Source organism: Pleurodeles waltl, chromosome 6, assembly GCF_031143425.1.
Source record: "Pleurodeles waltl isolate 20211129_DDA chromosome 6, aPleWal1.hap1.20221129, whole genome shotgun sequence".
Lineage (NCBI taxonomy): Eukaryota > Metazoa > Chordata > Amphibia > Caudata > Salamandridae > Pleurodeles > Pleurodeles waltl.
Window position 1 is genome coordinate 536,899,244 of NC_090445.1, and position 144,179 is coordinate 537,043,422.

The window sequence follows — 144,179 nt, forward strand, 5'->3', positions numbered from 1 at the left end:
AATGGCCTCCTCACTGAGGGCAGCAGGGGTGACTGGGGCAGGGCCTGAGGTGCCTGGGGCGAAGGTGATGCCCACCCTCCTGGGTGAGCGGGCACGGGACACACGCTGAGAGGCTGCTGGGAGGGTGGTGCTGGTAGGGGAGGTGGCGACTGTACCTGTAGAAGTGGGGCGCACAGATGGTGCCGCCACCACAGGGGAGCTCCCATCGGCGGACGAGTCCTTGTCGCTGGTTGGTGATCTGGTGGCCGACGTGAAGCTCCCCTCGCCCTCCGTCCCACTGGTGAATTCAGAGTCTGTGGTGTGGCCCTCCATGGCCATGTGGGATGCAGCTCCCTCGTGCTCCGGTGCCACTGTACCTCCGCCTGTTGATGCTGATGTACAAAAGGACAGGGAGAGCAGGAAAAGGGGGGAGACAGAAGAAAGAGAGTTTTAGTGCATGGCATACCGCTACCGTTGGCGGACAAGACAGACGCAGCAGCCCCATGCATTACGCCGTGCTCCTGACCTCTGCACATGCTATTTCTGGGATATGGCCTACATGGCAATGGTAGTAATCTGCCCACATGGATGGCAAAGGGGCAACCATACATCAACTTCCCTCTGTTTTGAGCTTGGGTAGAGTGCCACATGGCCTACATAACGGAGGGGCCTTGCCTACCTAACTCGCCCTGGCCTAGTGACACCCACAACCCACCACCCCCACCCAGACACCTCCACTGCACGCAAAGTCCATATGATGAGGTAGTACTCACCCCCTTGTGTCTGCTGTGATGTCCTTAAGCACCCATCCAACTCCAGGTAGGCCACCGCCAGGATCCGGAACATCAGGGGGGTCATGGTGCGACGGGCACCCCTCCCACGTTGGGAGGCCATCCCCAGCTGAGCCTCCGCCGTCTTCTTGCTGCAGCGGCGAATGTCCTCCCATCTCTTACGGCAGTGGGTGCCCCGTCTCTGGTGGGCCCCCAGGGTCCGGACTTCCTTGACGATGGCACGCCAAATGTCCCTCTTCTGGTGGGCGCTGACCTACATGACATGCACAAGGAAAGAGGACAGTCATTACCTCCTGCACCGTCGTTGTGATTGGCCCCCTCCCAACTCTATCCCTGTGGCCCATTCATCCCCATGCATAACTGTTCTATGTACTCTGCCCCTTCCCTCATCCACTCAGCCCTCTCCACCCAAGCCTAGCCCATCCAACGTGCTCCCTGTGTACTAAGCTGTTGGTCTGGAGGACCGTAGAGTAGTGTGTACTGGGGGAGGACCCCATCCACAAGTTTCTCCAACTCCTGTGCAGTGAAGGTAGGGGCCCTTTCCCCAGACGCAGCAGCCATCGTCGCTTCCAGACCGAGGTCACAGCAGCACTAGCAGTGTAGGTCCTCTCCTGTCAAAGGTCAGGTATCTAGTGATTGAAGAGATAGAAAATGGTGGTGACGTCCGCGGCGGTGCCGTCCGTGGCGGTGCGCATCATCACCGGCGGCGCACTTGTTCATTGGCTCCTGGGACCCATAGGGTCCAATGTTAATCAATGCAGCATTGCGCCGCGCTCTACGACCGCCCACCGCGACGGTGTCCAACGCCAGCGCAGTTACCCCACAATCCCATTGTCCCAGTTTAGAGGTCAGACAGCCGCCATTTCAGGGGCCCACATGTCTTCAATTACTACTGCGTCACACATACCGAGGCCTACACTCAAAACCTTTCCCGAATGGGTTAATTGTCTGTTGTAGTCTTGTGTGTGACTGTGGGTATATACCTGGAGGAATGCTGAGAGATTCTTCGCTGTTGTCCTTAGGCACCGTCAGTTTGGACATATTGGAAGATGGCGGAATCCGCCGGTGTACCAACCGCTGGTGGACCTGTTGACAATGGAAGAGCGACATGTCATCGTGACCTACCGGTTTGACCGTGCCACAATCCAGGAACTATGTACCCAGTTGGAGCCAGACCTGATGTCACCAATCCGCCATCCGACTGGAATGCCCCCTGAAGTGCAGGTGCTGTCAGTGCTGCATTTCCTTGCAAGTGGGTCTTTTCAGACAACAGTGGCCATGGCATCAGGGATGTCCCAGCCTATGTTTTCCAACGTCTTGTCCGGAGTGTTGTCTGCACTGCTGAAACACGTAAGGAGATACATCATTTTCCCTGAGGTGGAGGATTTGCCTACAGTGAAAGGTGATTTCTATGCCCTTGGACATATCCCCAACGTCATAGGTGTCATTGATGGGACCCATGTAGCTCCGGTCCCCCCTGCAGGAATGAACAGGTGTACAGGAACAGGAAGAGTTATCATTCCATGAATGTCCAGATGGTCTGTTTGGCAGACCAGTACATCTCGCAGGTAAATGCTATGTTCCCTGGCTCTGTGCATGACGCCTACATCCTGCGGAATAGCAGCATCCCTGATATGATGGGTCAACTCCAGAGGCACCGTGTATGGCTATTGGGGGACTCTGGTTACCCCAACCTGTCATGGCTATTGACCCCAGTGAGGAATCCCAGGACCAGGGCAGAGGAACGGTACAATGAGGCCCATGGGCGGACTAGGAGGGTGATCGAGCTGACCTTCGGTCTCCTGAAGGCCAGGTTCAGGTGCCTCCATATGACTGGTGGATCCCTATTCTACTCACCGAAGAAGGTGTGCGACATCATCATCGCCTGCTCCATGCTCCATAACTTGGCATTGCGACGCCAGGTGCCTTTTCTGCAGGAGGATGATCCAGATGACGGTGTTGTAGCAGCGGGGGGCCTGGGGAGCCTGTGGGCAGTGATGAGGAGGAAGCTGATGAAGATGAAAAAGACAACAGGGAGTCAGACATACAGCAATATTTTCAGTGAGACACAGGTGAGTACATTTTCATGTTTCACATATTATTAACTTTCACACATCTACCTCTATCCTGTACCTACATTTCACTCCCTATTTGTTAACTGAGTTGTCCCCTTCCATTTCAGTTTCACTATTGTGGTAACCTACGTGTCAACAGCTTGCACCCTTGAAAGGCTTGTGATGTGTGACATTGGTATGTTGGCCTTCCAATGGGTAACCTTTTTTAACACTGTAATTGACAATACAAAGTTCACAATCATTGACTGACTCCAGTTTTATTAGTGTTTCAAGGGTGTTTATTTAAGTGCAGAAAAATGAAGGGGGGTTGTGAAATGGGGATGGGTGATGGTGGAGGAATGTCCATGGCAGAGTCCAGTCTATTAGTCTCACAGGTACATTGCACATCTGGCCATTGGAAGTGGAGCTGGGGCAGTTCCAATTTGGACAGGGTAACAAAGTGGGACAGTGGGAGGACGATCAGGGTGGTCTTATTTCCTGGCGGGGGTCTTGCCATCTTGCTCTGTCCTGTTCCTGGATCTCAGGGCCCGCTTGCGTGGTGGTGGTCCGTCTGTAGGGGATGGGGTGCTGGTGTGTTGGTCCTGTGGCGGTGCCTCCTGTCCACTAGCGCCGGCGGAGGTGGTGGGCATTTCATCGTCGTCGCTAGTGTCAGGGGCCCCTTGGAGTGCCCCAGTGTCCCTCAAGGTCTTTTGAATGTCCGTCAGCACCCCTACAATGGTGCCCAGGGCGGAGCCAATGGTCCTGAGCTCCTCCCTGAACCCCAAATACTGTTCCTCCTGCAGACGCAGGGTCTCCTGCAACTTGGCCAGTACCGTTGCCATCGTCTCCTGGGAGTGGTGGTATGCTCCCATGATGGAGGAGAGGGCCTTGTTGAGAGTAGGTTCCCTTGGCCTGTCCTCCCTCTGTCGCACAGCAGCCCTCCCAGTTCCCCTGTGTTCCTGTGCCTCCGTCCCCTGGACCGTGTGCCCACTACCACTGCCCCCAGGTCCCTGTTGTTGTTGGGGTGGTGGGTTCGCCTGGGTGCCCTGTAGTGGTGGACACACCGCTGATTGACCTGTCCTGGGTAGGGAGGTTTGGGCCCGCTGGGTGGGTGCTCTGCTGGTGTTCCCAGAGGGTGGCTGTTCGGTGTTAGGCTGTGGCTGGGCAAGGGGAACCGACTGTCCTGAGGCCCACGATGGTCCGGGCTGGTCATCAAGATCCAGTGGGGCAGAGCTGCTGTCGTCACTGTGGGCCTCTTCTGGGGGTGGAGTGGTGTTGTCTGGACCCTCTGGTGTGGTGACGTTCCTTCGGGTTCCTGCGGGGGTATGAGTACATGATTATTGCATGTGTGTGTTTCATGATGTGCAATGTTTGGGTGTGTGTGTACCCCAGTCCAGGAATTCCTTTGTGGGGGCTTGTGTGGTGATAGTTGGGGGGTGTTGTGGGTCTGTGCAGTGGGCATGCTTTAGTGATGGGTATCCATGCTTAGTTAGGTCATGCAGGTTTTGGGGTTGGGATGGGTGGTTGGTGTCATGGGTAGATAGGTGAGGATTTGGAGTGATAGGGGAGGGTGTGAGGGTGGGGGTGTGTGATAGCATGCAGGTAGGGTGGGGGATATGATAATTGAAATTTGACTTACCAGTGTCCGTTCCTCCAACGACTCCTGCGAGGCCCTCAGGATGCAAGATGGACAAGACTTGCTCCTCCCATGTTGTTAGTTGTGGGGGAGGAGGTGGGGGTCCGCCGCCAGTCCACTGTACCGCGATGTGGTGCCTGGATACCGTGGAACGCACCTTCCCCCGTAGGTCGTTCCACCTCTTCCTGATGTCCTCCCTATTTCTTGGGTGCTGTCCCACAGCGTTGACCCTGTTGACTATTCTTTGCCATAGCTCCATCTTCCTGGCTATTGATGTGTGCTGTACCTGTGATCCAAATAGCTGTGGCTCTACCTGTACGATTTCCTCGACCATGACCCTGAGCTCCTCCTCGGATGGTCCACAGGAGATGTCGGTGCAACAGCAAGACAGACCAAAGGCAGATGTTCAAAGAGACACCATATGCAGCGGAAGACCAGTTGTACACACCAGAGTAGAGGCCGGAATGACAATGACCAGTCAAACTCCAGTTCCACCAGCAACGGTGTACCGAAGATCCGAACCATGCGGCACAGCAGGGTTGACGGGAGCGGCTCCATTGCTCTGCATCGCTGAAAAGAAACAACCACCGCGAATCAGAAGAAATACCAGTAGTAGTCCACCAATTAAAGTCAAAATAATTGGAAAGCCACCAAACACACTGGAAAAGAGAGAATGGATGGCTGATGGGATGACTCTGAAGACAGTCTGGAAGATGGACACGAAACCAGACCCGACAGCCTTAAAGAAATGAACAATCCCAGTTGTGCTTGAAGCATTGAATATTCTGGATACCAGCTCTCCAAAGTGTTTGGGTAAATCGGTATTTAAAAGGGATTGTATCTCGGCTAATGATCTCGCAATCCGGAGAGCATACGTCTCTTTTGCGGATGTCAAGGCGACCTGTTTTTGAAACAATAGCGCCTTTAGTCTACTCAACTTGTCATAGTTCATATTAATAGTATCTATGTGTGACCCTCTATATTTGATAGTGAATAAATCCTGTTGGACAGCGTGTTCATGCCATTGTCGACAACAGCTAATGTTTTTTCCAAATTCTCCTTATCTAGTTGCCTTAAACGTGCAGCAGCTTCAATCTGGGAAAGTTTCCAAATTTCATTGTACATAGCATATAAAAACCTTTTCGAGCGGTGTTTTATAGGACCTAATAGGAAATCCTGTAAGTCTACACTGTCAGAAAGAGCGTTCAGGTGTTGTTTAACCGCTGTTATAGTGTTTGTCTGCACCCATTGCTGGCACAGCTTACCCACACTGTATGTTGTAATTATACCTGTATGTTGACCTGATAGAAAGCGAGGGTCAGGCCTGTGAATGGAGAAACCCCCTGAAGAGTTTAAGAAACGCTTTTGACACTCATCAGTGTCGGAGGGCCAAACCAACCACCCGCCGGGACGGGAAAGTGAAGAATTATAGGCACCAGCCTTAACCATTGCATCTAGCCTTTCTTCTGAGACATTAAGAAAGCGTTGCCAATCTCTGAATTTTGTTGGAGTAGGGATACTGGGCGTGTTCAAGTCTTTAATTTTTGCTAATCCTAGACATGACGTCTGCTCAGTAGTGTCATTCAAGAAAATCATTTGCACAGGAATCAGGCATGCTCAAAACAAAGCCTCCCTACCCTGTATCTGCCAATCCTGTGTCCCCCATACACTTTTTAAATCAATAGTTTTTTTCCAATATTCGTAACCCTCAATCGAGAGCCGGGAAACAAAGGGTTCTGAATAAATCAGTTTCGTATCTGTTAGCAAAAGTTTTCTAATTTGTGCCGAAGGTTAAAATAATACGATTCTGCTTTCTTTGTATCATGCCCAGAAAAGTATGTAAATTTGTCACTGTAATACTTTGGTCTCCCCACCTGTGGTGTTGAACAGTGTTCCCATTGTGTGTAGTTCAAGAGAGGCCTATATCTAGTTGCACGGTGTAGGTAGTGATGTCCCCAATTGTTATAGCAGAACATTTCCCCATAATTCATTGTATAATCATATACATCATCACTTCCAAAAGCGGAATAGTCCTTCATTTCAGTTAGCATTGAATCAACTGTTTGGACATCCCAATCATCAGAGACAACAGTAGGTGTAATAACATCAGACATTGAAATTTTGAACACGTATGGTATTTGAATTATCTCTGTAGGCCCGTATATATCGAACGGAACTTTGTCCCACACAATCCCATCAGTAATTGGAATAGCTGTAATATTGACAGGGGACAAATCACGTCGGCCCTTATGTGAAGAATGATGTGGTGTTAAAATTTCATCAACAGGCTCCACAGAGGAGCGATCAGCAATATAGGGACCATTAATCAGCAAAAAGAAAACAGCCACAAAACCAATCCATTAAAATAATGCAACAAATGTCAAACAGAACCACAGATAGTTCCATGGGTAGATCAAATAGTTATTTTTAAGACATCAATACAATTTGCCACTTTTCGAAAGCTTATCAGTCTCAGCTGAGGATGAATCAGAAGAAAAATCATCAATGTCCACAAAATAGCCAGAGGAAGTCTCTGCAAACACAGGACCCGCTGAATTCTGATCCACTGTACGTGGAAGTTCTTGATAGACAACGTCATTAGTCGTGGAAGTGTTCGCGTAAAATACAGCCAAATCCTGAAGCGGGCTGGTCACTGAAGTTGTTACTGGAACCAACAAAAGTTCATTTTCTGCCCTCCCCATGGTCGAGGAAGTGTCTGGAACAGCAGTTGACATAGTTGCATAGTCAGTAGTAGTGATGTTCACCCTACTACGTAGTTGGATGTCCTGTTGGGTAGTGAGAGGGGATAGGAAACCACCCAAGGGACCTCCTGGTCTACTGTGAAGAATTGGCCACATGGTGTAATTTGATGTCATCAATGGAGATGAATCTGTTCGATTTAGATCCAGACAATGGTGGAAGGATAACAGTCCTCGTGCCTTTTATTCCCAAGACCGGTACAGGTGTTCTGTATGATGGAGCGCCAATGGAATACTGCGGTTGAAAGACCGCCGCGTGGATTCGTGGGTCGTAATAGCATGGGCGTGTTTCTGTTGGCGTGGAGGTGGAGGATTTGTTTCCGCATGTTTATCGCTGACCTTTGGTGTGGCGGACTTTCGTCAGATTCCGAGATGTGTGTCATAATAGCTGTGGCGGTCTACCGTGGCCGCGGCGGTGTATTGGCGGTCTTCTGCACGGCGGTAAGCGCCTTATACCGCCAAGGTCGTAATGACCCCCTAAGTCTTTTCCTACAACTTAGTTGTAACTGTTGTCCAAACCTTACCGGCTCACTAGCAGTACCTCACCAGAAACATCATAGTAAAAGGTGATTTGTAGCAGTCGCTTACGCATGGACTCAAAGTAAGATATCTCAGGGTTGTCGTGGTTAAACGGAAGTTACCCTTTTCTCACAGATGTATTATGTCTCATACAAACAAAGGCAATAACACAGATGCAGTGAAGTTATAATAGTTTTTATTTAACATAACTGCCATTTGCGGTAAGTTGCATGAACTGCAATGATTAGGATAATGAATATACCAAGCAACAGTATTGTGAAGAAGAGAGTCATGGTTATAAAGACCCCCACCATTTTTGCAATATATGAAGGAAATATATATATATGTACGAGATGGAATATGCCCTAATACCCTAATGAGAATAGGCCTAACCTCCTACCTAAAGGAGAGCTGGGTTTGCTAAACCTAATCTGCCAAAGCCGTGTCCATGAGAGGAGCCCCCAACCCTCGTTACCTTGGAATGAGGTCTCTATCTCAGACTCCGTAGGGACACGAAGACTGGGTCAGCATCAAGACGACTGCAGCATCGGTATCAGCGATGGTGGTGATGCCCTCTGGTCGGAATCCCTCTGATTATCTGTCTAAAGTATGATGTATTTATACAGATCTACAAGGTCCCCTGACGTAAGTGTAATTCAAAACAATAGATAACAGGCATGCTTGGGACGGCAATTAATATCAACATCCCTCAAAAGTATGGAGAGGGAAAATCCCTAAGTGTGAACACCTACTGTATGTTTGTCTTTCGTGCTTGATCTTGACGCCTTGGCGCTGTGACACTGATAATAAAACCCATAACAAGTGGCCTAACTATAAACAAGGCCGCCATGTTAAAGGAAATAAATAATTAAATGGACTAAGACAGAGCAAGCTAAGTAGGTTAAAAGTCACTAGGTGACGGGGGCACGAGCTTACAAGCCTACGGCTAAGCTAACTTCTGTTATCTCGTTAAAACAAACTAGGATTCACTACAAGAGCATTGCATTACCCTATGTCTTGACCTCCTTGTCATAGTCATCACGTGTAAAGCAGTTCCGCCTCCCGCAGGGACTGATACAAAAGCCAAGATTCAAATAGCTTATAAAGATCCCTCCCACCCCCACCACTCCCTGTTTTTGTTTGCTGCCTACCGTCAGGGATGGTAAGAAGAATGAAGGTAAGAACCAGGTCCTGCTTTTAGCGGTCCTAATCTTAAGTGCCAATGGACTGTTGATTTTCCCCAATCAGGTGCATCACCTGGGGTGGGGATACTGCAGAATCACTGTCCATGCTGTAAACTCGGTCAAGGACTCTGCTCGTCACTATTACTGTGCTCACTCAGTGCACACTTATAGTGGAAAGCTGTGCACAAGGTTGCTTTCAGTAAACAGAGATCTCACTTGGCCATACTTCAATGCTGGGCACTCTTTATGAATAGGAAGTCGCTGCTTCTAGCGTGACTTGGTGATCAATATGGAGTCTGGTCCAAGTTCTTCAAGGGGTGCTGTAGAGGGTGAGAAGGTTCTTTCCATATCTCATTCTCATTTGCTGAATATAACTGATGAGGCAGTGTGTCCTGTGGCACAGCTGGGTGCAAAAACACAGAGGTGTTTTAACGAGAAGGAGAATTTTACAATAGGAGATATATTCATGGAGCTCATCTCAAGGAGACTCCACCCAGTGACCTTCCAGTTTATGATGTGATTGAAAATAGTTTCGCTAAAGAATGAAAGGATATATGTAAATCATGATTTCCTGTTTTTCTTTTTAAAATATATGCTCTAGAGAAATATGAAGACCATTTTCAATAGTTGCCCAAATTCTTTACTATTTTGGCTAGTATGTCGTCCTCATCATCTTTGGCACTAAAGGAGGCTTTGCTCACACTCATTAAGGCATCTTTTGTGGAAAAATCTCTCATCCACCAGCTTTAGCGTGGTGTGACTGTTGCAGGCGCACCTGGTGCTGACTTTGGTGCGTGATGCTGTGTTCAAAATAACTTGTGGGTTTATGTGAGAGAACAGGGCTGATTGCAGAGGCCCCCTAACATTTTGCCCCCATTTTCCACTTTTTGCTGGTGTTTTCCTGACTCTGATGGTGCCCTGGGTACTGCTAACCAGTCCCAGGGCCTGTGCTCTGTGTAAAATCAGTATGCAAATTAGTCTAATTATAATTGACCAAGTCAACCTACCTATAAGTCCCTAGTATATGGTAGGGCATGTAGGTTTAGGGACCCCAGCATAGGTAGAGCACCCATAGGCGCACTGCTGAGGTGCCCAGTGTCATTTTAAAGGCAGGCCTTCCTTGTTGGCTGCTGTTAAATTATTGTTATATGCAAATTCGACTTTGGAATTAAAAGTAGTTCCAAAGTCTTAAACTACCTTATTTTACATATAAGTCACCCCTGAGGTGTGCCCTATCTGCACCTAGGGCTGGGTGCAATGTAACTATAAGCAGGGACCTTATAAAGATAGTTTTATAAGCCCTGGTGAGGTAAAAACAGCCACATTTGTTTTCCCTCATTGTAGTGAATGGCCTTCATAGGCTAGAATGGGGGAGACTTTATTTTAATTTTAAAAGTCCCCTTAAGTGACAGATACAAGATTTTGGTATCAAATTAATTGTTATAATAAATCCCACAACTTCCAGTTGTTGGATTTAATATAAATTGTTCAGGTAAAGAGTTTTAAACTTTACCTGAAAAGTTGCCAATTTCAGCTCTGCGTTGTTTTTGCTGCTGTGCTCTGATTGGCCAGCCTCTGGCAGCCTGGCCAGGCTGCCTTGATGAGGTGTGAAGTGGCCTGACTTCACACAAAGAGATATGCCTGTGGGAGGGGATCTCCCCTCAGCAGATGGTGAGGCGGGGGGGCTGCTAAACTGGTCTTCAAAGGCAGAGAAGGACATTTGGAGCAACCCAAGCAACACTCCCACATCCTGCAACCCCAGACAACTAGGTGCCCCCTGATTAGAGTAGGAGAGGGCAGGGGAGGGGTGTGTTTAGGATTTTTAGCCACACCAGTGGGTGGGCTCAGCCAGATGTAACCTCCAAAAATCACTTTCAGCCATGATGGATTTTTGAGGAATGTTGCTTCCTGGGATTGATTTTTGCCACACTTCCCAGGAAGTGGTCATCACAGGGGGAAGGACCCTGACCCTGATTGGAGAACCAGGACCCCCTGTTTTTCACCCAGGAGCAAGGATACAACTGGCAGACCTGCACCCACACCTCAGTTCCCCACCACATCCCTACCAGGAAGAACTACAGAAGAAGAAGGACTGCCCTGCTGGACCCCTGGTCTGCACCTGGACCCTGCACTCTGAAGGACTGCACCAGGTGCACTCTTGGGCTTCACCACAAGAAGGACTTTGCCTGGCTTCAACTGGTTCAAGGAGGGACTCCCTGTTTGCTACCGGTGAAAAATTGCTAACCAGAGTCCACTGCACCAACTCCTGAAGAAACCAACCAGCTGACCACTGCCCAGTGGCCAAAAAGGAGTTTGCACCAGGTGCATTCTGGGAGTTGTAGTCCACACCCCCAAGGATCATCTCAGAGCTTCTGGAGCCTTGGGGTGAGCTGTGGACCCCAAAAGAACCTTAAAAGAACATCTGGGAGAAGATCCAGAAGTTTGGAGAACTTTTGAAAAAAAGCTTCATAGAGGGACCGACCCGCTGAGGCAACTCTAGCCGGCTTGCCTCAACCGCGACCCGCCTGATTTGCAGGTTTGTCCCGGTGAAGAAAATCTCCCAAAAAGAGACTAAGGCCCTCATTACAACCCTGGCAGTCGGCGGAGAAGCGGCAGTCTTACCGCCAACAGGCTGGCGGTAAACTTTTTGGAACTATGACCATGGCGGTTACCGCCATGGTCATCCGCCACTTCTCCAATCCGATGCTGGGCTGGAGACCTGGGTCTCCAGCCCGGCGGTGGTCACAACACCGCCGGCGGTATCATGACCCGACTGACCACCATGGATTTCATGGGGTTTGGAACCGCCATGAAATCCATGGCGGTGAGCACTATCAGTGCCAGGGAATTACTTCCCTGGCACTGATAGGGGTCTCCCCCACCCCCACCCCCACCCCGAGTCCTTTCTCTACACCCCCACCACCCCTGCCAACCCGAAAGGTGGCAGGACCCCCCTCCCCACCCCTATCCCCAACATTACATTACACATACACACCCGACACGCATGCCGGCACCACCAACACACATACCCGCACACACACCAACATACATGCCAACTGCCACACACACAGTCATACGCACACACCCACATTCAGACATACACGCACACATCCATACAGACATACATACAGACAGACACGCACTCATTTCCAAACACACAACACCCCTGCATGCATACACGCACTCACACACCCCTTCTACATACACACACGCACACCCCCATGCACGCACACAACACGCAACAACCCCCTTCTCCCCTCCCCTAACGGATGATCAACTTACCTGGTCCGTTGATCCTCTGGGAGGGGACGGGATACATGGGGGCTGCTCCGCCGCCACCACACCGTCAACAGAACACCGCCACGCCGAATCACAGAACGTGATTCGGTGGGCGGCGTTCTGATGACGTGGCGGTGGAAGTGGAGCAAGCTCCACTTTCCCGCCGACCGCCAGTATGGCTGCTGGTGGCTCTCCGGCCGGAAAAGGACGGAGGGCTACCAGCAGTCATAAGACGCCGAGCGGAAAACCGCCATCACTGGCAGTCTTCAGCACGGCGGTCCCTCGGCGGTCTTGTCAAAAGACCGCCGAGGTCAAAATGACCCCCTAAGTCCAAACGTAGAAAGTTGACCGGGACCTCCCAGCCAGCGTATCCGAGGAGGGCTCCAAGGACGTCGGATCAAGATCCAGGTTTGCCCCGGTCGAAGGATTTTCACCTCGAAAAAACGTAGTAAAAATCTCCACCACAGGCTCCCGCGATGCGTATCCGGAGAAGAGTTCCAGGAGGTCAGATTGGACTGGCAGGTTCGTCTCGCTGAAGAAAATCTTCAGAAAAACAACTAAGTGTGAAGGTAAACTTTTAATGAGGCCTACCGCGGGCTGTAGCCCAGCCGGGCTCCATCGCGGTCGGCCTTAAACTTTGACATTGCCCCGGTCGAGGTGCGACCAGATGACCAGATTGGCACTTTTAGTTTCTAGGCGCTAGAAAACAATAATTCTTTAAAAATTCATATCTACGGTTCACCTTATCCGATTTTATTCGTTTTTGTGTAATTTTAAAGATAAAAATATAATCTATTTTTATAAATTGGTTTTGGATTTTTAAACTGTTTCCTGTGTTTTATTTAATTACTGTTTTGTGATATTTGAATGCTTTACACTCTGTCTCCTAAGTTAAGCCTTGTCGCTTGTTGCCAAGCTACCAAGGGTTGAGCTGGGTTTAATTTACTGAGACCTAACTGGGCCTAAGTGGAGGTTATTGGCCTATTGCTAAGTGTAGGTACCTACCTGCCCTTACCAATAACCCATTTTCCAACAGTTTAGAAGTAGTTAACTTCCTTGTGCATCCAGCAGTATTCAGGCAGCAATAGAAATGTCAACATAACTCTTGTGATTAATGTTATTGATGGTGAGAGATCAGACTTTTATCTAGTGACAGTTTTGACTCCTCATAAAGTAGTGCAAATGGTTAATGTGCCTGCTGCAAAGAAGGTGTGGCACGCAGATCACCAAACTGGGTGAGTAAACTATGAGTAGTGCTTCAAAAAATGATATGTATGTCAGAGAGGGGCTATGAAGTGGTGAGGGGCACTGCTGGAGAGTGGTAGTGAGGGAATTAGTGGAGAAGGAGGTCATGAGTGACCTTGGAAAAAAAGACTGTCGCACAAGGAGCTGCCAGCGCTGTAGCCAGCCCTGTGTTCTTCACAGCTTGAGGAACATGTAAAAAAGAAGTGAAAGAAAAAAAGATCCTACAGTTTTTGAGCCCTTTACATTCATGCATAAAAAATCCTTTTGAGGGTTTTACTAGAAAAGCATTTTTGAGGGTGAGCTTCAGGTCGGGGAGCTGTCCGAAGGATTAAAACTCGACCACAACTGCAAGCTCAAGATCAACAGCAAAAACAATGAAAATCAATCTCCTATGGTCGGAGGAGGTATAAAACTCTTTTTTTTTAAATTGGGTTTTTTTTCTCCCCTCAAAATTAGTGTTTTGGAGGACTCCATGCCCCAAATATCTTGAAAAGAGGCATGCCATATTACACAGAGTTCAGGCTTTGGTTGACAAAGGAGTGGTGGTTCTGGTCCCAGAGTCTGAGAAGGTTAGGTGTTTTTAATCCATTCTCTTTCTGGTCCGGAAAGTAGATGGCAGGTTTTGACCAGTCTTGGATCTCAAAAACATGAACAAATTCCTCAAACACTTTTCCTTCAAGATTGTGACTCTTCAGATTGTGATCCCCTTGATACCAGAAGGGGATTTCCTTATTACGTTGAATCTACAAGGCGCACATTTCTGCATACCTATTTATCAGGACTCCCAAAAGGTTCTTCATTTCACAGTACAGGAGGCTCCTTGCAGTTTACAGTGCTACCTTTCAGTCTCATGTCACCCCCAAGGGTCTTCACCAAAATATTAGCTATAGTAGTGGCTAACCTACATGTGTTAGATGTTCATTTGTTTTCATATCTGGATGACTGGCTAATTGTTACTTCTTCTTTTTGTAAAGCAGAGGAACATGCAAAACTAGTGTGTTCAACCCAGCAGCGGTTTTCTTCTCAACAAGCAGACGTTGCAACTGATTCCTACGAAACAGAAGCACTTCTTAGGGGCTCAGCGACACACAGAGAGCAGGGGCCTTTCTTCCAAAACAAAGAATGCAGAACCTACCGTTTCAGATACAGCAACTTTTCCACTCCGGTTCAGCATCAGCTTGCCACAGGCTGAAAGTTCATGGTCTGTTGCCTTCATGCACAGCAGTAGTCTCATGGGCTTGCCACCATCTAAAACCATTAATTCTTCATATTCTGGCAGTCTGGTTCCCATCATCAGAGAACTAGCAGTTTCAGATTCCAGTGTCTCAGTCCATTGAACAGGATCTTCAATGGCGGTTGGTTCCCTCAAACCTATGGAAGGGAGTTCAGATGACAGAGCCCTTACCCATGGTTCTCATGACAGATACGATTCAGGGAGCAAAACTGGGGGGGAACAGGAAATCCAGGGGTGCTGGATGCCTGTGGAGAACAAGAATCTTTCCAATTGGCGAGAACTGTCTCTCTATTCATTCAAGGATATTCATTCAAGGATGCTCTTGTGAGAATGGACAAACAGGTTACAAAGTCCTATCTGAACAGATGGGGGGGCGGGGATATTCTTGCTATTAGCTAACCTGGAAAACCAGATATTTTCATTTAAGAGCCATGTACATTGCAGGTCCGGACCACTACGGGGCAGAATTTACCATCCTCAATAGATTTCCACCTCAGTCAGGAGTCATTTAAGTTGGTGACGAGCAAGTAGGGGACCCCAGTCATAGATCTTTTTGTGTCTCCAAGAAAATGCTCTTCTTCATCTCTTCTGTAAGGAAATGTTATGTTTGGGTGATAGGTGCAATGGCAGTTCCCTGGTGCTGGACCTCACATCCTTGGCCTGGTTTCCCCTAACTTTTTGCCCTATGACTTTCTGTTTTTCTGTTCTCGTTTTTGCTAGCTTTAGGACAATGGGCACTTTAACACTGCAAACTAGTGCTCCCTGCTTAAAACATGGCAACATTGGCTTGTCCACAATTGGCATAGTTAATGTACTTATAAGTCCCTAGGAAAGTGTGCCCAGGACTTGGAAATTAAATGCTACTGGTGGGCCTCCAACCACTTCAGTGGCACTTAAAACATGACTACGAACTGCCATTGCAGAGCCTTTGTGTGCAGTTGTAAACTACCATGTCGACCTGGCAAGTTAACCCTCTTGCCAGGCCCAAACCTTCCTTTTTAATACATATAAGTCACCCCTAAGGTAGACCCTGGACAGCCCCAAGTTCAGGGTGCAGTGCATTTAAAAAGTTGGACATGTACTTTTAAGTTTTAAATACTCAGATAGTGAAAAACTCTTAAATGTGTTTTTCCTCACTGCAAGGCCTATCTCTCCCATATGTTAACATTGGGGTTGCCTTATTACATTTTATAAGTGTAATTTCCAAATGGGAAGAGATGGTACCCCGAAGTTTGGTGCCTCTGGAATCACAATTTAAAATCACAACTGATGGTAAAGTCGGATTTTAAAATGTTAATTTGAAAATGCCATTTTTAGAAAGTTGGTGTTTTCGTACCTTAAAACATCTAGTGCTTTCTGCCTGTCTCTGAATAAACATCTGGGTCGATGACAGCTAGGCTGTTATGCATTCTCTCCAGACACCCACACACAAGGGAGCGTAGGTGGGACTGATGGAACATCAACTTCCTGATGTCCCATCCTGTGCAGGATGGGAGGGAGGAACTGGCACTTACACCTGAATGGGCTGTGTCCTGATCCCACACAAAAGACTGCTTACCCCTTGGAAGGGCAGGGACAATGTGACCCTCAAAGGCCTCTCTTTGAAGTCACTACCACTTCAAAGGCACATCTGGGTATAAGTACTGGACCTCAGACACCACCACTTTAGTACACTTTTAGACCGCAGGATATTCTGACAGCTAAAAGGATTGCTGTTCCACTGAAGGACTGTCATTTTGCTGGTCTCTGCTGGAATTTCCTAGAATCCTGCTCTGCTGTGCGTGTCCTGCTGTCTGCTATCCTCCATGCATGGGAGTAAGAAGGACTAGGCATCTGTACATCCCCAGAACCAGAGTGACTCCAAGGGCTTGCTGGCTTGCCTCCTGTTCTGAAGTTTCAGGGACATCAAAGACTTCACTTCATCCTGCAACAGTACCTGGACTTTGCTTGCTGCAAGTCTTGCCCAACCAAGTGGTGCCAATCCAGTCCTGGGCCCTTGGAAGAGGGTATAAAGTATTGCAACTGCAAAATCCATGCATCTCTGTCAATGAGCCTGTCGAAACCAATGCTTCACCCCTCAACACCAATGCATTTCCTCTGCAGACAAAGATATCACATCACCCGCTACGCAGCTCATTGATGACACATCACCTACATCGCTAAGGAACACCCCCTTTGCATCTTGGATTGCTTTGAACCAACACATCACCTACATCCAGCTGGATCGACACTGATGCATTGCCTCCTCTGCTCCATGCATAAGATCTGTCAACGGCACAACAAGGTACTTGCTGTCAGCTTGAATTTTCGGATATCACCAAGTTAATCGCGACCAAGTAGCCCTGGTTGGTGATTTATTCATCTAAGCACTATATTGTAGTTTTATTCTTAAAAATCCATATCTCAACTTCTACTTATTGGATTGATTTTTGTCATTTTGGTCTTGTTTTGTTCATTAATGTAAGCTCTATTTGTCTAACATAGTGTTGAATATTTGTGTGGTGGGTTTTCACTGTTTTACTGTTTGAAGTGTTGCACAAATAATGTACACCTTGCCTCCTAAATTAAGCCTGCCTGCTCTGTGCCAAGCTACGAAGGGGGGAGACCAGGTTAATTTATGGTCTGTAACTGACTTACCTTAACTAGAATTGTGGCCCCTACTAAGTCAGGGTCCATACCTCTACCCACTAGAGACCCCGTTTCTAACACTGGTGATCAGCTGGGAGGATAGGATTTGTGTTTGTGCAGTGCCTTACAGTAATTTGGTGTACACTAACCCTCCATATCTAAGATCATTTCAAATCAATTCTTCTTGATTGGCATTTCTCCCTCTACCCTTCCTAAATGTCATTTTAATTTTTTCTATTTTCCCTGATTGGCATTTTTGCTTTTTCCTAAAATCATGTCTCTGACTGGATGTTCTATATCTGCACCTGCCCCTGTAAAAATGGATTTTGAGCTGGCCACACCTGAGAGTTACACTGTGGCCGAGCTAACAGATTTCGGCAAGGGGTCTGAGCTTTCTACTATAGGAAGATGGAGCTGAAAAAGGTGCTGAGAGCCTGGATAGAAGCTTGTGGTGCAGCACCTAGAACACCACAGCATGATGATGAGGAACTGGATGATGATGAGGAGCTGGATCAGAATTCCCTGGAGAATCTGGCACTGCCTATGGGACATGGGGTCAATGTCCTGCCAGGAGTAGTGGTTCCCACCTGGGCAGGGGGCAGTGTATCATCCAGAGGCCTGTTCCCAGAGGTGCTGGAAGACAGGAGGGAAGAGAGAAAATAAAGATTGGAGCTGGCTAATCTCAAGTTGGAGAAAGAAAAAGCTTTGGAGCAGAAGAAATGGCCCTAGAGGAAGATGATATGGCCTTAGCCAGGGAAAAGCTGGTCATGGAGGAGAGAATCACTTTGGAGCATTTGTGCCTAAAGGAGGGGGCCTAAAGAAACTGGACCTAAAAGTTAGGCAAATAGAGTCCAGTGGTGGAAGCAATTCTTCAGTGTCGTCTCACAAGAAGGTCCTCATTCTAAAGGGTTTGGTGTCTGACTATGTGGTGGAAGATGGCATAGATAGATAGTTTGTGGCCTATGAAAATGGCCAACGGATGCACAAGGTCCTTGAGGAGTATTCAGGAGCTGATCTGTGGAAGCAAATCCCTAGTAAGGGGAGGGACACTTTACTTACTCAAGAAGAGAGTGACAGGATGAGGTATCCCCTCTAACCCACCATAAAGGAGGCCCTAATTTGGAAATTTGGTATAACCCCAGAGAAGTACAGACATAAGTTCAGGGACCAAACAGACCTGGGTGGATTGTGTTGATTCCTTTTGCCAGGTATCAGATGGTTAGGTGAAGGGCATCGAGGTAAAGGATTACCAAGGGCTGTATAATTTGTTTGCAAAAGAGCACTTTTTTAGTCTTTGCTGTCCAGATCTGCACCAGGGAGCTTGCCAATTAAGTGAACTGCTGGGTCAGCACCAGGGTCCACAGGAAGGTAAATGGGGGGGATAATGAAAAAGGTGGGCAGGGTCCTCACTAGAACAAGAGGAGAGCAAAAACAAAAGCAAGGAGTTCTCTAAAAGGGCCCCAAAATAGTTCTTCAGGTCAGCGCTCTCATCCCCCTACTGAGAGGAAAAAGAAATGGTTCCCTGACAGTACATCTGCAGGGAAGGCACCCAAGTGTTATGAGTATCGGCAGGAAGGACACTAAAAGGGGGATGCCAAGATTTCAAGCGGGCCCCACCAGTTGACAGTCATTTGGTTGGGCTAGTACGGTTCTTGGGGAGGAGATTGTCCCAAATAGTTTGGGGGAGAGAGCAGAGATTTCTCTAGTGTCTCTGGGTAACGGAGAGATGATGCAAAGGTCCCACATGCCTGATAGCACTAGAAAGTATAGACAGTGAGTCTCCATCAATGGGGAAAGGATGGACGCTCTGAGAGACACTGGAGCTAGTATGACAACCACCAGGTGTCACCTAGCATCCTGAGAGCAAGTAGTCTTTAATGTGGTCCACCAATACAGGAGGAGGCTGACCCTGTGGGGGATGCCCCAGAGCCTATGGGGGAATGTGGCCGAACTGAGGAACCTGCCTGAACTGTCTAACTGGGTCTTCGGCAACAGGTTGAAACCCAGACAGCTGGTGGTGCCTCTGGCAAACACCTGATTTACTGGGAGAATGGTTTAGTTTAGTTTAGTTTAGTTTAGTTTCAAGGATTTGTAGAGCGCATGGCTACTTGAAGGCCTCCCAGCGCTGAGGAAGATCATTAGGTAAGAGGAACAGACCTAAACAGGGAACAATACAGTTTTTAATTTTCTACTAAAAGAAGATTCTGTCATGTCATGACGAAGTTCCAGATCTTAGCTGCTCTACAGGCGAAGGATCTACCCCCCATCTAACTCTCTTAGCATGAAAGGAGTTATTTAAAAAAGCTGAAGAAGATCTGAGTATTCTCCGGGGGGTATAGGGAGTGATCATTCGTCTGAGGAAGACTGGACCCTTGTTTCGAAGGGCTCAGTGATTAAAACACATAGCTTTAAAAACAATGCGCTGTTCAATCGGAAGCCAATGGAGGGAAGCCAAGGCTGGAGTGGCAGATGAATGTCTTGGGGTGTCTGTGAGTAGGCAAGCTGCAGCGTTCTGCACCACCATCTCTTTAGAACATGCAAAGGAGAGCTCAGGAGCAGTACGTTCCCATAGTCGAGACGAGAAAGTATCAGAGCCAGAGTGAGAAGTCTTTTGGCTGAAAATGGAAGTAATTGAAAGATTTTCCTAAGGGTTCTTAGAAAACCGAAAGAGGTAGCTGCCAGTTTCTTAGAATGGCATTCCATTGTAAGGTGGGGGTCCAGCCAAAAGCCCAAGCTTTTTATGGAATCTTTAGGCGGAGGTAGATCTTTAGGCAAGTTCACTGCTAAGGATGGGAACCTAAATAAGGAAGGATTCCCGACAATCATAACTTCTGTTTTCCCATTGTTGAGCTTAAGCTTGCTCTCTATCATCCATCTGGCGATATCTGAGAGACAGGAAGATAAGGTAGCCTGTTCTTGGGTATTATTAGCAGAGAATGAGTAGACCAACTGAGTACCATCTGCATACGATACTAGAGATAGTCCATGTGGCTCAATAATTCTTCAACACAAACCAAAAACACAGAGGGGCAGAAAAAATATAGGGGAGATTTGGACATAAAAGTGCCCTGGTCCTGTGTATAATACTCCCATCTAACATATAAATCAAAAAGATATACACAGTTCCACTCAAGGAAATGGAATCCTATATATCCACAGTCCCTGGGAATTTAACTAATTGGAACGAAAGCCCTCACTCACCTTTCGGTGACATGCTTCATCATTGGGCTATGCTCCACGTCAGGCCGGCACTGCAATGCCTGATGGGCCCCACAGGGGGCTCTTTGCCGGCGATCTTTTGTCAAAAAAAGTGAGTATAGGCCGGTCAATGCGTAATGTATGTAGGATTGGTAAACAGAAAATAGAAAAAGATACTGCTAAAAATGACTAGAGGTAAAAAAAAAATTATTACGATGTCTAACCTGTGTCATGATTAAAAACAAATCTCGGGGGGAGAAGCAAGGTAAGGTCTTATCTCCCCTACAAATGGAAAATATCACCAACTGTCATCAAGTCTCTCAATCATAGAGTGTGGTGTGTATGGGAATGGGATTCCCTATACTAATATACCATCAAGGTCAACATGTTTCTCGCTATTTAGTCTGTACGATCTAGTGCGATTCTTCAGGACCTAATAACCTACCTAATCCTAAAGTCAAATATTACCCATAATAGGGAGATCTTCAAAGAGTCGGAACCTGGAATATAGGAAAAAGACAATTAATCATAATATGGTACGATACATTCAATGATTTGAAATGTGTGAATATAGGCAACTAAAACACACGTGACTTTCCCCCTTCGTGATGTGCAAGAAGAGGACGGTGGACACAATGAACAACACAATAAATGGCAAAAATAGCCGTTCTTACCCTCCTCATACTAGTGGATGGGCCCCATCAGGTAAGGTATCAAGCTGGCGTGGTCCAATATAATCTGCACATATATACAGGTATAAAAAGGAAGACACAGTTAAATGAAGATATCAAAATCATCAGTAATAAAAAATACTATAGGTGCAATTGTCAATAAACTACTATGTACTCTCCCCAGTATTGTCTGAGTGGAGGTACTGGTAACAAATATACCACTATCAAATGTAGTGCAAAAGCCAAGTAGTAGGTCAAGTGGTCATAACAGTAGTAAGTGAGAACACAGTGGGCAACCTGACCACAGTATCTCAACTAAAAAAAGGGTGATAATTAATTATTGTGCTACATAAATATATTGCCCATTCGTTAAGGACCAATCACCATGTTGGGTATAAACCCAGAACAGGAACACGGACCGAGTGTTATGGTCCAACATAATATCTAGCAAAGCTGTTTAGCAAATGTGCACCTGACTCGGCAGCAGCAAAAACATCAACAAAAAACAAAACACAAAAGCCGTGGCAGGGACCTTGTGGGTAGACCGTGCTTCCACATTTAGATGAGCGCACGTGTGTCCGACCCGGCAACAGTAAACACAGCAACCCAAACCGTGGCAGAGACCGTATGGGGAAACTATACTCCCACATTTACACGAGCGCGTGTATCACAGCGCTCGATATCCAAGCAAGGATCGTAGGCTCGAGTAACAAAGCGTGCGTTACAGCAAAGCGGAAAGGGGCACGCGAGCAACAACAACTTTCTTGAAGACTTCACACGGCTGGCGGCTCAACCTGCCCCGGCTTGATCCTCCCGGAAGATGTCGATCAGCTGGTGGGCGGTAACTTATAAAAGGCCAGTCAAAATAGAAACGGCTCATATTTGTCTATCGTGTATGAATAGACATAGAAAAAGGACAAAAATAACCAGGAAACAGCAGAGGTCATCTTAGGAAGGGGAGAAAAACTCGAATCTCAGAGGGATTTGAGATAAATGTAAATGAGAAGTGATCTCTTAAGTGATAGTGCAGACACAATTCAGCAAAAAAATCTATATATTAAAGGTACGGTACACAACAGTCAGCAAAAAAAGGAAAATATATTTTATGGTTGTGAGATGTAGATGTCCAGAGCCTAGAATCAAAGAAAGAATCAAAAATGTGTTGTAACATAGTGTGGAATGTCAAATTACAGTGTCATGAAATTAAATCACACTGTCTATACTAGATTAGTTGAAAATGAAGTCAGTCCAGGGAATGTCATCAGTAAGTCCAATGCTATGTGTCCTTAATCTTTAAACCCAGCGTTGTTCTTTCTCAAACAGGCGGGTAGTGACATTACTATGGTCCCTAATGGTCTCCAAAATTACCCATCCTAGGTCATTAGGAGTGTGGTGCTGTTCAATGTAATGTTTGGTCAGCTTTGTTGAAGATCGCTGGCAACGGATGGTACTGTGGTGTTCATTAATCTGAGTTTTGACCATCCTGGTGGTTATGCCTATGAACCGCAAATTGCAGGGACAAGTGATCATGTAAATACAATTTTCGTGCGACAGTTAGTATGTTTCAACAGCTGCCATTTCTTAGATTTGCCCAAATCTATTTCATGAGTGCTAGTGGTCAGTGAGCATATATTACATCCACCACAAGGGTGATGTCCATTAACCCCCAGCCATGACCTAGTTCTGGTTGAAACCGAATTTCTTTGTAGTATTGGTCTAGTGTGTACCAACAAATCTTTCAGATTTTGTGTTCTTTTAAAGGCAAACAAGGGGCGTTCCAGATGTTCACCAGCACTATTGAGGATGGACCAGTGTCTATGAATGATCTTTTTAATCTGGTTATTCAAAGGGGTGAAGGTGGTCACGCAAGTTAACCTAGACTGTCGTTCACGTGTGTTAGTAACCAATAAAGTGTCTCTAGGAATGTTTTTGGCTTGTTTCTTGGCTTGTCTGATGACAGAATAGGGATACTTGTGTTCGCTTAATTTCTGACTAAGAGAGTCTGCTTGTGCAAGAAAGTCAGTAAGCTCAGAACAATTCCGTCTAATTCTCAAGAATTGACCAAAGGGAGATTGTTTCTTAAAGATTTGGGATAATGACTGTCATAGAGTAGGAGACTATTCCTATCAGTAGGTTTATGAAACATGGAGGAGTGTAATACTCCATTTGTCAAAAGTATACGTAAGTCCAGAAAAGAAACCTCTTTGTCAGAACAATTAGCACTGAAATGGAGGTGTTTATCTAAGGTGTTGATCCAATGGATGAACACCTTGGCCTGATCTATATCGCCCTTCCAAATAACCAGAATGTCATCTATGTAGCGACTCCACAGTCTGATGTTAGAAACAAATGGTTGTGTAGGTACAAGTATATGGCGTTGCTCAAAAGTGTACATGTACAAGCAGGCTAGACTTGGTCAAAAGTGCTGCTCATAGTCGTACCTTGTATCTGGTGATAAAGATCTTCAAACTGAAAAAAAAAAATGTTTGCGCAAACCTGGCGCATTACATGATAAAACTAATGGGAGTGTTATAGGTCCAGGGTGTAGACCGAAGTATCTCTTCCACTGCTGTAAGAGTGGCTTCCTGTGGAATGTTGGTGTAGAGCGCCTCTACAAAAAGGCAAATCAACATGTCCGTAGTGCCTGTTGAGTTGATATGTTCTAATAGAACCAGAGTGTCCTTGGTATCTTTAAGAAAAGTTGGTGTCTTCTGAACAATTGGTTGAAGGAAAAAAATCACAAAACTTAGAAAGAGGCTCTAAGAGGGACCCAATCCCTGATACAATAGGGCGACCGGGTGGAGGAGTGCTCTTATGGATCTTCGGGAGACAATAGAAATAAGACGTTCTTGGGTCCTTAGTATCCAAGAATTCAGCTTCTTGTTGTGTGATCCAACCGGTTGCTTCAGCTTCAGTTGTCATTCCACGGATGGTACACTGCAAACGTGGAGAAGGATCAGTTGAGATGCGTTCATAGTGCGTATTGTCACTCAATAACCTAAGACATTCCTGTGTGTAGTACACGGTATCCAGTATTACAATCGCACCCCCTTTATCTGCAGATTTAATTGTGATATCTGGATTATGAGACAAAGAATGAATTGCTGTCTTCTCAATTTTTGACATATTTTGAAATGGATGTACAGGAGCCAGGTGTTGTACTTCACGGCGTACTGCCTTCTCAAAGGTAAGAAATAATTCTTGCCGAGGGGACATATAAATGTTAAAAAGAGTAGGGCTCAGAGAGGAGCCCTGCTGCACCCCACAACTGAGTGGCAGATGTTTAGAAAAAAAAGATTGATCTAGTACTTGAAAGGTCCTGTCCTTCAGGAAGTCAGAGAGCCACTCAAATGGGGTCCCTGAAAAGCCCATCCAAGAGATTCTCTGAAAGAGAATGGTCACCTGTACAGTTCGTTTAAGGTCCTGAGCCTGGTGCAACCCATATGTTGATAGTCCCACAGTGCTACAGGGTCCTCCTACTGGGTCTGACTCTCAATGAGCCACTGGAAGGTCATTTTGGGGCAGGACAATACATTTGACATGCTTGTCACCCACTGTTATTAGCCTCAAATGAGGAAGGCCTCAGATGTGTACTGTAGGTCCTGTCCTACCTGCCAGGTGAGTGGTAAGAGTGGTAAGAGTAGAACAAGATCTCAGCTGAGAATCTAGATACTGCTTTGAGCAAATACATGTACAGGTTCCATGGTTCCTTGGAATACATGACTGAGGCCTTCCATATGTAGGTGGAGACTACTATGGATCAACTTGTTCAGCTTGCCTCTAAGACAACAACCATATCAAGAGCCTCCACTACTTGGCTTTCATAAGTGCTTAAATAGCACAGATGCCTATGTAGGTGGCAGGAATGGAGGTGGTGGCTCTCTTGTCCCTCTGAAGATAAAAAGAAGCACAAAAAACTAATGCACAGTTATAAATGTGCTATCAGATTAGCTAAGTCCCCTTATTTCCCTTCTGAAATCAGGTTGGCCAATAATACCCCTCAAGAACGTTTTAAAGTGATTAATAATTGTTCTGTTTCCCCTGCCCAACAAGCCACTGAAAGTTCTCAGGATTTCTGTAACAAGGAAGCAGACCACTTCCAGAATAAAGTTTTGAAGATTGTTGCTTGTTTTAAGCACAGGGAACATGGTCCCCCTTCACACATTGCTGGTTAGGCTATTAACAGCTCCCCCACAGCCACTGTATGTTTTTCTCTTAGTTTCTTGTACCCAGGTGAAGCAGCCTCTTCTTTGGTTGAACTCCAGTTCTTTGGACGACCCTTTCCTTCCCCATGTCCTGCAGTTAGCCTCAGATCAGATCTCCTGTGTTCATGAAAAGGTCTATAATCGTATTCTTTTAACAGGAATTTTCCCCCAATGCTGGAAAGAGGCGATTGTGGTCCCCTTTAAAAAAAAGCTTGCCGGAGACCCTTACGACATGCATAAGCTCTGTCCTATATCTCTCCTTCCTATACCATCTAAGATATTAGAAAAATATTTGAATCAAGAGTTGGTAGCATTCTTAGAGAATCAGGATCTTCTGGGTCCTTCGCAGAATGGGTTCCCGAAGGGTCATAGTGCAGAATCGGCTTTGCTGGCTGCCACTGATACCATTTGTCATTAGGTTGACAAAGGAGGTTCCACCATTCTGGTCCTGCTGAATCTTTCAGTGGCGCTCAATACGGTTTCCCCCTCCCGGCTAGTACAAAGATTGAGCCAGGTTGGGTTGAGGGGCACTGCCCTGGCCCTGTCTCACCGGGCCAGAGGTTGATATTGTGGTGAATAATGACAGCTCGGGTAAGAACTGACACACAACTCCGTTCATAGTGTAAAAAGTTGCTTTATTTTCTCTCTGTTATCCTCTATCCAGTGTGCTTGCTCATTCAATTCTTGCTATAGTTTATTGGGGTGTTACATCATAGCCCTTCTTCCAACATCAAATCAGTCTTCTCTCTTGTTTCCTTTTTCTCCCTTAAGTTGCTGCTCTTCCATCCTCCATGACCGTCCTCCGTGGACTGTGGACCTGTGACAGCCACGTTCCTCTTGGAGCCTGACTTTTCAGATTTCACCCTGTCTAGCGCAACCAGATTGTCCTGGTTGGCACTTTATGCATTTGAGCACTATATTGCACTTTATTCTTTAAAAGTCAGATCTCTATTTCTACTTATTGGATTTTTGTATTTTTAGTCTTGTTTTGTTAATTAAATCAAGCTCTATTTTTCCAACATGATGTTTATTATTTGTGTGTGGTGTGTGTTGTCAATGTTTTACTGTTTGAAGTGAAGTTCACAAATAATTTACACATTGCCTCCTAAGTTAAACCTGCCTGCCTGTTCTATGCCAAGCAACCAGAGGTGGGCACAGTTTAATTTATTGCATGTAACTGACTTTCCCTCACTAGGATTTTGGTCTATACTTTGGCAGGGTGCATTCAGCTGAGCCCCAAATTCTAACACCTGGCACAAGGATCTATTGTATGCTTTCCCTCCGAATCCCCTCCTCCCAAAGGTGCTTCAGATGATTCAGAGGGAGAGTTTTTCAGTTATATTAATTGCTCCATTTTGGAAAGCAGACCACAGTTTCCTATTATGTCCCAGATATCAATGGACTCTTGTCTACTGCTGACTCTTCAGTCCTTACCTCTTCAGCCTCCAGTGTTGACAGTCAAGCAGTTGAGTCAGTTAAATCTGATAGCCTGAAGACTGAGAGGTCTCTCCTGAAACTTTTAGTTTGTTTAATGAAGGTCACCTGTGATATTCCATCTTCTAAAAAAAGATTTGACTTTAAAATATTTTGCAAAATATTAGGTCAGCTTCCCCAATTATTGGTGCAGTCAGTTTGGTTATGATCCAATCTCTAATGATCCTTTCAACATTCTAGGTTTTTTGAGGGATGGGGTTTCGAGATGCTTAGCATCCTTAACAACTCAATCAGCCTCAATTTCCTCTTGTGAAAGTTCTTCTGGAGGATTGCAGCAGATAGTTAATTTAGTCAAGAACCTCCTTAAGTCTTTTAGACTGAAGAGACCTAGGGTGTCCAAACCTCTTTATGGGATTTGTCATTTGTTCTCCAAGGTGACTCAAACAACCTTTTAAACCATTGAAACAAGCTCATATATTTTAGGTTTCTGCTAAGGTAGCTTTCTAGTTGATCATAAACTCCTGAAGAGGTTAGGGGAGCTATCATCTTTCCTGGTTTCTTCTCCTTATGAGAAGTGTTTTCCTTACAGGATAGTTCTTTTTCCAGACCCCAAATTCAGGCAGAAGATACAAACTCATTTTCGTTCTTTTCAGGAGATTGTCCTTCCAGTTTTTAAGGATTCCAATAATATTTCCTCTTATTTGTATGTCAAGAGGGCTATGCTGATCTATTTGAAGAGAATAGGAGACTTTCAGAAATCTCAGTCTCTCTTTGTTTCATATAGATCAGCAAATAAGGGAAGGAAGGCAGCTATAGTCAGTAGATGAGTCAAACAGTGATTTTCCAGGCCTACACTTCCGTGGATTAATACCTTGTGTAAGGTGTACCAGATAGATTGACTTGGGCGGGGGTCGGTGGTGGGTCTGTAGTAGAGCTATCCAGAGCTGTAACTTGGGCAAATTCTCACACTTCCCATTCAAATACGTTGCTGTTGTTTTTGAACCATGATGTTAATTTTGGTCCTTCTCTGATTAAACCAGCAAAGTAATTGTTGACTATAATTATTAAATTTTACGAGCAGCATAAATTATGTAAATCTAATATTTTAGTTTGCTAATTCTTTACGAGATGACTATGGCGAGGTCAAGACGTTGGGTAATCATGTGGAGCATATCTCCATGAAGATATTCCACTCCTCCTGATTCATAATCAGACTCTTAGTGTTTTACTAATACATTAAAAAGGGAGGAAAGTGGCAAATTGTATATTCTACATGGATTTGTTTTTCCCATTGCAAAATAGCTCAAGAACTTTGTTGTAATTTTTGTTCTAATAACGGCTTAAAATGGCACTTGATGAACATCTGTGAGGTGGCTAAAGAAACAGAAAAGGATATTTGATGCCAATAACACTGTCTATGACGCACGTGGTTGGCATCCGTGAAGTGGTTCTAGGAACTTAAAAGGGTGGTCTTGCACTAAACTATAAATCAATCATTCAAACAATAATATGTAGAGTGCGATGCTGTCACCCCTGGGGGTATCTGGGCTCTGGGGTGCGATGTCTCTGTCGAAGAGCCAGTTGTTGAGTCTCTTCCTGAAGTCCAGAAGTGAGGGTGCAGTTCGGAGGAGGAGTGGTAGGTTGTTCCAGGCCTTGCTGCGATGTGGGAGAGGGAGAGGCCACTGATACGGCAGCAATGGACTCTTGGTCTGTGTGCGAGGGCCAGAGAGGAGGAGTGCAGGTGTCTGGCAGGTTGATGGAAGTGTAGTCTGTGGCCGATATAGGCCAGTCCTTGATCATGAAAGCGTTTTTGGTGTGGGTGAGGAGCGCGAAATGGCATCTCTTCTGGACTGGAAGCTAGTGGAGGTTTCTGAGGTGTGGGTGATGTGGGCATGCTTGAGGAGTCCAGGATGAGTCTGGCTATGTGTTCTGTATGGTCTGGAATCTTTTTAGGAGTTGGGAGGAGAGTAGCGAGTGTTACCGTAGTCGGGCGACTGGTGATGAGGGCCTGGACGGGTTTCTTGGTGTTAGGTGGGATCCATGTGAAGATTCTGCTGAGCATGCAGAGGGTGTGGAAGCAGGAAGAGGTGACTGCATTGATATGCTTCTTCATGGTCCCAATTTTAGTGGAAAGCAAAGTTCTGAAACATTAAGTCAGTGCTAATTATGCCAGATGGTTTGTGAGGCCGATTTAATACCCATCTTCTAATGATGAACACAGTACAGAATTAAGTTTTTTTTTCTGAAATAAGGATCTGCACTAGGTTCTAATCCACACACGTCTTCTATTTATACAATCTTTACAGGCTGAAGCAGTAGCTGGACGCAAATATGCAGCATGGCTACTGGGCACAATTGTTATGATGTATAAACCTGCATGCAACCTTCTGCGGCATTTTGATTGGAGGATGATAGAAGTTACTGGAACACCTGCTAGTTCATCAATGCATGGAAAAATAAAGTACATAAAAATATTAATCCGCTTGAGACAGCCACGTGGCATAAACAGATAAAGATTTCCCGGCTGGCATGAGAGGGATGTGCACACAGGTATTCTGGTATACTATTTACCCAGTGTGAATCACCATGCAAGTGCTAACCTGTCCCTTTACCACCGAGGTTCAATGGGTTGCTAGAGTAAAGGGAGCACAACAACTTTTGTTTTACTTCGCTCCCTATTATGCTTTTAAGAAAGAACGTACTGTACTCCTGACATAAGCAAAGACCTCACGTGATTAAGGAAAACGAATCCAGACTAAAAAAATCACAGACTCTGAGTTACGTTCTCTTTTCAAAACAAACGAGAAATCCTTTCTGGACACCTTGTGAACCCTTGGCTTCCCCCCAGCTGCCATTGTTTCTATTCCTGGCTAGCTGTGAGTCACAACACCGCAGCAGCCAGCTTCGCAGCCCATGTGAGGCTCCCTTGTGTCGCTGACATGCAATTGTGCCTCATTTCGGGAACCCTTGCGCAATTAGTTCAGCATACGAAGCATGGCTACCGAGTGGCAAATTAAGATAATTGACGGTTTTCTGATGTAAATTGGATGTAATTAGACAATTAGGAGCACTGGAGCCGTTCTCATGAAACTTTTTCCCAGGTACTTTTTAAGAGGCTTCCTTTTGTTAAGAATCTAAACAATATAGAAGATTTGAGGCCGTAGAATAAAGCACTCGCCGCGCTGATTCTAAATACAGATACACCTCTTACATGATTTGTTGTCATAAACTAGTGCCACGATTTCACAGATCACCTCAAATCATTTTCATCAGTGAGCCCAATGCAAAAAAACACTCAGGGGCATATTTATACTCCGTTTGCGCCGAATTTGCGTCGTTTTTTTCGACGCAAATTCGACGCAAAACTAACTCCATATTTATACTTTGGCGTTAGACGCGTCTAGCGCCAAAGTTCATGGAGTTAGCGTAATTTTTTTGCGTGAACACCTTCCTTGCGTTAATGATATGCAAGGTAGGCGTTCCCGTCTTAAAAAATTACTCCGATGCATATGCGTCGGATTTATACTCCCGGGCAAAAATGACGCCCGGGAGTGTGTGGGTCTAAAAAAACGGCATTAGCGCCGGATTTTAGCGCCTGGGTCAGGGCAGGCGTTAAGGGACCTGTGGGCTCAGAATGAGCCCAGAGGTGCCCTCACCTGCCCCCAGGGACACCCCCTGCCACCCTTGCCCACCCCAGGAGGACACCCAAGGATGGAGGGACCCACCCCAGGGACATTAAGGTAAGTCCAGGTAAGTTTTTTTTTTTTGTTGTGGCATAGGGGGGCCTGATTTGTGCCCCCCTACATGCCACTATGCCCAATGACCATGCCCAGGGGACATAAGTCCCCTGGGCATGGCCATTGGGCAAGGGGGCATGACTCCTGTCTTTGCTAAGACAGGAGTCATTTCAATGGGGGATGGGCGTCGTAAAAAAATGGCGCAAATCGGGTTGTGGCGATTTTTTTGCCTCAGCCTGACTTGCACCATTTGTGGACGCCCATACGCCGTTTTCCCCCTACGCCGGCGCTGCCTGGTGTACGTCGTTTTTTTTAACGCACACCAGACAGCGCCGCCGGCTAACGCCGGCTAACGTCATTCAATAAATACGGCGCCCGCATGGCGCTTCAGAATGGTGTTAGCCGGCGCTAATTTTTTTGACGCAAAACTGCGTTGGCGCAGTTTTGCGTCAAAAAGTATAAATATGGGCCTCAATGAATTCATGTAGACCATTGGCAGGCTCCTTGCATAAAAGTAACAAATTAACAATGAAGTCAGATAGCACTAATAGTGGGGAACGGGGAGGCGGGGTTAGAGAATGGGGATGTGGCACTACGGTGGGAGCAGCCCACCTGAGAATTAGGGAACCAGGTTCTAGTCTCGGCGTCAGCTCAACATCCTTTGATTCTAGGCAAATCATTTCATCTCTCCAGTCTAAAAGAAGCAAAGGTGTCCTTGGGTAAAGTAACCGGTGCTCACGTGAAGCTCTCCATCCCACCTCTAAAGTAAGTCCATATGCATGTGGAAACCGGTTTACCCTACGAATCGAAATTTTCAAGCTGTGTGGTCAAAACAAATCTTTAGTGTTTTCTACAGATCAATAATGGTGCGGTGTTAACGTGCCAAGTAATTACCATACACCGTACCGGTTTTCACACATAATTTGTAATAATGACCATGTAGGTCTAATGGTACTTTGTGTTTCTGCAAACACCTTGGTGGTGGCCATCTTGGTTTGGTGCATACCTAAAAGCAAGAGGAGAACATAAGCCTTGCCATCACTCTTTTCTGCTGCAAGGTTGCTTTTGCGTCTTAGAGAACTTCAGTCACCTGGTGGATTAGTTCCTGGTCTCCCTCTAGAAACATTGTTGCTTCAAGAGACGCCCTCTAGCAACTCGGAGGTCAAAGTTTGTTCAATCGGATCTTGTCAGGTAGTGCAGATCGTTTGGTGATCGGCATCTTCTGCTCTTTGAGCCCAGTGAATTCTCAAGAAGTTGAAAAGATACTAAAACTTGAACAATGTATATTGAGGCTTTATTCAAACTCTTTCATGCGGAACGCTTTAAGTATCTTTGGGCTGATGCAACCTAGGGTCTGAGGAACATGTCTGGAGGCTAGGAAGTGATGAGTGGAAGCGTTGTGGGAGGTAGTGGGATTCTGAACTGTGAGCCTGGAATTCATCATGTTAATGGAACAGCATGGGGGTGTCCTTGGAGGCTCTAAACTGCTCACTAGGAGCTCTGAATCCGGAACGAAAAGCGTGGAGGCAGACTGAAAGCAGCCAGCTTGACACTGCAGAAAGGAGCCAGCTTGACACTGCTTACAGGGGCTCATCGCGTACAAGGAATTGCCCAGCAGCAGCATGAGAGTAAGTGTTGGGAGCAAGAAAGGCGCAGCCTGGCCGCAGCTCAAGGGGAGGTCCGGGGGACTCTGAACTCAAGAGCCGTGGGCTACAATTCATGGATGGGCTGCAATACAAGGAGCTACAAGAGAGAGACTACTTTCTATTACCATCACCGATTCAAACCAAAGCATATACATCCGCTAAAGGACAACGGCTGTCCCAAAATTGTGAAGGACAACCCACCAAGCCACTGCCTGAAAGGGCTCACTCAACCAAGACAACGGATGAAAGGGAATGATCTAAACATTGGCAACAGATGCGCTGGAAGTAGGGGTACAGCAGGTGCTCCAGTGCCCCTTCAATTCTCTTACCAATTTTCTAAAAAGAAAACTATTATCTTTTCGACAAGGGACCATGAGCAGTGCATTTATTTGCCATTCTCTGCAGCAATGTATTCGAATTTAATGTGTGTAGGAGCTGAAACCCTGCCTATGAGCAGCTAAATTCGTTCCATGAAGTAAGTAGCTACAAATCAAGGGTGCAGCACATGTAAAAAAACTAAATGGTTTTTGGAACATTTAATTTGATCTGTAAAAAGTACTCATTAAAACTGCGCATATCTTTCATTGACAATCTTAGGTTAACTATAATAACAGTAAGAATGCCCCAATTCTCTTTCTGCGCTGGTAATCATCTTAAATGGAAATTGAAGGGCCAACACACATATTTCTGTTCATCAGTAGTAACGTTGTGATCTTCGGAGAAAAATAGTGTGCATTTATTCATGATTTGAAGTAAAATCCTCTATACTCAAGCTTAGCTATCAGTTCTGATTCTGTTTATATTAATAATCATTTAGGCGTCCTTAAACATCTCTCAAATACTATTCAAGTTATTTTTATCTCGTATTGTATATTTTAAACTTACATTTCAAAATGGAAAAATACCTCCAGGCCTAATAAGATAAAGAAAGCACTACCTATCTTAGTATGACTGCCAGGTGAATGTGTGTTAGTTACTATTTCATGTTAATTGTGGATTTCACAGAAGGCTGATGTCATGTCCACACAGTGTTTCTCTTCTCTTTGAAAAAAAAAGATGATATGATTGCAAGAGAATTTCTTGAACTATTAGTTCCTTCCCCAATTCCACTTGGTCATTTGGTAAAACTCGGGCTTGTTTCAGTTCCAGGAAAAAAGAAAAAAGAACAGATAATGGACGTAATGCTGAGCAAATCAAACGTTTATCCCCAATCACAGATCTTGTTTTAATCCATCTTTTTTCACTCACCATGCCACTCCAATTTGGACCCAGCAATATGCAATGCAGTCTTGACCCTGCTCTCCATGGGAACATTCCAGCTCAAACTGACAGACTAGATCCTCCCTGGACTGGAAACAAGCATCCTGGGACTGGTTTTAGGGTATCATCCCCCATCAGTCAGGCTAGCTTGAATTCAGTGGCACAGTGAGCACGAGACACATGTCTAGACATACCCTTCCCAGTTAGGGTGACAAAAACAAAAAGAACAGATGATGGACGGATTGGTGAGCAATTCAAACACTCACCTCCAGTCACAGATCTGGATTTAATCCATCGTTTTTGTGCTCTCCGTGCCACCCAAATCGGAACCCAGCCAGTCAGTGCCAGGAATTGCATGGACTAGCTAGAGATCAGGGAAAACTAGCAATGATCTTTCAACAGAAGCCATTCTGGTCCTTCTTTATACCTAATCACCTACATTTGCTTCTTGTACACATTGCAAAACCCACAATCATTCCTGTCTAAGCAGTAAGGGCCAGTTATATGTACCCTTTAACAATCTTCTTAGTAATCAATAAATATCTTACTGAATTAAATACAGAAGTAGGGTCTGTTAGAGAGGAGAATCTGCCTATTCAACAGGAGTTGGTCTCATCCGGAATTAGGAGTGAGGTTCTCTTGTACGTTCCTGGAGGCTTGGCCTATGCCCACCCCTTAGCCCTACAGGAACCTGGTATCCATTAGTGCTTACTACCAGGAACTCTCTCTGCCAGTCACCTTTGACTCTTCCAGAATTGTGAACACAGTTACCAAAATTATATGAGCCAATGGCAATAGCTCTTTTTTGGTTAATAAAATGTTTTTTTCCTGATAAATGATCCAGTGTAATTTTTCTCCTTATGTACTTGATCAAGAATGTTGCATCCTGGATAATCCCAATGGCATTGTTTCACATCCTGAATAATCCCAATGACATTATTTCACAGGCATTAACTCAGACACAGAATTGGGAAGATCTAACAGAACAGAAAAGGAACCACGTGAAAATGCTCCTACACGAGGCAATGAAGAGGGAATCTGTAATCTGAGGGCCAACCTGGCACCAGCGGGACTCCTGTTCAGTAATGAACCAAGGATCTTCCTGGAGGACCAGCAATTTAGAAATAACTACTCACCAACTGCATGGAGCTGCCCCTGGGGTTGGCTGCTTCTTTTTATCAACACAGCTAACCACTTCTCAGTGCCAATGCTGGTTAACATAGAAGCGGGCGAGGACTCCCTTATCACCCAAGCAAAGATAACCATCTTCAAGAAGAAACATGACAGGAGAAATACGGACATTACAGGCTATAAAGCTTTTCTGATGCAGAGCAAGATCAATATGCTTCAGAAAGACATCAAAAAGTTCCCCCACTAACAAGTCTACCCTGCATTAAGGAGAACTAAAAAACAAGACATGGACTCACGAAAAACTCAGAAAGAGAACTCCTGGTCATCGAGTTTAGACTCAGGAGAATGGTTCAGAGATAGTTTAAACAACAGTTCCAGAGGTAAATGAAGGCCACAGAGAGGAAGGTTTTTTTTAACCATTTTTTTCAACTCCCACCCCAAAAAATTTACTAATGGCAGGGTCCATCTGCCCCACCACCACCTTGCTGTCCCCCACCACATGTACCTTTTTTTCAGCATGACCATCCTTTTTTGGGAGGAGCGGATGGAGAGGAAGATGCAGGATGCAGAGAGAAAAAATATTCCAGTGGGACACTCCCAGACAGAAAGGCATGCAAATACTGAGCAAGGCAAGAGAACTTCAACTGGGCCCGAGCAGTCTGTAGATATGTTAGTGAACCAAACAGACGAGACCCTTACAAACAAACAAATCACAGTTTTAAATAAGAGCCTAGGTTTTGTGCCCACAACACATGGATAAATATAGACTTACATGTGAACTAGCTGGATTCTTCAGGAAGATCAGGGTCAAGATTCTCTTTCAGAGCAACCATTCACTTGACACCAACGAGAGACATACCAATCTATGCAGAAAATCTCATTTCAATCCTCTTCCAACATCTATACCTCCAGAGGTCTTTACTTTTGAGGAAGCTGTGATCAAAGATGTTGAAATACTGAATCCTGGGTGAAAGAGTTATCAGAATCTGTTAAATAAGGAGAGACAAGCCCTATCTTCCCACAGAAAAAAACACACTTGGTCATAAAACCAGCCGCATAGGGAGAAGCAATTGTGATCCAACATGAGGAAGATTATAAAGAATGCTGTCTAACCTTACGTGATGAGAGGAACTACAAGGTTGGGAAAGTGGTTGTGAAAGTGGATCCCACCAACCGTCTGCAGGATACAATTAAGTCCCTGGTGAAAGAAGCACAAGAGAAAGAGTGGATCACTCATAAGGAGTCTGAGTTTCTTGCGACTACAAAGATACCATAATTTTACACTAGCCCTAAAATACACAAGGGAAGACAGACACCGCCTGACAGACCCATTGTTTCAGGCATGGGATACATTTTAGAACCTTTGTCTCAATTCACAGACTGGGTCCTGCAACCGTTGGTTAAGAAGACTAGGGGGGTCATTACAACATTGGGGGTAAAAGCCGCTTACCGCCGTGCAGAAGACCGCCAACACACCGCCGCGGCCACGGAATTCCGCCACGGTCATTATGACCCACAGCTCGGAATCTGCCAAAATCCAGACACTCACACAAGTCCGCCACACCAAAGGTCAGTGATAAACTGACGATAACAAAACCTCCACCATCACGCCAACAGGAATACGCCCACACTATCACGACCCACGAATCCACACGGCGGTCTTTCAACCGCGGTATTCCATTGGCGGTACACACCGCCGCGCTCAAAATACACACACATTTACAAAACACTACCACATTGGACAATTACAAATACACACACCTGATACACATACACACACCACTCCCACACATCCAATACAATATAAAACACACACCCACAAACCCTTACAACCACAATTGCGACTGAGGGCCAGAGAGAGACACCACCATCTACAAACTAGCATCCACAGGCACTCAACACCATCACTCACACAACATCCACACACCTCACACAACACACCTCTAAATACCACCCCAGACATCACAACACACACCACCCCACACATCACCCACATTACCCCATGGCACCGCAAAGACACCCCAGGTTCTCTGAGGAGGAGCTCAGGGTCATGGTGGAGGAAATCATCCGGGTAGAGCCACAGCTATTCGGATCACAGGTGCAGCACACCACCATATCTAGGAAGATGGAGCTATGGCGAAGAATCGTGGACAGGGTCAACGCAGTGGGACAGCACCCAAGAACTAGGGATGACATCAGGAAGAGGTGGAATGACCTACGGGGGAAGGTGTGTTCCGTGGTCTCAAGACACCACATCGCGGTTCAGAGGACTGGCGGCGGACCCCCACCTCCTCCCTCACAACTAACAACATGGGAGGAGCAGGTCTTGGCTATACTGCATCCCGAGGGCCTTGCAGGAGTAGCTGGGGGAATGGACTCTGGTAAGTCACTCTTCACTACTTTCACCCCCCTACCTGCATGCCATCACATACCCCCACCTTCGCCCTCACCCCCATCACTCCAACTCCTCACAGATGTCCCAATATCACAAACCACACATCCCAAACCCAAGCCCTGCATGTAACAACAAAGCATGAACACCCATCACCAATGCATGGCCACTACACATACCAATACACCCTCCCTAAACCATTATCACACAAGGTCCTACACAGGAATGCAAGCACTGGAGTACAGGGTCACCCACCCACTGCACACCATGGCACACCCAGATGCAATAACCATGCCTTTTTACCCCTGCAGGACCCCTACCCAACGTCACCGGACAGAAGGGTCCAGATATGCCCACTCCACCCACAGAAGAGGCCCACAGTGATGACGGCAGCTCTTTCCAAATGGATCAAGATGACCAGCCCGGCCCATCTGGGATGTCGGGACAGTCGGTTCCCCTCACACTGGCACAGGTCACTACAGAGCTTGCCCCCTCTGGAAACACCAGCACAGCACCCACCCAGCGGGCCCATACCTCTGTCCCCAGGACACGTCAATCAGCAGTGTGTCCACCACTACAGGGAAGCCAGGCTAACCCACCACCCCAACAACACCAGGGACCTGGGGGCAGTGGTAGTGGGCACACGGTTCAGGGGACAGAGGCCCAGGAACACAGGGGAACTGGGAGGGCTGCTGTGCGACAGGGGGAGGACAGGCCCAGGGAACCCACTCTCCACAAGACCCTCTCCAACATCATGGGAGCCTACCACCATTCCCAGGAGGCGATGGCAACGGTACTGGCCAAGTTTCAGGAGACCCAGCGGCTGCAGGAGGAACAGTATTTGGGCTTCCGGGAGGAACTCAAATCCATCAATTGCACCCTGGGCACCATTGTAGGGGTGCTGAAGGAACTCGTCAACCCCAGGAGGGACACTGTGGCACAACAAGGGGCCCCTGACACTAGCCTGGACGATGAACTGCCCACCACCTCCGCCGGCGCTAGTGGTCAGGAGGCACCATGACCACCACACCAGCACCCCACCCCCTGCAGATGGAGAACCACCCCGCAAACGGCCCCTGAGATCCAGGACAAAGACAGAGAACAATGCCAAGACCCCCACCAAGAAATGAGACCACCCTGATTGTCATCCTTCTGTCCCACTTTGTCACCCTGTCCATACTTAAACTGCCCCAGCTCCAATTCCTATGACCCTTTGGACAATGCACCAGTGAGACTAATAGACTAGACTCTGCCATGGACATTCCTCTACCATCAGCCCTGACCATTTTACAACCCCCTCCACTATTGAGCACTTAAATAAACACCCTTAAATCAAAAAAATCTGGAGTCAGTCTGTGCTTTCGAAAATGTGTATTTGCAAATACAGTGGCAAAATGCTATATCAAATGTAATGTCAACATACCTATGTCACACAGCACTAGTCCATGCGTAAACAAAGCAGATGTCACACAGTGGGACCCACATCTGTGAAATCGTAAGGGAAAGTGACAACTCAGTGACCATACACTGGGTGAAAATGACAGAGAGGTAGAATTAAATCAAATGTAGCAGGCTGTGTTGTCTTCTTACCTGTGTATCACTGGAAGTATTGCAGGATCACCGTATTCCTGTTGTCTCTGTCCTCTTCTTCAGATTCCTCGCCTTCACTGTCCACAAGCTCCACAGCTGCCACAACACCTCCATCTGGACCATCCTCCTGCAGAAATGGCACTTGTCGTCGCAAAGCCAAGTTGTGAAGGCAACGGCACCGATGATCTGGCATACCTTCTTTGGTGAGTAGAATAGGGAACCACCTGTTATATGGAGGCACCAGAACCTGGCCATCAGGAGCCCGAAGGTACTCTCTATAACCCTCCTAGTTCGCCCATGGGCCTCATTGTAGGGTTCCTCTGCCCTTTTCCTGGGATTCCTCACAGGGGTCAGTAGACATGACAGGTTGGGGTAGCCAGAGTCACCTGCAAATGTCGAAGGACAACTGTTAGACACACACTAACCCTTAGGGACAACCCCAGACAACTATCCACACTGTATAGGGTCCATGTCCTCACCTAACAGCCACACACGGTGCCTCTGGAGTTGCCCCATCACATAAGGGATGCTGCTATTCCACAGAATGTAAGCGTCATGCTCTGAGCCAGGAAACTTGGCGTTGACATGGGAGATGTACTGGTCGGCCAAACGCACCATCTGCACATTCATTGAATGGTAACTCCTCCGGTTTCTGTAAACCTGTTCACTCCTGCGGGAGGGGGGACCAAGGCCACATGTGTCCCATCAATGGCACCTATGATGTTGGGGATATGTCCCAGGGCATAAAAATCACCTTTCACTGTAGGCAAATCCTCCACCTGAGGGAAAACGATGTAGCTCCGCATGTGTTTCAGCAGGGCAGACAACACTCTGGACAACACGTTGGAAAACATAGGCTGGGACATCCCTGATGCTATGGCCACTGTTGTTTGAAATGACCCACTTGCTAGGAAATAGAGTACTGACAGCACCTGCACTTGAGAGGGGATTCCTGTGGGATGGCGGATAGCTGACATCAGGTCTGGCTCCAACTGGGCACACAGTTGCTGGATTGTGGCACGATCAAGTCTATAGGTGATGATCACATGTCGCTCCTCCATTGTCGACAGGTCCACCAGCGGTCTGTACACCGGAGGATGCCGCCATCTCCTCACATGCCCCAGCGGACAGTGCCTCTGGAGGAGAACAGCGAGCAGAGAGTCAACCAACTCTGAGGTACCTGAACACAGCATACTCAGAAATATTAGGAAATCGACATATGCCTGTATGAGTGTTTAGGCAAGGCCTAGATATGTGTGACACAGTCCAAAATAATGGCATGTGGGCCCATGAAATGGCGGCTGCCTGACCTGTAAAGTGGGACAATGGGATATGATGTAACTGCGCTGGCGTTGTACACTGTTGCGGTAGGCGGTCGAAGACCGCGGCGCAATCCTGCATTGGTTAACATTGGACTCTATGGGTCCCAGGAGCCAATGACGATGTACGCCGTCGGTGACAGTACGCACTGCCGCGGACGTAACTGCCATTTTCTCTCTGTTCAATCACTTGATACCTGATCTTCGACAGGAGAGGACCTACACTGCAAGTGCTGCTGTGACCTCAGTCTGGAAGAGACAATGGCTCGTGTGTCTGGGGAAAGGGCCCCTGCCTTCAGCACAGAGGAGTTGGAGAAACTCGTGGATGGGGTCCTCCCCCAGTACACGCTACTCAATGGTCCTCCAGACAAAGAGGTAAGTACACTATGAGCATGCTGTATGGGCAATGCCTGTGTGGAGTGGTGTGGATGAAAGATAGGGGGGAAGAATGAGGCGTGCATGAAACGACGGTGAGTGCATGTGTGTCATGCCAAGGGTAGGGATGCGGGCCAATGACTGTGACGGTGCGGACAGTAATAACTTATCTTTTTCCCCTGTACTATTCCTGTAGGTCAGCGCCCACCAGAAGAAGGACATTTGGAGTGCCATCGCCAAGGAAGTCCGGACCCTGGGGGTTTACCACAGACAGAGCACCCTCTGCCGGAAAAGATGGGAGGACATTCGCCGCTGGAGCAAGAAGACGGCGGAGGCTCCGCTGGGGATGGCTCCTGTGACATCCAAGTGTGAAGTAATCTGGCATAGCCTTGTAACCCATGTCCCTGGGATTGAATAGGGAACTCCAAGTGCGCGGCGTAGTGCAGGGGGCTTCTGTGTCTGTATTGTCCACCAAAGGTAGCGGTATTGCATGCACTCAACATGTCTTTCTTCTGTCTTCGCCCCCCTTTTTGTGGTCTCCCTGTTCTTGTGTGCAATAGCATCATCAGGCAGAGGAGCAGTGGCACCGGAGCAGGAGGGAGCTGCATCCCACATGGCCCTGGAGAGTGACACTACGGATTCGGAATTTACCAGTGGGATGGAGGGCAAGGGGAGCTCCACGGCGGGGACAGGAGCTGACACCAGCAATACGGACTCCTCTGCTGGGAGCTCCCTTGCAGTGGCGGGCCCATCTGTGCCCCCCACATCTACAGGTACAGCTGCCACCCCCCCTACAAGCACAGCCCTCCCAGAAGCCCCTCAGCGTTTGCCCCGTGCCCGCTCATCCAGGAGGGTGGGCATCTCCTTCGCCCCAGGCACCTCAGCCCCTGCCCCTATCAGCCCTGCTGCCCTCAGTGAGGAGGCCATTGACCTCCTCAGGTCCCTCACTGTTGGGCAGTCTACCATTTTGAATGCCATCCAGGGTGTAGAGAGGCAGTTGCAACAAACCAATGCATACCTGGAGGGCATTCACTCTGGTCAGGCAGCCCATCAGCGAGCTTTTCAGACTCTGGCCTGAGCACTGATGGCAGCCATTGTCCCTGTCTCTAGCCTCCCCCCTCCAACTTCCTCCACCCAGACCCAAACCCCTGTACCTCACCCTATCCCAAGCACACCATCAGACCAGCATGCACACACCTCAACACACAAGGGAAGCTCTGGCAAACATAAGCACCACACATCCCACAGGCACTCACGCAAGCATCACACACATGCAGACACACCAACATGCCTCCACTGTGTCCCCCTCCTCCTCGTCTCTCTCCTCCCTCCCTGTCTCGTCTCCACTCACACCTGCATGCACTACATCCTCAGCCACTACCTCCATCACCAGCACACCCACCACCACACCCCACTCACGTGCAGTCACCACCCCCACTACCATTCACACGTCCCCTGTGTCCTCTCCCAGTGTGTCTGTGAGGCCACCTCCCAAGGTACACAAACGCAGCCACACACCCACCCAACAGCCATTCACCTCACGACAGCCTCCAGCCCATGCACCTTCACCCAAAGTCACCAGACGTACACCTCCTACACCCACTACCTCTTCCTCCATTCCCAAACCCCCTCCATCTACCCGTCCCAGTGTTCCTAAGAAACCTTTCCTATCCAACCTTGGCCTCTTTCCCTCACCTCCCCCACCCCTTCAGTCTCCTAGGGCCCGACTCTCCAGGTCCCAACCCAGCCCCTCAGCCACAACATCTGCGGGACCAGTGCTGCCAGTAGTAACCGGCTTCTGGAGTGCGCCAGGCAGCAGGGCAACCAGTGTGGCAAGGAGCCAGAGCACAGACAGTCCCCCACCTGTAAAGCATAAAAAGTTGGCCAGTGCCCGGCGGGAGAGGGGAAAGAAATCAGCCACCAGGGGAACAGTTGGGGGTGTGGAGACAGCTGCGCCACCATCCAAGGTGGGGAAAGGGCACGGTAAAACCGGCAAGTCTGGGAAGATCTGCACGGCGGACAAGACCGCCACCATCCCCGCTGCCAAGGACACCGCCAGCAGCAGCCCCACTGCCCAGGACACCGCCGCCAGCAGCACCGCTGCCCAGGACACCGCCGCCAGCAGCACCGCTTCCCAGGACACCGCCGCCACCATCCCCGCTGCCCAAGACACCGCCGCCACCAGCCCCGCTGCCCAAGACATCGCTGCCAGCAGCACTGCTGCTCAGGACACCACTGCCAGCATCACCGCTGCCCAGGACACCGCCGCAGACACCGCCGCCAGCAGCACCGCTGCCCAGGACACCGCCGCCACCATCCCCGCTGCCCAGGGCACCGCCGCCAGCAGCGCCGCTGCCCAGAACACTGCCGCCACCATCCCTGCTGCCAAGGACACCACCACCACCACCCCCGCTGCCCAAGGAAACCGCCACCAGCAGCACCGCTGCCCAGGACACCGCTGCCAGCAGCACCGCAGGCCAGTGAGCGCCAATGATTCCGACGCTACTGAGGCCGCCACGGGCAGGATGAAGCACTCTGGGCACAAAGCCTCCTCCAGAACCAGTGGAGTATCACATCCACTACCTCTGTCCTTGGCAGGATGAAGCACTCTGGGCACAAAGTCCCCTCCAGAACCAGTGGAGAAAGGCATCCACTACCTCTGTCCTTGGCAGGATGAAGCACTCTGGGTACAAAGCCCCCTCTAGAACCAGTGGAGTATCACATCCAATACCTCTGTCCTTGGCAGAATGAAGCACTCTGGGCACAAAGCCCCCTCCAGAACCAGTGGAGAAAGGCATCCACTACCTCTGTCCTTGGCCAGGATCTGGCGTCGTGCAATCATCCGGCTGAGGTGCCCCCCTTCCCTTCCCCCTGAGATGCCTGTTTTATTTCTATCTGATGCCCCAGCAGTGTTCTCTCCGTCTTGTTCGGGTACTGAGTGTGGGCCTCGCCCATGCCTTTTGGGCCCAGTGGTCAACGGACTATGATAGTGGAATACCTTGGACTTGTATTCTTGGTGTATATAATTGTTTATAGTGTGAATATCTTAATATATGTATATATTTTTGATTACTGTCTTCGTATATATTACAAGCATTCAACTCATTTCCTTTTGTCCTTGCATTCTTCCAGGTGGGGTTGAGGGGGTGTAACTGTGATGTATCAAAATGTATTGGTGTGTGTGTTGTCGTGGGTGAGGGTGGGGGTGGGGGTTTTGCGTGTTGCGTGTGTGTGTCACTGTTTTTTCCCTCCCCTGTGTCATAGGTGCAGTACTCACCGTGGTCTTTGCCGGCGGCGTTCGTGCTCCTGGTAGAGGAGCAGGAAGATAAGGGCTGGAAGAATCTGAAGTTCCGGTTCCATGGCGTCCTGGTTCCTCGTGGGATGTGTAGAGGTGAGCGTTTTCCCTTCCAAGTCCTGTTTCTGCCGTGTTTTTGTTCGCGGCGAATCCGCCCTGGAAAAGGTGGCGGATTGGTGGCTTGTAATAATGTGGGTGGTACATTGTCCTCCGCCTGTCTGTTAGCGGTTACCGCCGCAGTGTTTGTTTGTACCGCCTTGGCGGTCGGAGTGTTAAAGTGGATGTCTATGTTGGCGGTTTCCGCCACGGTCGCAATTCAATTTTTTTTCCGCCGGCCTGTTGGCTGTTTTACCGCCGCTTTAACACCGACCGCCAGGGTTGCAATGACCACCTAGGTCCTACTTTAAAAATACTAAACACCATCTCAACATACTTGAAGATATAACATATGATCCAGACACAGAAAGAATGCTTTGCCTCAGTGTAGAAGCTCTTTATATGAGCATCCCCCATGAGGAAAGTCTCACAGTGAACTCTTACTTGCTCAGTACCCAAGAATGAAATGGGGCAGCACCCAAAGACTGAATTATGGCCTTAACAGAGAATTACTTTGCTTTTGAAGACAAAATCGAGCTCCAACACTCTGGGTCTTCAATGGGAAGCACTTTTGAGCCCAGTATGGCATGTCTCTATGTACACTGTTTGAAAAGCAAAACATCTCGTCTTACAATCCATACCAGGAAAAGATACGTTTGGGACACCGTTACATAGATTACATTATTGTGATTTGGCGTGGTAATAGCAATGACACCTTGCCTTTTTTGGCGTGGTTGAATAATAGATATCCCTACCTCAAGGTGACTATGTTTTCAGACACCAGAGAGATATCCTTTCTGGACATCACTATCAAGGCTGTAAATGGAAGATTAACCACTACACTCTACACAAAACCCATGGACAGAAATAGTCTCCTCTACTTCAATAGTGCCCATCCCCTGGCACTTAGAAAGAACCTTTAGGTAAGACAGTTCTTACAGATCAGGAGGGATGTTTGAGTTTTGCCCATTTCAAATGAGAAGCAGAAACATTTACACAGAAGTTAACTGATAGAGAATATCCAAATAGGATAATCACAAGAGTGAAGAAACGTGCTCGCAACATTTCAACCAAGTGCAGAAAGGGAAACGCGACCCCTGATTTGTGTGAACACAAATAATACATCTTCAGATGCAATCAAGAAGATCATCAACAGGCAACGGCGCATTCTCACTTCCAATCAACTGACGTTCAAGAAACCCTGTTTTTGTTCAGAAGAAACAGGAGCATTAAGGCCCTGCTGATACATCCTAGGCCTAGAAAACATTGTAGGAAAGTGCCTCTGAAGCATGGTTACCCCCTAACTTTTTGCCTTTTGTTGATGCTAGTTATGATTGAAAGTGTGCTGGGGCCTGCTAACCAGGCCCCAGCACCAGTGTTCTTTCCCTAAACTGTACCTTTGTCTCCCCTCTGAGTGCCATGCCCCAACCCACTGCCTGTGGCATAGGTAAGTCACCCCTCTAGCAGGCCTTACAGCCCTAAACCAGGGTGCACTATACCACAGGTGAGGGCATAGTTGCATGAGCACTATGCCCCTACAGTGTCAAAGCCAAATCTTAGACATTGTAAGTGCAGGGTAACCATAAAGAGTATATGGTCTGGGAGCTTGGCAAACACGAACTCCACAGTTCCATAATGGTTACACTGAATACTGGGTTTGGTATCAAACTTCTCAGCACATTAAATCCACACTGATGCCAGTGTGGGATTTATTGAAAAATGCACACAGAGGGCATCTTAGAGATGCCTCCTGTATACCAGTCCAACTACTAGGGCTAGGCTGACCAGTTTCTGCCAGCCTGCACCATCCAGACAGGTTTCTGGCCACATTGGCAGGAACAAACCCTGTACTGGGTGGAGGTGCTTCACACCTCCCCCTGCAGGAACTGTAACACCTGGCGGTGAGCCTCAAAGGCTCTAGCCTGGAGTTACAGTACCCCAGGCCACTCCAGCTAGTGGAGATGCCTGCCACTCCGGACACAGCCCCCACTTTTGGTGGCAAGACCAGAGGAGATAATGAGAAAAACAAGGAGGAGTCACCCACCAGTCAGGACAGCCCCTAAGGTGCTCTGAGCTGAGGTGACCCCTGCCTTAGGAAATCCTCCATCTTGTTTTGGAGGATTCCCCGCAATAGGATTAGGGATGTGCCCCCCTCCCCACACCCGAGTACATGGGCTCTGTCCAAAACTGCAACAAAGAAACCAACTTTAAAGAGACTCCAGCCTCACTCCAGAAGCATGAGTCTTCACACTCTGCACCCTACACCCCTGGCTCGTGTCCAGAAGAACCAGCACCACAGAGAGGACCCCCAGGTGACTCCAATATCATGGACACCCTGAGTCGACCTCCGTGCACCCCCACAGCGACGCCTGCAGAGAGGATCCAGAGGATCCTCCTGACGTGACTGCCCGGTAACAAAGGAACCCAACGTGTAGAAGAAGCACTGCACCCGCAGCCCCCAGGACTGAGAGGAACCAACCACTGGTGCAGGAGTGACCAGCAGGCTGCCCTCATCCTAGCCCAGTGGTGGCTGGCCCGAGAGGCCCCCCTGTGCCTTGCCTGCATCGCCAGAGTGACCCCCGGGTCTCGTCATTGATTCCTATCTACAACCCGACGCCTAGTTCACACACTGCACTCGGCCACCCCTGTGCCGCGGAGGGTGTATTTTGTGTGCCTGTTTGGGATCCCCCCAGTGCTCTACAAAACGCCCATGGTCTGCTCCCTGAAGATGCAGATACTTATCTGCTAGCAGACTAGAACCGGAGCACCTATGATAGGTGGGCCCTACTTTGACCTCTGCACCTGACCGGCCCTGTGTTGCTGGTGCTGAGTGTTTGGGGTTGACTTGAACCCCCAACAGTGGGCTGCTTATGCCCAGGAGACTGAACTTGTAAGTGCATTACTTACCTGAGAAACTAACCAATACTTACCTCCTCCAGGAACTGTTGATTTTTGCACAGTGTCAACTTTTAAAACAGCTTATTGCCATTTTTGCTAAAACTGTGTATATTACTGTTTTAATTCAAAGTTCCATACTTACCTGTGTGAAGTACCTTACAATTTATGTACTTACCTAAATTCTGAATCTTGTGGTTCTAAAATAAATTAAGAAAATAATATTTATCTATATAAAAACCTATTGACCTGGAGTTAAGTCTTTGAGTGTGTGTTCTCATTTATTGCCTGTGTGTGTACAACAAATGTTTAACACTACACTCTGATAAGCCTACTGCTCGACCGCAACAAGAGGGACAATAGTAGGTACTCGGACGTTCAGTACACTTGATTTGAGTATGGGACTCTGTCCCAAAGCTAACCATACCTGTATGATTGATTATTCTGAGCTTGCCTGTTCTACAGATAGCGGTACCTGTTTATTGATTGTATAAATATTCTACTCCTCGTTTTGGTGATGTTTTTAAACCAGTAGTGTATGACTATGGGGATAGGCCCTCGCCACCTGAGTAGTGGAATTCTTACCCTAAAGACAGTGAGTGGTGATATTTAATATCCTGTTCTGAAAGCATGGTGTGCTCGTGTCTAACGAGGAGCACGAAGTAGTGTGGGTGAAAGTGATGACATGACACAAATTTTCGTTATTGTGTAACGTACACGGGATGCTCAAGTGATAGGAATGGCTTGGCATCTACCACGCATAACTAAGCATGGTGAGGCATGTTTCAAAAGCAGATGGTCACCAATGCCTTCATCGTGTGTTCTAAAGGGTAGTTAGATGCACCTTCTGGACATATTTCCATGTGGTGATTAGTTTTGTATAAGTGTGTACAATGATACACATTGAGTCAGTGGTAAAGTTTTATCATGTTTGTGCTTCTCAATAATAGGAGCAGAGGCCTATAATGTGGTGAGTAAATATACTCACTTTGCATACAAAGTAGTGGTGCATGCCACCACAAAAAAACTCAAAATCCCTTACTAGAGAACGTTCTGATGTAAGCCCTGGACCAAAGAAACTATAGGATAGGGGCTGAAACATGCAGATGATGAACAGAGGGTCATAGGACCATTATATCCGAAATTCCCTTCGAGAGAAGTTTTTATCTATATCTCCCAGACCATTAATAAAGGGATATCTATGTCTGGTTTAGGCATTTTTAGTTTTCTGGATTCCCCGTCATATAATGTATCTAAAGTGATCCCTGGAACACAGTTGAGCCCACCCTGGCTTTTAGGAGCCAGAATGAGACCAAACAATGAAGCCTACCACTGCTAGATTGGATGAGGGTCATAATAAAAAGAAAAAAGATGTATTTTTCTTTTTTCCTCTCTTGAGATGTGACAGGGCATCCACATGGAATAAGGATTGTGTTATGCAAGTGATCAGTCGCGGCTCAAGCCGCGCAGAAAGGGTGGGGCGGCATGTGAGCTGGGGGTTAACGGGAATCTGGTGGGAGTGAAAATTCAATAAATAAATAATTAAACAAACACTGACCTTGCTCGCTGCACCACTCCATCTGCTTCTCTCCATTGCAGGCACAGGCTCCCAGCCTGCCCTGCGGCCAATATGGTTTATTATTGTTTACTTGTAAAGGTTTGCAGCTGCCAGTTCTGGCGGGGAGGCAATGCTCCTCCGCCCTACTGGAGAAGCCGCCCCTGCAAGGGATAACCAATATGTTTTTGTAATCCAGAAGATCAGCAGAAAGAACAAAGTATTTAACATGTTTGTAGCCTGTCAAAATGAAAAAAGATCTTTAACATGCATCTGAGTTTGCTCTCCTTTAAAAACAGTTACTGGGCATGAGCCAGAAATCACAACTTGTAAATGCACATAAATTACTTTAGTCCCATTAGGGCAAAATGTTCTATTGGTGCTGAGCCCTATTTCTAACATAAAGGGCAGTTCTTTTTTAAGCCTTCAAAACGTTTTTCCCACAAATGATATTCAGGCCATATTTGCATCCCATTTCCCCATATGTCGAGGACTGTAAAGCTTTCATGTGTTTGTGGTTTACTTATGAGCGACCTGATAAGATAGCAAAAAAAGGCAAAATGATTCTTTAGAAACTAGCAAACGTGGCTTGTAAGAAAAAGTGTGTTTCTACCACAAATTGCATCAACAACCTTTTCACTCTCCACAGTTATTTAAACAGTCAGCAGTACGTCTGCAAGTGATGGTCGATTTTTCATGATTTTATGGGTTCTATCCGCTTGTAATTTGTGTGCAACCCATGAGTGAACCCATAAGAAACTAGCCAGCATTGTAAATCCACAAGGGGTCATTTTTGTTGATTGCAGTTGAATTTCCTAAGGAACTTATGGTTAAAATCGCAAAATAGAGTCTCTGTAAATGTGAAAATGAGAAATTGGTGTCAAGTTACTGTTCGAATTTGGAATTCTGGTTGGCAGATGTATGCACACTGTCCAAGCAGGAACCACAATCCTAGTCAGGTTATGCCAGATACACACCATAAATTAACTTGTGCTCACCCTCTGGCAGTTTAGCACACTGCCTGCAGGCTTAACTTGGGAGGCAATATGTATTTGTGCAACACTTGAAACAGTAAAACAGTGTAAACGCCACACATAGATAATCCACACTAGGTTAAAAAATAGAGCTTAATTTAACCCTATAAGTATGTATGTATATATATATATATATATATATATATATATATATATATATATATATATATATATATATTTGGGGAGAGACTCTCTCTTGCTCTATTTCTAGAGACAGAGAGAAAGATGAGGATGGTGAGGACCTAGTATCTATAGAAAAAACATTTTTATGGGCGAGCGCAAAGCGCTCCGTCCATAAAGTAATCTCTCTTTGGGCTTCAAACCGCGCCCAGGTCACGTCAGTCTCTTTCATTGGTTCCTGGGCTTGCTCTTTGAAATCTGCTTGATTTTATTTGTGAAAGGCATGCATGCGTCATGCATTTTCCGGTGTTTAGCCCGCCTACACAGCACCAGTAAACTACTAGCAACATACGATGCTCGATATTTTAAGCCTGGTTTCTGGACTACTTTATCTGTTAATTTTCCCCGCAGCGCGATTGCGCTGGGGTTTACATTGCGCGATCGCGCTCCGTTTTTTTAATTTTCAATTTCAGCGCAATTGCGCTGCATTTTATATAGCACGATCGCGCTCCGTTTTTGTCTTTTAATTTGTGTGGCAAGAAAAGTTAGGTTAGGAGTTTACAATGCAAGTAGCTCCAACTCGAGGAAATACGAGCCCCGTTGCATTGAAAATGCTTGATTGTTTTGCTAGTAACTTTAGCACCGTTTGATGAATCTTCACAAAATGTTCCAAACAAAAGCAGTAGTCACTTAAGTTGCTGACTGGAAAGTTTTGGAGTGGTCTGTCAAGCGGGGGATGAGAGAGAGAGGAGTCCCAAAACGAGTTTTCCCCATTCATTTTTCCATAGGTTTTTTAACAGCAATAGCGACCAAACCACTTGACGGAATTACACCAAATTTTGGCAGAAAGGTAGCTCTAGGTCCAGAAAGAGGCCTTTTTGTTATTTGGTGTAATCCATGCAGTAGTTTTAGAGAAATTCAAGAAAATCCAAATTTGTTTATATAGGGATGCAACGGCTTTGCGAACCCTCCCAGTTTCATGCTGAGATCTGATTGGCTGTCAACACTTCAACAACAAATTATTGGCAGCCATATTGGGACTCAGTCCCAGAAACAAAAAGTGCAAAAAAAACCAAAAGGGGCCAAGGTAGAGTCACCCTGACCCCGTAGCTCTGGAGCTGGGGTCCCACAGGGAACCCCCCAGAGCTAAAAAGCATTTTTCTGTAATTTTCACCACAATTCACGGCAAATCTGGTGAAAATTAAGAAAAAAAACAAAAAAACAATTACAGGCTTTCTGTAGAGCACCCAGGTGGACCAGGTTTGATATTTACTTGTGCCCTAATGCAACTAAAACTCGCTCCCTCGCCATGCACTGCTAATTTCCACACAAATTACAGCACTAATGAATTTTTTTTTTTTTTTTTACTTTCTTTTTGAGGTTTTCTAACCAAACAGTACAGCAAAATTAACCATTGTACACAGTACAGAGGCTGCAAGTCAGGTTATACTAGCAATAATAGTTAGCATCAGTTCAAAAAATCAAAGTCAGTGGTCATGATGACACAACTGGTGCAGCACATTAGAAGGGGCAATAGCAGGGGTATAAAGAAGAGTGTTCAATATTGGATTGTTATATTTGAAATAGAGCCTGCAAAAGGAGCTAGGAGTCACTCATCAAGCACTACATGGAAACTGTGTACATAGGGTGTGCGTTAAGGATTCCATGCAAGTGGTGGGGCTGTCAGGAGATAGTTTAGAAGTGCCTGCCATGTATCTTTAGACCTTGAAGATGGCAGTTGCAGCATTGCATAAATGTCACTAGTAGTATTGCAAAAGGACATATAGTGGAGCCAGGCCGACACACTAGGGAGAGTACAAATAAACAAAAGAGGGTGAGATGGTGAGTGGAATGGCGCTCCTACTTTCAATTCAAAATGCCCATGCCAGAATTAATAGACAAGGTGCCCAAAAGTAAGGTTTCACCCCCCAACACCTTACATGATAACAAGAGAGTTATCAAAACAATGCAATGAGTAATGGCACACGTGTAAATATAATAAATCAGCACATGAACTGTCACAAATACAATAGAAAAACAATGATAAGTTCAAAAATGCAGTCCTTTTCAAAGTTCAATACATTTTTAATTCACAAAATTTAAATTCTGCAGTCCGATCAAAATGTCCCATCCTTAAAACCTTAAATTTTCACATGAAATATACTCCTTTATCCAATAGCAATCTCTAATCCAAAAAGATCATCCAAAAAGGTCAACACGTGTTTCCTCCGGGGAGTGCCCCTGGATTTCTTCAGGACTTCCTTTAAATCAGATAATGTTGTCTTGTTCAGTACCTTGGAAACCCGTGGTTTCTTAAGAGTATCAAAGTATTTAAATATGAACACTCTTCCAAAATTATCCGTATGAACTGTGTATTATATTAGCCCAAACACATATCCGACTTCGTCTCCCGTATCTAACTTCCAATTTAGTTTACATTTTGCAATTTAGCTCCTCACGCCGCGAGTACGCCAACGCACCGTATTCAGGAGATAGTTTAGAAGTGCCTGCCATGTATCTTTAGACCTTGAAGATGGCGGTTGCAGCATTGCATAAATGTCACTAGTAGTATTGCAAAAGGACATATCGTGGAGCCAGGCTGACACACTAGGGAGAGTACTGCTACCCAATAAAGTGCCACCTGGTGTTTTGCAAGAAGTAGGGCCAGGGCAACGAACCATCAAGTGTGTTGAGGGAGAGGTTTTACAACTCCCAACAGTGCTAGTAGCCGCGTCGGAGTGAGTGGATATCCTTTTATTTGTTCAACAGAAAGATGAATAGATTCCCATAAATATGGATCGATTCCAGGCAAGATGTGCAAAATCAGCATGATCAGCAGAGCATTTTGTGCAGGTGTGTGCACGGGAGGGGTCTGGCCTGGCCAACAGCTGTGGTGTAACATACGTACAGTGCAAGAATTTGTAATGCAACAGTTTATGCCAATGATTGTTGGAGACAAGTATAGTTTGGACCCAGCAGTACTGCCACTGTTTGTCAGTCAGAGCACTACCTAAATCCCACTCCCAAGCAACTCTAGACTTCCATTCCAACAGGTCGCAGTTTAAGAGAAGCATTATAAAGCCTGGAAATCAGATGCATTCCTTTGGGGGTTGCAAGGATCAAGGACATAGGTGAGAATACAGCCGGCTCCACCAGATATGTTGGCAGAATTGCGCACAATGTCCTATGTAGGCAGTAAATTATGAATCTATCTAAGTATGATGCATTACATCATTCGAGTAGTGTGGAAACAGATTTGAGGGTGCCATTGTTGTAAAGGTTTCCTAGAGTATACAAGTGATGAGAATCTAACGTACGCTGAGTAGCCCGTTCTAGAGTGAATGGGATCCAGGGGTTGTTCGACAAAGGAAGGTGCGGGGAATACAAAGTTGTACATACCAAATAACCATATAATAAGTCACTTGGACCACGCCCAGCAAGTGATAGTAAGTGTCTGGATCTCATCCCGGTTTCTAGGGAGGCCCCATGGCTGCAGTGCAAAGAGGGAATAGGGGAGTGCTTGCAAGTGTTCAGGCTTAAGAAAGGGTAGTCCCGCACTTGGGTGGTAACAGAAATAAGCGAAATGTGCCTCGGCTGTTAGACAGTAAAGGTGCAGTTTGGGTACCACAAATCCACCTCTCTCATAATAAGAGTCAGGGTATCCCATCAAAAACAAGGAGGGCATCCTGCCCAGACAGGTTTAATGAGCAGACCTCTTAGAGTATCAAAAAGGCTCTTATAGAGGGCAATGGGGATGTTAAGAAACAAGTGTAAAAAACGAAGTAGAACCACCATCTTAATTATAGCAATTCTGGATAAATGAAGCTCAGTCCACCTGCCAATCTGCAGTGTAAGTTTATTCATGGCAGGGCCGTAATTCAAGCGGACCACTTCAGCACTGTCTCTGTGGAGAAAAATACCATGGTATTTTGGTGGGTCTTCGCACCAACTGAGTGGGTATTCAAAGGATCAGGGGACAGTGGCATCAGTTAGTGAAAATATCTCTGATTTGCCCCAGTTAATAGATAAGCCGGAGTAAGTTCTGAAGCGTATAATCTCCTGAATGTGGGGAAGGAGATTTATAGCAGGGTCGCGGACAAATAACAGGATTTCATCTCCATAGAGGGAGGCCAGCAGTGGCCCTCGATAAAACTTTAATCCCCAATCAAGATGGCACTCCTGAAAAGAGCACACTAATGGGTCCATAGCTATTATAAATAGCAAAGGAGACAGCGGGCACCCCTGACATGTGCCGCGGGTAAGGGGGAAGGTCTCCGACAGTGTGCCATTTACCTGGACAGCAGCAAGAGGGGCCACATAAAGCAGGGCAATCAATTCTCTGAAACCTTTGTGGATTCTCAGCAACACTAGAATAGCACGAAGAAATGACTACTCAAGAGAACTGAATGCCTTTTCGGCATCCAGCAGCATAGCCGCAGCCGACAAAGTCAGGGGTACTTGGTTAATCACAGCAAAAATTGTATGGAGATTTATCGCTGTCGAGCGGTGCAGTATAAATCCCGATTGCATAGGGGGAACAATTTTGTCCACCAAAAGATGCAGCAGTGTAGCTATAACCTTTCCCAGTATCTTGATGTCAGGGTTTAACAAAAATAGCGGCGTATATGATGCACATAATTGCAGAGGTTTGCTAGGTTTCAAGAGCAATACTATCGCTGCCTCTCTCAAAGTATTAGGGAAGGTGCCCGACTGTAGAGACTCAGCATGAACCTCGAGTAAGTGTGGGGTTATGATTCTTTGTACATTTCATAATAATCCACTATAAAACCATCCATTCCCGGGGCCTTTGAACCACTCAGAGAATCAATGGCCTGAAAGATCTCCTCACAGGTTATAGGTGCAGCATGGTACTGTTGCTGACCTCTCTCAATCCACACCATACCCACGTCTGACAAGTAATCTGCCAGCGCCTTTGAGGAGGTGCTACCACGCGAGGTGTATAAGTCATGGTATTAATTGGTGAAGTCAGAGATTAAGACATTGGTAGATGTAAGTTCTATGCCATCTGAATGACGCAGACTAGTGACATGTTCGGCCTGGTATTGAGGGCACAAGAGGCGGGCCAGAGTTCGACCTGGTCTCTCACCTTCACCATATTGGTGGGCTGTGTCATATTTACTAAGGTGGGCCACCTCTCGCAATCAAGGGTGTGAAATTCATGCAGCAGCTATGCTCTTGTGTGCGTGGATGCATGGTCTGTATGCCCTAGGAGCTGGCTGTCAATATCAAGTAACTTTCTCTCCACTTTGGCCAGGTCCTCTTTAATAGCGCTAAAGGACACCAGCATGCTTTCCTATGCAAATGCCCCTTAAATGCTTCCCATAGCGTGGAGTAATGTTGGACCGAGCCAGCATTCAGGGCAAAATATTCAGTAATGGCTGCTTGTATCTCAGTACAAAATGCCTTGTTGTGCAGTGCATTTACTGGTAACTGCCATGTTCTCATCATTGGGGTGGTGCAAGGTATGTGTAGATGGGCAGCCACAGGGGAATGGTCTGATAGGGTATGGGGAAGATGGGTAATGTCTGCAAGCCACATCATTACCGAAGGGGGAAAATACCAGTGATCGATAAGCATCCATACATCTTGTGGCGCAGAATAAAAAGTAAAGCCGGGCATGTTAGGATGTTGGGTGTGCCAAGCATCTCAAAGATGAAACAGGTCTAATAGGTCTGTCAGGATGTGTAATGCATGAGGCTTGGTGACTCCCGTGTGTCCTGTTGAGTCTAATAGTGGATCACAGGTAATATTAAAGTTGTCACTTAGTAAAATCTGCTCTGCGGCCAAGGAGCTCATCAGGGCATGGAGGTTAGCAGAAAAGTCCCGGCAGTCAACCTTTGTAGCATAAACATTAGCTAACAGAACAATAATTCCTGCCAGCATACTGCGAAGCAGCAAATACCGCCCCTCTGGTTCTTGATCCATGCCATGGCACACAGTAAGTGAGTAAGAACTATAACATGCAAAATATTGGTTAGTGCCTCATTACACAGCAAAGGAGTGTTCGGCTTGAGGTGATAAATGAGTTTCTTGAAGAAATGCCACTTTTATCTCATGTCTGTTGAGGTAAGACAGAACCTTCTTACCTTTCTTTAGATTATTAAGGCCCTTGATGATCTAGGTCATACACGCTATCTTAGTTATGTGCGTCTCAGTATCGTGTGGGGGTGTGTCAAAGTATGGATGTATGGATCGATCAACAGATGAGAGCGCAAGTAAAACAAGAATTCAGAAAGAGTATCTGTCTCTGAGATTTTAAGTATGAAATGCAACTGAACCGAACTCCCCTCTCCCACACCGATGAGTAGTAGCCCCCAGTGAATCTCAATACACATTACAACGCATAGACCTTGGAACGTTCTGGAGTACACCATTGGGGTGAGGCAAAACTCTCAAAAAGGGAAAAATGCCAATGTCTGAAAAAGTACTGGATAAAGCAGATACTATGCAGACAAATACAACATATAAGCTAGGACAGTGTCAAAATGCTGTTGACTCTTCCAGGCCTGGGTCAAGTGGCAATCTCAAGGAGTATGCTGTATCGGGGATGATGGTGGAGACATCAAGTTAGAGTCCTAAGCGCCGTGAGGACCTCGTGGATGCACTCCCCGTTGACATTGGTTGCAGAAGGTCGCAGCCTCAGCAGGGGTGGAAAAGGTTTAGTGTTTACCGTCCAGTTCTATGTGCAAACGTGTAGGGTACAACATTGCATACTTGATATTGCATTTTTGGAGCAGCGCCTTTGTGACCACATATTTGCGCTGTGCCTCTTGTACCAGGTGAGTGAAGTCAGAGTAAATAGAAATGGACATGTCTTGATACAGTAGTGGGCCCTTCTCACGTGCAAGGTGCAGTAGAGTGTCTCGATCCTGGAAATTCAAGAAACAAGCAATTATAGGACATGGAGGGGCCCCAGGGACAGGATGCAGACCCAGTGATCTGTGCACCCTCTTCACAACAAAGGTATTTTCAAAGGTTTCTCTGCCAAATACATCTCCTATTAGTTTTTCAGCAAAACTGTTCACCCCCCCCGGTGTTGATGAACTCTGCCACACCTGTGATACGAAAATTATTACGATGCAAGCATGCCTCTAGGTCTTTATTTTTGGATGCTACAGTTTTCAGAAGATGTTCTACCCTTTACAGGTGTTTTTCTGTGCCAACGCATCCATCCTCAATCTCGGATATAATTCTCTCAGTCCCATCCTCTTTGGTAGCTTGGCGGTATATGCGCTCAGTCATCTGATCCAGCCATGCCATGACGGAGTCAAAACGAGAATACATGGACTGGAATCCAGCACAGAGTTCAGCCATTATCACTGCTGTTACATCTGGTGGGGGTGTTTGCCACAGTACTAGCCGCATGATTGTCAGAGGCATGCTGATCCGTGGTGCATCGCTTGGGGGTTTTACTGTTATCACCGCCCACTCCATATGGCCCCCAATCATGTAAACCGGTGGCATCAGTCTCATCTAGGCAGAAAAGGGCGGCAGCGAGAAAGGCAGAGGAAGAGGAGACCCCTCGCTCCCCAGCCCTCCAGAGGCCGTGCCACCAGGACACCCAGGCGCTCCCCCACCAGCTGCCAGGAGCAGCATCAGAGCCCGGCTGATGGACCAAGCCGGGGCCCCCAAAGATGCTGGGCAGGTCTGAGCATGGATGCACCACAGAGCCCAGGCTACACCGCCCGCCTTGCCCCACCCTCAGGCTCACCCGCAGTCCCTGTTGTCGTGTCTATAATTGTAGAGAGAGGGATCACTTTTTTTAATACATGTGCGGTTTCCCTGGGGGCTACAATCAGCCCCCAGGGAAATATATGTATATGAAGAGAGAGAAATTCACTTACAAATCCAAAGGTTACAGGGATGTTATAGTTAGCTTCTGAATTTACTCGGCCCTCTCCATGTTTTTTAAAAAGCATTTGGCCCCGGAGAGGTAGTGGTTCCTGGGGCTTGGAGTTTCCATGGACCCCCTTTTTAAAGTAATTGTAGCCTCGAGGAGGTGGTGGTTCCTGAGGCCTAGGGAGGTATGCGCACTCCCTCTAACATTTTTTATGTAGCCCAGGGGAGCTGGTGGCTCTCTGGGCGGTCCACAAGCCCCCTTGGACATTTATTCAGTCTAGCTCAGGGGAGGTGGTGGGCCCTGGGGCTTTTAAAAGCCCTGGTAGGGGGAACCCGTGTGCCCCTCTCCTTTATAACTATTTTGGGCATGCCACTGTTAGAGTGTGAAAATTACTAATACAATTGAATGAGTAACTGAAAGAAAAATGTGCCTTTAAAAGTGCAAGGCTGAAATGAAAAGGAGGCCTACACTGATAATTGACACAGATATTTCAAAAATTAAAACAAATCACTGTTAATATATTAAACATAAACATAACAATTTATTTTATGTTTTACTAACAGAGTAATGAAAACTTATAATTACATGTTCAGAAAATAAATAGTTTGAGTTTTATGAAAATGTTGTACACTGCACATTTTACTGCATGTTTGAAAAGGCCCATGTTAAGCTAATTCAGAGTGAAATAATGTGATGCTTAGAAAATGGTGATAGCAGTGGAAAGTTTTCTGTTCTTTCTGAAACATCCTGTGTGATGATCTAATGTCCCAGAGGAATGTTCTTGTGTTGTAACTTTTATAACATTTTGTTTAGTTCCTGCTAGATAGTGTTCCACAGAAAACAATGGCTTTTAGCAGTTTTATGTGGTTTGAAACATTTTATTTCTGCAAACGGAAACTGGTGATGGCAATGAAAGGAGCTGAACCAATGAGGAAAAAAGAACACAAGAATTGCAACATGAAGAAACTGTTTTAGTTTTAATTGGTTCTGATAGACTTGGCATCATTGGCGTGGTCGCCCCAAACTTTTTGCCTCTGTATCACAGGTTGTTGATGTGTGCTGGACTCTGTGTTTACTATTTTTTTACTCTGGGCACTTTACCACTGCTATCCAGTGCTAAAGTGCAAGTGCTCCTATATAACATGTGTGTGTAATTGGCTTTCCGTGATTGGCATATTTGATTTACTAGTAAATCCCTAGTAAAGTGCACTAGACATTCTCAGGGCCTGTAAATCAAATGCTACTAGTGGCCCTGCAGCACGAGCTGTGTCACACACATAAGTAGCTCTGTAAACATGGCTCAGACCTGCCACTGCAGTGTCTGTATGTGCAGTTTTAAACTGCCAATTCTACTTGGCAAGTGAACCCACTTGCCAGGCCTAATCCTTCCCTTTTTACACATGCAAAGCACCCCTAAGGTAGGCCCTAGGTAGCCCCAGAGGCAGGGTGCAGTGTATGTAAAAGGTGGGACATGTACTTATGTGTAAATACTACCAAATTCGGTTTTCACTGTTGCAAGGCCTATCTCTCTCATAGGTTAACATGGGGGCTGGCTTTAAATCTGATTAAAGCGTTGATTCCCTTTGGGAGCAGATAGACATGTGGAGTTTAGGGTCTCTGAACTCACAATTTAAAAATACATCTTTTAGTAAAGTTGTTTTTTAGATTGTGTGTTTGAAAAGGCCACTTTTAGAAAGTAGGCATTTGCTTGCTTAAAACATTCTGTGACTCTGTGTGTTTTGTGGATTCCCTGTCTGGGTCAGTTTGACAATTGGGCTGCTTGCACCTCTCTCTAGACAGTGACACAAAGGAGGCTGGGGTGTAGCCCGCATATTCTGATGAGCCTTCTGTACCAGAAGGGAAGGGAGGAGTGGGCATTCACACCTAGCTGGGCTGCGCCTGCCCTCTCACAATGCAGTCTCCAACCTCCTGATGTGTGGCTGGGGCCTAGACAAGAGGGGATTTCACAAACACTTGAGACTTTACTTTGAAGTAGGCCTACTTCAAAGACAAAAAGGGGTATAAGAAAGCACCCTAATCCCCAGTCATTGGATCACTTCTGGAATCAAAAGGAACCTCTGCCAAGGAGAAGAGCTGAAGAGCTGAGGAGAAGTGCTGCCCTGCCTGTGACTGTGCTTTGTGGAGCTATCCTACAGTCCCTGCTTCTGCCTGTGAAAGGGGGCAAAGACTGGACTTTGTGGTATATTCCTGCTTGAGAAGAATTTCCAAGGGTTTGGACTGAGCTTGCCCCCTGTTCTGAAGTCTCAGGGCCATCAAAGTCTTCCCCCACCAGCACCTGGACTCTCTGCTAAGTCTCCTGCCCAGACAAGTGGTGCCCTATCCAGTCCCTGGGCCCTTGAAAGGAGAAGCTGGTGAAAGTCCAAGAAAACTGACTTCGGATGACTCCGGACCGACTCTACTGCCGAATCCCGCAACACCGCCTGCCATCAACTCCCTGGTCCTCGCTGGAATGCGATGACCCTCGCAGGCCCGACACTGCTGCAGCCCCGCCGAAGTGAGCTGATTCAACACTTCGCACTGACGCCGCCTCTCCACCACCACTCTGCAGCAAGGACCCAATGACACCTCAGCTCCTTCGCCCTGCAGCATCGGAACGTACGCCGCCTCGGAACCAGTGACGCTGTGATCCCCGACTTCATGCACCAGCTTGTTTTCACACTTTACTAGTGTACTGTACCTGGTGGTCAGTGTGACTCCGTGCCTGGTGGCGTTGGCGTCGAATCGTTGGGAACGACTCATTCATGAAACCGTGTTATCACCTCATCTAAGCATTCTGTGTTTTTAAGTGCTATTTTTGAGTTTAATCTTCAAAAATTCATAACTTGACTTCCGTATGTCGGATTTTGGTTGTTTTGGTTTTGTTTTATTTAGATAAATATTGGCTAGTTTTTGCAACCTGGGTTGGTTCATTTTCTGGTGTTTTTACTGCATTACTGTGTGTGTTGAACAAATACTTTACACCTGGTCTCTGAAGTTAAGCCTAAATGCTCGTGCCAAGCTACCAAGGGGGTGAGTGCGGGTTAACTGAGTGTGATTTTCCTCTACCCTGACTAGAGCGAGGGCCCTTGCTCGGACAGGGGGTAACCTGACTGCCAACCAAAGACCCCATTTCTAACAGGTTCTGTCCTAACCATCCCATAGACTGACCAATGGTAGAATAGCTAGTTATTTTCTGGGACTTTAATATAGCAATGTTCAGGTGATGTCAGCTCAGACTTATTCTTTCTTGCTCAAGCTCAGACGAAGATTAATTTTTGCTTTGTCTTTTGCTGTGTTCAGATGTGCTTTTATTTCCGTTAGTGAAATAATGTGCTATGTGCCACTGACAGTTAAGATGCATCAAGGTCAACCATTACTGAACTGTTTCCCTTATATGTCACTGTCCTCTGAAGTTGACCATGAAGATGCTCTACTGAAGAAGACTTTGCTGCCTGCTGAACCCATTAAAGAGAGCTATAACATAAACTGTACATTTTTGTTTCTTGCAGGTTTTCAACTATTTTTGCTAGCACCATAGATGGATGTTTTCCAAATTAGTTTTTGTCTTCTTTTTTTGCATGAAATCCAGCATGCTTAATCTAATTAGGGTAATAGTTAGAATGTCACATTCTGAGTTTGAATTTGCAAAATAACTGATTGTGAATACTACATCTGTGTTACCTCAATATATTCACCCTCAACTGTGGATCTGATATTGCTGTTATTTTGTATGGTGACTCTTGAGTGCTTAATGATTCATATTTTGTCAAAGCTGACATACTTTAGAAGGTTTGGTCAACCTGTATTATTTATGTAGCTTTATAATTTGGTTTTGAGTTTGGTTTATGTGATTTTAGCATTGTTAATCTAAAGGGCAATAAATGTTTGAACTTTACTATACTGGTGTGGTGATTCATGGCCGAATAGGTCATGGTGTGTTTAAATTACTGACTCTAATGTTGATTAAGGATGGTATTGTTTGTTTTTGCTTATTGTTGACTTCGTTTTGTTCAGAGCCAAACACTCACACCTATCTCAGTCCAAAGGTCCATTCAACCTCATGAGGGTAGATGGATGGTTACCCTTACATGTCCCCTTATAAAATAAATTATCAAAACAAATATAAGGTAGTTCGCACCCACACCCCCGGCACCTGGCCCACCCGGGGAACTGTCAGTAGACAGAGTATTAGTTTAAGTTAGTTAAGTTTTGACATGCCATAAAGTAGTGCAGAGGGTTAATATGTCTGCTGCAAAGAACAGAACTGTATTTTATGTGGATAGCTGAGTGGATGAGCAAAGCCAGCTGTTACCAGCACTTAAACACACATGAAATGTATGTGAGAGAGGGGCTATGGAGGGATGAGGAGCACTGTTGGTGGTGGGGGCGCAAAAAATGATTGTCGCACTGGGCACCACCAACGCTAAAGGCTTTGATGATGGGTATGTGGCAAAGGTGAAATAATACTCTGTCTTTTTTAGTCTTTTTTAGTGTCTTCGGAGAACCCACTGATTTATGGAAGAAGACAAGGTAAGGTGACTGTTGGTATTTATTGTTGCACACATCACTCGTGCACATACCCACCAACTGTTTCAGAACAACATATCTGCCTTCGACTTAGGATAGTGTTTTAGAAGGATGGTTTTAGCCAGTAGCAGAGACGGTGTCTGGGTGGATGACTGTTGCTCAAGCCCTAACTCAGGTTAAGGAGGGCAGATCTGAGGCGGAATCAGAGACAGAGATAGCAGATACTGAGAAAGAATATAGCCATCGATGAGTCCTTGATCATGTACAAAGGGCATCTGCTGTTCAGGCAGTACATTGCAAGCAAAAGAGCTCATTATGGCATCAAGCTGTACATGCTATGTGAGAGCTCTGCTGGCTATGTGTATAGCTTGAGAGTGCATACAAGGAAGGACTCCACTCTAAACTCTGTAGGTTACTCTCTCATGCTAGGAGTCACAGGAAACAGTGTTTGTGAGCTTGTCCAAATCCAGCCACTTCTTCATAAAAGTTATAACCTTTCTGTGGACAACATCTCTACAGGAGTAGAGCTGTTCAGTGAGCTGTACAAAGCTGGCAATGTGGCCTGCAGTACAGTGTGCTGTCGCTGCAAAAGATTCCCACAGATGCTTGTTTGCTCTAGAAATTCCAGAGCACTGTGTTCCATTCCAATGAACTGCTCGCAGTCAGGTTCTCGGATAGACGTGATGTGTACCTGCTCACTACAGTTCATGATAAGAGCACTTCCCCTGTCATGGTTTGGGGTCAGATAGCCAGAGTTTACAAGCCCACTTGTATACTTGATTACAACAAGTGCATAGGCGGAATGGATAAGAAGGGCAATGCTCTTCAACCATACAGTGCGTAAAAGTTGCATTTGGTACAGGAAAGTGTTTGTCCACCTGATCCAGATGGCAACATACAATATGTATGCTGTTTATCGTCAGACAACCAGATGAAGACTTGTGTCTTTTCTTGACTTTCAGTTTTCCATCATTGAAAATCTCACTGCTATAGAAGCAGCAGCCTCCACTTCATATGTTCTGGAGGACATGGCAAGGCTGCAAGAGTGGCACTTTGCTGATCGCATTCCTCAAACACCTAAAAAAAGGCTTGACCATGCCACTGTTGTAAAGTCTACTCTAAGCACGGAAAGCGACGGGAGAGTCATGTTAGCTGTTTCCAGTGCCCATCTCAGCCAGCCATGCGTTTCCTACTTGCTTTATGCTGTATCATACAACTGTGAAGTACTGGGAAATTGACAGAGGTGGAGCTGCTGACAGGTAATGATTTCAATGGCTGTGCCTGGATACCTACCATCCATGGCCCACTACTTCGCTAGGCAAGCAGCCATGGAATTATAATTCCTCTACTTGAGGAAATCATGGGCTTCCTTATGGCCTGCTTGACACCTTTATCCACTGTTAGAACATGGTACGTGTTCTGTTTGCCAATTGACAGGTGCCTTTTAATCCCCACACAGCACATAATGGTGGACAGAACATATGCCACTTTGTTTCGGAGTACCATTTGTGGCAAAATGTTAAAGGATTTTGAAGTGTTTTTTAGGTAACCTATGTATAGTACACAAGGACCACCTTGATTGCCCACGAGAACCTAAGTAAGTGCAATAAGTCAAACAAATGTCCTGCAGAACCTATTCACCAACATTTCTATTTGCTTTGATAGTGTACAAACTCAATTAATAACTTGTATCATAACCAATGTCATTGAAAAGGAGTTGAGGACACAATGGTGGTCATTACAACCCTAGCGGTCGGTGTTAAAGCGGCGGTAAAACCGCCAACAAGCCGGCGGAAAAAAAATTGGACTCACGACCGTGGCGGAAACCGCCAACATAGCCAGCCAGTTTAACACTCCGACCGCCAAGGCGGTACATACAAACACTGCGGCGGTAACCACCAACAGACAAGCGGAGGACAATGTACCGCCCACAGAATTACAACAGTCCAATCCGCCACCTTTTCCGTGGCGGATTCACATTGAACAAAAACACGGCGGAAACAGCACTTGGAAGGGAAAATGCTCACCTCTACACACCCCACGAGGAATCAGGATGCCATGGAACCCGACCTCCAGATTCTGCCAGCCTTTATCTTCCTGCTTCTTTACCAGGAACAACAAAGACGGCGGCGAAGACCACGGTGAGTACTGCACCTACAACACAGGGGTGGGGGGAGGGAAAAGAGAGTGGCACACACACGCAAAACCCCCACCCCCACCCTCACCCACGACAACACACACACTAATACATCATGATACATTACAGTTACACCCTCCAACCCCCCCTGGAAGAATGCAAGGACAAAAGGAAATGAGTCGAATGATTGTAATATATTCAAATACATGAATCAAAAATATTTACATATATAAAGATATTCACACTATAAACAAATATATACACCAAGAATACAAGTCCAAGGGATTCCACCATCATAGTCCGTGGACCACTGGGCCCAAAATGCATGGGCGAGGACCACACTCAATACCCGAACAAGACGGAGAGAAACACTGCTGGGGCATCAGATAGAAATAAAACAGGCACCTCATGGGGGAATGGAAGGGGAGGCACCTCGGCCGGATGACTGCACGACACCAGATCCACGAGGGGGCTCCATGCCCACTGCTTTATCCTGGGGAGTGCAAAGCCACAGTCTCTCAAGTCTCTCCAGTGGGTGGGTTGCCCAGTGCTTTATCCTGGGGAGTGCAAAGCTGCAGTCTCTCAAGTCTCTACAGTGGGTGGGTTGCCCACTGCTGCATCCTGGGGAGTGCAAAGCCACAGTCTCTCAAGTTTCTCCAGTGGGTGCATTGCCCACTGCTTTATCCTGGGGAGTGCAAAGCCACAGACTCTCAAGTCTCTACAGTGGGTGGTTTTCCCACTGCTTTATCCAGGGGAGTGCAAAGCCACAGTCTCTCAAGTCTCTCCAGTGGGTGGGTTGCCCACTGCTTTATCCTGGGGAGTGCAAAGCCACAGTCCTCTACAGTGGGTGGTTTGCCCACTGCCTTATCCAGGGGAGTGCAAAGCCACAGTCCCTCAAGTCTCTCCAGTGGGTGGTTTGCCCACTGCTTTATCATGGGGAGTGCAAAGCCACAGTCTCACAAGTGCCTACAGTGGGTGGGTTGCCCACTGCTTTATCCTGGGGAGTGCAAAGCCACAGTCTCTCAAGTCTCTACAGTGGGTGGGTTGCCCACTGCTGCATCCTGGGGAATGCAAAGCCACAGTCTCTCAAGTCTCTCCAGTGGGTGGGTTGCCCACTGCTTTATTCTGGGGAGTGCAACGCCACAGTCTCTCGAGTCTCTACAGTGGGTGGTTTGCCCACTGCTTTATCCAGGGGAGTGCAAAGCCACAGTCTCTCAAGTCTTTCCAGTGGGTGGTTTGCCCACTGCTTTATCCTGAGGAGTGCAAAGCCACAGTTTCACAAGTCTCTCCAGTGGGTGGTTTGCCCACTGCTTTATCCGGGGGAGTGCAAAGCCACAGTCTCTCAAGTCTCTCCAGTGGGTGCTTTACCCACTGCTTTATCCTGGGGAGTGCAAAGCCACAGTCTCTCAAGTGGATAACAGTCCCCACTGGTTCTGGAGGGGGCTTAGTGCCCAGAGTGCTTCATCCTGCAAAGGACTGAGGTAGTGGATGCCTTTCTCCACTGGTTCTGGAGGGGGCTTTGTGCCCAGAGTGCTTCATTCTGCCAAGGACTGAGGTAGTGGATGGATCTCTCCACTGGTTCTGGAGGGGGCTTTGTGCCCAGAGTGCTTCATCCTCCCAAGGACTGAGGTAGTGGATGCCTCTCTCCACTGGCTCTGGAGGGGGCTTTGTGCCCAGAGTGCTTCATCCTGCTCGTGGCGGCCTCAGTAGCATGCTCACTGGCCTGCGGTGCTTGTTGCGGCGGTGTCCTGTTCAGCAGTGCTGGTGGTGGCGGTGTCCTTGGCAGCGGTGCTGGTGGCGGCAGTGTCCTGTTTAGCGGTGCTGGTGGCTGCGGTGTCCTGTTCAGCGGTGCTGGTGGCACCGGTGTCCTTGGCAGGGTGCTGGTGGCGGCGGTGTCCTGTTCAGCAGTGCTGGTGGCGGCGGTGTCCTTGGCAGCGGTGCTGGTGGTGGTGGTGTCCTGTTCGGCGGTGCTAGTGACGCGGTGTCCTTGGCAGTGGTGCTGGTGGCGGCGGTGTCCTTGGCAGTGGTGCTTGTTGCGGTCTTGTCTGCCGTGCAGGTTTTCCCAGACTTGCCGGTTTTACTGTGTCCCTTCCCCACCTTGGATGGTGGCGCAGCTGTCTCCACACTCCCAACTGTACCCCTGGGAGCGGCTTTGGTGGCAGATTTCTTTCCTCTCTTCAGCAGGGCACTGGCCAACTTTTTATGCATTTGAGGTGGGGGACTGTCCGTGCTCTAGCTCCTTGCCACACTGGCTGCCCTGCTGCCTGGCGCACTCCAGAAGCCGGTTACTACTGGCACCACTGTTCCCGCAGATTTTGTGGCTGAGGCGCTGCGTTGGGACCTGGAGAGGCAGGCCCTAGGAGACTGAAGGGGTGGGGGAGGTGAGGGAAAGAGGTCAAGGTTGGACAGGAAAAGTTTTTTGGGCACACTGGGATGGGTAGATGGAGGATGTTTGGGAGTGGAGGAAGATGTAATGGTTGTAGGAGGTGTACATTTGCTGGCTTTGGGTGAAGGTGCATGGGCTGGAGGCTGTCGTGAGGTGGATGGCTGTTGGGTGGGTGTGTGGCTGCGTTTGTGTACCTTGGGGGGTGGGCTCACAGACACACTGGGAGAGGACCCAGGGGATGTGTGAATGGTAGTGGGGTGGTGAGTGCACGTGAGCGGGGTGTGGTGGTGGGTGTGCTGGTGATGGAGGTAGTGGCTGACGATGTAGTGCATGCAGGTGTGAGTGGAGATGAGACAGGGAGGGAGGAGGGAGACAAGGAGGAGGGGGACACAGTGGAGGCAGTGGATGTTGGTATGTCTGCATGTGCTTATGTTTGCTTGAGCTTCCCTTGTGTGTTGACGTGTGTGCATGCTGGTCTAATGGTGTGCTTGGGATAGGCTAAGGTACAGGGGTTTGGGTCTGGGTGGACGAAGTTGGAGGGGGAGGCTAGAGACAGGGACAATGGCTGCCATCAGTGCTGAGGCCAGAGTCTGAAAAGCTTGCTGTTGGGCTGCCTGACCAGAATGAATGCCCTCCAGGTATGCATTGGTTTGTTGCAACTGCCGCTCTACACCCTGGATGGCATTCAAAATGGTAGACTGCCCAACAGTGAGGGACCTAAGGAGGTCAATGGCCTCCTCACTGAGAGCAGCAGTGGTGACAGGGGCAGGGTCTGAGGTGCCTGAGGATAAGGAGATGGCCACCCTCCTGGGTGAGCGGCAACGGGGCAAACGATGAGGGGCTGCTGGGAGGGCGGTGCTGGTAGGGGGGGTGGCGGCTGTACCTGTAGATGCGGGGGCACAGATGGACCCGCCACCGCAAGGGAGCTCCCATCAGAGGGGGAGTCCGTATCGCTGGTCTCAGCTGCTGTCCCCGCCGTGGAGCTCCCCTCGCCCTCCGTCCCACTGGTGAATTTAGACTCCGTTGTGTCGCCCTCCAGGGCCACGTGGGATGCAGCTCCCTCCTGCTCCGGTGCCACTGCTCCTCCGCCTGATGATGCTAATGCACACAAGAACAGGGAGACCACAAAAAGGGGGGGAAGAAAGTAGAAAGACATGTTGAGTGCATGCAATACCGCTACCGTTGGCGGACAGTACAGACACAGAAGCCCCCTGCACTACGCCGTGCACTTGGAGTTCCCTAATCAATGACAGGGACATGGGTTACAAGGCTATGCCCGATTGCTGCACACATGGATGTCACAAGAGCCTGACTAGGTGTAGTTGGCTCTGTACACAGGTGGGGTGCCACAGGGCCTGCCTTCAGAAGGGACCTTGCCTACTAAACTCGCCCTGGCCTAGGGGAACCCACAGCCCACCTCCCCCACCCAGACACCTACAGTGCGCGCTGAATCAGCTGAATGAGAGTGTACTCACCCCCTTGTGGCTGCTGTGATGCCCTCAAGCGCCCATCCAACTCCGGGCACGCCACTGCCAGGATCCGGAACATCAGGGGGGTCATGGTGCAACGGGCACCCCTCCCACGTTGGGAGGCCATCCCCAGCTGGGCCTCCGCTGTCTTCTTGCTCCAGCGGCGAATGTCCTCCCATCTTTTACGGCAGTGGGTGCTCCGTCTGTCGTAGACCCCCTGGGTCCGGACTTCCTTGGCGATGGCACGCCAAATATCCTTCTTCTGGTGGGCGCTGACCTACAGGAATAGTACAGGGGAAAAGGAGAAGATATAACTGTCCGCACCGTCACAGTCATTGGCTTGCATCCCTACCCTTGCCATGACGCACATGCACTCACCGTCGTTTCATGCAAGCCTCATTCTCCGCCCCCATCTTTCATCCACACCACTCCAAACAGCCATTGCCCATACAGCATGCTCACAGTGTACTCACTTGTTTGTCTGGAGGACCGTAGAGTAGCGTCTACTGGGGGAGGACCCCATCCACTAGTTTCTCCATCTCCTCCGTACTGAAGGCAGGGGCCCTTTCCCCAGACACACAAGCCATTGTCTCTTCCAGACTGAGGTCACAGCAGCACTTGCAGTGTAGGTCCTCTCCTGTCAAAGATCAGGTATCAAGTTATTGAACAGAGAGAAAATGGCGGTCACGTCCATGGCGGTGCGTACAGTCACCGCCGGCGTACATCGTCATTGGCTCCTTGGACCCATGGGGTCCAATGTTAACCAATGCTGGATTGCGCTGCGGTCTTCGACCGCCTACCGTGACGGTGTACAATGCCAGCGCAGTTACCTCATATCCCCTTGTCCCACTTTACAGGTCAGGCAGCCGCCATTTCAGGGGCCCAGATGGCATTATTTTGGACTGCGTCACACATATCTAGGCCTTGCTTAGACACTAATACAGCCATATGTCGATTTGCAAACATTTTCCGATTAAGTTGTGTTTACGTACCTCAGAGTTGGTTGACTCTCTGCTCGCTGTTCTCCTCCATAGGCAACGTCCGCTGGGGCAGGTGAGGAGATGGCGGCATCCTCCGGTGTACAGACCGCTGGTGGACCTGTCGACAATGGAGGAGCGACATGTGATCATCACCTACAGACTTGATCGTACCACAATCCTGGAATTGTGTGCCCAGTTGGAGCCAGACCTGATGTCAGCTATCTGCCCTCCCACAGGAATCCCCCCTCTAGTGCAGGTGCTGTCAGTACTCCATTTCCTAGCAAGTGGGTCTTTTCAAACAACAGTGGCCATAGCATCAGGTGTGTCCCAGCCCATGTTTTCCAACGTGTTGTACAGAGTGTTGTCTGCCCTGCTGAAACACATGCGGAGCTACATCGTTTTCCCTCAGGTGGAGGATTTGCCTACAGTGATAAATCCCCATCGTCATAGGTGCCATTGATGGGACACATGTGGCCTTGGTCCCCCCACGCAGGAGTGAAAAGGTGTACAGAATCCAGAAGAGTTACTATTCGATGAATGTGCAGATGGTGTGTTTGGCCGACCAGTATATCTCCCATGTGAATGCCAAATTTCCTGGCTCAGTGCATGACGCTTACATTCTGAGGAATAGCAGCATCCCTTATCTGATGGGGAAACTCCAGATGCACTGTGTGTGGCTATTAGGTGAGGACATGGACCCTATACAGTGAGAATAGGTGTCTGGGTCTGGGGATGTCCCTATGAGTTAGTGTGTGTCCCTCGCCATTTGCAGGTGACTCTGGTTACCCCAACCTGTCATGGCTACTGACCCCTGTGAGGAATCCCAGGACAAGGGCAGAGGAACGCTACAATGAGGCCCATGGGCGAACTAGGAGGATTATAAAGAGGACCTTCGGCCTCCTGAAGGCCAGGTTTCGGTGCCTCCATATGACAGGTGGTTCCCTATTCTACTCACCAAAGAAGGTATGCCAGATCATCGTGGCCTGCTGTAAGCTTCACAACTTGGCTTTGCGACGACAGGTGCCTTTTCTACAGGAAGATGGTCTAGATGGAGGTGTTGTGGCAGCTGTGGTGCCTGTGGACAGTGAAGACGAGGAAGCAGAAGAAGAGGACATAGACAACAGGAACACGGTGATCCACCAATACTTCCAGTGAGACACAGGGAAGAAGACAACACTGCCTGCTACATCTGATTTCATTCTACTACCTCTCATCTGTCTGTCATTGTCACCCAGTGAATGGTCACTGAGTTGTCACTTTCCCTTACGATTTCACAGATGTGGGTCCCACTGTGTGACATCTGCTTTGTTTCGGCATGGACTAGAGCTGTGTGACATAGGTATGTTGACAATACAATGGACATTGCTATTTCCCTCAGTTATTGCAAATACACAATTCTGAAAGCACAGACTGACTCCAGATTGTTTTGTGATTTAAGGGTGTTTATTTAAGTGCTAAATAGTGGAGGGGGTTGTAAAATGGTCAGGGGTGATGGTGGAGGAATGTCCATGGCAGAGTCCAGTCTATTAGTCTCACAGGTGCATTGTCCAAAGGGGCATAGGAAGTGGAGCTGGGGCAGGTTAAGTATGGACAGGGTCACGAAGTGGGACAGAAGGATGACAATCAGCGTGGTCTCATTTCTAGGTGGGGTCTTGGCATTGTTCTCTGTCTTTGTCCTGGATCTCAGGGACCGTTTGCGGGGTGGTTCTCCATCTGCAGGGGGTGGGGTGCTGGTGTGGTGGTCCTGTGGCGGTGCCTCCTGACCACTAGCGCCGGCGGAGGTGGCGGGCAGTTCATCGTCCAGGCTAGTGTCAGGGGCCCCTTGTTGTGCCACAGTGTCCCTCCTGGTGTTGACGAGTTCCTTCAGCACACCTACAATGGTGCCCAGGGTGGAATTGATGGATGTTAGTTCCTCCCTGAAGCCCAGATACTGTTCCGCCTGCAGCTGCTGGGTCTCCTGAAACTTGGCCAGTACCATTGCCATCGTCTCCTGGAAATGGTGGTAGGCTCCCATGATGTTGGAGAGGGCCGCATGGAGAGTGGGTTCCCTGGGCCTGTCCTCCCCCTGTCGCACAGCAGCCCTCCCAGTTCTCCTGTATTCCTGGGCCTCTGTCCCCTGAACCATGTGCCCACTGCCACTGCCCCCAGGTCCCTGGTGTTGTTGGGGTGGTGGGTTAGCCTGGTTCCCTGTAGTGGTGGACACACTGCTGATTGACGTGTCCTGGGGACAGAGGGATGGACCCGCTGGCTGGTGCTGTGCTGGTGTTTCCAGAGGGTGGAAGCTCTGTAGTGGCCTGTGCCAGTGTTAGGGGAACCGACTGTCCCGAGGTCCCAGATGGGCCAGACTGGTCATCTAGATCCAGCTGGACAGAGGTGCTGACATCACTGTGGGCCTCTTCTGTGGGTGGAGTGGACATGTCTGGACCCTCCTGTCCGGTGACGTTGGGTGGGGTCTAAAGGCATGATTATTGCATCTGTGTGTGCCATGGTGTGCAATGGGTGGGTGACCATGTACCCCAGTGCTTGCATTCCTGTGTAGGACCTTGGGGGTGATTCCGATAGAGGCGGGCGGCGGTAGCCGGCCGCCTCGCGGGAACCGCCATATGGCCGCTCCGCGGTCGAAAGACCGTGGAGGCCATTCAGGCTTTCCCGCTGGGCTGGCGGGCGACCGCCAGGAGGCCGCCCGCCAGCCCAGTGGGAAACCCCTCCCCACGAGGAAGCCGGCTCCGAATGGAGCCGGCGGAGTGGGTATGTGTGACGGGTACAGTTTGCACCCGTCGCGTATTTCAGTGTCTGCATTGCAGACACTGAAATACACAGTGGGGCCCACTTACGGGGGCCCCTGCAGTGCCCATGCCATGGGCATGGGCACTGCAGGGGCCCCCAGGGGCCCCGCAGCACCCCCTACCGCCATCCTGTTCCTGGCGGGAGACCCGCCAGGAACAGGATGGCGGTAGGGGGTGTCAGAATCCCCATGGCGGCTTAGCACGCTCCGCCGCCATGGAGGATTCTCCCGAGCAGCGGAAAGTCGGCGGGAGACCGCCGACTTTCCGTTTCTGACCGCGGCTGAACCGCCGCAGTCAGAATGCTCGGCGGAGCACCGCCAGCCTGTTGGCGGTGCTCCCGTGGTCGGTGACCCTGGCGGTCACCGACCGCCAGGGTCAGAATGACCCCCCTTGTGTGATAATGGTTTAGGGGTGTGTGTGGGTATGTGCAGTGGACATGCTTTGGTGATGGGTGTCCATGCTTTGGTGTTACATGCAGGGCTTGGGATGTGTGGTTTGTGATATTGGGACATATGTGAGGAGTTGGAGTGATGGGGGTGAGGGCGAGGGTGGGGGTATGTGATAGCATGCAGGTGGGTGGGGGATGAAGTAGTGAAAGATTTGCCTTACCAGAGTCCATTCCTCCAGCTACTCCTGTGAGGCCCTCAGGATGCAGTATAGCCAAGACCTGCTCCTCCCATGTAGTGAGTTCTGGGGAAGGAGGTGGGGGTCCGCCGCCAGTCCTCTGAACCGCAAGTTGGTGTCCTGAGGCCACGGAACACACCTTCCCCCGTAGGTCTTTCAACCTCTTCCTGATGTCATCCCTAGTTCTTAGGTGCTGTCCCACCGCGTTGACCCTGCCCATGATGCTTCGCCATGGCTCCATCTTCCTAGCTATGGTGGTGTGCTGCACCTGTGATCCGAATAGCTGTGGCTCTACCCGGATGATTTCCTCCACCATGACCCTGAGCTCCTCCTCAGAGAACCTGGTGTGTCTTTTGCGGGGCCATGGGGTGGTGTGGGTGATGTGTGGGGTGGTTTGTGTTGTGATGTGTGGGGTGATATTTAGAGGTGTGTTGTGTGAGGTGCTTGGATGTTTTGTGAGTGATGGTGTAGGGTGCCTGTGGATGCTATTGTTCTTTCTGGTGGTGTCTCTCTCTGGCCTTCTGTCGCAATTGTTGACATAAGGGTCTGTGGGTGATGTGGGTGTGTGTTGTATATTGTATTGGATGTGTGGGAATGGTGTGTGTATGGGTATCAGGTGTGTGTATTTCGAATTGTCCAATGTGGATGTGTTTTGTAAATATGTGTGTATTTTGAGCGCGGCGGTGTGTACAGCCAATGGAATACCGCAGTTGAAAGACCACTGCGTGGATTCGTGGGTCGTGATAGTGTGGGTGTATTCCTGTTGGTGTGACGATTGAGGTTTTGTTATCGCCAGTTTATCACTGACCTTTGGTGTGGCGGACTTGTGTGGGTGTCTTGATTTTGGTGGATTCTGAGCTGTGGGTCATAATGACCGTGGCGGAATTCCACTGCCGCGGTGGTGTGTTGCTGGTCTTCTGCACGGCGGTAAGCGGCTTTTACCGCCAATGTTGTAATGACCCCCAATATCCTGTATGATGATTGTTTTCAAATCTTTAGTGAAAAACAATAATCATACAAGATGTTGTGCCCTGTAACCTTTTTCAATACCATTGGGTATGAACCCTTTGCGATGAAGGCGATGCATTGCAGTGGAGCCACGCAGTCAGCAATGGGAAGGCGATGCATCCGGACTTAGGGCGATGCAATTGGTGCTGCCATGTCATTGTCCTCAGCTGCGATGCATTAACTTGAGGATAAATGCGGCGGATTTATTTGGTGCAGTAATCTCGATGCATGTATTTCTGTAGAAACAGCAGCAGAACCCACTTCAAGGGGCCCAGGATTAGATTGCCACCGCTTGGCAGGGTAAGACTCAATGTTGGCAGAATCCAAAAGCTGTAGCAGAGTGGAGTGATGTCCCTGAGACTTCAGAACAGGAGGCAAGCTAGCAAGCAGCCACTGGAGTCACTTTGGTTCTGGGGATGTAGAGCTGTAGGTCCTGTCCTTCTCACTCTCACCTCAAGAAGGGCAGTAGGGCAGGCACAGGAAAGCAGGAGTCCAGCAATGTCCAGCAGAGTTCCAGCAGACTGACAGTCCCTTCAGCAGCACAGCAGCGCTTCGACCTGGCAGAATGTCCTCAAGTCCAGATGTTTTCTGATTTGGTAGGGTCAGAAGTCCAATTCTTTTATACCCAGTGGTGTCTTTGAAGCGGGTGAGATTTTAAAGAGAGGCCTTTGAAGTGCACAAAGTCCCTGCCCTTTCTACCCTTTCTCCAGACACACTATAGGAGGTTATGCAGCTCTTTGTGAGACCTCAGGACCAAACCCATTTAGGTGTTTCAGCTACTCCCCCACATCCTTCCCAGGATGGCCCATCAACATGCAGAACAAGTTACTTATCTTCTGCGATACTCTTTCTAGTAGATACTATATAGATATATATCTAACCTCAGATTCCTCACCTTGAGAATACCGACAGGCACCAGACTATATCAGGAGAATTTCAACAGTAGTGCTCCCCGCGCCAACAGGTGGCATTGTGCAGCTCAGTATTGGCTTCGTACTGTCCCAGAAGTGACACAGTGGATCTGCTACACTTGCACGTTGATGTTATTTTTTGTCTGTTTCGTTTTCCACACTGTCAGATGTGAAGCGTATAACAATTGTTGGTGACAGTGTGTCAATCTCTACCTTGAGGCTTTCTCAGGAGTTATGAGGCCACTCCACAAAATGGTGAGATGGGAGGGCAGTGAGGAATCTGTGGATAGAGTATCCACCAGAAAGAGAGTAATTGTTCTTTGTATGGATACTTGTATACTCAAATTCGTCCTCTTTAGAAGAGATATCGTAGCAGTTCCTCCCAAAGGTGGACGGTCTGGGGAGACCAAAAAGTCTTGCACCTGGCCGTCGAAGCAGTATTACTTTGAAAACATATGGTAGAATGCCAACATCGTAGTTTGGCAGATGTCAAGAAGAGGCACCAGCACCCTCACCTGGTGCCAATGCTGTTGTAGCAGTCGTGGCTCTGATAGAATTAGCTGTGATGATCTCAGGGAACTGGCTTTTGGCCACTGCATGGCAGATCTTAATGCAGATGCCTATCCACCTGACAGGATCCTCGTTTGCACTGCCCTGCCCATCTTTGCAGGTGAGAAGCCAACAAAGGGCTACATGAATGAATAAATGAATGAATGAATAAAAAAATGTATAGAGCACATGGCTACTCCAAGGAGTTTCCCAGCGCTAAGAAGTAAGTGGAACATGCCAACCTCACAGCTCTTATGCTGCAGTAAACAGAGTTGCGGGAACTGTACAAGAGTTTAAGTCTGAGCTGGCTTCCTGCTTGAGAGGCAAGAAAAGAGAAGGAAGCAGCTCCTCTCATAGAGCTTTTGATTCCAAGGACTGATACCAGGAGTGCACCAGTCAAACAAAATGCTCTTGTTGAATGTTATGGAGTAATCCTATTGATTAAATACAAAGAGCCTGACATCTAGAAGGCACGATGAACCAGCGCCAAAGACCTGTATAATATTCTCTTCTTAATTGGCAACCACTGCAATACCCTAAAATGGGCAGAGATGGATGCCCAATTAGGTAATTTAAACAAAAGAAAAAGCCTAGAAGTAATTAAAGCATGGGTCACTGTTCTCAGAAAATCAAGTGGTAATAGAAAGAAAAATTTCACGATAGCACTCATTAAAACAAAACAAGAACGCACCACAGCCAACACCTGTACCATGTACCTGAAGATCCTTCGCCTGGTCAATGTCTGGATCTAGTCAATGGAGCTTCTCTTCCTCTTTTGAGGTAGGAGATGGAGTGTAGAATGAAGGTAAGGTGACTGATTGGCCAAAGTGGAAGGGTGCTACAACTCTAGGGAGGAAAGCTGCCATGCCCTCAACCCTTTCTTGTCTAGGAAGAAAGAAGTATGGGGCAGTCACACCGACAGCAACTACAGCTCACTTACACAGTGTGCTGAAATGATGGTGATTAGGAAGGCTGTTTAGCCCTAAGGAGCAGCTGTGCAAAGCCTTGAGAGATGCACACATAACACACATAAGGAACATCAATACCAGGGTAAGGTTCCACTGTGACATCACAAATGATTTGGGAGGAAGCATATGTGCCAAACCTTTTATGAAAAATATTACAACCACTGCCTTTGAAGGTTGGTTTAGTAAATAGAGAAATGCAGAAACGGCTAACAATTGATATTTCACTGTGGTCATCGCAAGGCCTTGCTAAACAAAGGACTGAACAAACAAAAGAACATCGGAACGTTTGAATGGGAAGGGGTCAGTGTTCCGGGTACCATCCTTTCTGCAAGGTCATCTCCAAATTTTTTGCATTTCCCCCCCTGTTTCTTAAAGCCATTTTTGTTGGCTTTTAGGACTGTGTACACTTTAACACTGCTAACCATTGTTAAAGTGCTTGTGCTCTCTCATCTAAACATGTTGGAATTGACTTTGGGCCTGATTTAGATCTCGGCCACGGGGTTGCTCCATCACAATGGTGACAAATATCCCATCCGCCAAAATCCAAATACCAAAGAAAACAATGGCATTTAGATTTCGGCTGATAGGATATCAGTTACTGTTACTACAGAGTAACCCTTCTGTCGAGATCTACATCAGGCCCTTAGACTCAAAACTTCCTTTTGAAGATATACATGTCACCTATAGAGTATACCCTATACAGTCCATAGGGTAGAGTGCAGTATATTTAAAAGGTTGGACATGTACTTTTAAGTTTTACATGTTCTGATAGTGAAAAACTCTTACATTCACTTGTACTACTGCAAGGCCCACCTCTCCCATAGGATACAATTGGGTTACCTTATTGCTCTTAATTTTAATAAGTGATCACTTTAAGTTGAGAGCAGGTAAGGATTTTGAATTTGGTGTCTAAAGAATTGTAATTTAAAACCCTCTTTATTGGTAAAGCCAGATTTTAAGTCACAATTCTAAAAATGGCACTTGTAGAAAGTTGGCATTTTCTTGTCCTAATCATTTAATGCCTGCAGCCTCTTCCTGGGTCACATGACCAGGTGCAGCTGGTGGGTGGCCTGTGTATTTCTCTCAGACAGTGGGACAAAGGTAGATGGAAGGATGGGCCATTTTTTTACCTGATGATGAAGAGGAGCTGTCACCCACCATACGTGTGCATCAGAATGGCACAATGCCCAGCACACTCACAAAGTGTTTTGCCACTAGACTTTTGTGGCCTTACAGAAGTAGAGGACAGGGCAGGGAGGCAGAAAATTCCAAATATATCTGAGGATGGCAACCTCCAGAACCGTCTCCTACTTCAAAAGGGAACCTACAGACCCAACTCTTCAGTACACCTCTGGACCTGTTTAAAACTCCAAACTGCTGTGCTGCTCTGCAAGAAGGACTGCTACTCTGTTGTCCTGCTGCCTAAGTAAGAAGGACTTGACCTGCATCTTGGTCCCAGGACCACCAGAGGGACAACAACGGCTAGCTGGCTGATCTCCTAATCAGAGACTCAGGGGACAGAAAAGGCTCGAACCATCTTCAACCCAGCACCTGGACGCTACTTTCTGTGAAGCTTGTGCTCAAAGTGGGGCCACCTCAGTCGTTGACCCTTGGAAGTGAGACTAAAGGTGCTCCGCCAGTTCAGCTGTGGTCCTGAAGGCAGAACTAATGCAGCACAATGCATCTCCTCGCAGACACATTGGAATGATTGCAGTGAAAACGCATCCCTGACATCAGATATCACATGGCAGCCCGCAGTCTCCTTGGAACTTGCAGTTTCTTTGGAACCAACAGTAATTGGCACAGCTTCAATTTCCAACAGTGCAGATGACAAGACTGTTGTGTCTTTCACAGTAACTGGGGTAATCACTTATAAGATGAATCGCACTGGCATGAGTAAAGAAATACATACATTTTTTATCATGGTTGCCTAAAGAAATACACAACACACAAGCAAATTATATTTATTTTCTCAAGTATCTATGGTATTCTTTGACGCAGCTATACTGAATAATGTAGAAAGTGTGCTTTATAGATAGAGAAATACAAAGCAAGAGAAATTGGAAGGATGAGAAACTAGAGATAAATAAAATAACAAGAAGGGGGGGCGGGGCAAATTGGTGCAGGTGTTAATTCAGGTAAAGCCAGAACAGGTGGGCTTTTAGTGATTTCCTAAAGGTTTGCAGATCAGGTTGAGCTCTGAGCAAAGAAGGAAGGGGCCTCAAAAGGCTGGGATCAGCACCGGTAAATTTCAGTTTTTGTGCTACGGACTTGTTCATGGCCACTGTTTTTGGAAGGAGCGAGTTCTTTCTCTTGTAACTTCTCTCTACAACTGAGAAAGAAAGAAGATCAGTAAGGTTGGGTGGGTCTTAAGATGAATAGCCTTGTGAATGAAATGACCCATACTATTCTGCCAATGTCAGTGAATCAGGAAATTTTGGAATCGTGAAAGTAGCTAAGCTTTGACATTGTGGTCTTACTTGAAGCGAGCAGGGGAAGAAATGACAGCAAAAATAGCATTACAGTAGTCCAGGACAGAGATGATTAAAGTGTGAACCACCGTTTTAAGCTGATCGGGATCAGGATATTTTGTTTTTCATGTTGTGAGGATGAAATTTGTAGATTGGAAGGGATTAGAAGGGTTTGTTGATATGTGGAGTTAGAGTCAGAGTCCTTTCAATAGAGAATCCCATGGATTTTGTAGATGATGCAAAGATAGAAGGAAAGGTCACAAAGGAGACTTCAATTAGTGGGGCTTTGTCCAGTTTCTGACCTGGAGTAAAACTTTCATCTTTTCAGGACTGAGTAGGAGGACGTTTTTAAGCATCTTGGGGAACAACCTGTTTTGATTAATTGATCAATGTTAGACATATCAGCCCCTAGGGTGGTCTTTCCCAAAATGTTTTGCCTGCCTCCTCCATTTTTTGCTGATCTTGTTTTAGCTAGCCTTAGGGCTTAGTCCTCTTTACTACTGCTAACCAGAGCTAAAGTGCACATGTGCACTCCTAAAAACATGGTACAATTGACTCATACCCAATTGGTATGCAAATTGAATGCTACTAGTAAGCCTGCAGCACTGGTTGTGCCACCCACGCAAGTAGCCCTTTTTAACATGTCTCAGACCTTCAATTTCAGCCTATGTGTGCAGTTTTTAAACTGCCATTTTGGCCTGGCAAAATAAACTTATTTTTTTCAGTATCCCTGTTAAAGCAGTTGCTTACAAGGATGACTTGATATATTTTCTTTAGAGCACCATGAGCAATGGGGGTTGATATTAGTTTGTTGGTTTTCTTGACTAGCACAGGTTCATTTTTTGGGCTATTTAAAGAGATTTGTTTCACCTGATTCTCCTTATGGAGTAGGCATTGGAGGGGCTGTGCACCAGCTGTCAGACTTTGGTTGTTTTGTTTACTTCAATAAGATATAGTCATGGTAAATTAAGTACAGTGTAGGTGGATTGTACTACATTTCGGTAGTTTTGCACGTTCACTATGGTCCTTCTATGGTGTTTCATTTCATATTATGATCAGCAGAATTCAGCAAACAAGTTTGTTATAGTATGGTCACAGGCTTTTACAGCACGAGTAGGGTTTTAAACATGTAGTTTCTGTTCTGTTGTGTTGATTCAGGGGGTCTAGTGTGTTTCATTTGGATTCATATTTAGTTTCTTGTTTTAAGTGAACTATGGGCATGGATCATGGGGAGAGTATACATGAGTTGTTCTTGTTTTTATATATCACATAAGCTCGACCTTATAATCTTCGCTAGGTAAACACCATGTACTTTGACAAGATGTTTTTCAACCTTTTGTATTGTAGTTACTCTTGAGGAAGGGAATCTTTCTGAAATACATTGGGTACACTCAAGAATGGATGACTGGTACATCATTATATGCTGTAGATATATGCTTGAAGTGACTGTGCAAGATTTCTGAATACTACTACTTGTGATTAAAATGTGGAAGTCCTGGAAATCCTCATTTCTTTTGGATTAACATCAAAGATTTTGACAAAACTATGGTAAAATGTTAAACATTGTTAAAAAATGTTTAAAGAATGGTGAAAATGATGGAGTGATGTCAGCACAGCTGTGCATCCTGGGCTTGATGCACCATTTGGGCACCAGCCTTTTCATAAAGTGTATGCATGTCTGGATGGAACACGAACAAGGGTCCCACACCAAAATGTATGCCCTCGAGCATTTTGATTAAATGTTAAAAATGTGCCTTTAAGCATCTGAGTAAAGATTGGAGTGCATCCTGCCACATATATAAAAATAAATCGTTTGCCAGGCCCAAACATTCTTTTTTAATACATATAAGTCACCCATGGGGTGGGCCCATAAGAGCCCACAGTTTAGGATACAATGTATTTAAAAGACAGGACATGTAATTTTAGGTTTTACATGCCCTGGTAATGAGAATCCCATAAATTCACTTTTCACTACTGGAAGGCCATCGTTGCCCATAGGATAACATTTTGGAGCTACTTAACTGTATTTAATAAGCTGTAATTTTCAAATGGGAGCAGGTAATCAGTTCATCTTTGGTGTCTTTGGAATTGTAATTAAACATCCTCTTTAATGGTCAAGTCAGATTTTAAATTACAGTTTTGAAAATGCCACTTTTAGAGAGTTGGCATTTCCCAGCCTTAACCAATTTGGCCCTCATTATGACATTGGTGGTAAATCCCACTTAACGCCACGGTGATGGGCACCAACATACCGCCATGGTGGCGGATATCCATTCGCCATATTACTTAGACACTCCAAACTGACAGAATACAGCCACATACACAAATCTGCTAGCCCAAAGGTCAGTGGTAAACTGTTGGTACCAACACCCATACCGTTATACCAACAAAACACGCCTACCACATTATGACCCACGAATCACCACAGCAGACATTCAACGGCGGTAAACCATTGGCAGTACACACCGCTGCACTCAATGTTACACCCAAATACTAAACTACACAACATTGGCCAATTAAAAAAAACACACACCTGACACCCATACACACACCACACCCACCCACCCAGACCACTATAAAACACAGCCACATTACCCACAACACCTAACGAATACAAATCATTGCCACTGGACAGACATCAAGACCACTGAGATAACTACATGCACACACCGATACATCCCTCATGCACTCCACTACGCACACCCAACCATAGTACCCAACACCTGCACACTAACACACACCACACAACACCCCTGGCCCCACAAAGGCACCCCGTTTCACAGATGAGGAGTTGGAGGTCATGGTGGAGGAAATAGTCAGGGTAGAGCCACAGCTCTTTGGAGCACAGGTCGAGCAGATATCCATTGCAAGGAAGATGGAGCTATGGCGGAGAATCGTGGACAGGGTGAACGCTGTGGGACAGCATCCAAGAACAAAGGACGACATCAGGAAGAGGTGGAACGAACTACGGGGGAAGGTACGTTCCGTGGCAGCAAGGCATCAGATCGCCATGCAGAGGACTGGCGGTGGACTCCCACCGCTCACAGCATGGGAGGAGCAAGTCTTGGCAATACTGCATCCAGAGGGACACACTGGAGTAGCCGGAGGACTGGACACTGGTAAGTCAACATTTACCACTTATCACCCCCATACCTGCATGCCATCTCATCACCTCACTCACATCACTCCACTACATCCCACACACTGCACCAATGCAGATGACTAACCCCTATACCAAGCCCTGCATGCCATACCAATGCATGGACAGCCCTCCCAGCCCTACATGGACACCCTTCACCAAAGCATGCACAGCATAGCGGAACTAAAAATCCCACAATATATCACCATACACATACAAAGGTGGCAGGGAAACAGCAACAATAGAGGGGAAGCTCGGGATGTACAATATGTCACAGGCATGACGCATATTACATCACTTACACCCCCACAGGTGCCCCAGCCAATCTCAGCGGAGAGGAGGTGCCACGACTATCCAGTCCCCCAACAGAAGATGCCCCCAGTGATTACAGTCATCCTGGACTTCTGGATCTGGATGAACTACCTGGCCCATCATGGACCACTGGACAGTCGGTCACCCCAGCCCACTCACAATCTGCCAGAGAGTCTCCCTCATCAGTATCCAACACCACAGCACCCACCCAGCATCCCAACACCTCTGTCCCCAGGGCACGTAAATCAGCAGTGTGCCCACCGGTATAGGGACCCTAGTCCACACCTCGTCCCCAAGACAATCAGGGACCTGGGGTCAGTGGCAGTGGGCACACCGTTCAAGGGACAGGGGCACAGAGCAACAGAGACACTGGGCGGACCGCTGTGCACCAGGGGGAGGACAGGCCCAGGGAACCGACTCTCCATGATGCACTCACTAATGTCCTGTGGGATTACCAACAATCCCAGGACATGATGGGCCAGATCCTGAACAACATGCAGGAGAACAAGCGGCTGCATGAGGAACACTACCAGGAGATCAGGGAGGACTTGCAGGCCCTCAACACCACCATGATCTCCATAGCAGGGGTGCTGGCAGACATGGCCAGCATCATGAGGGAATGGACAGCACTGCCGCGAGCCCCTGCCACTAGCCAGTCTATTGATCAGCCCACCACTTCCGCTGCAGCTAGTGGACAGGAGGCCCCACCACAGGACCCACAGGCCACCAGCACCCCTCTCCCTGCAGAAGGTGAACCACCCCGCAAACGTTCCTTGCCACCCTGATAGAAGCCAGATACACTTGCCAAGACCAAGACTACTGCCAGGAAATAAGACATTCCTGATTGTCCCCCTTATGTCCCACCCTGTCACTTTGTCTACTTTGAACTGCCTTTGCTCCCCTTCCTATGGCCCCTTGGACACTGGACCTGTGCTACAAACAGACTGCAACAATACGCTGGACTTTCCTCCACCATCACTCCATTCCATTGTACTTTTCAGTCAATTATTTGCACTACAATAAACACCTTTGAACACAATTTGAGTGACACTGTTTTATGTGTTGAAAATGTTCATTTTTGGGAACAGTCACAGCATGTACAAATGATCTGCACACTGTGAGACCATATAATTAATGACCTCTAACTGTCTGTAGTGATCACATCAGGACATTGTTGTCATATCACTAACATCTGGAAAATGAGAAGCCATAGGTGACAGTAAGTTGAGATACAAAGGAAGTGAATACCATCATGCTACAGTAACACAGATGAAATCAATAGTCAGAGCAATGATCAGTTCCACTGTCTCACCTGTGTGTCATTGGAAGTATTGATGTATAACTGATGTTCTGTTGTCCACATCCTCATCCTCTGCCTCCTCCTCCTCACTGTCCTCAGGGTCCACTGCTGCTACAGAGGCATCTCAAGTCTCCTCCTCCTACAGAAAAGGCACATGTCTTCTGAGGGCCAGGTTGTGCAACATGCAGCATGCCACTACTATCTGGCACACCTTTCCAGGTGAGTGGCACTCCTACTGATGGAGCCACCTGAACCTGGCCTTCAGGAGGCCGAAGGTCCTCTCGATTATTCTTCTGGTTCACCCATGTGCCTCATTATAATGGTCCTCACCCCCTGTCCTGGCATTCCTCACAGGGGTCAGCAACCACAATAGGTTTGGGTAGCCAGAGTCTCCTGCAAGTATTGAAGGACAACATTTAGCCTTACACAATGCTATGGGGATAGCACCTGAAGGCATACACTCACATACAGTGGGTGGGGACTCTGGCTCACCTATTAGCCACACCCTACGACAGTGACGTCGGGGATGTACTGGTCCGCCAGGCACACCATTTGCACATTCAGTGAGTAGAAACTCTTACGATTCCTGAACACCTGTTCATTCTGCTGGGGGGGACAAACGCAATATGTGTACCATCAATTGCCCCAATAATATTGGGGATAAGCCCCATTGCATAGAATACTGCCTTCACAGTGGCCAAATCTTCCACCTGGGGGAAAGCAATGTAGCTGCACATGTGTTTCACCAAGGCAGACAAAACCCTTGCCAGCACGATTGAGAACATTGGCTGTGACATTCCTGCTGCCAAGCCCACTGTCACTTGAAAAGAACCAGTTGCAGGAAATGGAGCACTGATAGCACTTCCACAAGAGGCGGGATCCCAATGGGATGACGGCTAGCTGATATCAGGTCAGGCTGCAATTAGGCACACAACTCTGTGATTGTGGCCCTGTCCAGTCTATAATTTAGTATAATGTGCCTGTCCTCCAGTGTAGCCAATTCTACAAGAGGTCTGTACACGGGGTTTGTCTTCTCCTCCCATTTATCCGCAGCGGTAGGTATCTAAGGGACACAAGAGTGAGTAGGCTGTCACAATTTGAACAATGGAACCCCCACCTCAGTGTACATAGTGCATTTATGTGATGGGACAGTGGGAATGGAAAGGTATGTGCAAATATAGGCAGTCATGCAATTAAGGTTAATCTGATCCTTGTCCATCACCACGAAATGGCAAATCCCTGTCCTGTATGTAGGGACAGGTAAAAAAGGGAGGTAACTCCACCGACGTTGGGCGTCGTAGCGGAAGCCGGTCTTGCATCGGCGTGCAATTCCTCATTGGATAATATGGGTCTATGGACTACAGTGCCCAATGGGGATCGGCGCCGGCAGTGATGGTGTACACCGCTGCGGACGTGACTGCCATTTTCTATCTGAATCCTCACTTGTTTACTGACCTCCAACAGGAGAACACCTACACTGTGTGTGCTGCTGTGACCTGTGTCTGGAACCTACCATGGCCCATGTGACCGGGGAAAGGGCCCCTGCCTTCACTGCGGAGGAGTTGGAGCGATTGGTGGATGGGGTCCTACCCCAGTACGGACTGCTGTATGGGCCTCTAGACAAACAGGTGAGTACACCTTGGGCACGATGCATGTGTGAAGGATGCATAGAGATGTGTGTGCAAGCATTGTGTCATTGGGGGGGGAATGTTTTGTGATGGTGTACTTAGTGGGCGCCAGGCGATGTGTGTGCCAATGATGATGGAAACGGGATTGGTGGGCCATATGTGTGACAGGCTGGATTGTATGTGTAATGATGTCATCTCATCTGTATCGCCTCTGCAGGTCAGCGCCCATCAAAAGAAGCGATTATGGTGTGCCTTCCCCAGGGCCATGTGGACCCTGGGGGTCTTTGGCAGGCGGAGCACCCACTGTCGGAAACGATGGGAGGACCTGAGATGCTTGGCACAGAAGACTGCGGAGGCCCAGCTGGGGATGGCCTCCTAATATAGAAGGGTTACCCGTTGGAACCTAACCCCCTGAAGGCCTGCAGACTGGCGGTGGCCTACCCAGAGCTGGATGGGCACTTGAGGGCATCAAAGCAGCCACAGGGAGGTGAGTACAGTGTCTGTTACAATAATAATTGGTAGGTGGCATGAATCCGGATAGAGGGTTTCAGTTAGTGGGTGTCCCTTAATGCCAGGCCAGTAGTTGCAGCGTGATCCAGCTCAAGGGTAATGGTTGAAAGGGAAATTAAGGTAACCTAGCTAGGTTGCATTCCATGTCAGACAGGGCTTAGTGGGTTCCAGGAGGGGTGCAGTTGGCGGTGGTTGGCCCTCATCTTTCTGTGGCATCTAGCCAATTGTTTGGCAGTGCAATGCATAGTGCTCAATCCTGATCCCTGTGTGACGATACTGTGTATGCCTTCTGTGGTGGTGCAGTAATTGACCTAGTGCTCCCTTTCTCTCTCTCCCCCTTTTTACTTCTGTCATCCTGTCCATGTGTACATTAGCATCATCTGGTGGAGGAGCAGGGGCACCGGCGACAGAGGGAGCTGCATCCTACAGGACCCAGGAGGCAGAGTCCACCGACGCCGAGGGAACTAGTGGGACGGAGGGCGAGGGAAGCACCATGGCAGAGACAGGAGGTGACAACACAGACTCAGATACCTCCTCCGATGGAAGCTCCCTGGTGGCGGTGGACACCTCCGTGACCACCCCAGCTGCAGGTACAGCCGCCAGCCCCGTACCAGGACCATCCTCCCAGTAGCCCCTCAGCGAGCTGCCAGTGCTCGCTCACCCAGGAGGGTGGGCATTTCCTTTGCCCCAGGCACTTCAGGCCCTTCCCAAGTGAGCCCTGCTGCTCTGATTGAGGAGGCTATTGACCTCCTGAGATCCATCTCTGTAGGGCAGTCAACCATTGTGAATGCCATCCAGGGGCTGGCATCCCAGATGCAGCAACACAGTGCATTCCTGGAGGGCATCCACAGTGGACTGGCGGCCCAACAGAGATCGATTCAGGCTCTGGCCTCCTCTCTGATGGCAGCCATTGTGCCTGTTCCTACCGTCCCCCCTCCAACTACCACTTCCCAGTACCAGACTCCTCAACCCCAACCCATTCCATGCACACATACAGACGATCATGCACACAAGACATCACACAAGAGTGGCACAGTCAAACACAGGCACCACACTTCAGCCCATAAATTCACGCAAACACTAACAGTTGCAGACACAACCACATCCACTGCCTCCACTGTCTCCACCTCCTCCTCCACCTCCCTCACAGTCACATCCACACTCACACCTGCATGCACTGCATCAACATCCACCACCAGCATCACCACACCAAGCATCACACACACCTCACTAGCAGACACCTCCACAACATTCATCCACACATCCCCTGTGTCCTCTCCCACCCTGTCCCCCCCCCCAAAGGACTCAAATGCAAGCACTCAGACACCCAACAGCCATCCACCTCACACACTGCCCATGCACCAGCACCCAAGTCCAGCACACATGCACCTCCAACAACCACTCCCTCAACCTCCACTCCCATTCCTCTTCCCTCTTCCCTCCCCACCGTCCCTAAGAAGCTTTTCCTTGCCCAACTTGACCTCTTCCCTCGCCCTCCTCCCCGTCCTGCCTGTAAGAGTGGGGTCCCAACGACCCATCCCAGCACCTCAGACAAACATTCCACGGGGACAGTAGAGGAACCTCCTAGTTGTGGAGGCAAGACAGTGAAGGATCCCACTCCACCAGTCTTGACGGTAAGGATCTCACACCTCCTGCCATGAAGGGGAAGAAGCCCTGAACTCCTGCCATGAAGGGGAAGAAGCCCTCAACTCCTGCCATGAAGGGGAAGAAGCCATCGACTCCTGCCATAAAGGGGAAGGAGAACTCGACTCCTACCATGAAGGGGAAGGAGCCGTCAACTCCATCAGAGGCTGGCAGGGTACCACCACCACAAGTGGTCACGGAGCCCTCACCTCCAGCTGAGGCAGTGCAGCCCACTCCTTCTACAGAGGCTGCACCTTCACTTACTGACCCAGTTCTGCGCACACCTCCAGCAGAGCTGCCCAGAAGGCACCTTCACCTGCTGACACAGTGCAGCCCTCACCTCCATATGCGACAGTGCAGCCCTCACCTCCAGCAGAGGGCATGTAAGCCACCCTCCAGGGACTGCTGTACAAGGAGCCCCCTTCAGAACCAGTGGGCAAGTCACCTACCTGAGAGACTGTGACCTTGCACTCCCCAGCATAGGTAAATGAGCATGGAGCCCCCTGCAGAACCAGTGGGCAAGTCACCCACCAGAGAGACTGTGACCTTGCACCCCCCAGCAAAGATAATGGGCATGCATAGGTAAATGGGCATGGAGCCCCCTCCAGAACCAGTGGGCAAGTCACCCACCTTAGAGACTGTGACCTTGCACTCCCCAGAAAAGATAATGGGCCTGGAGCCCCCTCCAGAACCAGTGGGCAAGTCACCACCTGAGAGACTGTGACCTTGCACTCCTCTGCACAGGTAAATGGGCATGGAGCCCCCTCCAGAACCATTGGGTAAGTCACCCTCCCGAGAGAATGTGATCTTGCACTCCCAGCAAAGATAAATGGCATACTGCCCTCTCCAGAACCAGTGGGCAAGTCACCCACCTGAGAGACTGTGACCTTGCACTCCCCAGCAAAGATAATGGGCATGGAGCCCCCTCCAGAACCAGTGGGCAGGTTCCAGACTTTGGGTGAGGTGACCCCCACCCCTCCTAACCCCCTGAGGTGCCTTCCCACTTGCAAAATGATTCCCCTGCAGAGTTCTGTGCAGATGATGTCAGGAAACAAGTTGGGCCTTGGACTGTGCCTTGTGGCCATGTGGGCCCTTAGTACTTTGGACTAGGTATTGGCCCTTTGTGGACATTTGTACATATCTCTTTGTTATCCAATTGGTTCATTTGGTGGCTGTTCCCATTTAAGACATTCTCATTACTGCCTTCTTGTTGTCCTTTCATGATTATGCTGTGTGTCGTCTGCCGTTGTTTTTCGTCTGCAGCTGGTTGTGTGTTTGGTGTTTGTGTGTCTGGTGTGTGTTGTGCGTTTGTGTGTCACTCTCCGTTTCCTCCCTCCCTCCCTTGTGTGCTAGACAGCTGTACTCACCGTCGCTGTCTTCGTTGCGTTGGTGTTCCAGGTGGAGCATGGCATAGAAGAGCATTGCGAAGACTTGCAGTTCCAGTTCCAGTTCCATGGTGGCGTTGTCCTCCTCTGTGTCTCTGATGGTTAGTCTTTCGTCTTCTGTGCAGTGTTTCCACCAGGCTTTTGATGGCATTGGTTCCACCCCAGAAATTGTGGCGGTGTGCTGTGTCGTGATATGGTGGGTGGTACTTTGTCCCTTGTCTGGCTGTTGATAGCTACCGCCGTCAGGTGTAGTGTAACGCCCTAGCGGATGGTGTGGTACATTGGCTGTCTATGGGAGTTCTCACAGCCTTGTTCATAATTTGGTGGTAGTTCCCACCGGCCTGTTGGCGGTATTTCTGCCAATTTATCACTCACTGCCAATGTCATAATGACCACCTTAGTGCCTGTAGCATGTCACTGGGGCACATAATTGGGTATAGTTTGCAGTTGAGGTTTGTGTATTCCTCCTAGCGCCGCCACACAAAATAGAGAGCTTAGGTGTGCCTGGATGGGCCATCACTGGCAGAATGGGGGTAGGAGCTAGGCATAGCCCTACTTACACTTGAATAGACTGTGTCCTGCCTCCACACAAAGGTGCTGCAGACTCCTTGTAGTTAGTCTGGCGCCAGGACAAGGAAGGCAGGGTGCCTGGGGACCTCAAATGGAAACATGTCAAAGTTTTTCACACCTTCTACAGGAAAGCTACCAGGTATAAATATTGGACCTCATACACCACTGCTTCAGTACACTTCAAGACTGGTGGATACTCTGCCAGGAAGGAGGACTGCTGTACTTCTAAAAGGACTGCCAATCTGATAGACTTCTGACCTGAAAGAACTGCTGCCTTGCTGTGCTGCCTGCTTCCTACTGCCCACTTGCCTGCGTGAGAAGGACTGAACCTGCATCTGTTGAACTCAGGACCTCACAGTGACTCCAAGGGATAGCTGGCTGGCCTCTTGACTAGAGCATCAGGGATACAAGGCTCCAATAACACTGAACCCAGCCTCTAGACTCTGCCGTCTGTGAGTGCTACCCTGCCATGTGGTGCCCCCCCAGTCCTGGACTGTTGGAAGTGGAACTGAATGTGCACTGCCAGACCATCTGTGGAGCCAGCTGAACAGGCATATCGCCTCTGATGTTTGGTGCAAATTCGACTAGAAGTGATGCTGCTCCTCTGCTGTAAGGGTGCTCCCCTTGCAAAGGACTCCACACTTACCCCATTACTGCATCAGAACCACCAGCTGTGCAAAGCGTTCCCAATGCAGACCCTTGCATTCCTCTTTGACAGCAGTCTTGACGACAATGTGGTTCTTGCATTGTAGCCACACATTTCCTTGGAACAGATGCACTGCCTTGACTGCGTGACACATCCCTGACACCAGACTTCACATTGCAAGCCTTTGTTGACAGTTCCTCGACAATCGCTGCTCCGCAGAACCTCGAAACTAATACAATGCCTAGACTGTGCAACGCATTCTATGCGGAACATCACAAAGCTCCGCAACCAGGACCTAAGGTACTATGTTCAGTGGCCTATCTAGGTCCCTGTAGCCGAACCACACTCCATCACAGTTGGCCTGAACTTATGACTTTGTCCCGGTCTGGTGCGACCAGCTATCTACAGTTGGTTCTTTGTGCTTCTTGGTGCTATTTTCACTGAAATCATTAAACTTGTATATCTCTGGTTCTACGGATTGGATTTTTGTCATTTTGGTATTATTTATTAAGAAGTACTCTATTTTTCTAACTCTGGTGTGGGATCCTTCTGTGGTGTGTTTCACTGGATTACTGTTTGAAGTGTTGCGCAAATACTTTATTCATTGCCTCTGAGTTAAGTCTGACTGCTCCATGCCAAGCTACTGAAGGGTTGAGTAAAGGTTCATTTAGGGCTGCTTGTGATTTCATTTGTGGTTGCAGCTTGAGATGGGTTTCATTTCCCTGAACCATTAATTTAATTTCTTACGATCAGGTTCTTTGTCATCTTCAACTTTTCAGTTTACAATTCTATCATACAGAACAATGTTTGGATTTTATTTCTGATGTACTTACGTTCAAAGAAGTTAACATCTTGAAATCAAAAACTACCTTTTGCTAGATTCTATAGTTCTTTGTACCCACATTTATGCTAGCACAGCAAATGAAAAAGAACGTCTTTAAGAATATATTGATCAGAACATGAAAATGGTATTATTGAGCAGCTAAAATTCCAGACTGTATCCTTCCTTCCCAGAAAGAAGAAGGAACTCAGAATCCTTCCCAGAAAGAAGAAGGAACTCATAATGTTCATCCTCTACTGAGAGAAATCTAAATCACCATCAAAAACAGGTATTATCCCATCTGTGAGGATTGAGCACTGCCCAATGTGCACCGTCACTGGCTTTCCGCTGGCTGGATTTGCCAGTCCCCCACAGAGCAACATGGTGCTGCAGCAGGAAACGATCTGGATCTGAACGCTTCTTAGTGTTTTTGGTGTTTTCAGATTTTTTTTTCTGTATAGACCCACTGAAGCAAGTCCAAAATGTGCTGAACTGGCTGACGGAGGTGATAGTCTTCTAAAGTTCATTTTCTCATGATTGTAACTAAATTTTCCTTAGGCAGCATTGAAATAGGAGATTGGAAGCATGAAACACAGCAAGAAACTGTGTAGCGAAGGAAGCCGGGGGGTTATCAGGTGAAATGAGCTACAGCCCTCTGTAAGTGTTGGGAGGGAGCAGCGCAATGTCAGTGGAGCCACATTTCTACAGTATGGCCTAACCAGCCCTTGAATGCAGCTTGTTCAATGTCAGAGATTTTGCTTAGATGATAAGCTACCATGAAATTTGTAATGACTGGGAGGAGAGAAACTAGTTAATGAAGTCATACAGAGAGAGTGGGTGCCTTTGCAGACCAAAGTGGGGCACAGTGCTTTAAAATAAAAAGGCATTGAGAAAAAAAAGTACTTCACAGAAGAGATCCATCCTATCATATAGAATTTTCAGAACTGTGACTGAAAATCAGATTTTGCAATTAACCCCTGCGCTGTCAGGCCTTTTCCCCTCCTGTGCCGAGCCTTTTTTTGGCAATTTTAGGCAGTTCATGCTTAGAACCTCATAACTTTTTCTCTACATAATCTATCCATGCCAAATTTGCATCCTTTTTTTCCAACATCCTAAGGATTCTAGAGGTACCCAAACGATGTGGGTTCCCTTGAAGGAGACCAATAAATTAGCCAAAATACAGCGAAAAGTTTGTTTTTTTGGGAAAAAAAGGGCTGCAGAAGAAAGCTTGTGTTTTTTCCTCTGAAAATGGCATCAACAAAGGGTTTGTGGTGATAAAATCACCATCTTCCCAGCTTTCAGGAACAGGCAGACTTAAATTAGTAAACCCCATTTTTCAACACATTTCTGACATCTTACTGGGACATACCCCATTTTTATTATTTTTGTGCTTTCAGCCTCCTTCCAGTTAGTGACAGAAATGGGTAAGAAACCAATGCTGGATCCCAGAAGGCTAAACATTTCCGAAAAGTAGACAAAATTCTAAATTCAGCAAAGGGTCATTTGTGTAGATCCCACAAGTGCTTCCTACATAAAATAACAGCTGAAATAAAAGAATATTGAGATTGAGGTGAAAAAAACAGCCATTTGTTTCCACATTTTGCTAACTTTTTCCTGCTATGTCAGATTTTTGAAAGCAATATACTGTTACGTCTGCTGGACTCTTCTGGTTGTGGGGATATATGTGGCTTGTAGGTTCATCAAGAACCCTGGGTACCCAGAGCCAATAAATGAGCTGCATCTTGCAATGGGTTTTCATTCTATACCAAGTATACAGCAATTAATTTGCTGAAATATAAAAAGTGAAAAATAGGTATCAAGAAAACCTTTGTATTTCCAAAATGGCCCCAAGATAAGGTGTTGAGAAGCAGTGGTTATTTGCTCATCTCTGAATTACGGGGTGCCCATACTAGCATGTGAATTACATGGCATTTCTCAAATAGATGTCTTATTTACACACTGTCTTACATTTGGAAGGAAAAAATTTAGAGAAAGACAAGGGGAAATAACACTTCTTTTGCTATTCTGTGTTCCCCCAAGTCTCCTGATAAAAATGGTACCTCATTTGCGTGGGTTGGCCAAATGTTCACAACAGGAAACACAAAATGGACACATCACCTTTTTACATTGAAATCTGACATGTTCTTTCCAAAGTGCCTAGCTGTAGATTTTGGCCTCTATCTCAGCCGGCACCTAGGAAAACCTAGCAAACCTGCTCATTTTTTAAAACAAGACACCTGCCCGTAAAAGGAAATGCCCCAAAACACTAAAAACACTACCTGGACACATCAAAATTATCAAATAGAAAACTACCTGTTTTTGCAGGGATAGCAGGGGGGAGGCACCTGCGTTTTAGGTTCCGGGCTCAGCAGCCATCTAGGGAAACCTACCAAACCCAGACATTTCTGAAAAATAGACACCTGAGGGAGTCCAGGGAGGTGTGACTTGCGTGGATCCCCCAATGTTTTCTTTCCCAGAATCCTCAGCAAACCTCAAATTTAGCTAAAATATCACTTTTTTCCCACATTTCTCTGTGGGATCACCGCACTGGGATGAATTTCATACCACCCAGCGTTCCCCTCAGTCTCCCCGTAAAAATGATACCTCATTTGTGTAAATGGTCATTTGTGTAGGTGGGCCAAGTGTTTGTGACAGGGAAGAGCCAAAACATGTCGAAATTGAGGGGGAACCAAAGCTGGTCCAAAAGGGCAGTTTGAAAAAAAAACATTTTTAGGCTGACAAGTACAGCAGAATTTTTATCGGTATAGATGAGACAATGCTGGGTGGTAGGAATTTTGTGGATTCCTGCAGATTCCAGAAGGTTCCATCACAAAAATGTGGGAAAAATGTGTGATTTCCAGCAAAGTTGGAGGTTTGCAGGGCATTGTGGGTAAGAAAATGGTGTGGGTTGCATGTGAAACACACCACCCTGGAATCACCCAGATGTTTAGTTTTCAGATGTGTCTAGGTCCTGTGGATTTTTCTACATGGCAGCGTCCCAAAGTCCATAAAGTTCATCTCTCACCATAACAAGTGGGACGATTTTGAGAGTTAGCCAAGCTCTCAAGGCCCAAATGTAAAACCAAAACCCAAAATAATCAAACGTCCTATTGCTTGTCATTGAATAAGATGTTTTAGTGTGCGGGGAGAGCTGAAAGACTGTTACTCCCTTCACTTTTCTTTTTTAATTCCCTGGCATCTAGTAAACTTTCTGCCTCCCCCGGGGTGTGGATCAGGGGTAATTGCCCCATCTGCCCACTAGAACAACTTTGGCCCCATTTATTTGGGGTGGGGGTATAGCCATACCCCCACCCTCTTATTTTAGAAAAACAAGCTTTCCTGACTAAATAGAAATATGCTGATCTGCCCCCAAGGGGAGCAGAAATGGCCTAAAATAAATTTGCCCCCGCAGGGGAGTGACCCTTGCCTAAGGGGTCGCTCCCCTTGCGTGAAATTGGTGGCAAAAAAAATCCCCAGTTCCTAGTGATTTCTGGCCCCCCTGGGGGCAGATCGGCCTAATAGAAATACGCCGATCTGCCCCCAAGGGGAGAAGAAATGGCCTAAAATAAATTCCCCCCCCCAGGGGAGCGACCCTTGCCTAAGGGGTCGCTACTTTTGTGTGAAATTGGCGCCAAAAAAAAATCCCCGGTGCCTAGTGGTTTCTGCCCCTCTTGGGGGCAGATTGGCCTAACAAAAATCAGTCGATCTGCCCCTAAGGGGGGCAGAAATGGTCTAAATACAATTTGCCCCCAAGGGGAGCGACCCTTGCCTAAGGGGTCGGTCCACACCTTTAAAAAACAAAGCAAAAAAAAAAACAGAAACCCCCAGAAAATGATACCTGGCGACTAGAGATTTCTGCCTAATAACAATAGGCCCATCTACCCCCGGGGGTGGGGGGGGCAGAAATGGCCTAAAATAAATTTCCCCCCTCCCGGGGAGCGACCCTTGCCTAAGGGGTCGCTCCCCTTGCGTGAATTCATCCTAAAAAAAACTCCCTGTGTCTAGGCCTCATAAAAATAGGCCGATCTGCCCCCAAAGGGGCAGAAATGGCCTAAATATAATTTGCCCCTTAGGGGAGTGACCCTTGCCTAAGGGGTCGCTGCCCACCTCTAAAAAACAAAAAGAAAAAAAAAGATCCCTGGCGCATAGAGGTTTCTAGGGGTAGAAAAGGCCTTGAAAAAAATGTTCCTCCCTGGGGTGCGACCCTTGCCCAAGGGGTTGCTCCCCTTATACCATTTCCTATTTATAAAATAAATCCTTCATATCTAGTGGGCATTCCGAAGCCGGATTGATTCTCAAACCGGTTTCTAAAATGCTCTGAGAGACTTCAAAGGCAAAGGAAATTCCTTCCCTTCCTTTGAAGCCTCTCAGGCCCCCAACACATGATCAGAAGAGAAATGCTCTGCATTTCTCTTCCAATTGGGCTGGAATGGGGAGTTGGCCTCCGATGGGGTCAGCGCACGATCACGGGCTGACATCATCAGACGTCACTAGTGGGGACGGGGTGGAAGGGGAAGGGTATTCGTGTTCCATCCCTGCCTTGGGGGGTGGAGGGAAGCCCACAGAGGGAGCGCTAGCGCTCCCTCTGAGCTCCAGGCCGAGGACGTAATGGTTACGTCCTCAGCACAGGAGCACTGTGCCGGTGGACGTAACCATTACGTCCTCGTCACAGAAGGGGTTAAAGAGATCTTTTCATAAGAATTCTTTAGACACCAAACTTGATTAACCACCTGCTCCCAATTGAACGTTTTCACTTATTAAATGTAATAAGGAAATCCAATGGTATCCTAAGGGAGAGGTAGGCCTTGCAGTAGTGAAAAACCTATTGAAGAGTTTTTCACAACCAGGGCATGTAAAAAGTACATGTTGATTTTCTTTTTAATACATTGCACCCTTCCCTCTGGGCTGCACAGGCACTATCCTATGGGTGACTTATTTGTATCGAAAAGGAAGGTTTAGGGCTGTGAAAAGTTTTACTTTGCCGAGTCAAAATGGTAGTTTAAACCTGCACACACAGGCTGCAGTGACAGGCCTTAGACATGCTTAAAGGGCTACTTAAGTGGTCAGCACAATAAGTGCTGCAGGCCCACTAGTCGCATTTAATTTACAGGTCCAGGCACATATAATATCGCTTTGCTAGGGACTTACAAGTAAATTAAATACGCCAATTAGGTGTAAGCCATTTCTACCATGTTCAAAGGACAAAGTGCAAGCACTTTAACACTGGTTAGCAGTTTTTAAGCACACAGAGTCCTAAGGCAAAATGAGATCAGCAAAAATAGGAGAGGAGAAGGCAAAATGTTTGGGGAAAGACCACCCTAAGGCTGACAGGTCTAACAGTTTGCAATACAGAAACACTTGTAACCAGAAATATACCCTTTAGTAAAAGTGATTGTAAAAAATCAAAATACCCTGAAGGAGCAGAAAAAAGAAGAGAATGGGAATTATGTTTTAGCGTCCTTGTCAGCTCTGGAACATTCATAAACATGCTATTTTCACCAATGAAGGTACCTACAAGAATGTAAGTAAAGTTTGGAAGTTTGCTTCAGAAGCCATATCACACATTGAGAAGATGGTGTAATAGAAGTCCACTAAGGTTTGATGGTATGCACAATGTAATGGGGAATGGTGAAAGAAAGGATGGTGTAGTTGTATATTGTGAAACAGGTTGTACTTATAATGCCTGCACATCGCTGGCCTGCAGTTTACCCAATCAGAAAATTGAACTAAGCCAAAAAAGGACTCGTCAAAAATCTGCAACCGAGTGTTTACTAAGCAGAAGGAATTGATGAAAAAGTCACGGGGCCAGATAGCCAGACATTTTGGTCACTATTTGCAACTCTACTTTTTGGAACCAGATATTTATTTTGTGAATCAACCAAAGTAAGGAATTGTTGAGGGTCACACCCTAATCTAGGTTATTAATATTATTTTGTTTGCTGATTTTGACTCTTTGAAACTGGTCACGTTCACAGGGATGGTGGCCTGCAAGCATCAGCAGACCACCATGACTGTGACTCCTTTTAAATAAAGAAAACTTTTTTAAAATAGTCCAGTTTCATTAAAGGAAACCAGAACTGCTTTAAATAAATGTTTTGTTTTTCAAAAGGTTTGGCAAGACTCAGCAGTGGTTTTTGTGACTGCTTACTCCCCCTGAAACCTTTACCCCAGTTAACAAGGGGAAAGGGTTCAAAGAGAGCTCTTTACTTTTCGAGAATCAGATAAAAACCATCAAAAAGTCAGTAACTCTTCAATGGTTTACAACTGCTAGCATGGTTGAAAACCACTGATACATATGGATAGGAATCTCAGTTTGTAAGGGACTCCTATGACTCGTTCCATTCCAATTCGCAATTGGTAATCCATTTCCGAACCCATGTAAGGTGCCAGTAAAACTGTATTGACCCTTAAACGGGTTTGGTACATAGTACTAAACTTCTGCGCTGTAGCAAATTCACAAACTTAGTACATCCCAGAGTTTGTATCCTGTGCACAGTTTGGTACATCTGGCTCATGGTTCAGTCATAGTTTTCCAGAATTCGGTTACACTGTGACATGTCAGAAAAGCATGATAATAAGCACCAGAACAACAGGTGTGTCACATCCTGGTCATGGCAGTTTGGGGGCACCTGTTGCAATGGGTGCAGGATTAAGACTGACTTGCAGATGACTGGTTCCAGTCTGAAGTGGCATAGGGTGCAAAAACACGATGGACTGAGATGCAGCTCTGAGCAATTATTTTTAGCTGAGATTCATTCAGCACTCCACCCACCATTTGTTTTGTATTCCTCTGTGTGATGCCCTAGGTGCAAAGGGTAGGTGCAGAAGTGAGGTCATGCTGCACCCTACTGAATAGACCCACATAGGCCAAAACTGTTCAGGTTTGCTTGATTTCTGGTTTAGAAAGGACCGTGCCCGGCTGTTTGGGCATGACTCCTCCATTTGGAGCAGGATCAAGGTTGATTTGCCCATTGCTGGTTCCTGTCTGAGGTGTCACAGAGGGCATAAAACACAATGGACTGGCATATGATCCTGAGCAACTACAGTGATTATGTTTAATTCAAGCATTCCACACATCCATGTTGTTGTATAATTCCTCAGTGCAATGCCATACGTGTGAAGGATATGCCCAGCTGCAGGTGCTCACTATGCTACTGGAACCAAGCTGCACCCTACAGAAGGGCTGAAACCGTTCTGGGGTTGCCTGTGTTCCTGTATTTTCATTTATATAAAATGTCTTGCAGCCTTGAAAACGCACCAGGCAAGAGTGCCATAAAGGGTCAAAACACGTGTTGGCTGCAGATCGCTGAACAAAACAACAAAGAATAAAAGAATACAACAAGCAACTACTATGCAGCAAGTCATTAATTATATAATTGTCATGTTGTTTCACGTTCTCTTGCTTTACATACATAAGATATAATGTAAATTAGAAATCAGCATCTCCAGTCTAACTTCAGCATTTCAATAATCCTTGGGGAGGGGCCTTACCTGCATTTAATGAAGGCATGGGCACCCTATATATGAAAGATTTTCCCTTCTTCAAATAAGATATTATGATAGAGCAACTCAATCCAGATGTACAAATATTTTGGGGTCGCTAAACATATGCAATTTACCAATCAAAGCTGGTGGTAAGCCATTCACCAAAATGGGAAGAGGAGCCCTTTCTTTTTGAGAATGAAAACATAAATATTTTTTAAGAGAAGGCAGTGGTCCCACAGACAAAAGAAAAAGAAAACTTCCTTTAAGGAAAACGGGCTGCATTTAAAACAAAAAAAGATTGCTTTATTTAGAAGCTTTCACAGACATGCCACCCTCCTTGTGATTTTTGAGATTCCCAGTGGAACGCAAACTGAGACCTACCTCATTAATATTCATGAGGTTGGTCTATTTGCGACCCGCTGGGAATTACTGAAAGTGTAAAACACAATTTCTTATATTAGTGTTTGCGATTACCAAATGGTGAATCACAAAATGTTCCAAATTAGTAATCGCATGCACTAAGCTTCATACATCTGTCCCAAAGAGCATGTGAAGTTCTTTCTATATGCTCTGTGGCAATAGTTGATTTCAGGGAAGTACCCTGTGTGGATACTGTTATTTACGTTTAGTGTCCCACTGCTTAAGCTATCATTCAAGTCAAATTCATTAACCAGCTCACCCCCTTTCTACACTTCTCCAATGGTAGATATGGGGAGTAGTCAACTCCAAGTGGCAGAGGAATTGGAACTCATACACAGTGCCAGGAATACAGAAATAGCATTGTCAATAAACTCGATGTTTGTTCAGAGCTATAGCTTTTAAAGAAAAAAGCGGTTTGATTTAGAAGTGAACCTTGAGCATCAATTTACTAAAATGCCAGGAATAGTAAAAGTGACTTAACCCACCATTTGACCTTCACTCTCACACACGCTTACACATACACATACATTTACACATACACACTCTCTCTCTCACATAAAGACACTGTCACCAGCAAGCATGCATACAAAAAATACATTTTAAAGCATTTTTTATTTAACTCAGCTGCCAAAGGAAGAGTCATATTCCAGCTAATTGTACTCCATTCTTTATTAAACTAATAGTGAGTAATATAAAATATTCACTATTTGTGTAATAAAAAATTGACAGACAACAAAGAAACTGGAGCCATGGTCAACGCCCATAAAAACGAGCTGCTCCTGTGTTCCTGGCGTTGATTTTGCCACCTCCATACATGGCAACATTTTAGAAAAGGAAAATGGGAGATTTCAAACAAAAATAATTAGGTATATGTTTTCCCCCATTTACTTCAATTTAAGGAGAGGCAATTTCAGGTAGTATACAGCAAAAATAAAGGCATTTTGGCTTCAAATGGTAGTCTCAAAAATAGCTTTGTGGGTAGACCTAGGAGAACATGGCAGGCTACGTAGCGGCGGTAGCCCGCTAGACGCGCCTACCCGCCGTTCCTGGGGGCGTGGCACACACACATCGATCGGCTGGATGTGCTGGCCGGCTGCAGAGAACGCGGAGACCCGGTCAAGCCGACAAAGAGGAGAGGCGCCCGGCGGGAGACTCCGGCACTGGGAACGTGCCGTGCTGGAGCTCCGTCGGGTGCGAAGAAGCTCAGCGAGGATTCCCCTTCGGGGGAATCCGGGCAGAGCCAGCACAGGCAAGGATCCTAGGAGGACTTCCCAGGAGCCTGGTAGCGCGGCAACGCGCGCTTTTCAGGCAGCCAGGAAGAGGGCAAGTGAGGCTGCAGGGACTGCTAGAAGCTCACCCAGGCTGAACGGAGGGGACAGGAGCCCTCCCCCCCTTTTTTTCTTCTAATTCATCTCAGATAGGGGGGCCGGGCCGAGGGAGGAAGAGAGGGGTAGTGAGGTTGGTGGAAGTCAGGGCAAGACTAAGGTTAAAACTTTGGATTCAGCAAGGCATTTTGTAAAAAGAGGAAGTGAGGAAAGGCAAAAAATAAAATATAAACTTACACCCTCACTAAGAGCCTATTTTAGGGCGAGACCAGAGGACATTGTGCTTATTCCGGGTCAAAGGAAAATGGATGACCATACTGTTAAGGAAAGTGGGAATGGTGTAGGCTCTGGCAAGGAGGTTGAGGACAATTCTTTCCCTCCAACTAATGATTAGGCTCACCAAGAGAGTACACAAGCAGGTCTAGATGGCTCCCTGACTAGTCAAGGTGGTAACTTGTCAACTTTGCGGCAGGAGGAAGAAGTTTTGGTTATGTCGGTTTCTAGCCCTCCCCTCGCTCAGGCCTTGGTCCCCGGTTCAACGTACAGTCATTCTATGGAGGCTGTGATCCTCTCCATCTCGGAGGACATAAAAAAAGGCTTTGCAAGTTCGGAGAGCAACCAAGGGGAAATTAGAGAGGCCTGTGAGGCATTGGAAAAAAAGTTTGACAGTTTGATGGAGAGGATCCAAACTTTAGAGGAGACGGTGGGGGGGATGAAGGAAGAGTTGAAACACCACAAAGATGAGATTCGGGACTTGAATGAAAAGGAGCAAGGACTACAAGCCAGGATTGAGCAATTGGAGAACTATTCACGTAGGAACAATATAAAGCTGTTAAAGGTTCCGGAAGGAGCAGAAGGGGAAAACCTGAAGTCTTATGTGGTCTCTCTAATTAAATCTGTATGTGAGTTGGAGGAGATTAAAGAAGAGATCGAGAAAGATATCCAGAGAGTCCATCGTGATCCCTTTAGGAGATCCCTTTAGTACCAGACCGAGGAAAATCCTGGTTAACTTTTTAACTTATCAGTTAAAGGAAAAAATTCTTAGTAGTGCATTAAAGCAGAAGTCATTAAGGGTTGAAAATGTGACATTTGAGATTAGGTCTGACCTATCTAAACTTACTATGGATAGGCAGTGGGAATTGGGAAAACGTTTGGATGAGTTTAAGAAGTTAGGGGCTACGGCCCAGCTGAAATTCCCAGCATTTCTTCGAATAATGCACAATAATAAAATGTACAACATAAGAGATGTGGGCAGGGCAGACAAACTTTTAGATGCTATTAGAAGAGAGCAGGCCGATCATGTGTAAAACATGTAAAATGGGATTTCATCCCTGAGGATATTAAAGCCTCCCAGGTAGGCGGGGCGCTCTAAAATAAGGGCCATGCTGGCCGACATAGAGGGGGGGTTCTCCATGGGAGGGTGGTGGGAGGGTAGGGCACAAGGGGGGTGGTATTTTGGGGTAAGCATTAAAAATGTTCCTTATTCACCAAGGCTGAGGGGTAGTTGGTTAGTTAGGCATGGCTAGTATAGGCAAAGGTCAGGGGGAGGGAAGGCTTACTATCCAATTTCTTTCCTGGAATATCAACGGTCTGAGGACTAGAGCGAGAAGGAATAAAATCTTACAATATTTAAGAGACTCGCCAGCACAAATACTCATTTTACAGGAGACCCATTTGGCGGCAGATGAGTGTAAGGAGCTATTTGAGGCGCAAAAATGGGTGCAAACATGCTCTTGTACTACTCATAATTTTCATACAAGGGGGGTGGCTATTCTGGTTAAACAGGGTTTCGAAGCTAGACTAGAAATTCTCAAAGTAAGAGCAAGACCAAGCCGGTCGTTGGGTCATAGTAAGAGTGCAGGTTGAGGGTGCATTCTTGGTATTGGTTGGATTCTATGGCCCGAACTGTGATGATATTGAGCCCCTTAAGAGGGTATTCTCTCAGTTAATCTAATTTTCAGACTCGGTTATTATGATGGGGGATTTTAATGTGGTGCTGGACAACAAATTGGATAGAACGGATACCTGCAGATCCTTAGGCATGCCAAAATCTCAACAATACTTAAAGAGAATGATGAAGTAGCACGGCTTGTGTGATATCTGGCGAAAGAAGGGAGGGGATGCTAGAGTCTTCTCCTTTTTCAATAAGAAATATAGCCACGCTTAGCGTATCGACTATTTTTTAGTTGATTGCAGGTTGTTGGAAAATGTGGATAGGGTTGAATATTTACCGTCACATTTATCAGACCATGCAGCGGTAGCATTGCATTTTTACCCTGCCTCAGAGGAGAATGTATAATAGATGGACACTGGAGCGTGCATTATTATTAGATGAGGATGTGCTATCCCAACTACGTAGGGAAACGGAAGCCTTTTTTAATATTAATATAGGCTCAGCATCATTATCAGTGGTTTGGGACACTTTTAAGGCCATTATATGAGGAAAAATTAAGAGCATTGCATGTTATAAACAAAAATTGTTTAGAAATGAAATAAGCTCTTTAGAACAGGAAATGTTAATCAAAAAGCGAGAAGTTGGTTGGTAAAGGTGAAGTATCCCAGGAGGAGGTAGGGAGGGTGGAATTGGCCGAGCTAAGACTGCGGTTGGTAAATATCTTACAAGCGAGAATTGCTAAAAAATGGGAGGTCAGTAAACTAAAGCACTTTGAATGTGGGGAGAGTTCGGGAAAACTGCTCGTTGGAAATCTAAATCGGACCAGGTCAGGAGTTATATTAAGGAAATAGTTTTGGAGGAGACAGGCGCAAAACTGACACGTAGGGAGGATATTGAACGTGGGTTCCAGGAATTCTTTGCATCTCTGTATACGGAACATGTAGAGGGGCGAGAAGAGCTGGTGGAGGACTGGTTAGCCCCTGACGTGTTACCGGAAATTTTGCAACAAATCCAGGAGTTTCTTAATGGCCCTATAACTGTTGGTGAAGTGCGGGCGGTGTTAGCTGGAGGCAAAGAACGGAAAGCCCCGGGCCCTGACGGCATTCCAGTAGATGTGTATAAAGTATTAGGCGATATAATTATTCCAATTCTGACTGAGTTGTTTGGTAAGATTTTCCTAAGCGAGATAGATATACCACCTACATGGAACGATGCGAATATTACGCTGATTTTGAAACCAGGGAAGAACGTGACAAAATGTGCATCATATAGGCCTATCTCATTATTAAATAGTGATTACAAATTGTTTACCAAAATTGTGGCGGATAGACTGAACAGAGTTGTAAATAGTCTGATACATTCTGACCAGAAGGGCTTTTCGAAGGGTAGACACTTGCATGAGTTGACATACGACTTGATTGGGGCAATAGATATGGCAGTGTCTTTTGATTCCCCTTTGGGGATCATTACCATCGATGCAGCAAAAGCTTTGGATCAAGTAAGTTGGGGCTATTTAAAATTTCTTTTAAAAAGAGCCAACCTGAGAAACAACTTTTGTGAGGTGGTGAATCAGATATATAGGGCTCCAACGGCTAGAATACTTGTGAATGGAAACCTTGCTGGATCGATTGCAATAGCCAGGGGTACTAGACAGGGATGCCCGTTATCTCCCGCACTATTTAATCTATATATTGAGCCATTTGCTAGGAAGATTCGTCAAAATATGGTGATTTTTCCTTTTCGCTGTCAGGGTTGGGAAAGGAAACTTGCCTTGTATGCCGATGATCTTTTGGTTTACACTGACAATGAGATTTTCAGATTAGCCGAAGAGTACGGTAAGGTATCCGGCTATCAAGTGAATGTGGAAAAAACTGAGATTATGGCCTGGAATATGGAGTATAAATCTGTTTATTGCAAGAAGGAAATACGATATTTGGGAATTCTGGTACCCCAGGATATTAATCAGTTAGCAGAGAGGAGTCAGCAAAAGTTGTTATTGGAATGTAAGGGATTATTACAAGGTTGGGCTCATCTTCCTTTAACGATTATTGGTAGGGTTAATTTAGTAAAAATGTGTATCCTCCCAAAGTGGAATTTTCTGTTTTCTGCTTCTCCACTCCGCATGCAGAAAAAATACATAGAGAAAATGCAGCGCCTTATAAACTATTTTATATGGAGCTCTAAAGGGGTCAGAATTTCTCGGAGGAAGCTGCGTAGGTGTAAGGAAAAGGGTGGTTTGGAATTACCAGAACTGCAATACTATGCTTTGGCTTTTCTTTTGAAGAACTTTAGGGCCTTTGCTTTTTCTTTAGATTCCACGACAACGGGCTTAATGTTTAAGACGATGGCTTCTACCATCAAGGGTGCAACAAGTAACTTTATCTTTAAATTTGGTGCCCCTAAGTTTTTCAAAAAGGTAAGGTTGAAAATTATGCAGGGATTGGCAGAATGTTGGTACCAGCTTAGACGAATGGCAAAGGTTACTTACTATAATTGTAAAGCACCTATCTGGGACTCCCCGGTACACCAGAGTGTTTTCAAGATGTTTTAGCTTTACTGATTAAATGAGCAGGGTTAGAGTACTGGGGAGACCTCTTTCCCGAGGGGGCTCTTCTTTCTTGGGAAGAATTGATGCAGCAAACGGGTGGCTCCTTGACCAGGTGAAAGTTCCTGCAAATAAGGGATTGGGCTCAGGGGGTTAAGGAAGGAGTTGGTATGCCCAATTCTTTGGGCGAGATCATCCCAAGTCCACTAGCAGGCCCCCATAGAGTGTCAGCTTGGTACTGGGGGATTCTAGAAGGGGTGGATGGCGAGTTCGAACTTCCCACGGTGTTGTAGAGTGAATTTTTCTCAAAAGAGTTAGTTAAGAGGTGGTGGAAGGAGTCACTACTGCTCTTCGGTATTGTTAAGCCTGCCGCTTTGAGAAAAAATCACTATTATACGATTCATAGAGTCTATATCTCCCCTGAGAAGCTATCCAAAATGAAAGGAGGGCAGGCGGTGAAATGTCCAAAATGCGGTTTAACTCAAGCAACGGATATTTATATGTTTTGGGAATGTCCAGGTGTTCGGTATTTTTGGGAGAAAGTATGTGAAACTATTTCGAGTATATTGAACCGGGAAATTGTGGCCTCCCTCCCGTTAAAAATTTTTGGTCAACTACAAGATCGGCAGGGGAGGAGTGGCCGAGATACAATTCTGAACATCAAATTTGTATTTTATGCAATTTTGTTGGGGAGACGGGAAATATGTAGAAAATGGATTTCGACCACCCCTCCAGGACATTCAGAATGGCTTAAGGATGTTTTTTGCACGGCAGATTTGGATCAAATGATAAGGGGAAACAACAGGATGCAAGGGAATTTTTGGGCACCATTACTGAGTTGGAGATGTGGACTTGGAAACTTGGTTTTAGAGAATGATAATTTGTTAAACATAATGGGGGTCATTCTGACTTTGGCGGGCGGCGGAGGCCGCCCGCCAAAGTCCTGCCGGCAGAATACCGCTGCGCGGTCAAAAGACCGCCGCGGTAATTCTGAGTTTCCCGCTGGGCTGGCGGGCGACCGCCAGAAGGCCGCCCGCCAGCCCAGCGGGAAACCCCCTACCATGAGGATGCCGGCTCCGAATGGAGCCGGCGGAGTGGTAGGGGTGCGACGGGTGCAGTTGCACCCGTCGCGATTTTCAGTGTCTGCGTGGCAGATACTGAAAATCTTGGTGGGGCCCTGTTAGGGGGCCCCTGCAGTGCCCATGCCATTGGCATGGGCACTGCAGGGGCCCCCAGGGGCCCCACGACACCCGTTACCGCCAGCCAGGTTCTGGCCGTCAAAACCGCCAGAACAAGGCTGGCGGTAAGGGGGTCAGAATCCCCATGGTGGCGCTGCTTGCAGCACCGCCATGGAGGATTCCCTTGGGCAGCGGGAAACCAGCGGTACACCGCCGGTTTCCCGTATCTGACCGCGGCTGTCAGAATGCCATGGGAGCACCGCCAGCCTGTTGGCGGTGCTCCCGCGGTCGTTGGCCCTGGCGGTCCATGACCACCAGGGTCAGAATGACCCCCAATGTGTGAATAAAAATTGTTTTTTGTTATTTGTCCAATGATTTTACCCCCTGCTCTGAAATCCTCACGGAATTTGGACAGACTGAGGATTGTTTGAGAGGAAAGGGCATCCTCTGGCCTGGATAACTCTTCTGCTCTGCTTTTGGTAAAGTAAGAGGAGGTTTCTTAAACAGCCACGGTGAATGAGGACAAAAAATTAAATAAAAAAATAAATAAAATTGGTAGTCTCTCGCCTGAATCATTTTTATTGGCATGTATGCACGGCTGAGGCCAGGAGTCGCACAGGCAGATCCTTGGGTCGCAAGGGGCAGGTCAGGGGGCTGCGACCCCTGGCTTAGAGAGCAATAAGAAACAACCTTCTTCTGCTCTAACAAAAGTTCCCAGGGTCGCGTGTCAGTGAGGCGCGTTACACAGAGAAAAATCTAGCAAAAGAATACAGGTTAGCTATACATAAACAAGCACGATATAGCGATAAGCACATGCGTGCAATATCGCGATAGTGAAAACAACAGCCACCACTCAATATGTGCATGCAAATAAAGAGGGACTTATCTTGACTGTGGAGCAGCAAAGAAAGAGGCAGGCAAGATGGTTCCTCTCTATTTTGTATTCTATAGTTGGATATTATTGGAGGGTTAAGGAAGAGGTGTGGTTCATAGCCTCATTGGTAATGTAGTATATTTTACTGTTTCTTCGTTGGCTGCTATGTTTGAGTAGTAAAGATTGAGAAGCATAATCAGAGCCTCCGGTTCGGACATAGAATCTGGTTTCCAGGTAAACTTTTAGGGCCTGATTTAGGAAAAGTGGTGCTGCACACAGTGCAGCAGCACTTTTCTTGTGCCCCTTAGCGCCACACTGACACCATCATTTCTGCGGCATATCTAAGATACGGCACACCATGGGGGTAGTCAGGTGAACTAGCAGCAAAAAAAATTATGCTATTTCGTAGCTTCGAAGGATTAGCGTAAAAAAATGTGACGCTAATCCTGAAAAGCCCATTGAGGCCCATTGTAAACAATGGTGTGCCTACTTTTAGTGTCTGCTCTGAGCAGGCGTTAAAAGTGCCCAAAACAATTACGCAAAGAAATCTTTTAGATTTCTTTGGCTAATTTTTTCACCCCCCACCCCATACGGGGGAATGCCCCCTTTGCATACATTATGCCTGTCGCAGCCATAATGTAGCGCAAAGAGTTACAAAGTGTTGCAATGCATGCATTGCACCACTTTGTAACTTTGGCGCAGTGATTATGTCCTCATTGGGCCACATTAGTGTAAAAAATGATGCTTATGTGGCGCAAGGAGGCTCTAGGGTCTCTTAAATCTGCCCCTTAGTGTGTTGCACATAGGAGAGCCTTACAGGATCAACAAGTTGGATTACCCTGGCAACTGGAGCAACCATTGTACAACGAAGGTTTGGTGATGCCCACACCAGTTCTCAACTAAGTGCTTCACTGAGGGTACACATTAAGTTTTATGAAGGACTGAGAGGAAAGTATTTCTCAGATAGACTAAGCAATCACTCTTGGTGATGTGCTCATAATTTCTCAACTAAGCGCTTCACCAAAGGTACGCATTGTGTTTTACGAACGTCTGAGGGGCTAGCATCTCTCAGATAGCCTGCACAATTACCCTCGGTGTTGCTCACACCATTCACAAACTTAGCCTTCACCTGAAAGTACTGTGTGTAGTAAAAAATTAAGAGTTGTCGCCTGTATTATTAGATGTGTTAGCATCAGCGCTCACTTCCACAGTGAACTAGTCCTTTGGGCATTCTATGTGTCTTTGCCTTTGACGATGAAGTGTGGACACTAATTTGTGCTTTCAGTGGTCTAGATCTTTCATGTTAGCCTCTTCAGTGAACTAGTCCCTCTTAAGTTTTCTGTGATCCAGTACTTTTCCACACCATCTGTGTGCAAAGTTTTTAATTGGCCCCTCCACAATCTTTCTGGCCTGCAGGGGGTGTTCCATGCATACGCCACAAAATAAAATGATGGATGGAGTGTTGAAACGTTTCAAACACTCACCCCCAGTGACAGATCTGGGTTTAATTGATCGTTATCTTGCTTGCCACGTCATCCCAGTTTGGACCCAGCTATATACAAATCAGTCTTGAACCTGCTCCCTATGGGAGCAGTCCAGACCGAACTGCCAAGTCAGGTCCTTCCTGAACCAGAAACAAACATCCTGGTGTTCCATGCATGAAATGGGCTGAACTGAAAGCCTTTTTCCTGAACTACATAGATACGGTGTTTGAGCAGGGTAAAATGTCAGCTGGACAGAAGAAACACTTTTTTTACATTGTGTGGGTCCAGAAGGATTCAAAGATTTTGACAATTGATTAAAGAGCCTGGTGGGGAGGAGGATAGAAATGTTTTTGAGTGTGCTGTGGTAGATTTTGACCGTTATTTCTCTCCCAATGTTAGTATTGGTATTGTGAGATACAAATTTTTCCACAGAAAGCAGGAAAAAAACAAATTAATGATAATTACATAGCTGCACTTAGAACTCTGTCCTTGTATTGTAAGTTTGGGTTCCTACAAGAAGATTTAATTAGGGATCAAGTTGTAATGCATGTGAAAGATACATCAATACAGGAGAGACTGTGTGTCAATAAAGATGCTGGTTACAGCACATTTTGGTTATTGTCAGGAAAGCTGAAGTGTCTAGTAGAAGTGCTAAAGTTGTAAACATTGATTCTGGTACCAAACATGAGGAATGTGTTAGTAAGGTGAATAACAAAGCACAATAAAAAAAGGAGTTCCAGAAAATTGATACGAAGCAACAGGAAAAGCATAGAAAGAACCTAAAACAAGGGTCAAAGAAGTATTGAGGTGTTTTTGATGTGACAATAAATTACATTTAGCTAATAACAAGTGTTCCAATTGTGGCATGATGGGTCATTTCGCTAAGGTATGCAGAAGAAAAAATAGAAGCAAAGAGTTATGTGTGGGGATGATGGTGATGCAAGTAATGATGAAACATGCGCTTTTGACACACAGAAGGATAAAAGATTCATTCCAAATATTAAGGCTGGCAAAAACAAAATTTTGAATGTGAAAAATTCAATGATTAAGAATAAACTTTTATGTGATATGACTATTGGTGGAGTGATATGCAAATTAACGTTGATACAGAATCTCCTCATGTTATTATTAATGGGGATGTTTGGAAATCTAAATTTGCTCAGAAGGTAGGCAGGGTACTAGAAGAGCCTTATATCTCTTCTGAGGGATACTCAGGTGAGAGAATTGAATTGTTGGGTTTTTGCAAATTAGTGTTTAGGTTTAAAAAGCAAGAGAGTATTAGTAAGCTATATGAATCTAGAAAGGGACCTTGTGTTCTGGGTTGGTTCAACCAAGGTGAACTTGGTATGATGTTAAAGCCTAACAGCCCTGAACCGGTCATGATGCTGGGTGATAGTGAGTGTACGGGCAATACCATACTTAAATGGTTTTCCAGTGTTATCAGTGATAAGATAGGGAGATTAACTGATTTTTGTGTTAAAAAAGGATGCATGTCCCAAAGTTTTTAAGGCAAGGAATGTTCCCATGACTGTCAGGCAAAGGATCAAAAAATGAATTGGAGAAGTTAGTGGCTGAGAATATTATCACAAAAATAGAATCATCTGAATGGGTTTTCCCGGTCGTAATTGCCAGACGGCCCAGTGGGAATATCCATTCATGTATTGATCTGTGCTACCTAAATAACAATATCTTGATAGATCAATTTCCTTTACCTCATATTTCAGAAATGTTGGCTTCGGTTAAAAGAATTTTTTTTCCCTAACAGACCTCTCCGCAATGTATCATCAAATTGTTTTACAGGAGAGTTGTAGGAGTTACACTGCATTTATCATTCCTGTGGATTGCTACCAATATAAGTGAATGCCTTTTGGATTAGCGTGGGATGCCGCCATTTCCCAAAGATTGATGCATTCATTGTTTGGTAAGCTGCCCAACGTGCACTGTTTTCTGGACAACATCCTGATTTATGGAAAAGACATAGCAAAACATGATTATTTGTTGGAGTGCATGCTAAGAATTTTGGAGGTTTAACTGTGACATTTTCCAAATGTAAAATTGCAGTACAATACATGACGCATTTAGACGTGGTATTAAATGTGGATGGCGTGAAACCCAAACCAGAAATTGGTGGAACCTTTATAATCAACACCTGCATCCACTACTGAAGATGATGTGAGGTATTTTCTAGGTCTCACAGAATTTAATGCCAAGTATATTGGAAACTTTATTGTAGAACGTTTCAAATAAGGCAGCAACTCAAGAGTAAATTCAACTGATGCAAAGATGGTGAGAGAGAATTTGAGGATGTCAGTTCTGCCATTGCGGAAGCTACTGCTTTTCCCGGTTTGGATCCGAATGTCACTAGTGTCATCATTACTAATGCCAGCTCTAAAGGGTTGGGTGCAGTTTCATCCCAGAAATTGGAGGGAGGTGTTGAATCTATCATTGCCTATGCATCTAGAGTTCTCACTGGAGCTGAGGAAAAGTATTCAGTCATCAAAAGAGATGACCTTAGCTTGTGTGTGGGCTCTAGAACATTTTAGAGCTTTTGTTGTGGGGTAAGCAGTGTAAATTGAGATATGATCATCAACCATTGGTCACGTTACTCATCATGGACGGCATGATTAAAGCATTGGCACGCACTGCGAGAATGTCTGAGACTTCAGGATTTTATATACAGGATAGTTAATGTACCTGATAAGGACAATATGTCAGCTGATCTTTTATTGAGAATGCCGTTGCAAATGAAGGAAAATACATGAGGTGAGTGGGAAGACTGTAACATCGCTTCTGTGCATGATGGAGGTATTCCCTTCATTGAGAATAAAACCAGGGAGGAAGAGTATAGAAGGATGATGTATTGCAGAATGTTTTGAGATATATTAAAGATGAATGGCCTGCTAAAGGATCAGATTCAAGATGTTTCTTGGAGGTCAGAAATGAGTTATCCTAGATGAATGGTGTTTTATGGAGAGGTGATAGGGCAGTTCCTCCAATCAAGTTAAGGGAGTCAATTAGCATGCAATGTCATGAAGCTCATGCAGAAATTGTGAAAACCAAGCAGTCAGTCAACAATGGTTTTTGGTGGTCAGGCTTAGATATTTTTGCAGAACTTGTTGTCAGGAACTGCATTATTGGTTCTACTGCTGACAAATCTTTGAGGCCTAACATGGGTGAGCCTTGTATTTAAAGTATTCTGTGGAACACTATTGTGGTAGACATTATGGGTCCTATAGGCATTAAGTGTAACTATGTAGTTTCAGCTATGGATGTATTTTTTCTATGTGGCCTGCTATTAAGATGGCCGACAAAGTGGACATGGATGCTGTTCTAATTTTTTTAACAATATATTCACGGAAGAAGGTGTTTCCTGTTAAAGTTATTACAGATAATGGTGTACAATTTCTATTAGGAAAAGCACATAACTTTTTTAATAGAGAGGGCATAAAACATTGCACCATGTCTCTATACAAACATAGTGGAAATGGCATGATTGAGCGCTTCAACAGAGTGCTCAAAGGTGCCATTCAGTCTGCAGGTGTTGAGAATGATGAGTGGGAGTTGCAAATACACAAGACTGTGGACGTATCGTACTACTATCAATGAGATGGCAGGGTGCACCCCTTTTTAAATTATGAGAGGGGGGATAGCAGGAGCTTAAAGGAATCCTTCATGGTTAGTGGATAATTAAATGTATGAATCCAATAAGACTGTAGAAGAGTTTCCGCTGGGGAACCAATATCAACGTAGGAATGTCAGTTACGTGTAAGAAGCCATGGAGAGTAAAAACAAGGAGAGAGTCATTTTTGGGACCATTACAAACGTTGGATGTTTTAAAGAATGCTGTGATGTTAAGTGATGGAAAGGTTTGGAATCTGAAACGTATTTCTATTCTTAAGGGTGAAAAATATGTATATTCCAAAACTCCATCCAATGTTGTAAATGATTTTGGAAGCGACACAGGTTCTCAATGTGGATATGAGGAGGGAAGAGAAGGATTTGAAGGTCCACATTGAACAAGACGAGTTGTTGCAAAATTCCACCAGGGATGGTGAGGACTCTGGGATGGAGAACAGTGTAGAGGTATCTGCTGGTGGAAAAAGGATGAGAAAGAAACCTGTATGGATGTCTGATTATACTGTTTGATTCTGGTACATTGTTTTGTTGAATTTCGCAAGGCTAATTTCTTCTTCATTATATGGTTTAATTCTGCAATACTATTGTTTTCTATTTTGCAGGTTATATTTGAAATCTCCCGTTCAACCATTGAAGGGGTTCATTATTGTATTTCTTTTGCATTTTATAGTTCATTATTACTATTTGTTTGTATTTTTTTTTTGTAAAGATGGTAGATGTGTTGTGTTTATGGGTACTCGTGAAGTGCTGCCACGGTGTGCACTCCATATTCCAGTTTGGAATCATGGTGCTGTCGCTTATGAATTAGCCCTGCCAAGTACCATGCATCAGGGGTTAGACTAACACATTTTAGTGTGGTGGTCTGCATCATCGCACTAAAATGCATAGTTATGCATATACGGCTCCTCCAATGAATGTGCAATGAGGCGCTGCCGAATATATTACCTACAAAAGTGCTTCAGGCACTTGCCGTGCTGCTACCTGCAGTGCCCCAGGCAGTTTTCTTAGCCACTCTTGGCACCCACCACTGTTGTTATGGTGAACAAGTCTTTACCATAATACATTGTTTCTCCAGCGATGGGCGGGCTGAAAAAAGAAAATTCATGTGGGTTTCTTTTTCTAAATATAATCTCAATAGAAGATGCCGCTGGATCGGGGGGGTCATTGGCTCAGCACGCACTTTCCTTCTTTTAATTTTCAGGCAATAGGGTGCGTATGCCACACTTAATGGTTCAGGCGGCTGTTCAAGGCTTGAGGTTTATCCCTTACGAGCCACAGTGGTTAAAGTGGGGCTCTGTGCATGGGGTGCTAGTTCCAATCACACGGCTCTGCATTCTCTCTTCTGGATGGTGCAGGCGGGCCTGTCTCAATATAGGTCATCATCAGCTGCCTGGCACCAGTGCAGAGGCACCACATTGAAGTTCTGAGCATAGTGTCAGGTGACTGCTCACAAGAAGTATTTGATTCCTGAAATGGTGAATATGATAAATGTAAAAAGAGGGTTTGCAAGTCAGGAAATATGAAACTGTTTTACTGTTATTTGTTGCTTTTCTCTATTTTATGGTATGGTTAGTAATTTGCTTCCTATTAAGCACATGACAGAGGGCTTGTATTTTGAAGCTTGAGCAGGGCCCAAGTTATAGAGATGTGACCTGTTGCTATGGAAATTGGCCTGGGTCCAGCTAAGTTGTTTGCTCTGCTTTTGGTTACAAAAACACGTAGAGCTTTCTTCGGGTCCAGCCAGCACAGGTGCCATCAGATCCAGCACTGTAATCCTCCTGCAATGTAACAGCCGCACAGCCCTGTGATTTTACAGACACAGGCGGTCATTCCAACCCTGGCGGTCCGAGACCGGCAGGGTTGGGGACCGCGGAGCACCGCCAACAGGCTGGCGGTGCTCCCATGGGCATTCTGACCACGGCGGTACAGCCGCGGTCAGAAACGGAAAACCGGCGGTGTACCGCCGGTTTTCCGCTGCCCTGGGGAATCCTCCATGGCGGCGCAGCTTGCTGCGGCGCCATGGGGATTCCGACCCCCATACCGCCATCCTGTTCCTGGCGGTTTCGGCCGCCAGGAACAGGATGGCGGTATGGGGTGTCATGGGGCCCCTGGGGGCCCCTGCAGTGCCCATGCCTATGGCATGGGCACTGCAGGGGCCCCCTAACAGGGCCCCAAAAAGATTTTCAGTGTCTGCCATGCAGACACTGAAAATCGCGACGGGTGCAACTGCACCCGTCGCACCCCTTCCACTCCGCCGGCTCCATTCGGAGCCGGCATCCTCGTGGAAGGGTGTTTCCCGCTGGGCTGGCGGGCGGCCTTCTGGCAGTCGCCCGCCAGCCCAGCGGGAAACCCAGAATAACCGCGGCGGTCTTCTGACCGCACAGCGGTATTCTGGCGGCTCCTGCCGGCCCTGTGGTTACCGCGGCCGGCGGGAGTCAGAATGACCCCCACAGTCCCTCATTACGACCCTGGTGGTCGGTGATAAAGCGGTGGTAATACCGCCAAAAGGCCGGCGGTAAGAAAAATGGAACTATGATCACGGCAGAAACCGCCCACACAGACAGCCACTTTAACAGGCCGACCGCCACTGCGGTAACAACAAGCACCGCAGCGGTAACCACCAACAACCAGGCTGAAGACAATGTACTTCCCACACTATTACAACAGGCCAATCCGCCACCTTTTCTGGGGCTGTATCAACAACATCAAAAGCACAGCAGAAACAGTACGCAAAAGGCAAAGGGCTCCCCTCTGGAAACTCTGGGAACAACCATGACTCCATGGAGCCCGAGTTCCCCATCTTCCCCATGATTGTATACCTCTTCTTGTGTTACCAACAGCAACGCCGACGAAGATGACCACGGTGAGTACTGCCACCTAGCACACAAGGGGGAGGGAAGAGAGTGACACACACATGCAACATGCAACACCCCCACCTCCACCCCCAACACCATACACACAAACATATACAATAACATCACATATCTACCCCGTACCCCTCAGGAATAATGCAAGGACAAAAGGAATAGATTAAAGTGAGTGTAATAAGATAAAATAGTAGAAATTTGTGCTTCAAAATCAAAACAGTATATACATATATACAAGTGGAGGGAAACTGGCTAGTCCTCAATGTCTGTTGGACACAGGGCCACTGCACAGAGGCCAAGGCCCCACTTGACTCCAGCAACAATACACAGAGAACACTGCAGGGGCATCAGGTCGAAAATAAACAGGCACCTCAGCGGGACGGGGAACGGGGGGCACCTCAGCCGGAAGATGGTACAATACCACTGGTCCTGGAGGGGGCAACATGCCCTGTTCGATGTCCTGGGGAGTGCAAGGCCACAGTCTCTCAAGTGGGTGGGTGGTTTGCCCACTGCTTGGTCCTGGGGAGTGAAAAGCCACAGTCTCTCAAGTGAGTGGTTTGCCCACTGCTTGGTCCTGTGGAGTGCAAAGCCACAGTCTCTCAAGTGGGAGGTTTGCCCACTGCTTGGTCCTGGGGAGTGCAAAGCAACAGTCTCTCAAGTGGGTGGTTTGCCCACTGCTTCGTCCTGGGGAGTGCAAAGCCACAGTCTCTCAAGTGGGTGGTCTGCCCACTTCTTGGTCCTGGGGAGTGCAAAGCCACAGTCTCTCAAGTGGGTGGTTTGCCCACTGCTTGGTCCTGGGGAGTGCAAAGCCACAGTCTCTCAAGAGGGTGGTATGCCCACCGGTTCTGGAGGGGGCCTTGTGCCATTAGTGCCTCATCCTGGCAAGGAGGGGGTGAGTGGATAGCTTCTTCCACTGGTTCTGTAGGGAGCCTTGTGCTCTGTGATGCAGCTCTTGGGGAGTGAAAGTTCACAGTCTCTCACCTGGGTGTCACACCTACAGGATTTGCAGGGTCCAGGATGCACTACAGCCCATGAGGCAGGACTACACACTGCCCGCCGGCGGTGAGGGCTGCTCAGTAGTGGCAGTGGCGGTGCTGGTGTCGGGGATGCTAGTTGTGAGGGGAGTCTCCAGCCCTTCCCCTGCAGCCTCAGACGGCTGCCCACTGGGGCTGCTGCTGCTGGCAGTGGAGCTGGTGGCGGTGCTGGCAGTGGTGCTGCTGGTGGTGCAGGCAGTGGTGGGGGGATGCTCCAGCCCTTCCCCTGCAGCCTCGGACAGCTGCCCACTAGGGCTGCTGCTGCTGTCAGTGGTGCTGGTGGCGGTGCTGGTGGCAGTGGGGGGAGGCTCCAGCCCTTCCCCTGCAGCTTCGGATGGCTGCCCACTGGGGCTGCTGCTGCTGGCAGTGGTGCTGGTGGCGGTGCAGAAAGTGGTGGGGGGATGCTCCAGCCCTTCCCCTGCAGCCTCGGATGGCTGCCCACTGGGGCTGCTGCTGCTGGCAGTGGTGCTGGTGGCGGTGCTGGTGGCGGTGTTGGTGTCTGGGATGCCCGTGATGGGGGGAGGCTCTAGCCTTTCCCCTGCATCCTCGGACGGCTGAACCGCGATAGTTGGTGGTGGGGGCTCAAAGTTCATCCCAGCACCAGGCCTCCTGTCCTTCCTGCCTGCAGGTGCAGGCCCCTTCCCCTTCCCTTTTGCAGCTGGTGGTGCCTCCTTGCCCTTCCCCTTGCCAGCTGGTAGTGCCTCCTTGCCCTTCCCCTTGCCAGCTGGTGGTGCCTCCTTGCCCTTCCCTTTGCCAGCTGGTGCTGCCTCCTTGCCCTTCCCCTTGGCAGCTGGTGGTGCCTCCTTGCCCTTCCCTTTGGCAGCTGGTGCAGGCACACTGTCAGTACTTATGGCTGGTTCCCTGGAGCCTCTCCCACCTGCAGTAGCTGCCGACACTACTGTGGCCGTGGACTGGGTGGCTGAGTTGCTCGCTTGGGTTCTGACCACCCTGGCCCGATGTGAAGGATGGGGAGAGGGGTAGGAAAGAGGTCAACGGTGGAGAGGAAAAGCTTCTTAGGTGCACTGGGGTGGGAAGAAGGTGAAGGTTTGGGAGTGGAGGAAGAGGGAGTGGTTGTAGGTGGTGTCTGTCTAATGTGTTTGGGTGCAGGTGCATGGGCTGGATGCTGCTGTGAGGTGGATGGCTGTTGGGTGTCTGAGTGCTTGCGTACTTTGGGAGGAGGGGACACAGACACCATGGGAGAGGACACAGGGGACGTGTGCATGGATGTGGGGGTGGTGACTGCCAGTGATGGGTGTGTAGTGATAGGCGTGATGATGATGGGGTAGGGGATGAGGATGTAGTGCAAGCAGGTGTGAGTGGAGATGCTACTGGGAGGGTGGTGCAGGATGAGGAGGAGGGGGACACAGTGGAGGCAGTGGATGTTGTTATGTCTGCAGCTGGATGGTGTTTGTGTGAGTGCCTGTGGGATGATGTGTGGTGTTTGTGTTTGCCTGAGCCACTCCTGTGTTGTCTTGGGTGCATGCTGGTCTGAATGTGTGCTTGGGATAGGTTGGGGTTGAGGGGAATGGGATTGAGTAGAGGACGTTGGAGGGGGGAGGCTAGAGAGAGGGACAATGGCTGCCATCAGGAAGGAGGCCAGAGCCTGGATTGATTTCTGTTGGGCCGCCATGCCAGACTGAATGCCCTCCAGGAATGCATTTGTTTGTAGCAAATGGCCTGCCAGTCCCTGGATGGCATTCACTATGGTTGACTGCCCAACCGAGATAGATCGCAGGAGGTCAATAGCCTCCTCACTCAGGGCAGTAGGGCTAACTGGGGCAGGCCCTGAGGTGCCTGGGGCGAAGGAGATGCCCACCATCCTGGGTGAGCGGGCATGGGAAACTCGCTGAGGGGCTGCTGGGAGGGCGGTACGGGTACGGGGGTGGCGGCTATACCTGTAGTTGGGGTGGGCACAGAGGTGTCCGCCACCACCAGGGAGCTTTTATCGGAGGAGGTATCACTGTCCGAACTGTCCCCGCCTGTCTCCCCGTGGTGCTCCCCTCGCCCTGCGTCCCACTGGTGCCCTCACCATCGGTGGATTCGGCCTCCTGGGACCTGTGGGATGTAGTTCCCTCCGTCGCCGGTGCCTTGGTTCCTCCGCTAGATGATGCCAATGCATATAAGGACGGGGTAACAAAACAAAAAAGGGGGGAAGAGACAAAGGATACACTTGGTCAATGGCAGCAACACCACCACCGTTGGCGTACATGACACACACACACACAGGGAACAGCTCTACGCACTAGGCAATGCACTAACAGTCACAATGTTAGTCACCAGCCCATGGACAGGAATACCTAACGCCAATAGCAGCATACCTGAGACCCACAGACCCCTGCCCAGTAGTGGATGCCTACTAGCTTGGTTGGAGGTATTTTACATCAAACCCTGCCCAACATGGGACCTACCCTGCAATGTCTGGCCTGGCCCACATACAGGTGGGTCAGGGTTCGATGGGCACCCCTTCCTCATTGGGAGGCCATCCTCAGCTGGGCCTCCACCATCTTCCTTGCCCAGCGTCTCAGGTCCTCCTACCATTTGCGACAGTGGGTGCTCCGCCTGCCGTAGACCCCCAGGGTCCGCACGTCCTTGGCCATGGCGTGCCATATACCCTTTTTCTGATGGGCGCTGACCTGCAAAAAAGAAACAAAGAAAAAGGTATCAGTAATATCGTCTGGCCTGTTACACTCATGGCCCACCTTAGCCCTCACATCCCCTTACGCACAGACATTGCCAACCATACATGCATCATGCTGTCCAGACCCCTTCCACCAACCCCCCACACGTGGCCCTCACACACAGCATTCCATGCATTCATGCCCCATGCATTGTGCTCACAGTGTACTCACCTGTTGGTCTGGAGGTCCATACAGCATTCGGTACTGGGGTAGGACCCCATCCACCATTCTCTCCAACTCCGCAGCAGTGAAGCCAGGTGCCCTTTCCCCAGTGACACGAGTCATGGTCGGTTCCAGACACAGGTCACAGAAGCACTTGCAGTGTAGGTCCTCGCCTGTTGAAGATCAGGTAGCAATCACAACATGCAATGCAGTGTAGTGTTTGGAATTGTGGAATACTGACCAGCCCCCTAGATTACAACCACTGCAGATGAATAGGAAATGGAGACATCCCCCCGTGATTAGACCCCTAGTGGACTTTGCAACAAGGGAGGACAGGCACATTCTCCTATCCTATAGACTGGACCGGACCACAGTCACAGAGCTGTGTGCCCAATTGGAGCCTGACCCGATATCTGCTATCCGTCACACCACAGGGATTCCCCCTCTGGTGCAAGTCCTATCAGTGCTCCATTTTTTGGCAAGTGGCTTCTTCCAAGTGACAGTGGGCTTGGCAGCAGGAATATCTCAGCCAATGTTCTCAATAGTGCTGACCAGAGTGTTATCTGCCCTGATTAAACACATGCGCAGCTACATTGTTTTCCCCCAGGTGGAGGATTTGGCCACAGTGAAAGCTGACTTCTATGCAATGGGACATGCCCCCTACATTATTGGGGATATTGATGGTACACGTATTGCATTTGTACCCCCCGGAGAAATGAACAGGTGTTCTGAAATCGAAAGACTCAACGAATGTGCAGATAGTGTGCCTGGCGGACCAGTACATCTCCCATGTCAATGCTAAGTATCCTGGGTCTGTGCATGATGCGTATATCCTGAGGAATAGCAGCATCCCATATCTGATGGCTCAACTCCAGAGGCACCAGGTGTGGCCAATAGGTGAGCCCATGGTTCCCACCCAGTATATGTTGGTGTATGGGTATGGTGTTGGCTATAGGGGTTAGTGTTTGGCTAACAGGTGTACCTCTATATTTGCAGGTGACTCTGGTTACCCCAACCTCTCATGGCTGCTGGCCCTTGTGAGGAATCCCAGGACAAGGGCAGAGGAATGTTGCCTGGGGTCCCTGTAGTGGTGGACACACTGCTAATTGACGTGTCCTGGGGACAGAGGTATGGGCCCTCTGGGTGGGTACTGTGGTGGCGTTTCCTGAGGGGGCTAGGTGATTCTCTCTAATATGCATGATTTAGTGATGGGTGTCCCTGCAGGGCTGTGAGTGATGTCCATGCATTGGTGTTGCATGCAGGGCTTGGTATTGGGATGGGTGGGTTGTGATGGTGGGGTATATGTGAGGTGGTGGGGTGATGGGGGTGAGGGTAGAGGTAAGGGTATGTGATAGCATGCAGGTAGGGGTGGGTGACAGTAATAGAGATTTGACTTACCAGAGTCCAGTCCTCCTGCTACTCCTGCCAGGCCCTCAGGATGCAGTATTGCCAAGACTTGCTCCTCCCATGTTGTTAGTTGTGGGGGAGGAGGTGGGGGTCCACCGCCAGTCCTCTGTACAGCTATCTGGTGCCTTGCAACCACAGAACGCACCTTCCCCCATAGGTCATTCCACCTCTTCCTGATGTCATCCCTTGTTCTTGGGTGCTGTCCCACGACGTTGTCCCTGTTCACGATTCTCCGCATTAGCTCCATCTTCCTAGCAATGAATGTCTGCTGCACCTGTGATCCGAATAGCTGTGGCTCTACCCACATGATTTCCTCCACCATGACCCTTAGCTCCTCCTCTGAGAACCTGGGGTGTCTTTGTGGTGCCATGGATGTAGTGTGTGTGGTGTGTGTGAGGATTTGCGGGGTGATGTGTTTGGGTGTGTGCTGTACGGTGGGTGGATGGTGGATGGGTGATGGTGTTCTGTGGCTCTGGTTCTGTGGGTGCTCTTGGTGTCTCTGTCTCTCTCTCTGTTGTCAATTTAGTTGAGTCGTAAAGGGTTGTGGGTAATGTGTGTGTGTGTTTTATAGTGTTGTGGGTCTGTGGGTGTGGTGTGTGTATGTCTGTCAGGTGTGTGTAGTTTGGATTGAACAATGTAGTGTTGTTTTGTTAGTGTGTGTATTTTGAGCGCGGCGGTATGTACCGCCAATGGTTTACCGCAGTTGAATGTCCATCGTGGTGATTCGTGGGTCATAATGCTGTGGGCGTAGTTCTGTTGGCGTAACGGTGTGGGGTTTGCTACTGCCAGTTTATCACCGACCTTTGGGCTGGCAGACTTGTGTGTGTGGCTGTATAGTGACATATTGCTATGTGTGGGTCATAATATGGGTAGCGGTAAACCGCAGCGCCGGCGGTATGTTGGCGGCAGTCGGCAAGGGAGTAAGCAGGACTGTTAGACCTGACAGCCTTAGGGTGGTCACCCCTAACGTTTTGCCTGCCTCCTTCCACTTTTGAGATACTGTTTTTGCTGGTTTTTAGACTGCGCACTTTACCACTGCTAACTAGTGCTAAAGTGCATATGCTCTCTGCTTTTAAACAGAGTAACATTGGATCACACCCAATTGGGCTATTTAATTTACTTATAAGTCCCTAGTAGAGTGCACTATGGCCCTCATTACAACCTTGGCGGGCGGCGGAGGCCGCCCGCCAAGGTTGAACCCGCCGGCCACATTATAACATCCTGTATTGCTAGATGCACTGCGTGCAAGGTGAACAGTGGTGCAGGGTAAGGGCAATGAAATATACTATGGACCATTGGCCTCTGCTTCCATTTTACATTGGCTCACGACTCCATTTTGTCGAGTCTGGTTCTGTGCGTAAAGCACTGTTCTGTGTTTTGCCACAAGCTTCTGCAAGCTGCAGGGTGGGGTGTTTTTCTGCTCAACTTCGCTCCATCTGCCTGGTACGGAGGGTGCTATTTACATTCCACAAGCTATCAGTTAGGACAACAGGGGGATGCCCCTGTACTCAAGGAGGAATGCAAGCTTCACCTTGGAGCTCTCTTCTGGGAACTTGGCCCGTTCTGAGGAGATGTCTCGAAGGGTGAACAAGGTACTGCCATTTGCACAATTTGTAAAAGAGGGGGTCTTTTTCTAGAAAAGATTCATGGGCATTAGTAAATACTATAAAGGTTGAGAGCCCTGATGGACTGGTTTAGGAACTCTCTTCTGGGTTGGACGCAACGCCAGGAGGACTGATGGTCCCGAAAGAGACTCCCTGTGCCAGTCGATCTGGGTTCCCCAGCTTTGTGTACGGCAGAGGGATGAAGAATCTCTTTTCGGTGTGTGTGTGTGTGTGTGTGTGTAATATGCACTTATTCTTGCAGCTATTTTCGTGTTATTTTTCATGATATGTTGGTGTGGTCAGTTTTACTATACAAGAACCTGCCCCATACATAAACTTGATTGTTCTACTTACTAAGGTGTGTGAGAGTGATTGTTTCACATTGTGCCCTAAACTATCCTGAAGTGCATAGTTCTGGTATTCTGAAGAGTGAAGCAACACACAACGTCGCTGGGCCGGTGGGCGGAAACAGAGTTTCTGCCCGCCAGCCCAGCGGGGATGTTGGCCGTAACATTGCAGCCGGCTCCTGATGGAGCCGGCGGTGTTGCGGCCGTGCGACGGGTGCATTTGCACCCGGCGCGCATTTCACTGTCTGCTGCGCAGACAGTGAAAAGCGGGGTGGGGCTGTGCCTGGGGGGCCCTACGACTCCCCTTCCCGCCAGCCTTTCCCGCCATGCCAGGCTGGCGGGAAGGGGAGTCATAATCCCCAGGGCTGCGCTGCAAGCAGCGCTGCCCTGGTGGATTATAACCGTTGGGACAATGATGGCGGGAAACCGCCGGTTCCGGCGGTGTGACCACGGAGCTACCGCCGTGGTCAAAATATGGCAATTTCTACCGCCAGCCAGTTGGCGGTACAATCGCCAAAACAACCCTGGCGGTCTTTGACCACCAGGGTTGTAATGAGGGCCTATATGTGCCCAGGGCCTGTAGATTAAAAGCTACTAGCGGGCCTGCAGCACTGATTGTGCCACCCACTTAAGTAGTCCCTTCACCTTGTCTCAGGCCTACCATTGCAAGGCCTGTGTGTGCAGTTTCACTGCCAATTCGACCTGGCATTTAAAAGTACTTGCCAAGCCTTAAACTCACCTTTTTCTACATATAAGTAACCCCTAAGGTGTGCCCTAGGGAACCCCTAGGGCAGGGTGCTGTATAGGTTTAAAGGCAGGACATGTACATGTGTAGGTTACATGTCCTGGTAGTGTAAAACTCCTAAATTAGTTTTTACACTACTGTGAGGCCTGCTCCCTTCATAGGCTAAAATTGGGGCTGCCCTCATACATTATTGAAGTGGTAGCTGCTGATCTGAAAGGAGTAGGAAGGTTATATTTAGTATGGCCAGAATGGTAATACAAAATCCTGCTGACTAGTTAAGTTGGATTTAATATTACTATTTTAGAAATGACACTTTTTGAAAGTGAGCATTTCTCTGCACTTAAATCTTTCTGTGCCTTACAATCCATGTCTGGCTGGGTTTAGTTGACAGCTTCTTGTGCATTCACTCAGACACCCCCCAAACACAGGATACTCAGCCTCACTTTCATACATCTGCATTTTGAATGGGATTGAACTGAAAGGGGACCTGGTGCACTTCTATGCCACTCTTTGAAGTCTCCCGCACTTCAAAGGCAAATTTGGGTATAAAAACAGGGCCTCTGCCCTACCATCTCAGACACTTCCTGGAGAAGAAACCTGAACCAGGACCTGCACCCTGAACAGAAGAACTGCCTGGCTGCCCAAGGGACTCAACTGACTGCTTTCTGGAAAGGACTGCTGCCTTGCTGTTGCCCTGCTGTCTTGCTGCTCTCTTGCTGTGCTGAAGAAGTGCTCTCTAGGGGCTTGGATAGAGCTTGCCTCCTGTTCCCTGAAGTCTCAGGACCAAAAAGACTTCTCTCCTGCAGCTGAAATCCCCGTACGGCGAAAATTAGATGCACCGCCTTCCTAGAACGACGCACAGCCTGCTCGCGGTGAAAAATTCACTGCATGCCAAGACTGGACCGACGCAGCACGACTTTGCGACAGAAGATCGACGCAGCGCTAGTGATGCAACCCGACCGGAACTTCGACGCACAGCCCTACTGGATCGACACGAGCTGACTCAGAACGACGATGCCCGACTTCCTGAAAATTCCACGCATCGCCTACCGGAATCAACGCAGCCCCTGTGACTTCACTCCCCAAGCCCAGGATTCTACGCATCGTCCCCAGGGCATCTGAAAACCCTGCAACTCCAAGAGGATCCGAGTCTGCGTGCCGGAAATCGATGCAACATCTTCCCTGCATGAAAAATAATGCCGCAAGCCTGTGTGCAAAGGGGCGAAACCAACGCACACTCACCGTTTTCCACGCACCTCCACCTCTGCGGTCCCTTGCAAGGATTTTTCAATGCAAACCAGGTACTTTGCCCTGCAAGAGACACTTGTTGTTTCTAGAACTTAAGATACTTTTTATTGCTTTTACAATAATATTTCAACTCTAAGATACTTGATATCACTTCCAGTGACATCTCTACATTTGCTTATTTCATCTTTAATCGTTTTGACCTGCAATTATCCATATAAATATTATATATTTTTCTAAACGCTGTGTGGTGTATTTTTGTGGTGTTATATTGTGGTATTGTATGATTTATTGCACAAATACTTTACACATTGCCTTCTAAGTTAAGCCTGACTGCTCAGTGCCAAGCTACCAGAGGGCGGGCACAGGATAATTTGGATTGTGTGTGACTTACCCTGACTGTAGTGAGGATCCTTGCTTGGACAGGGGGTAACCTGACTGCCAACAAAAGACCCCTTTTCTAACAGGGACTTGCCACCAATGTCATAATGAGGGCCACAATCTGGCCTTCACTCTTATCAGCACTCAGCTCAGTGCAGAGGAATTAAGGCAGAACTTCTTTGTAGGTAACATTTGTTCGACAATTTTATACAGCACAAACTTGAATCAAGGTATCAGAAAACCCAAGTTGGATGTTCTACCATAGATTTTTAAAAGCTCTGCCAGCCAGTAGCAAAAGCACCGGAACCTCATAGGGGCTGGAGCAAGGCACACCATGCCAGGCCTAGCTTCTCTCATGCTATATTCAGCAACACAGAGCACAACCTGTCACCTCCAGCTCCTCTCGGCCCGATGAAGTTATGAGTGGGGTTAATATAGATTGGGATGGGCCAGTTGGATCGCCACATCTCTCAGAGAATAATGTTTTAAGATTCTGAAAAAGACCAGGCATGGTAAATAGGACTTTGTATACAATCATCAGCATTCATTTTTTACACTGCTTGTCTGCCCTTGTTTATTTTCATTAAAACAGCTCTGTACACATTTGAAAGTACTTTATTCTTGCACTGATAAGAAGATAAAATGCTGGCTTTAAGTTATTGTCCTAATTATTGTGCCAATTAGGACATTAAAATACTGGTCTGGTTACTAATAAACAACCTGGCAGCAACTGCATTGGCTGGTTCCGGTCAATGTACCTGGGGTTACAATGGCATGAAATGGCTGTTTTGGATGGCTATTTTTGCTGTTTAAATGCACTGGGCAGGGCTGACTGGTTCAGGTTGGGAATGGAGCTATTAGATGGGACTGATCAGCACCAGCGTGGCTCTGATGGGTGTTAATGGGGCTAGAATGGACTTGCAAGGCCACAGTGGTTCAAGAGGAAGAAAAGTAGGTTAAAATGGTGGATGTAAACAGTGTTAGAGTTCATTAAGGAGGGGTATATCTGCTGGATGTGAATCAAGTTTGAAGACAGTGTAAGAGCATCTGTCCTTATTTGGCCTTTTATTGTTAATTTCTAAGGGGACGCGTTGGAGGTTTGATGGATCTTTTAGCTGTGCTTAGAATGATTTCCACCATAAATGACAAATACAACAACATTTCATCAACAACTTCAATAAACAAAATCAACTACCTACAGAGTCAGAAATCTTCACACACCATGACCCATTTGGTCATGAATAACCACGCCTTTATGTAAAAGTTAGAAGCTTTATTTCCCTATTTTAACAATGCTAATATCACGTAAATTAGTCTCAAAACCAACTGGTAAACATACAAGAACAACACTGGTTGACCAAATCTTCTAAAGAATCTCAATTTAACTAGTTCATTGATTACTAAACATTCGAGTCACAGTAAAAATCAAAATTAAGAACAATTGCGTAAAGGAAATAGCAGATATCTAGGTTCAGCAAGTAAACAACTTCAGTTCTTTGTTAATAGCAATTTGTTAACATCTCTGGGTCTCCCTAACTAACCTTCCGAATTGAATAGCATGTTTGGGCTTCATGCAAAACAATTTAGTCAAAGTTAATTTGGCAAAACATCTAGCTATGGCTCTATCAAAATAGCGGTTCCTACCTTGGGACAAAGAACAACCTAAAACAAGAACAAAAGTATTTTGTTATACCTCTCCTCAATATGGATCAGCAAGCTGCGATTATCTTCGTCAGTTGGACATCAGTTCGGTCAGCATCAGCAACGGGCCATGAAAGGTAATGATTCAGAAACGGGGACTCTAAGCTATCCATACCATTAAAAAGTAATGTCTCAGGGATCAGCATTCAGCATTTAAAGTTTGGCAATAAAATTAAAGATAGAATCCTCTACAGAGTACATTGAAATAGGAATGAGCACACTTCTCTCTGTACAGTTGGGCTAAGTTAAAATCACCTAAAGAACTTCCCACGTTGTCATTGGTCAAGAAATCGTATGTTTACAATTAGTCCAATAAAGGTTTATTCTCAAATTTAAGATATAACTAAATTGTCTTTCACATGTTGATGATTGGCTCCTCTTCTTTTGTTCCCACCGTCAGGCTCGTCAGGTAACATTTCTGTATCCATCCGTGCTCCAGTCAGTGCATCCATTGTTAGCTCCTGGGAACATCACTGTCTCACGCATCAAACTATACAGTGTAACAATTATTAACACAAACTATTCTCGCAGGCAGTTCTCATGAGAAAATTAATGACATCTGCTAACGTTTGGTCAAAGCAGTGAAAACAATACATGAATTGATTTCTCTAGACATACACTCCAATAATTTTATTAAACAGTGCACCTTAACATGAGGCTGACAAAACTAGGCCCAAACTTCGCTAACTTAAGGCCTACAATTAATAAGACAAATACATAATGCAAAATCATTACTATAACACACTACTATAATAACCTAAATGTAGGCACTTCAATTATTATTAATAAGTATTTAATGACACTTTGTACTTTAATGACAGCCACTCAAGGTGGTACATTTTCCAAGTCACACATTATTTTCTATATTAGTTAAATTCCATGCAAACCTTCAATCCAAAATATATAAAAAATCGTTAGTAAGTTAATTCAGCTTTCACAATCCCTCCTCTGATGACTAAATATGTCATCACACTTTACTTCTTCCCACACAAATTTTTTTCACCTTAAATTTGTCCTCCCATTTAACTTTTATTTCTTCATTCCCTTTTGGAATTTTCCCTGAATAATCTTTCCATTCTAATTTCTTCCCTCCTCTGATCGTTTTTCAGCTTCTTTATTTAATCACAATAATCAATATTATCTGTATTATTTTCAATATTATCCCTTTCCCTAGGTTGCCTAGCTAATTCCCCACAGAAGCAAAACCCTTGCCACCATTTTCCCAAACTCCTGGTTCTTTCAGGTCTTTCAAACCAGCACTATCATTAGTCAGATTGTTAATAAGGCTTATGATTTATTTACTATTGTTAGGTATATATGAGCAACACTGTCACAGATTCAGCATTTTACAAACTCAGCCCTCCTTTGCTAAAAGGATGTCTAATGCAAGGTCGTTCTGAAGAGTCATAGATCTTACCACAGCCATTTCTGTATCTATTAGGATCATGGCTCCTGAAAAATTTGTCAGCATGTTATCCACAATAGTAGACAACTTTCTAATTTTCAAAGAATTCAGAATAACTCATACTGAAGGAATTATTACTCCAAATATGTCTCCAAATATGCCAGAATATGATTCTCGCTTTTGTCTAACATGATGTAATTCAGCCATTTTAGGAATCTTACTCAGGTTCGCAAGTTGATAAATCTTTGGGAAAACTATCCCCAAATAACATGTGGCATACCATCCTCTAGGAAGACAATAATACACAAGTGTTCCACAGATGTAATAAACTCCTTGAATTGCTGAGTCCTGTCCATTCAACATGAGCGTCCATTTACTCTGAAACTAAAACACATGCCTACATTCACTCGTTCCCACAAACAACGTGTCAATTCTAGATGTAGGCCTATATACACAAAGCTTTCCTATGTGTTGTGCATCTAAAGCTAACCTTCCAAAATTCATGATCATTTCTAAATATCCTTTTCTTTAAACCCATTTTCTAATTTCTCCTTTAATGCTTTTCTACTGTCATCTGTCTGATCTAGGAAACTCTTTTCTAAAGGTGTGAGCAAGCATGTTAAATTATTCCTGTGCGCGTAAGCAGTGCCAAACGTCAGTGTAGGTCAAAAAAATCCTCTCACTAATTCTATGGTGTTTTCCTTAGCTACTCTACTCAGGTACTTAATAACAGTGACAAACACAAACAATACATCATAGTTAGAGTAGAAATATTGAATGTACTCCTGGTTATAGAATCTTTTTGGTAAAAGACTACAACTTATTCCATACATAAGGGGCACACCATGGTAAGTAACTCCTTCCTCCACCGATGAAGAAATCTGCATGCAAACATAACAATCTCTTGCATCCATCGTCTCAACATACTCATGCGATAAGCGTCAGAAAACATTAGAAGAAAGTTCTCCTTGAGCATTCGCTACCTGCAAATATTTCTCATCTACCCTGAACCTATCTACTGCTGTGAGTGTAGTAGTTGTCTCTAGAGTAGAGCTGTGGTTAGCCACAATCTTGTCAAGAAATGTCATACTCATAATCAACACCAGACACAATATCATGCATACAATCGCCAACCCAATACCGATGTATTTACAGCACCTATTCTTCCTACCCTGTTGGCTAAGGTTACTCATGATTTGTAGAGAATCAGAAAGTAGAAGAGAAAAATTATAACTATGCAGCAAAAATCAAAAACAAAATTTTCAATCTCCTTTAGCAGTTTTTTATAGCTTTCAGTCTTTCCTCCAAGACCCTTGTCCAAATAGGTAGTTTGTCAAAATCTGCTTAACAGCTTGTCAAACCAGGTTATTTCAAAAGACTTTTCTGGTTACTTTCAATAGTCTCTCTTTTGCACTTTTCTTAGGTTTACAGTTTTGCAAAGTTCAGTTAATTGACCTTCTTCATGTGCCAAAATGTTGGCTTGGAATGTTTCGATCAAAACAAAAAGACTAAAATTCACTCTGCCATTCACTTTTCGTTGCATACACCCATTCAGGACCTTCGTACCTTCCATTTGCAATCCTCTTTCTTTTCAGTCTTTGATCGCCATTTAACTCTCCATCACTCAGATCTTCTCTCCTTGTTGTGTCTACTTCTTCTTCAATTGTTGTCACTGTAATTGCTTCTTTCCATTTTGCTCGTGACTTCGGCCACTTATCTCATTTCAGTGGGCCTTTTGTCAATGCTCCATTTAATGTTGGACTTTCTCTTTTCTCTTGATGTACCCGCTACTTGTTCTGGAGGAGTCAGATTGTTTTGGCTTTGATCTGCCTCAACTCCTTTCCCCCCGGGGTCTGTCATTTGCTCTGTGTGCCTTTCAAGACCATCTGCCTCTGGGAGAGCCCTCCTCTGAACAAACTCTCTTTCTGCCTCAGTTGAGGTTGGTTTACCTTCACTCTCCTGTATTTCTTCCGCTTCGTCTCTCACAGGAGTGTTTGAACCCCTTTCAGTCTGTGCAGATTCAGCCTGGGTTTTGTCTGAAAGTTGTTGGTATTCTCAACAATTCTTCTTCATTGTCTAATGGACAGGGTACTTTCCATGTATGGGTGGCGTGGATCCAATTCAGAACTCCAGCGCACTTCACAGCTGTAGTAGTAATCAGTACTACTTAGTAAGGGCCTTTCGACTGAGGCTCCAAACAAGTCTTCCTCACGTGCTTTCTGGTCACAACACAGTCTCCTGCGCTCAGGTTGTGGCTTTGATCTTGAGGCAGTTGCAGAGTGGTGGCTTCCACCTGATGGGAGAAAGAGAGAACTACATCAGCCAGGCCTTTGCAGTACTCCAACACCATATCATCTGTCATGTTCATAAGAGCATTGGCAGGAACCCCTGGCAACCTCATTGCTCTGCCCATGAGGATTTCATGCGGCAACAGTTCTGCTTTCCTGCTGGGTGTGTTTCTCATAGTCATCAAAACTAAGGGCAGTGTGTCAGGCCATTTCAGATTTGTGGACGCACACATTTACACCATTATTGATTTCAAGGTACCATTCATCTGCTCCACAAGTCCTGAGGCTTCAGGGCGGTAACTACAATGCAACTTGTGCTCAATGTTTAAAGCTGAACATAGTAATTTACTAACTTCATTGTTGAGGTGACTTTCCCTATCTGATTCTAAAGAGACAGGAAAACCAAAACGTGGTATCATGTCCCTAAGCAATAATTTCGCTACTGTGAGGCTGTCATTACTTCATGTAGGATAAGCTTCAATCCAATGACTAAAGATACAAACAATCACCAACACATATCTCAGTCTGCCACATACAGGTATTTCAATGAAATCCATCGGCATTCTGCTAAATGGACCTCCCACTCTTCCAATGTGGCTCAAGTTGACCACAGCCCCTTTACCCACGTTCATTTGCTGACAAACAATGCATTGCTGGCAAACTGTTTCGGCAACCTGTCTAAACGTTGGATTGAACCAAGATTGTTTAAAGGTACGTATCATGGCATCTCTCCCAATATGTTGTTGACCATGATAATATCTAGCTATTTGAGTCAATAAATTATTAGGCAGAACCACTTGTCCCTCCCCGGACACCCAGACATCATCCTCACGTTGAACACATTTTAACATAATCCAATTCTTTTTCTCACCTTTGTCAACATTATCCTGTAAAACTGTCAATTCTTCCAAGGCATCTATAACATGTAACGCATAATTTGGGCACATGTATTCTTCAGGTAACAATTCCCACTTATGTCTGAATGATATACAGTTCAATGCGCAAAACCTTGTGACTTGATCCGCATATCTATTTCCCATTGACACAAAATCTTGTGATTTCAGGTGTGCACTGCATTTCACCACAGCAATCCTTTCAGGCATTTGAATGGCTTGTAACAACTCATGGATTCTTTCACCATTTCTAACTGGCGAACCAGAAGAGGTCAGGAAACATCTCTGTGACCATAGATGGCCAAAGTCGTGGACTATTTCAAATCCGTACTGGCTGTCAGTATAAATGGTAACTTTAACCTGTGCAGAAACATGACATGGTCAAGTAAGGGCTACCAATTCCGCCACTTGCGCAGAATACACTCCTTGGAGCCAAGACGCTTCGAGTATAACAGAAATTGTGCACACAGCATATCCTCCTCTCAATGTTCCCATGTTATCTCTTGAACAGGAATCACCAACGAAAATAATTTGGTCACTTTTTTTCCAATCGAGTATCTTGAATATCGGGTCTCGGTTTTGTGCACAAATCAGTTACTTCCAGACAGTCATGTTCAACTTCTTTCAATTTGTCAACTTCAATATTCTCTTTTGGAAGCAAAGTTCCTGGGTTAAGCACTATACACCTTTTTAATGGCACATTTGGAAAACCCAGGATGACAGTTTCATAACGTGTCAGCCTGGAATTAGTTAGATGCTGAGTCTTAGTTCTGGTTAGTAAAACCTCAATGGAGTGAGGGACCATGACAGTTAAAGGATGCCCCATCACATGCTCTTACTCTGAGTGAGGCTCAATCCAACCGCACCGACTGGACGTAGATAACCTGGTAAGGCTGCTACAACTGGGTCCAAAGTATCTGAAAAATATGCTACTGGGTGGTTTACACCACCATGGACTTGAGCCAAGACAGACAAAGAACATGCATTACACTCATGACAAAATAACAAGACGGGTTTTGTGTAGTGAGGCATTTCCAAAGTCAGGGTTTGCACAGGCTTTCTCTCAACTCAGTAAAGGCTTTCCTACAGGCTTCGTCTAACACTAGGGGGATCGGTAACTTCTTTGTGTATCAGTTTCTGCAATGGCTTTGAAATGACTGAAAAGTTGGGAATCCACTGGCGACAATAGCTCACCATTCCCAAAAACATCCTGACATCTCTCTAGGTAGCTGGGGGATACATCTGCAATGTGGCTGTGACCCTTTCTCTTGAGATTTTCCTAGTTCCTGTCAGAGTCACCAGATCCTCGGGGTCCGTGCACGTTCCCAACACTTCCACCACAAGACAGCTCCAATACTCTGATTAGATTTATCACAGAGTCTAAGAGAGTCCAAGTGGGGAAAAGGGTATTAGGACGGGAACAGCTGGGAAGGAGACCTGTAGGAAGCAAAAGGTTAAAACACAACATCAAGATTACATCTCATGAAGTCAGTACCATGCTAAAACATGAACAACCCTGGAATAATCCTAAAACTGACTAGGCTTTAGATGACCGAATACCTGAGGAGGAAACAGGAAAAGTTAAATAGGACTTTCAGATTCAAGTACTTTCCTTAGCATGAGAATCAGGAAACACTCTGAGCAATTTCTAAACAACCATATGAATCTCCTTTTATGAATACATATCAGGAACACACAGCATTACATCTAGAACTTTGGTATTGTTGTGTTCGTTTCAGAAAAAACATTTGGAAGTAAATTGCGCACATTGCAGATTTTTATATGAGTATTAAACACCATAAAGGTTTGTGCACCATGACATTACACAACGTAGATTCAAGGAATAAATCACGCGACGTGTTACCAAGAAAATGTCTTAGAATGGAAGCGCACAGTAACTTACATTATTTATACACGAGGAAAGAATTGCGCGTCTGCCAATTCAAATGCCACCATACAAATGCCAAGAAATAGTAGCACACAATGAACAACATGAAAAGCACTCAGGGAAAGAATCGTGCGTCTTGTCGATTCAAATGCCACCATACAAATGCCAAGAAATGGTAGCGCACAATGAATAACATAAAAAAAACACTCAAGGAAAGAATCGCGCGTGTTGCCGATTCGAATGCCACCATGTAAATGGCAGAAAATGGTAGCGCACAATGAATAACATGAAAAAACACTCAAGGAAAGAATCGCGCGTGTTGCCGATTCGAATGCCACCATGTAAATGCCAGAAAATGGTAGCGCACAATGAACAGCATGAATTACACACGAGAAGTGAATCGCGCGTTTCGCCGATTCGAATGCCACCATGTAAATGTCAAGAAAAGATAGCGTGCAATGAACAACAAAGTTAAATGCTCATGAAACGAGTTGCACGTCTTGCCAACTCGTAAAACATCATGTAAATGTCAAGAAATATCAGCGCGCAATGAACAATAATGTAATAACGAAGTCAAATCTTTATGGAATAAATTGCACGTCCTCCCTATTTGCAAAATACTATACAAATGTCAAAAAATGGCAGTACACAAATAATCTGATTTTCATTTAAGAATTAAAAGCAAGAATATGAAGATTCTCAATTACGGTGTTGGGAAATGTCCAAACACCGTCTTACCGCCTGGAAACAGTGATCACCAATGAGAGATGAGTGCAGAAGACTGGAAAATCCAAATAGGCCGCCGGGACAGGAAGAAGCTGCTGCTCTGCACCGGGACCTCTCAATAGTGAGCACTGGAAGTTGGGCTGACTCTCTTTTATAGAGTCTTGGCCCAGCCTAGAACCACGCCCAGGCATGTTGCAGGGAAAGTCTCCAGAAGGCCCTGGAAAGGGACCACACCCTAACACACTCTGAATGTCTGCAGCAATACATTGTAAATGTACAGTATTTATAAGCACCTTAAAAATAAATCTTTTGGATGGAATTCTGCAATGCAAAAGGTTAAACAATAACATATCATCACAATGCATAAATTACTTTATCTTGCAAGTGTTGGGTTTTTGCATTCTAGATGCCCGTAGAGCGCGCACTGTCCTGGTGTTGACAGTTCCCTTCTTAATTAGGTGACCCAAATATTTAACTTCTTTTTGACAGTACTGTAATTTAGCTGAGGACACTTTATGACCATTCTTCCCTAAATGGTTCAGTAAAGCAATAGTATCAGACTTGCATACCTCTCTTGTCTTTGATGCAATTAACAAATCATCAATGTATTGCACTAGTCATGATTGAAAAGGCATTTCAAATGACTCCAAGTTCTTTTTCAGGATCTTGTTGAAAATGAATGGTGACTCTGAAAACCCTTGAGGAACTCTGCACCAACTGTAGACTCAGTCCAAAAATGTTAAACTGTAAAGGAATTGACTATCCTCATGAAGAGGTACCGAAAAGAATGCTTGTGACAGGTTCACTACCGTGAACCATTCAGCATCACCTGGGATCTGAAACAAAATCACTGCTGGATTTGGCACCACGGAACAATACTTAGGCCCTCATTACAACCCTGACGGTCGGTGTTAAAGCGGCGGTAATTCCGCCAACAGGCCGGCGGTAAGAAAAATGGAATCACGACCACAGCGGAAACTGCCAACACAGGCAGCCACTTTAACACTCCGACCGCCACGGCGATAGCAACAAACACCACAGCGGTAACCGCCAACAGACAGCCGGAAGACAATGTACCGCCCACCCCATTACAACCCGCCCATCCGCCAGCTTTTCTGGGGCGGTGCCAACACCATCAAAAGCACGGCGGAAACAGTATTCTGAAGGGAAACCACTCACCTCTTGACAGTCAACGAAGAACCAGAACGCCATGGAGCCCAAACTACAGGTGTTACCAATGTTGGTATATCTTCTCATCTACCAGGAGTACGAACAGTGGCAGTGACTACCAAGGGTGAGTACTGCACCTAGCACACAGGGGAGGAAAAAGAGAGTGACACACACATGCAACACGCAACACCCCCACCCCCACCTTCACCCCCAACACCATACACACAAACACATGCATCAACATTACATATACAACCCTTAACCCTCTGAAATAACGGAAGGACAACAGGAATGGACTCAAATGAGTGTCATATTAGAAATAGTCAGATATACGTTACAAATTCAAAAACAGTATTTACAATATATACAATATGTACATAAGGCGGAACATTGTCCACTCAAAATGTCCGTGGGCCACTGGGCCAACACTCATAGGCCAAGCCCACACTTGACTCCTGCCTCAATATGGAGAGAATACTGCAGGGGAATCAGGTCGAAAACACACAGGCACCTCAGGGGGACGGAGAAGTGGGGCACCTCAGCCGGAAGATGGGCCAACGCCAATGCTCCTGGAGGGGGCTACATTCCCTGTGCGATGTCCTGGGGAGTACAAAGCCACAGTCTCTCAAGTGGGTGGTTTGCCCACTGCTTGGTCCTGGGGAGTGCAAGGCCACAGTCTCTCAAGTGGGTGGTTTGCCCACTGCTTGCTCCTGGGGAGTGCAAAGCCACAGTCTCTCAAGTCTCTCAATTGGGTAGTTTGCCCACTGCCTGGTCCTGGGGAGTGCAAAGCCACAGTCTCTCAAGTGGGTGACATGTTCCACTGGTTCAGGAGGGGGCTTTGTGCCCAGTGTGCTTCATCCTGCCAAGGATAGGATGAGTGGATGCCTTTCTCTACTGGTTCTAGAGGGGGCTTTGTGCCCAGTGTGCTTCATCCTGCCATGGATAGGGTGAGTGGATGCCTTTCTCTACTGGTTCTGGAGGGGGCTTTGTGCCCAGTGTGCTTCATCCTGCCAAGGAATAGGGTGAGTGGATGCCTTTCTCCACTGGTTCTGGAGGGGGCTGTGTGTCCAGTGTGCTTCATCTTGCCAAGGATCGGGTGAGTGGATGCCTTTCTCCACTGGTTCTGGAGGGGGCTTTGTGCCCAGTGTGCTTCATCCTGCCAAGGATAGGGTGAGTGGATGCCTTTCTCAACTGGTTCTGGAGGGGGCTGTGTGCCACATGTGTTACATCCTACCAAGGATAGGGTGAGTGGATGCCTTTCTTCCCTGGTTCTGGAGGGAGCTGTGTGCCCAGTGTGCTACATCCTGCCAAGGATAGGGAGAGTGGATGCTGTTCTCCACTGGTTCTGGAGGGGGCTTTGTGCCCAGTGTACTTCATCCTGCCAAGGGTAGGGTGAGTGGATGCCTTTCTCCACTGGTTCTGGAGGGGGCTTTGTGCCCAGTGTGCTTCATCCTGTCAAGGATAGGGTGAGTGGAGGGGGCTGTGTACCCAGTTTGCTACATCCTGCCAAGGATAGGGTGAGTGGATGCCTTTCTCCACTGGTTCTGGAGGGGGCTGTGTGCCCAGTGTGCTGCCAAGAATAGGGTGAGTGGATGCCTTTCTCCACTGGTTCTGGAGGGGGCTTAGTGCCCAGTGATGCAACACTTGGGGGGTGGCTGTTCACAGTCCCTCACTTGGGTGTCTGAGCCATGAGATTTGCAGTGACCAGGATGCTAATGCACACAAGGACAGGGTGACAAAACAAAAAGGGGGGGAGAGACAGAGGATACACTTGGTCAATGCCGGCAACAACACTACCGTTGATGTACACAACACACAGGGAACAGCCCTATGCAATATTCCATGCACTACCAGTTACAATTCTAGTCACCAGCCCATAAGGTACAATGCCTAACGCCATCAGCAGCACTCCTGAAACCAACAGGTCCATGCCCAGTAGTAGATGCACACTAACACTATTGGTGTTGGAGTGCCTCAGAGCCTGCCCAACAAGGGACCTACCCTGCCATGTTCGCCCTGGCCTGGGGCACCCACAGTCCACATCCCCACCCAGGCAAAACCTTAACATGCGCAAAGTAATGAATCTGAATTTGTACTCATCCCCTTGTGGCTGCTGTGATGCCCTCAAGCGCCCATCCAACTCCGGATAGGCCACCGCCAGGATGCGGAACATCAGAGGGGTCATGGTATGACGGGTACCCCTTCCTCGTTGAGAGGGCAGCCCCAGTTGGGCCTCTGCCATCTTCCTAGCCCAGCGGCGCAGGTCCTCCCACCGTTTGTGGCAGTGGGCACTCCGCCTGTCTAAGACCCCCAAGGTCCACACCGCATTGGCGATGGCACACCAAATACCCATTTTCTGGTGGGCGCTGACCTCCTGGAAAAAGACAGCAGAAGAGGGAATTAGTTAACTGTCCGGACCGTTACACTCATGGCCCACCATATACCTCCCATCCCCTGACGCACATACATTGACCACCCTACATGCAGCACTCTTGCGAGGATGCCTCAGCCCCCCTACATGTGGCCTACACACACAGCACTCCATCCATTCATGGCCCACGCATCATGCTCACAGTGTACTCACCTGTTTGTCTTGAGGACCGTAGAGTAAAGTGTACTGGGGTAGGACCCCATCCACCAGTCGCTCCAACTCCTCCACAGTGAAGGCAGGGGCCCTTTCCCCAGACACATGAGCCATTGTCGCTTCCAGACACAGGTCACAGCAGCACTTGTAGTGTAGGTCCTCTCCTGTTGAAGGGCAGGTAGCAAGTGAGTGAATAGATAGAAAATGGCGGCCACGTCCACGGCGGTGCGTACCGTCACCACCGGCATACATCGCCATTGGCTCCTGGAACCCATAGGGCCCAATGATAACCAATGCGAAGTTGCGCGGCGGTCATCAACCGCCTACCACAATGGTGCACAACGCCAGTGTAATTACCTCATTTCCACTTGTCCCTCCTCACAGGTCAGGCAGCTGCCATTTCAGGGGGGCACAGGCCATGGCACCTAACTGCGTCACAGCAGACGTTGGCACAGCAACTGACTCTAGGATTCACATACTGGTTCTGTAAATGTAGAAATGCATCATTATTGCAATAGATGTGTGATTATAACCCTCTGCTCGCCGTTTTCCTCCATAGGCTTCGACCGCTGATGATGAATATGAGATGGAGACATCCTCCAGTGGACAGACCCCTGGTGAACCTTGCGACAATGGAGGACAGACACATTATCCTAACCTACAGACTTGATTGGCCACAATCCAAGAACTGTGTGCCCAATTGGAGCCAGACCTGATTTCAGCTATCCACCAGCCCACAGGTATCCCCCCTCTAGTGCAGGTCCTGTCAGTGCTCCATGTCCTCCTGGCAAGTGGTTCCTTCCAAACAACAGTGGCCATGGCATCAGGGATGTCTCAGCCAATGTTCTTAAACGTGTTGACTAGAGTGTTGTCTGCCCTGCTGAAACACATGCACAGCTACATTGTACTCCCACAGGTGGAGGATTTGGCCACAGTGAAAGCTGACTTCAATGCTCTGGGACATATCCCCAACAACACTGGTGCCATTGAAGGTACGCATGTAGCATTTGCCCCCCCCCCTCCCGGCGAAATGAACAAGTGTTCAGGAATAGAAAAAGCTATCACTCTATGAATGTGCAGATGATGTGTTTGGTGGACCAGTACATCTCCCATGTGAATGGCAAGTATCCTGGCTCTGTGAATGATGCCTTTATCTTGAGGCATAGCAGCTTCACATATGTGATGGGCCAACTCCAGAGGCGCAGGGTGTGGCTAATAAGTGAGCCCATGGTCCCCACTGAGTTGATATAGGTATATGGGTGTGGGGTTGTCCCTAAGGGTGAGTGTATGTCTAACAGGTATCCCTTGAATATTTGCAGGTGACTCTGGTTACCCCAACCTCTCATGGCTACTGACCCCAGTGAGGAATGCCAGGAGAAGGGCAGAGGAACGTTACAATGAGGCACATGGGCGAACAAGGAGGATTATTGAAAGAACCTTTGGCCTCCAGAGGGCCAGGTTTAAGTGCCTCCATCTGACAGGTGGATCCCTGTACTACTCACCCAAGAAGGTGTGCCAGATCATCGTTGCATGTTGCACACCCGGGCCTTGAGATGCCAGGTGCCTTTTCTGCAGGAGGATGAGCCTGGAGTTGGTCTTGTTGAAGCGGTGGAGCCTGTGGACAGGGAGGAAGAAGAGGCAGAGGAAGAAGATGTGGACAACAGAAGTAATATCATACTGCAGTACTTCCAGTGACACACAGGTAAGACACAGTAACTTCACTTTACTTTTCAGTTTTCTGTTTGACATTGTACATGGCAGCATGATTTCCCTATGTCTATGGCCACCTACTGTACCCTTTGGCATCTCTATTTCAGATCTCTGTGGTCCACGTTGGCTCCTGGTATGTTTACTGCTATCCACTAAAGGTCATACCAATGTTTATATAACTGTACATATGACTTGCAATGTTTTCAGAATGTTGTACTAATACAGATTTCAATCATTTGACAGACTCCAAATTTGTATTTGTTCCAAGGGTGTTTATTTAAGTGCTAATAAGTAGAGGGGGGGTGTGCAATGGGCTGGGATGATGGTAGAGGAAAGTCCAGTTAGAGTCCAGTCTCTTGGTATCACAGGTGCATTGTCCAATGGGGCATAGGAAAGGGAGCAATGGCAGTTCAAGGTGGACAGGGTGACAGAGTGGGACAGAAGGGTGACAATCAGGAGAGTCTTTTTTCCTGGCGGGGGTCTTAGCAATGTTTTCTGGCTTCCTTCAGGATCGCAGGGACCGTTTGTAGGGTGGTTCTCTTTCAGCAAGGGGTGGGGTTCTGGTGGCCTGTTGGTCCAGTGGCGTGGCCTCCTGTCCACTAGCGCCGGCAGTGGTGGAGGGCTGTTCTTCGGTGTGGCTAGTGTCAGGGGTCCGTTGGTGTGCCACTGCCTCCCTCATGGTGCTAGCCATGTCAGCCAGCACCCCTGCAATGGTGACCAGGACGGTGTAGATGTGTTTGAGGTTCTCCCTAATCCCCAGGTACTGTCCCTCCTGCAGCCACTGGGTCTCCTGCTACTTGGCCAGTATCTGGCCCATGGTCTCCTGTGAAAGGTGGTATGCTCCCAGGATGTTGGTGAGTGCCTCCTGGAGAGTGAGTTCTCTGGGCCTGTCCTCCCCCTGTCGCACAGCAGTCGTCCCAGCTTCCCTGTTGTCCTGTGCCTCTGTCTCCTGAACCGTGTGCCCACTGCCACTGACCCCAGGTCCCTGATTGACCTCTGTTTGTGGGGTTGCCCGGGGACCCTGTAGTGGTGGACACACTGCTGGTTGATGTGTCCTGGGGACAGTGGCATGGGCCCGCTGGGTGGGTGCTGTGCTGGTGTTTCCTGACGGGGGGCTCTGTGATGGTATGGGACTGTGGCAGGGTAACCGACTATCCAGAGGTCCCTGATGGGCCAGGTTGGCCATTGTGATCCAGGCTTGGAGAACTACTGTCATCACTGTGGGGCTCCTCGGCGGTGCTGGATGTTGGTGGCAACTCCTCTCCAGTGACGTTGAGCAGGCGTCCTGTGGAGATGAAAATGCAGTGGTATTTTATCTGCGTGTGCCATCTTGTGCATGCGTGCGTTTCCCTGTATGGTTGTGATTGCCCTGTCAGTTTTGCCTTGTGTGCGTGGTGATTTTGTGGGCTAGGTGATTCTCTCTAATGGGCATGCTGTTGTGATGGATCTCCATGCAGGTCTGTGATGGGGGTCTATGGATTGGTGTGGCATGCAGGGCTTGGCATTGGGATGGGTGGGTTGTGATAGTGGGGTATATGTGAGGTGGGAGAGTGATGGGGGTGAGGATAAAGGTAGGAGTTTGTGATGGCATGCAGGTAGGGTGGGGGATATAGTAGTAAAGATTTGACTTACCAGAGTCCAGTCCTCCTGCTACTCCTGCGAGGCCCTCAGGAAGCATGATCGCCAAGACTTGCTCCTCCCATGTTGTTAGTGATGGGGGATGAGGTGGGGGTCCACCGCCAGTCCTCTGTACTGGTACCTGATGTCTTGCAACCACGGAACGCACCTTCCCCCATAGGTCGTTCCACCTCTTCCTGATGTCATCCCTTGTTCTGGGGTGCTCTCCCACGCCATTGACCCTGTCCACGATTCTCCACCATAGCTCCATCTTCCTAGCAATGGATGTCTGCTGCACCTGATCTCCTCAGAGAACTGGGGTGTCTTTGGGGTACCATGGATGTGGTGTGAGTGATATGTGTGAGGATGTGTGGGGTGATGTGTGGGGTGCTGTGTTGGGGTGTGTGGTGTGAGGTGCGTGAATGGTGTATGGGTGATGGTGTTCTGTGGCTCAGATTGAGTGGGTGCTCCTGGCCTGTGTATCTCGTAAAGGGTTGTGGGTAATGTGGGTTTGTGTTTTATAGTGGTCTGAGTGTGTGGGTGTGGTGGTGTATGTGTGTCAGGTGTGTAGTTTGAATTGTCCAATGTGGTGTAGTTTTGTTAGTGTGTGTATTTTGAGCGTGGCGGTGTGTACCGCCAATGGTTTACCGTGGTTGAAAGACCGCCACGGTGATTCGTGGGTCGTGATACTGTGGGCGTATTCCTGTTGGCGTAACGGTGTGGGTTTTGCTATCGCCACTTTATCACTGACCTTTGATGTGGCGGACTTGTGAGGGTGTCTGTATAGTGGCGGATTTCTCTGTGTTGGTCATAATTCCCGTAGCGGTCTATCGCCGCGGTTACAGGATGTTGGTGGCCGTCAGCAAGGCGGTAGGAGGCATTTACCGCCAAGGTTGTGATGAGGGCCATAATCACCATGTCATTTATTTTCCTCAAATCCTGAACAATTCAAAATTTCCCACATGGCTTTCACAGTCCAATTATCGGTGAATTACATGGGCTGCTCAACACTTCTTTTAAAGTACCTTGGTTTACAAATTCAGCAAATATACGTGAAATCCCTTCAATTTTCTCTTGTGTCATGTGGTATTGAGGAATCTGGGGAAAAATTGTGTTTGGCTTGACTGGGACCTTAACCGCCTCAACTCCTTTGATTAGACCAATGTATTTTCCTGTAAAATCCCACACTTTCATTTTAACTGTTCCCTGTAAGTCAAAAGGAAGACCTCTCACTGTGAAAACTGGAAAGAAACGAATCAAGGGGTACTCCTCATTCACTGTATCATAATCTGTTTCTGTAGACAAGCCATCTTCATCGTCACTGTTTGTCTGAATGGGAATGCCATCATTTGAGCAAGTAATTGAACAAGTAATTGAACAGTTTTGCACAACAAGTCCCTTCCTAGTAAGGATACTGAACTCGAATCACAAACTTCAAATTTGTGTAATCCTTTAAAGTTGCCAATCTTAACCTGAACCGGTTCTGTAATTGGATTTGTCAAATACTGGTTTGCAAATACTAAAATCTGGACTGTTTTTTCTGAATGGGGCAGGTTTGGAACTTCTTTGGTTTTCACTGAGAGTGTGTAGCTCCTGTGGCAACAAAAAATGAGACTTTGTGACCCATTACTTTTCCCTTCACGTATGGACCTTGATTTACCTCTAGTTAAGCTGCTAACACGCATTCTTCTTCATCAGAACTCTGACTCACCCAATAATTGTCTATTCTATCCTCACTGTGTAAGGTGAATTGGTGTACTGTGTTATTACTCTGATTAAACCTTTGACCTGTGACCTGCTGAGGAAGCACCACCTGCTGCTGTTCCATTGGGGCTTGAGGTATTTGAATCTGCTGTCCAAGTAACATTTGAACTTGGGGAAGCATTTACTGCGACTGGGGCATCTGCATACATGGCATTTGCATCTGTTGCATGGGCTTAAAGCCTTGCACCTTGCTCATATTGCTTTGAAAATTTGGATTGCGTCCTCTCATTCTTGGTCCTCTCATATTTGGAAAAGAATTGATTTCGCTAGTTCGCTGCACAACACCTTCTTGTCCTAAAATCGGACGCTCCCATTTCCAATGTCCGAGGCCTCCGCAAGCGTGACATGGCAACAATCTTTTCATCCCTTGCACATGATTCTGAATGACCACAGTATTCAAACCAGGAGTATAGTTCACATTTCCAATTCCACCAGTACCTCTACCTTTCGTTTGGTTCTGCGACCACTGCTGCTGCTAAGCTACTGCTGCTGTTGTGGAAAACTTCCCCGTATTGCTGTTTGTGCCACTTAAATCTGCATCACCATTGCCTTCTCTTTCAACTTTCTCTGCTTCAACTCAATCTCATCACTATAGTACTTTGCATACTGCAATACTTCATCTATTGGCTTTGCTTGCCAACAAATCAAATTACTCTTAAAAATCTGGCTACTTTCAGGTCTCAATCCTTCAACAAATCTGAACACAAAATGAATAATGTCTTTTGGCTCGATTGTTTCTGTGCTGCGGTAATGTTTGAACGCTTGTGATAATCTCTCATAGTACGCATGTATTGACACTTTCCCCTCCTGAGCAGTCCTGTCTATTCTCTGCCAGTCAATGTTATTGGGCAAAATTCTCGTTTTCAGAAATTCAGTCACCTTATAGTAATATTTCATTATGTCAGGAGATGGTGCACCTGTAGCCAGATCTCTCTGAGGTTCTTCTGTCGGCCAATCTACGCTCCTCTTGCACTTTACCCATAAGTCTGCTGGAACCACTATTTCTAACAGGGTTTTCAAATCTTCCTATTAGCACTTGGTGAGTTTCACAAACCTATCTGTTTGCCGGTACCACTCTAAAGGCTTCTCTCTTAACCTGGGATAATCGTTCGTAAATAACAGTATGTCACTTCTGCTCCAAGGGACATGGACAAAATTCCCTCCGGGAATCTCTCTCATCAGTAGAATTTTAACTGGATCCTCAACTTGCTGCAAATTTGCAGTTACATTCACAGAATCCCTTTTCTTCTTGTCTCTTTTCTTCACCCATTTGCCTTCCCATTTATCTAATGCTCCTCATGTTTGAATGCTCAGAATTAATTCCCTAACATGAATTTTCATTCCTGGGACTCTCATGCTCTCAAAATTCTTTGTGTCAAAATCTAACCTGTAACTCCTTTTCAAGTGTTTCAATTTCTCAATTTTTATGTCATATTTCTCTTCTAAGTCTGCTCATTTCTAATGTACTATTCCTGCTTTGTTTGTAATCAGCTTGCACAAGTGACGCAACTCATCTTCTCTGAATGTGTCGATCCTGTCCAACCCCCTCGTTCCCTCAATTAGGTCTTCTGCCTCTAATCTGAGTCTGGTCAAATTCAGAGCACTTTCCCTGCTAAAATCTCCTCGGGTGCTACTCAGCTTCTCTAACCACTCAGTTAACTTCACTCTGTCACTAGAATGCTGAGAACATCCTCAAACAAGCATTGGCAAGCTCCAAGGTTCTGGGAAAGTCAAGGGAGGTTCTTAAGGTGACATTTTCTCTCAACTGTGTATTACGGAATCTGAAAATCTTAACTTTTTACCAATTTCTCTACCAAATCTACGAATTATTATGATCTCTTAAGGAGACTATCCATCCACTCTTACCACTTCTGAGGAAACGATCCTTATGATTTCCTCTTAAGGGGGTTAACCATCCTCTAAAGGGAAAGAGGACCTTATGATGGGCTCTTATGGAGGCTGACTGTCCTACCCTGCTATCATTTCTAGAGAACAAAAAGGACCCTGTGATGGGCTCTTAAGGAGACAAGCCATGCTACTCCTCTACCTATTTCTAAGAAAACAACTTTATTGTGTCCTCTTAAGGGGACTAAACTTTATGGTGGCCTCTTAAGGAGATGCAACCATCCTACTGTGCTACCATTTCTGATAGCAAGTCTGTCCTTATTTGGTATTTTATTGTTCATTCATAAGGGGACGTGTTAGGGGTTCGATGGACCTTTTGACTGCGCTTAGAGTGATTCCCACCATAAATCACAAATACGACATTTCATCAACAACATCAATAAACAACATCAAATACCTTTGGAGTCAGAAATCTTCACACACCATGACCCATTTGGTCATGAATAACCACACCTTTATGTAAAAGTTAGAAAGTTTATTTTTGTATATTAACAATGCTAATATCACATAAATGAGTCTCAAAACCAACTGGTAAACATACAAGAACAACACTGGTTGACCAAATCTTCTAGAGAATCTCAATTTAACTAGTGCATTAATTACTAAGCATTTGAGAGTCACAGTACAAATCAAAAGTAAGAACAATTGTGTAAAGTAAATAGCATACATCTTGGTTCAGCCAGTGAACAACTTCAATTCTTTGTTAATAGCAATTTGTTAACATCTCTGGGTCTTCCTAACTAACCTTCTGAATAGAATAGCATGTTTGGGCTCCATGCAAAACAATTTAGTCAAAGTTAATTTGGAAAAACATCTAGCTATTGCTCTATCAAAATAGCTGTTGGTACCTAGGGACAAAGAACAACCTAAAACAAGAACAATTGCATTTTGTTGTACCTCTCCTCAATATGGATCAGCAAGCTTTGATTATCTTTGTTGTTGGACATCAGTTTGGTCAGCATCAGTGAAGGGCCATGAAAGGGAATAGTTCAGAAACAGGGACTCTAAGCTATCCGAACCATTTAGAAGCAATATCTAAGGGATCAGCATTCAGCATTTAAAGTTTGGCAGTACAGTTAAAGACAGAGGTGGTCATTCTGACCTCGGCGGTAAAAGGCGCCTACCGCCGGTCAGAAATCCTCCATAATCCCGCCGCGGTCGCGGAAACCCGCCACGGTCATTCTGACCCGCAGAAGGCAAACCTCCGAAAATCCGACCGCCACAACAGACCGCCAGACCAGCGGTCGGCGGAAAGGTGGAGGTGACCAAACCTCCACCGCCACGCCAACAGAAATACGCCCATGCCATTACGACCCACGAATCCA